Source organism: Haliotis rubra, unplaced genomic scaffold, assembly GCF_003918875.1.
Source record: "Haliotis rubra isolate DU_JTF1 unplaced genomic scaffold, ASM391887v1 Scf677, whole genome shotgun sequence".
NCBI classification, from domain to species: Eukaryota; Metazoa; Mollusca; class Gastropoda; order Lepetellida; family Haliotidae; genus Haliotis; species Haliotis rubra.
Window position 1 is genome coordinate 326,551 of NW_025767387.1, and position 144,179 is coordinate 470,729.

The 144,179-nt window shown below is 39.3% G+C and overlaps 5 protein-coding genes and 1 long non-coding RNA gene across 9 annotated transcripts in view; 3 read left to right on the top strand and 3 right to left on the bottom strand.

Annotated features, from left to right (window-relative positions):
- Positions 1-2,741: 2,741 nt before the first annotated feature.
- Positions 2,742-17,847, top strand: LOC124257861. Of its 2 annotated transcripts, XM_046692007.1 has the most exons (7): positions 2,742-2,791; positions 3,891-3,966; positions 15,315-15,464; positions 16,382-16,483; positions 16,872-17,037; positions 17,284-17,313; positions 17,733-17,847. In XM_046692007.1, exons 1-7 carry the CDS (start codon positions 2,784-2,786, stop codon positions 17,804-17,806), a joined length of 606 nt encoding a protein of 201 aa, XP_046547963.1. In that variant the 5' UTR covers positions 2,742-2,783; the 3' UTR covers positions 17,807-17,847. The 2 variants fall into 2 exon arrangements, with proteins under 2 accessions (XP_046547963.1, XP_046547964.1); XM_046692008.1 differs by lacking the exon at positions 17,284-17,313.
- A 5,922-nt stretch (positions 17,848-23,769) lies between these two features.
- On the bottom strand, positions 23,770-24,998 carry LOC124257863. Its single transcript, XR_006893392.1, has 2 exons — positions 24,943-24,998; positions 23,770-23,858 (listed from the first exon to the last, which is right to left on the bottom strand). It is a non-coding gene; the product is annotated as an uncharacterized LOC124257863 (long non-coding RNA).
- Positions 24,999-27,434: 2,436 nt separating this feature from the next.
- Positions 27,435-44,693, bottom strand: LOC124257856 (excitatory amino acid transporter-like). The gene is made up of 10 exons (XM_046692000.1): positions 44,616-44,693; positions 43,247-43,451; positions 41,557-41,764; positions 40,062-40,258; positions 38,912-39,038; positions 35,013-35,246; positions 33,473-33,667; positions 32,090-32,224; positions 29,815-29,962; positions 27,435-27,545 (listed from the first exon to the last, which is right to left on the bottom strand). The coding sequence occupies exons 1-10, from the start codon at positions 44,691-44,693 to the stop codon at positions 27,435-27,437; spliced, it is 1,638 nt and encodes a 545-aa protein (XP_046547956.1).
- Positions 44,694-46,681: 1,988 nt separating this feature from the next.
- LOC124257855 lies at positions 46,682-79,164 on the top strand. Of its 2 annotated transcripts, XM_046691998.1 has the most exons (7): positions 46,682-46,926; positions 68,690-68,803; positions 69,613-69,762; positions 69,908-70,009; positions 70,645-70,800; positions 77,912-77,921; positions 79,031-79,164. In XM_046691998.1, exons 2-7 carry the CDS (start codon positions 68,750-68,752, stop codon positions 79,120-79,122), a joined length of 564 nt encoding a protein of 187 aa, XP_046547954.1. In that variant the 5' UTR covers positions 46,682-46,926; positions 68,690-68,749; the 3' UTR covers positions 79,123-79,164. The 2 variants fall into 2 exon arrangements, with proteins under 2 accessions (XP_046547954.1, XP_046547955.1); XM_046691999.1 differs by lacking the exon at positions 46,682-46,926 and having other exon boundaries at positions 68,680-68,803.
- A 16,235-nt stretch (positions 79,165-95,399) lies between these two features.
- Positions 95,400-100,848, bottom strand: LOC124257857 (chymotrypsin-like serine proteinase). Its single transcript, XM_046692002.1, has 6 exons — positions 100,809-100,848; positions 99,861-100,041; positions 98,126-98,219; positions 97,667-97,838; positions 96,765-96,886; positions 95,400-95,522 (listed from the first exon to the last, which is right to left on the bottom strand). The coding sequence occupies exons 1-6, from the start codon at positions 100,846-100,848 to the stop codon at positions 95,400-95,402; spliced, it is 732 nt and encodes a 243-aa protein (XP_046547958.1).
- A 36,789-nt stretch (positions 100,849-137,637) lies between these two features.
- LOC124257859 (WSC domain-containing protein ARB_07867-like) overlaps positions 137,638-144,179 on the top strand; it is a 9,062-nt gene continuing 2,520 nt past the window's right edge. The window contains exons 1-5 of one of the 2 annotated variants that reach the window (XM_046692004.1): positions 137,638-137,869; positions 139,070-139,141; positions 140,557-140,649; positions 140,905-140,976; positions 143,285-143,421. In XM_046692004.1, the coding sequence (XP_046547960.1) occupies positions 137,782-137,869; positions 139,070-139,141; positions 140,557-140,649; positions 140,905-140,976; positions 143,285-143,421 (462 nt within the window). In that variant the 5' untranslated portion in view covers positions 137,638-137,781. The remainder of the gene's footprint in view (positions 137,870-139,069; positions 139,142-140,556; positions 140,650-140,904; positions 140,977-143,284; positions 143,422-144,179) is intronic. The other variant, XM_046692005.1, reaches the window with a different exon arrangement.

A 144,179-nucleotide genomic window follows, 5' to 3' on the forward strand; every position in this document is an offset into this window, starting at 1 on the left:
ATAGCGAAATTGCCCCTCAAACTGCTAACAATAATGGATAGCCAAATTGCCTCTCAAACTGCTAACAGTAAGGGATCGCCATACTGCCCCTCAAACTGATAACAATAATGGATCGCCATACTGCCCCTCAAACTGATAACAATAATGGATAGTCACACTGCCCCTCAAACTGCTAACAATAATGGATAGCCATACTGCCCCTCAAACTGCTAACAGTAATGGATAGCCAAATTGCCTCTCAAACTGCTAACAGTAAGGGATCGCCATACTGCCTATCAAACTGCTAACAATAATTGATCACCATGCTGCCCCTTAAACTGCTAACAATAATGGATAGTCATACTGCCCCTCGAGCTGCTAGCAATAATGGATCGCCATACTGCCCCTCAAACTGCTAACAATAATGGATAGCCATACTGCCCCTCAAGCTGCTAACAATAATGGATAGCCATACTGCCCCTCAAACTGCTAACAATAATGGATAGCCATACTGCCCCTTAAACTGCTAACAATAATGGATAACCATACTGCCCCTCAAACTGCAAACAATTATGGATCGCTATACTGCCCCTCAAACTGCTAACAATAATTGATAGCCATGCTGCCCCTCAAACTGCAAACAATAACGGATAGTCATACTGCCCCTCGAGCTGCTAGCAATAATGGATCGCCATACTGCCCCTCGAGCTGCTAACAATAATGGATAGCCATACTGCCCCTCAAACTGATATCAATAATGGATAGTCATACTGCCCCTCAAACTGATAACAATAATGGATAGTCATACTGGCCCTCAAACTGCAAATAATAATGGATACCCATACTGCCCCTCAAACTAAAAACAATAACGGATAGCCATGCTGCCTTTCCAACGGCACAAAATAATGTCTTGCCACACTAGAAACTGCAGCAATAATGGATCTCAAACCTGACCGCCAAACTGCAAGGATTGAAAAACCTAACAACTTTCGATGTTTACGCATTCAGCTTCCCACAGTCACATGACAACCCCAACTCTCCCAACACTCGCGTCACAAGAACAGTAAACTAATAAAAGCCTTCCCGGGTTTCACATTCCCTGAACACATCATGTATGAAGCGTAGTTGTGTTTCAGTAATCGCTACACGTCCAGAGTCGACATATGTTGGTGGATGGTTGTAAAATGAGACTGTTTAGAACCGATTGAAACGGATGTTATATTGTGCGAAAACGAAGAGTGAGGGAGAGAGTTAATATTTCTCGACACATCCATAATATTTCAGCCTTATCGTGACGAAAACAATTAATTATCAGTAAAGATCAATAATATTAGAATTAATAAAACTGTTTACGATGAGCAGTAAAACTACTAGTGTATCACAGAATACTATTATGCAAGACAATACCATATAAACCCGGGCTATAAATCACCAGCAACTGCGAAAACGAAGAAACAGCTTTGGCCAGTGTCATGCTGTCGCACCATTTCCACGAAAACTAATACTCTGTAATTGGTTGTAACACTTACACAAACCTGCCGATCAATACACCACTCACGCGATATAATTCCACATACAAAATAACGAAAATGATGAGAAGATGCTCACTTTGTATCCCCACAATTTCAAAGTCAACAATAAACGCACCATTACGACGATCCACATTGTATGATGTTAAATATCTCAAGTCGTTGAAGCCCTTTCATTATCATCAAATCAGGGAATGATTATAGATAGGTGCCAAAGTTTCGGCAGAATATGTTCACATTGTATTACCGCAATTTGAAAGTCAATCAAAAACACATACTTATGAAAGCTTTTTGACAAGGATATGTAATGACTAGTCAATATTGATGCCTTTTTTATAGATGACATCAGTGAATCCTGGTTCTTCCACATTAAATGTGTGAGATCGGGAATTAAAACTAATGATGAGATTTTATAATATGAGAAAATGGTTTTCCCTGTATGATACAGTGAGAACGGTTGGTTGGTTGTTTCACACCGCTATATGGTGGCGGTCTGTTAAAAAATGAGTCTAGACCAGACAATCCAGTGATCAACTGCATGGGCATCGATCAACGCAATTTGGATAGGATGACATGTGTCAGCCAAGTCTGTGAGCCTGACCACCCTATCCGATTAGTTGCCTCTTAAGACAAGCATGGGTTACTGAAGATCAATTTTAACAGGGATTTTCCGCCCCCTTCAAGGGTGCAGTGAGAACGAGTGAGTGAGTGAATTTAGTTTTACGCCGTTTTAGCAATGTTCCAGCAATATCACCGCGGGACACCAGAAATAGGCTTCGAACATTGGATCTTTAATGTGACGAGCGAACGCTTTGACCACTAGGCTTCCCCACCACCCCACAGTGAAAACGGTCGCAATATAGTACACATGGGTTCTGCATCATGACAAGTACATACTGAGCGTGTTTATCACCATTCCCTGGAAATAATAACTATTTCCCCGACTAATGCACTCATCTCCTGGTTAAACTGTAATCAAACTATCACATCATAAAACTGTAAATTTGGTATTGAAGTTCTTCACGTTTATCTGACAGAAGATCGCAAGAGTTTAAAACAGTGACCTCTGTGTTAATTATCCACATGATTAATGTTCATCATAAAATAATTTAAATCCGTGTCTGTCAGAAACATGCAGACAAAGGTCAGAAGGTATGATGCAGGTGAAACGGGATATTTTAACACTGAGGTGCGAACATGTGTTGGTTAATGTTTATAAGCTTGTCAGGAACTTGACTGGACATCAGTTCCAGCTGTGTGGATCACTGAAGTGACATGTTTTGGTATGTATATTTTTCAAACATTTTTAAAAATCTATTTTCTGCATGATGTGATATTATTAGATTTGAGACAGGTCACTCTGAGTGTTTTAATTGCCTTCTTTGTTGATGTCCCATGGTCCCTGGTATGGTGATCTACCTTCAGTTGTTGGCGATTTATAGTCCATTTTTATACTGTATTGTCCTAATTTAAATGCATTTTTAGAAAGTAATGCTAGTTTTATTTCTTGATACTGTGATATTCTAGTCGACTTTACTGTCCTTCGATGACAGGTTTTTATAATTTACATGTATTTATGGTGAATTCTAAACTTCTTGTAGTCACGATATGGCTAAAACATTGCCGATGTGACTTTAAAGTTTGACTCACTCACTCTTTGTTGATGTATGGTGTCGATCAGTAAGTTGATGGCAAGACCGTGGTGTGCAGTGTATCTCACTCAATCGGGGCGGTGGGGTAGCCTAGTGATTAAAGCATTCACTCATCCGCCGTGATATTGCTGGAATATTGCTAAAAGCGGCGTAAAACTAAACTCATTCCCTGCCACTAAATACTATGGGTGGACGGCACTATTGGAGCACTGTAATTAAGAGGGATTTCCATAGCCATGAAAGAAACCTAAGGCAACTTCAAGGTAACAGTGTATCACAGAAACCTGTCTCCGGACCAGTAGGATGCTGGGTTAACCTGACATAAGGGCATTCCACCGGTAGGGATTAGTAAGTGAGTGAGTGGGGATATTTTAGGAATATTCCCTCAACATCACGACGGGGGATACCAGAACTGGGCTTTACACATTGTACTCAAGTTGGGAATCGAACCCGGATCTTCGGGCGTGACGAGCGAACGCCTTAACTACTCGGCTACTCTAGCGCCTCCGTAGGGATTAACATCTATACTGCGTAAATTTGGTGGCGAGATATTGGTACAAGGTGTGTTTGGTGTAAGGTAACGTGGTAACATGGAAACAGTGACAAGGAAACGGTACTTACATGTATGCTATGTAAGGACTGACAAAATCAAACAAAACAAATACAAACATATTTCAGATATTGATAAATGACTATCCCTGTTTAGAATATTCGAGTATTATTCCCTCAGGTACTTGCGAGTCGCTATGTTTGCTGTGGCCACTCTCGTAGCACTGCTTCTGCATGGAGCAAGCGGAACAACAGAGGTGAGGGCTGAACATTCTACTTTAGTTACCCGTGTTTCAACTAACCTTATTTCTACATGAGCTGTGTCATTCAGGGCGCTGTACATTCTACTTTAGTTACCCGTGAATCAACTAACCTTATTTCTACATGAGCTGTGTAATTCAGGGCGCTGTACATTCTACTTTAGTTACCCGTGAATCAACTAACCTTATTTCTACATGAGCTGTGCCATTCAGGGCGCTGTACATTCTACTTTAGTTACCCGTGAATCAACTAACCTTATTTCTACATGAGCTGTGTCATTCAGGGTGCTGTACATTCTACTTTAGTTACCCGTGTTTCAACTAACCTTATTTCTACATGAGCTGTGTCATTCAGGGCGTTGTACATTCTACTTTAGTTACCCGTGAATCAACTAACCTTATTTCTACATGAGCTGTGTCATTCAGGGCGCTGTACATTCTACTTTAGTTACCCGTGAATCAACTAACCTTATTTCTACATGAGCTGTGTCATTCAGGGCGTTGTACATTCTACTTTAGTTACCCGTGAATCAGCTAACCTTATTTCTAAATGTACCCACTGTCATTGGATCCAGAACAATATCTTCTCGACTACCAAATAACAGCTCTATTTTCACAGCAGAAGCTCACGCCATATTAACAGCTCTTAAATATATTAATAAACACCGTAAATATAAACAATACATAATATTTTCCGATTCTCCTTCGTGTCTTCAGGCTATTAAAAATCTTTCTTGTAAACATCCACTTTTAATAGAAATTATTGTATTGTATAATGAGCTTGCTACTGGCCAATGCGACATCGTCTTTTGTTGGTTACCCAGCCACGTTGGCATTTCTGGGAACACAATGGCCGATCTTGCTGCTAAGGCAGCACTCAACACATCTGTGACACCACCTCTGATCCCATACTCTGATTACAAAGCTGCTATTAGATTTTATATCCGTGATCTGATGCAGAAGAAGTGGGACAGCCAAGTAGGTATCAATAAATTCCATGCACTAAAACCAACTATCGGTTACACCTACTTGGGTTGTCAGTCCAGATTTGAAGAGGTCATCATACGACGATGTCGTATTGGTCATACAAGATATACTCACGAATACCTATTAAAAGGTGAGGATCCTCCGTTTTGTATCCCTTGTGATGAAAGAATCACGGTCAAGCATGTCCTGCTTGACTGTGTTGAATATTCTATCACAAGGGATATCTATTTCAAATCCCAAACTATGAAGGATCTTTTTAGTACTATAAGTTCTCATTTAATTATTGCATTTTGAAAAAAATTAGACGTGTTAACTGATTTGTAAATAGATACATATTTTATTATTGGTAGTTTGAATTAGTAACTGAAATTGTTAGTGGCTGTACCCTTAAAGGGGGTTGAAGTAGCGTAAAATTATTGTCCTCCTGAGAGGGTACGTAAGTCCTGAAACATTTAAAGGAAATTTAAATTTACCAGCTGTTTTAAATGTAGTATTCTTGTCATTTTAATTTTGGCTAAATTTGACTTCAATCGTCAGCGGTTGAAGGGATGATATAAATCCAACTAGGGTCCATGCAGGTAGCAAAGTAATGTAAGTCCCCATGGTCCCTAGTTTGGTGATCTACCTTCAGTTGTTGGCGATCTATAGCCTATTTATATATTGTATTGTCCAAATAATGCTATCAGTTTTAATTTTCCACAGTAGTTTTAGTTGTAATTGTGCTAATCTAGTTGTTTTACTGTCCTTCGTCGACAGGTTTTTCTAATATACATCTAGTCCATTTCAATGTCACATATGTTCTTGTCACGACATGGCTGAAATATTGCCGATGTTACGTTAAATAATAACTCACTCACTCACTCTAAATGTACCACGACATTCAAAGCACTATACATTATACTTCAGTTTTGCGTGAATCAACTAACCTTATTCCAAAATGATACTGCGCGTTATTGTCCAGTGTGATCACTTGACTGTACGTTATATTCTATTCTATACTGTGCTCACGATACAGTACGATATTGTCAAGGGTGCTCACGATACAGTACGTTATTGTCCAGTGTGATCACGATACAGTGCTTTATTGTCCAGTGTGCTCACGATACTGTACGGTATTGTCCAGTGTGCTCACGATACAGTGCTTTATTATCCAGTGTGCACACGATTCAGTACGTTATTGTCCAGTGTGCTCACGATACTGTGCTTTATTGTCCAGCGTGCTCAAAAAAAAAATAATAATAAATGATAAAAGTGATCATACATATATTTCATTCGAACTCGGGACGTAAGGTTAGCTAAAATTATGCTGCAAACAATTTGATAGCAAGAGTTGCCTCCCTTTCCGTTACAAAGCAAAATGGGTGACAGGTCATGGTTTCCGGTTACGCATCTTTCCAGAGTGTCGATATAATGTACAGTAAGCCTAATATTTGGAATTGAATGTCACTATTTGATAACATAACAACATGCCTTTCTTCTCATACATTCGCCCTTGAGCCCGACCGCCGTCCTCCTGATGATTTTTGGTATGTTCATCTCGGGTCATGTAAACATACATGTCCCCATCAGCGTCCGTGGTTACGGCCAGATCGCTTATTCTCAAAACTGAGAGATTTTCTTCCCCTCTTCCGAAATGAAGCATGATGTCAACGAATACCTGTAATATAAAACATGCCTATCTTATTTGGGAAATCTGTAAATTGATATTCAATATTTTATTTGTATCGATGTTTATTCATGAATCTATTGTCTAGATCTATTTGCCTTGATGATTTTACGAAACTCAATGTGTGTTAAAACTAGTTTTATATATTCACCTTTATACTGTAGAAGTAGTGGGGAATCTGAGCTGCACACGTAGTCGTAAAGCCTCGCCATATCAGCTTCTGCAACAGGTGGGTAGTGTTTGATCTCGGCGCAACCGATTCTTTTTAGTTCCTTTCCCATAGCCTTGAACGCTGTCGTGGATTCTTTGAAATTGGCGCCCCTGATGATATCTATTCATCTTCTTGTTTTTTCCAAGTGTCTTTGGATGCCATGTCGATAAGACATTAAAGTTACTTTCTTGTAGTGTTCTCCTTTCTCTGACCTGGCTTCCAGGTAAAATTTAGCCAGAGATGAATCAAGTTCATCTTCGGTAAAGTTATCAAAATTAGCTGATTTACCCCTTTGTTGCAGATATTCTCTGAAAACCTTCACAGCAGTGTTAGTTGACCTTTTAGTGTTCTTTGAATCGATATTTTCCAAGATCTCCTTCTGTTTGTCATCTGTAATATCAGCAAAACGTTGATTTCTATTGATGAACGCTGAAGCCATCGCTGAACGGCTAAAAAGAGCGCGTGAGGGAATGACGTCAAACCGAGTGATCTGATTGGTTGAAAAGCAGGGGAAGCCCCTTCGTACGGGATTCCTCGTCTATTTTTAGTAACTCAAGTCAATATCGTAATTTATCAGAAAACTCAAGTCAATATCGCGTTTTGTAGACAATCACGTGACGGTATTTTCACCAATCGTGATACAGGAAAAATACTACCTATATAATAATGTATGTTATTATCCAGTGTGCTCACGATTCAGTACGTTATTGTCCAGTGTGCTCACGATACTGTTCGTTATTGTCCAATGTGCTCATGATGCTGCATGTTATTGTCCAGTGTGCTCAAGATACTGTACGATATTGTCTACTGTGCTCAAGATACTGTACGATATTGTCCAATGTGCTCACGATACTGTACGTTACTGTCCAGTCTGCTCAAGATATTGTACGATATTGTCAAGTGTGCTCTCGATAATGTACGTTATTGTCTAGTGTGCTCACGACGCTGTGCGTTATTGTTCAGTGTGCTCAAGATACTGTACGTTATTGTCCAGTGTGCTCACGATACTGTACGTTATTGTCCAGTGTGCTCATTATCCTGTACTTTATTGTCCAGTGTGCTCAAGATACTGTACGCAATGTCCAGTGTGCTCACGATTCTGTATGTTAATGTCCAGTGTGCTTACGATAGAGTACCTTATTGTCCAGTGTGCTCACGATACTGTGCTTTACTGTCTAGTGTGCTCAAGATACTGTACGTTATTGTCCAGTGTGCTAACGATACTGTACGTTATTGTCAAGTGTGCTCACGATATTGTACGATATTGTCAAGTGTGCTCTCGATACTGTACGTTATTGTCCATTGTGCTCACGATACAGTGCTTTATTGTCCAGTGTGCTAACGATTCTGTACATCATTGTCCAGTGTGCTCAAGATACTGTAAGTTATATTCCAGTGTGCTCACGATACTGTATGTTATTGTCCAATGTGCTCACGATACTGTACGTTATTGTCCAGTCTGCTCAAGATATTGTACGATATTGTCAAATGTCCTCTCGATACTGTACGTTATTGTCTAGTGTGCTCACGACGCTGTGCGTTATTGTCCAGTGTGATCAAGATACTGCACGTTATTGTCCAGTGTGCTCAGGATCCTGTACTTTATTGTCCAGTGTGCTCAAGATACTGTAAGTTATATTCCAGTGTGCTCACGATGCTGTATGTTATTGTCCAATGTGCTCACGATACTGTACGTTTTTGTCCAGTCTGCTCAAGATATTGTACGATATTGTCAAGTGTGCTCTCAATACTGTACGTTATTGTCTAGTGTGCTCTCGACGCTGTGCGTTATTGTCAAGTGTGATCAAGATACTGCACATTATTGTCCAGTGTGCTCAGGATCCTGTACTTTATTGTCCAGTGTGCTCAAGATACTATACGTTATTGTCCAGTTTGCTCACGATACTGTACGTTATTGTCCAGTGTGCTCAGGATCCTGTACTTTATGGTTCAGTGTGCTCAAGATACTATACGTTATTGTCCTGTGTGCTCACGATTCAGTACGTTATTGTCCAGTGTGCTCACGATACTGTACGTTATTGTCCAATGTGCTCATGATGCTGCACGTTATTGTCCAGTGTGCTCAAGATACAGTACGATATTGTCTAGTGTGCTTAAGATACTGTACGATATTGTCCAATGTGCTCACGATACTGTACGTTACTGTCCAGTCTGCTCAAGATATTGCGCGATAGTGTCAAGTGTGCTCTCGATAATGTACGTTATTGTCCAGTGTGCCCATTATCCTGTACTTTATTGTCCAGTGTGCTCAAGATACTGTACGCAATGTCCAGTGTGCTCACGATTCTGTATGTTAATGTCCAGTGTGCTTACGATAGAGTAGCTTATTGTCCAGTGTGCTCACGATACTGTGCTTTACTGTCTAGTGTGCTCAAGATACTGTACGTTATTGTCCAGTGTGCTAACGATACTGTACGTTATTGTAAAGTGTGCTCACGATATTGTACGATATTGTCAAGTGTGCTCACGATACGGTACGTTATTGTCCAGTGTGCTCAAGATCCTGAACTTTGTTGTCCAGTGTGCTCACGATACTGTACGTTATTGTCCAGTGTGCTCACGATACTGTACGGTATTGTCCAGTGTGCTCACGATACAGTGCTTGATTGTCCAGTGTGCTAACGATTCTGTACGTTATTGTCCAGTGTGCTCAAGATACTGTTAGTTATATTCCAGTGTGCTCACGATACTGTATGTTATTGTCCAATGTGCTCACGATACTGTACGTTATTGTCCAGTCTGCTCAAGATATTGTACGATATTGTCAAGTCTGCTCTCAATACTGTACGTTATTGTCTAGTGTGCTCTCGACGCTGTGCGTTATTGTCCAGTGTGATCAAGATACTGCACATTATTGTCCAGTGTGCTCAGGATCCTGTACTTTATTGTCCAGTGTGCTCAAGATACTATACGTTATTGTCCAGTTTGCTCACGATACTGTACGTTATTGTCCAGTGTGCTCAGGATCCTGTACTTTATGGTTCAGTGTGCTCAAGATACTATACGTTATTGTCCTGTGTGCTCACGATACTGTACGTTATTGTCCAGTGTGCTAACGATACAGTGCTTTATTACCCAGTGCGCTCAGGATACTGTACGTTATTGTCCAGTGTGCTCAAGATACTGTACGTTATTGTCCAGTGTGCTCATGATACTGTGCTTTACTGTCCAGTGTGCTCATGTTGCTGGACGTTATCGTCCAGTGTGCTCACGATATTGTACGTTATTGTCCAGTGTGCTCACGAAAACGTACGTCATTGTCCAGTGTGCTCAAGATGCTGTGCTTTATTGTTCAGTGTGCTCAAGATTATGTACGCTATTGTCCAGTGTGCTCACGATTCTGTACGTTAATGTCCAGTGTGCTTACGATAGAGTACTCTATTGTCCAGTGTGCTGAAGAGACTGTACGTTATTGTCCAGTATGCTCACGATACTGTGCTTTACTGTCCAGTGTACTCACGACACTGTACGTGATTGTCCGGTGTTCTGACGATACTGTGTTTTACTGTCCAGTGTGCTCTGGATACTGTATGTTATTGTCCAGTGTGCTCACGACACCGTACGTTATTGTCCAGTGTGCTCACGATGCTGTACGTTATTGTCCAGTGTGCTCAAGATGCTGTGCTTTATTGTCCAGTGTGCTCATGATACTGTAAGCTATTGTCCAGTGTGCTCACGATTCTGTACGTTAATGTCAAGTGTGCTCACGATACTGTATGTTATTGTCCAATGTGCTCACGATACTGTACGTTATTGTTCAGTGTGCTCAAGATATTGTACGATATTGTCAAGTGTGCTCTCAATACTGTACGTTATTGTCTAGTGTGCTCACGTCGCAGTGCGTTATTGTCCAGTGTTATCAAGATACTGCACATTATTGTCCAGTGTGCTCAAGATCCTGTACTTTATTGTCCAGTGTGCTCAAGATACTATACGTTATTTTCCAGTTTGCTCACGATACTGTACGTTATTGTCTAGTGTGCTCAGGATCCTGTACTTAATGGCTCAGTGTGCTCAAGATACTATACGTTATTGTCCTGTGTGCTCTCGATACTGTACGTTATTGTCCAGTGTGCTAACGATACAGTGCTTTATTGCCCAGTGCGCTCAGGATACTGTACGTTATTGTCCAGTGTGCTCAAGATACTGTACGTTATTGTCCAGTGTGCTCATGATACTGTGCTTTACTGTCCAGTGTGCTCACGATACTGTATGTTACTGTCCAGTGTGCTCACGATACTGTATGTTATTGTTCAGTGTGCTCAAGATTCTGTACGCTATTGTCCAGTGTGCTCACGATTCTGTACGTTATTGTCCAGTATGCTCACGATACTGTGCTTTACTGTCCAGTGTACTCACGACACTGTACGTGATTGTCCGGTGTTCTGACGATACTGTGTTTTACTGTCCAGTGTGCTCTGGATACTGTATGTTATTGTCCAGTGTGCTCACGACACCGTACGTTATTGTCCAGTGTGCTCAAGATACTGTACGTTTTTGTCCAGTGTGCTCACGATACAGTGCTTTATTGTCCAGTGTGCTCACGCCCGTACTATAATGTCCAGTGTGGTCACTATACAGTGCTTCATTGTATTGTGTGCTTACGATACTGTATGTTATTGTTCAGTGTGCTCACGATAATGTACGTTATTGTCCAATGTGATCAAGATATTGTACGGTATTGTCCAGTGTGCTCACGATACTGTACGTTATTGTCCAGTGTGCTCATGATGCTGCACGTTATTGTCCAATGTGCTCATGATGCTGCACGTTATTGTCCAGTGTGCTCAAGATACTGTACGATATAGTTCAGTGTGCTCAAGATACTGTACGATATTGTCCAATGTGCTCACGATACTGTACGTTACTGTCCAGTCTGCTCAAGATATTGTACGATATTGTCAAGTGTGCTCTCGATAATGTACGTTATTGTCTAGTGTGATCACGACGCTGTGCGTTATTGTCCAGTGCGCTCAAGATACTGTACGTTATTGTCCAGTGTGCTCACGATACTGTACGTTATTGTCCAGTGTGCTCATTATCCTGTACATTATTGTCCAGTGTGCTCAAGATACTGTACGCAATGTCCAGTGTGCTCACGATTCTGTATGTTAATGTCCAGTGTGCTTACGATAGAGTACCTTATTGTCCAGTGTGCTCACGATACTGTGCTTTACTGTCTAGTGTGCTCAGGATACTGTACGTTATTGTCCAGTGTGCTAACGATACTGTACGTTATTGTCAAGTGTGCTCACGATATTGTACGATATTGTCAAATGTGCTCTCGATACTGTACGTTATTGTCCAGTGTGCTAAAGATTCTGTGCTTTTTTGTCCAGTGTGCTCACGATACTGTACGTTATTGTCCTGTGTGCTCACGATACTGTACGGTATTGTCCAGTGTGCTCACGATACAGTGCTTTATTGTCCAGTGTGCTAACGATTCTGTACGTTATTGTCCAGTGTGCTCAAGATACTGTAAGTTATATTCCAGTGTGCTCACGATATTGTACGATATTGTCAAGTGTGCTCTCGATACTGTACGTTATTGTGCAGTGTGCTCAAGATCCTGTACTTTTTTGTCCAGTGTGCTCACGATACTGTACGTTATTGTCCTGTGTGCTCACGATACTGTACGGTATTGTCCAGTGTGCTCACGATACAGTGCTTTATTGTCCAGTGTGCTAACGATTCTGTACGTTATTGTCCAGTGTGCTCTAGATACTGTACGTTATATTCCAGTGTGCTCACGATACTGTATGTTATTGTCCAATGTGCTCACGATACTGTACGTTATTGTCCAGTCTGCTCAAGATATTGTACGATATTGTCAAGTGTGCTCTCGATACTGTACGTTATTGACTAGTGTGCTCACGACGCTGTGCGTTATTGTCCAGTGTGATCAAGATACTGCACGTTATTGTCCAGTGTGCTCAGGATCCTGTACTTTATTGTCCAGTGTGCTCAAGATACTGTACGTTATTGTCCAGTGTGCTCACGATTCAGTACGTTATTGTCCAGTGTGCTCACGATACTATACGTTATTGTCCAATATGCTCATGATGCTGCACGTAATTGTCCAGTGTGCTCAAGACACTGTGCGATATTGTCTAGTGTGCTTAAGATACTGTACGATATTGTCCAATGTGCTCACGATACTGTACGTTACTGTCCAGTCTGCTCAAGATATTGTACGATATTGTCAAGTGTGCTCTCGATAATGTCCGTTAGTATCTAGTGTGCTCACGACGATGTGCGTTATTGTCCAGTGTGCTCAAGATACTGTACGTTATTGTCCAGTGTGCTCACGATACTGTACGTTATTGTCCAGTGTGCCCATTATCCTGTGCTTTATTGTCCAGTGTGCTCAAGATACTGTACGCAATGTCCAGTGTGCTCACGATTCTGTATGTTAATGTCCAGTGTGCTTACGATAGAGTACCTTATTGTCCAGTGTGCTCACGATACTGTCCTTTACTGTCTAGTGTGCTCAGGATACTGTACGTTATTGTCCAGTGTGCTAACGATACTGTACGTTATTGTCAAGTGTGCTCACGATATTGTACGATATTGTCAAGTGTGCTCTCGATACTGTACATTATTGTCCAGTGTGCTCAAGATCCTGTACTTTTTTGTCCAGTGTGCTTAAGATACTGTACGTTATTGTCCTGTGTGCTGACGATACTGTACGGTATTGTCCAGTGTGCTCACGATACAGTGCTTTATTGTCCAGAGTGCTAACGATTCTGAACGTTATTGTCCAGTGTGCTCAAGATACTGTACGTTATTGTCTGTTGTGCTCACGACGCTGTGCGTTATTGTCCAGTGTGATCAAGATACCGCACGTTATTGTCCAGTGTGCTCAGGATCCTGTACTTTATTGTCCAGTGTGCTCAAGATACTATACGTTATTGTCCAGTTTGCTCACGATACTGTACGTTATTGTCCAGTGTGCTCAAGATCCTGTACTTTATGGTTCAGTGTGCTCAAGATACTATACGTTATTGTCCTGTCTGCTCACGACACTGTACGTTATTGTCCAGTGTGCTAACGATACAGTGCTTCATTGTCCAGTGTGCTCACGATACTGTACGTTATTGTCCAGTGTGCTCAAGATACTGTACGTTATTGTCCAGTGCGCTCAGGATACTGTGCTTTACTGTCCAGTGTGCTCACGATATTGTAAGTTATTGTCCAGTGTGCTCACGAAACAGTGCTTTATTATCCAGTGTGCTCACGATTCAGTACGTTATTGTCCAGTGTGCTCACGATACTGTGCTTTATTGTCCAGTGTGCTGATGTTGCTGTACGTTATTGTCCAGTGTGCTCACGATATTGTACGTTATTGTCCAGTGTGCTCACGATACTGTATGTTATTGTCCAGTGTGCTCACGAAAATGTACGTTATTGTCCAGTGTGCTCAAGATGCTGTGCTTTATTGTTCAGTGTGCTCAAGATACTGTACGCTATTGTCCAGTGTGCTCACGATTCTGTACGTTAATGTCCAGTGTGCTCACGATACTGTGCTTTACTGTCCAGTGTACTCACGACACTGTACGTGATTGTCCGGTGTTCTGACGATACTGTGTTTTACTGTCCAGTGTGCTCTGGATACTGTACGTTATTGTCCAGTGTGCTCACGACACCGTACGTTATTGTCCAGTGTGCTCACGATACTGTACGTTATTGTCCAGTGTGCTCAAGATGCTGTGCTTTATTGTCCAGTGTGCTCATGATACTGTACGCTATTGTCCAGTGTGCTCACGATTCTGTACGTTAATGTCAAGTGTGCTCACTATACAGTACGTTATTGTCCAGTGTGCTCACGATACAGTGCTTCATTGTATTGTGTGCTTACGATACTGTATGTTATTGTTCAGTGTGCTCACGATAGTGTATGTTATTGTCCAGTGTGTTCACGATACTGTACGTTATTGTCCAGTGTGCTCAAGATACAGTGCTTTATTGTCCAGTGTGCTCACGATTCTGTACTATAATGTCCAGTGTGCTCACTATACAGTACGTTATTGTCCAGTGTGCTCACGATACAGTGCTTCATTGTATTGTGTGCTTACGATACTGTATGTTATTGTTCAGTGTGCTCACGATAGTGTATGTTATTGTCCAGTGTGCTCACGATAGAGTACGTTATTGTCCAGTGTGCTCACGATAGAGTACGTTATTGTCCAGTGTGCTGACGATACAGTACGTTATTGTCCAGAGTGCTCACGATACAGTACGTTATTGTCCAGTGTGCTCACGATACTGTGCGTTATTGTCCACGTGATCATGACAGTTTAGGAAATGAATTGTAGCCATGCCAAACTTTTAGACGTGTTTGGCGTGTGTGGAAAAATGGTATTCGTTATATCATGGTATGTTCAAGTCAAGGTTATATCTTAGAGCAAGCCTTTGTACTTCTAATCACGGTATACTGAGGACAATCTCTCTATATTATAGTTTGCTCACGGTGCCGTGACACCCGGGGATGGAGAGATCATCCCTATGGACATCGAGCTGCACGACAAGAGTATGATAACCTACCCAGGAACACCTGACCCGCCTCAAAAATGCTTCAAGAAGTCAATCAACTTCCATGACTTTACAAAGGTACACGTGCATCTGAAATATATGGTCCATTTAAAAGGTCAGGCTGCCTCTGTGTGGTTTAAACGGTAGTCAACTACCATGACTTTACAAACAGTCAACTACCATGACTTTACAAATACTCAACTACCATAACTGTACATATTGTGAACTACCATGACTTTACAAACAGTCAACTACCATGACTTTACAAATACTCAACTACCATAACTTTACAAATTGTGAACTAGCATGATTTTACAAATAGTCAACTTCCATGATTTTACAAAAGTACATATGCATCTGATATATATGCTCCATGATCTCCAGCTAGTGACCTAGCCAAGGACTTCAGCTGCCTTAACGTGTTTTGAATTGTTGTATATCATCAACTACCATGACTTTACAAAAGTACATATGCATCTGATATATATGCTCCATGATCTCCAGCTAGTGACCTAGCCAAGGACTTCAGCTGCCTTAACGTGTTTTGAATTGTTGTATATCATAGACTACCATGACTTTACAAAGGTATATATGCATCTGAAATAAGTGCTCGATGGTAGCTAGCGACGTGGCCAGGTTCATGTTGTAGCGTGTTTTAAACAGAAATCGCTTAAATTAATATTATGTGTAAAAATAGAATTGTTCTTGTCACTGCATGGCTGAAACAACGCTTACTTAAAATTAAAACTCTCTCACCGAAACATACATCGTGATGTATATGTGTGATGACATATTTGATAGCTGCTACCCATCTACTTGAGGTCGTTCAGGGGGGCACAAGGAATTGAATAACATCTTGGTTAGTAGGATAGAGAATCCGTGATGATTGTTGCAACAAACTGAACATAAATTATGGAAACAAATTTGAAATTCAGAGACAGTAATAAATATCTGACATATGCCAGTTACAGGTCTATTTCATGTATATTTTGCAGGGCTTAGTGGCTATGAAGATCACCAAAAAAAACACTTGTTTTGTGAAGCCATCTGACGAGACATACGACGACATTAAGAAGGTCGTAGACAACATCAAAAAGGTATGTCACATTAACAGCTGATGCATATTGCAACTCAGGTTTTTCATTATTTTCATTCCATTTTCTCTGACACTTTTTCTTTCTTTCTTGGAATTGATCTTCAGTAACCCATGCTTGTCATAAGAGGCGACTAACGGGATCGGGTGGTCAGGCTCTCTGACTTGGCTGACACATGTCATCGTATTCCAGTTGCGTGGATCGATGATGTTGATCACAGGATTGTCTGGTCCAGACTTGATTTTTCACAGACTGCCGCCATGTAACTGGAATATTGCTGAGTATGGAGTAAAACTAAACTCACTCACTCACTGAGTGTGGAGTTAAACAAACCACCAACCAACTAACAAATACAACCTATCATTCTGTTCATCCTGTGTTCACCATGCAGGGAGAGACAGCACCAAAGGTTCAAGCTACTGAAGAGTGGGTCGTTCCCAAAACGCCATTACCTGCAGAAGAGATCGAACAGAAAGTGGGAGAGAGGATAGCAAAGTTCTGTAGCGGCTGCAAAGTGCATCTCCTCCAAGACGGCAAAGTGATCAGGGCTGCTGCAGGTAAGCGGTTGTCATCGTTGCACACCACACAAAACTATGAGCTATTAGGAGGTCCTTTCTCGACCTTTTGAAACGAGCCAAATATGTCAAGAGTACGAGATTAAATATGTATTGGATGCGTAGTCATGGTTGATCATATGCAATACTCAGCTGGACGTCAATAATCCTTATGTCATCTGGTTATTTTAATCTTATCTGGCTTACACGATGCAAATGCTGAAGTCAAGTAAACAATTGCTATTTCAGATGTCCCGAGAGTAACCGCGAAAAGAGGTGGTAAGTTTTCAACTTCATCTGTAAGTAATATCGAAAAGTATACCAAGGTTGATATATAGGAAATATCAACAAACGAATTGGATGTTTTCAACATGACAAAAAAGACCAGTCAAAAATCCTCTTGTCATAACGGTGTCCATGAAATTTGAAGATGCTTAAATGAATTTTCAAGATTCACATAAAGTTTAAATTTCAAAACAATGATCTTGAAATGTCAAGATAAGACTTTAAAATTTGAAGACCATCATCTGGAAATTTCAAAATATAATTTATAAAACCAACCAGAGTGGCCCAAAATGGCTTCCGTAAAGTACACGTGTGTCAAATTTATTTTATCACAGTTGTGTTGATGTAGAGATACAGCGACATTTTTATCAGGTGTAATCACTAATACAAAAACCAATTATTCGCTTCCACAGCTGTGAGGAGCCGGTCTAAGAGATGGGGTGGATGGTGCCTGTTCTGCTGGGGTTGTAAAACGTCTGGAAAATAAAGACACAAGCCCGACCATGCAATAAATGTGGCGTCACCTGACTCTGGATCTGTGTTTTATATTGCCTTTAAATTACATTTTTAAAATCCATGTCAAATATGTTGTTTAACGCCGCACTCAGCAATATTCCAGCTATACGGCGACGGTCAGTAAATAATCGCGTCTGGACCGGACAATCCAGTGATCAACAGCATTGACATCGTTCTACACAACTGGGATACGATGACATGCATCAACTAGGTCAGCGATCTTGACAATCTGATCCCTGTTTGTAAAGATCAATTCTTACCCGGATCTTCACGGGTTCTTCAATACCAATTCAATTAAAGTTTTCATGATGAATTCATGTAAAATATGTTGTTTCGTACTAAGCTAATGCTGAAACTGTCGTGGGTTGATGGAAAACCAGCAACCATCACACAGAGACTCAGAAATACTGACAACATGGGGAATATATACTATCCGAAAAAAGAAACGCATAGGCGTTTCGTATTCTTAAATATCTATTAATTGCCTATTGTGTTCAAACAATCGTCAAAATATGTAACAAAAGTGTTGATAACATGATTTTACATCAACAAAAATCGACTTTACCTGAAAATGTTGATCAAACGCAACAGAAATCTCTTTCCAGTTGCAAAGAGCATGCACTGTCTGGCTATAAAAATCCAGATTACTTTCCACTTTAGTCCAAGATCGGTACATCCGGGTACTACATCTACTTGATCGTACTGCCACGGGTGAGAGCACAGCAGCTAGGGTGCCTGGACTTCGGAGCATATCCGATCAAGCTGTACGGAACGGGTTGAGAGAGATTGGACTGAGAGCCAGGAGACCCGACGTTGGGCCCGTGCTACGTCGTCACCATGGCGCTCAGTGTCTCCGTTATGGAAAATTATCCACTTGGTTGTATAAACATTTCCTTCTTTTAAGCTGATGCAAAAAATCATTTCCTGAAGTCTATTTGTGGACGAGTTATACATGTTTGAAAATGCAACATTTTCGCAACAGATTTCTTGGTTATGCGTTTCTTTTTTTTAATGGTATATATTTATGCGGTCGAACCCTGTTGTCCGAACACAAGGAGACTAGATAATGTTTAGATACAGCGTCGACAGATCCAGCTGTGCCTTATCCTTCTTTTGAGCTGATGCAAAAAATCATTTCCTGAAGTCTATTTGTGGACGAGTTATACATGTTTGAAAATGCAACATTTTCGCAACAGATTTCTTGGTTATGCGTTTCTTTTTTTTAATGGTATATATTTATGCGGTCGAACCCTGTTGTCCGAACACAAGGAGACTAGATAATGTTTAGATACAGCGTCGACAGATCCAGCTGTGCCTTATCCTTCTTTTGAGCTGATGCAAAAAATCATTTCCTGAAGTCTATTTGTGGACGAGTTATACATGTTTGAAAATGCAACATTTTCGCAACAGATTTCTTGGTTATGCGTTTCTTTTTTTTAATGGTATATATTTATGCGGTCGAACCCTGTTGTCCGAACACAAGGAGACTAGATAATGTTTAGATACAGCGTCGACAGATCCAGCTGTGCCTTATGATGGTCCCGATCAGCCAACAAGATGTTTACACCGTCATCAATGCTTCAGTGATTAAAGCTTTTGCTAATAGTATGACATGTCGCTGAATCAAGGCATCCGTTACACAGATACAACCAACAGTCTTTGGTTTTTCACACATTCCTCTGTTGTTATGGTTGGGCGCCGGGGTAGCCAAGTGGTTAAAGTGTTCGTTCGTCACACTGAAGACCCGGGTTCGACTCCCCACATAGGTACAATGTGAATATTGCTACAAACTAAACACGAGCTTGGCAATCAGTCATGTTGGCCATTCCTCAAGACCTCAAATCCCATGAGGCATTCACATTTATATCAAGAAGTGCACAGCCTTTTCTCACACTATCAGTATATCACACACATAACATTTGAAACAACCCCCCCCCCCCCTCCTAAAACCCAACTAATTTTATGAATCCGATAGTTCCTTAAGTATTTTCCTGAAAATACTATATTCAATGCAAAGGATTTTTTAACTCAGTGTTAAAATTTATTTAATTGTAAGTAATTTAATGCGAAATTTGATTAATGTGAGGAAAATGCTATATTCTAAAATTAAACAATATTATTAATAATACGTCTACAGTGAAGTGTATCTTATACACTCTGAGCGAGCGTATTCCAAACTGCTGCTCATATTACCAAGATGCATCACATAAGAAACATTCATTTCTGATATGCGTAATAAAGTTGAGGCATGAGCAAGCTACCGTAAATCTAGAGAAAATAGTGTCAGCTCCCGGGTCAGAGATAGATAGACTAGGATATTTCTATGGTCTACCTGAACAGCAAAATGAATCATTTGAGTCGTGTAAGGATTATATTGTGTTAGTTTTGAATCGACATATGGAGTGGAGTAAAGGCGATATTTTATGGGCGCATCGCATAGGTAGAAACTCCAAACCTGATAAACCACGCCCACTTATAACCAAGTTTAATCTCACTGACGAGAAGACCTCTGAACTCAAACATCGAGACACATTGAGAAGTAATGAGATAGGCGTGGCTAACGATCTCACAGAGAGACACGTTGAGAAGTAGTGGGACAGGCACGCCTAACCATCTCAGAGAGAGACACGTTGAGAAGTAGTCAGATAGGCGTGGCTAACGATCTCACAGAGAGACACGTTGAGAAGTAGTGAGATAGGCGTGGCTAACGATCTCACAGAGAGACACGTTGAGAAGTAGTGGGATAGGCGTGGCTAACGATCTCACAGAGAAACACGTTGAGAAGTAGTGAGATAGGCGTGACTAACGATCTCAGAGAGAGACACGTTGAAAAGTAGTGAGATAGGCATGGCTAACCATCTCAGAGAGAGACACGTTGAGAAGTAGCGGAATAGGCGTGGCTAACGATCTCAGAGAGAGACACGTTGAGAAGTAGCGGGATAGGCACGGCTAACCATCTCAGAGAGAGAAACGTTGAGAAGTAGTGAGATAGGCGTGGCTAACGATCTCACAGAGAGACACGTTGAGAAGTAGTGAAATAGGCGTGGCTAACGATCTCACAGAGAGACACATTGAGAAGTAGTGAGATAGGCGTGGCTAACGATCTCAGAGAGAGACACGTTGAGAAGTAGTGGGACAGGCACGCCTAACCATCTCAGAGAGAGACACGTTGAGAAGTAGTGAGATAGGCGTGGCTAACGATCTCAGAGAGAGACACGTTGAGAAGTAGTGAGATAGGCGTGGCTAACGATCTCACAGAGAGACACGTTGAGTAGTAGTGGGACAGGCACGCCTAACCATCTCAGAGAGAGACACGTTGAGAAGTAGTGAGATAGGCGTGGCTAACGATCTCACCGAGAGACACGTTGAGAAGTAGTCAGATAGGCGTGGCTAACGATCTCAGAGAGAGACACGTTGAGAAGTAGTGAAATAGGCGTGGCTAACGATCTCACAGAGAGACACGTTGAGAAGTAGTGAGATAGGCGTGGCTAACGATCTCACAGAGAGACACTCTGAACAGCAAAAAGAGTCGTTTAAGTCCAACGACTCAGTTTTGAATCAACATGTGAACATTAAGGAGTGGAGTAAAGGCGATATCTTAAGGGCGCATCGTATAGGTACAAACTCCAGACCCGATAAACCACGCCACTTACAGCCAAGTTTAATCTGACTGATGAGAAGACCCCCGCACTCAACATCGAGACACGTTGAGAAGTAGCGGGATAGGCGTAGGCTAACGATCTCACAGAGAGACATGTTGAGAAGTAGTTGGATAGGCGTAGCTAACGATCTCACAGAGAGGCACTCTGGCTGACCTTCGTAGTAAAGGACTCGATGCCTACAAGAACGGAGGACTGGAAACAAGACCAATTAACCCTCTCAGTGCAAGGCAGCGATACACCTTGCAGATTCCTTCAAGCCAAGCCAGTGTCTAGAGGTCCTGAGCTGAACAAGGCACTGACACTGACTTCATCTCCCCACCCCCATCAGGCGCCTTTACAGCCCTGACCCCGGGGTATATACATCAACCCCGATCCCCAGGAGACAGCAGTTAGTCACGGAATATGCGCCCAACCCCGAGGGGAGATCTGTTAGGGAGGATGACAGCTAGGCCCGGTCCATATGTAAAGAACAGACCAACCAGGTGCTGAGGTAACTGACTTTAATTCCCTACTTAAATATGTTACTTGGAACATCGAATGATCTAAATCCAAAATCGATGACACTGATTTTATCGAATCCCTTTCAAGCTAGATAAGTTTAGAGCACTTACCCAACTAAATGCGTATGAGATATACTAGCAAAAGCTTATAAGATTGCCAAGGCTGGTAGAGTCTCGGCGGAGTTATACGTGGAGAAACCACGTGAAAGTGGTAAGCCACAAAGAGTGAGTGAGTGACTTTGGTTTAACAGCGTCGTGTTCGAAACGTCGTGTTCTATACTTAAAGAAGCTGCCTGCCATATATACTTGTTCTATCTTCCAACTTCTAAAATATATATCGTCATATTGAAAGCCCAAGGAATGAAGCTAACAGAACTATGTTGCCTCGTGTAGATTTTAGTAAGGATAGTGACATGGACGGTGATATATTCAAATACACGCACGTGCGTTTGTTGACATAACGGCTCTCATGGGTCTAATTAAGTGTATTTCTGACGATCTTGCGGGCTTGTTAAGGAGATTGTATGTGCGTTTCCAACATGTGTAAATCGCTACGAGTTTAAAAACAATAATATTATATCTGTATGTAACTAATCAACATTATTCTTTAACATCGGGTTTATATTTCACATCACAGTGGATATTTTAGTCTCACTTTGTTTTTGTCTTTCAGCGAATTCATTTAAAATTCCACCAGGGGTGTGACAGCAAGGTTACACGGGTGTTCAGTTTGAGAAATAGTTTAAAGTCATTTTGAGTATCTACTTGGGATTTAATGTAGCTGAAAACAGATTATTTCATTTGTATATTAACCAAAACAATTCCTATTTGTGAATATTAAATCCTATTTTGAAAATTAATATACATGTAATTGGAAATATAAGGTGAACAGCTGGTAATAATTACATAAGAATATGTCTTTAACAAATATGTTTCTCTCCTTCTTTCAGTTGTATCAAAGAGGTTTAATTCTTCGAAATACAAATACAAAAAAATATAAATACAAGCACACACACACAAAACCCAACCCCCAACCCCACCCCAGGAATACAATGTTTGAGAGCTTTGGTGATATTAAGATACATTTGCATCAAACATGGATATAGTTACCGTTCTTCTTTAAATCAGTTCTGATGTTCATGCGCGAATATGAAATCATTCCTAAAAGACACGAGTCGCCATTCGGCTTGTCCTGTTATAACACGAGTTGAATTGGTCAAGTATGATGAACCTGAACCTGACAATGTTGGAATACACGAAGAATAACAAAGGGCAGATGACTCTGATACTACCATTGTTGACATGGGAGCAGAGGCCTATTCCCTCTCGGGAGGGGAAGACTGCAACCCCATTCCCGACCAGGATTCAGAAGTACAAGAAGCCCAGCTAACACAGTAACGTTTTGAAAAGGTTTTGGAAACGTTTCCATTGGTTTTAAAAACGTTCAAAAAAACGTTTTAAAACCTGATTTTGTGGAGTTTTTTTACGTTTTAAAAACGTTTTGACGAAACTTCGGCGAGAAACATTAGAAACCTTCTAAAAACGTTTTGAAAACGTTTTTCCATGGGCTTTCTAAAACGTTTCAGAAACGTTTGGGTTGAACCTTTTTGCGATTGTAGAGATATCAGAAACGATATCATCTTCTGATATCGTTGCAAGGTTAGTTTACCACCTGTTTTGAAATCCCGTCCAAATAAAATACATACACGTAAGTAAATTTGTTAATCATGTAATCCGATATTATTAGTGAAAATGAAAACAAAACAATGATATGTTTTAAAGAATACTTCATTTCATCAATACATATGGAAGATAATCAGTCATCTTTGCCATCGGGCTTTTCTTGCGTCTGTGTTGGCTTCTGAAATAAACACAAAGAAATTCTATAAATATTTACTGTCTCTTCACTCTTGATGATGCTAAATTACTGCTACATAATGTTTCTGTGTCGTGAAACTATGTTGAAGAGTACAAATTCCCACCAGTATTTATCGAAAACTTACAAAATAAATACAGATAAAGCAACCTCAGTAGACAATTAATCATATACAATAGGAATTTATTACCAACAAAATTAATACAATTTGTCAAATTGTGCAAGTGATTTCATCTGATTATATTGTATGATTCTTTCCCAAAATACGGGCATCATTTACATAAGGAAGCTGTTACTCACAATATGTTTACGGAACTTAATAGTGTGTATTTCTTACATTTGGCCCAAGTTATAAATGATAAGTTGCATTTTAATGGCAGGATGAACTTTTATTTATAAAGTCGCATGCTACATTTACTTATGAGGGGGCTGACATTTGTTGTGAGGAATCATGGTCGGGTTGTTAGGGAAGTGACGTATTGTTTACTATAAAATAACGAGCTGGGGTCACCGACTCTAATGTAATATTATCCCCCGATTTCCTGTACATCGCTGATAAGCAAGAGTGTCTACGTGACCAAATCTGTGTCGGCAGATTGGATACGGGACAGAAGAAACAGAGAAAATTCCTATATTTGAACACATATCTACACTTTGGTCATTTAGTAAATGGTAATATTATAGTTACGTTAACAGTCGACGTTTCTTTGTAATTTAATTGATATCACCATGCACTCTACATTGCATTATTTGCAAACACATATACACTGTGACATAGTTTGGATATGAATGTGCATTTATTAATTTACCACTCTGCAAACCTATATCAACAGGCTATCTCATTTTGTTTGTACTATTGATTTTGATCTTGTGAACATTGATGCTCATGTAGTATACACTAATCCTAACACTACGTCACAAAGATCGTATGCCACAAGTAATGTCTATCACACATATACAATGTATTGAGAAAACATCATAGGAATACGTACAGTTACAAACAAAGGATGAACGTTCACAAGGCAAGATATAGAATTTGACTGAAGAACAATAATGTGAATATACATACCTCCTTTTAGAAAACTGTCGTCTTGTCACTAGAGTAAAATGTACCGTCCTTCATCCAACAATGTGATGGAACTTCCCGCCGGCTATGTACAGTGTCCGATTTTGAATGCCCGGGTTCCTGCTCTGACCCGATAAAGTATCTGGGAACATTCCTATAAGCTGACACCATACAAAAGACAGCAAGTTGTCCACGCAGAAAAGGCTGAACTTAAACGCACCGCAGTAAACGAGGATAATATTTACAATACAATGTTGGATCTGTAGTAAACAGTACAGTACAGAAATAAATGATAGTAATGAAACACATGACATACTATTCCACTTGACCAAATGTTCACAACAGTTTTCAAGTTTTCTCACAAATATTTTTGTACAGGTGTAATTTCATGACCATTATTTTGAAGTTAATGTACATTCCTGTAGTGAACGGAGACATTCTTATCAGGAAAATGTAACCTTAAAATGTTCCACTAACGATCTTATAACGTTGTGATTTGGTTTCAATCAAACTTTGGGAAAACCTTCGCTAATGTTTCAAAAACGTTTCTAAAACGTTGGTGTGTAGAAGTTTGGATTTTGTTTCTTGATAACGTTTTAATTACTTTACTCGAAACGTTTTCACAACGTTTAAAATAACGTTCAGAAAAAACGTTTCAAAAACATTATCAAAACGTTTTCCTGTAACATGTCCATGAGAAACCACTAGAAACGTTTTGTGTTAGCTGGAAGAACAGTGACTACATGCAAAGATGTCTCCGCACAAACCCTGATCACCAGGGAGCTAATCACATCAATGCAGAACATCATTGACATGGAAACTGTTATCCCAAAACTCTCATCTGTAGTAAGTCAAACTTTTCATCAGTCATGTTTATGAATTTTATGGAAGTTTGGACTCCGGCCTGAGTTTGTGTTAAGAAATATCGAAAAAGTTTCGAGTGGAGTTATTCAGAATGGCTTAGTGTTAAAATTGTGTAGATTTCAAAGTTGTAACAGTTTGAAAAGAACAGTTCTTTCTGATTGGGTTTGTAGACTAGTTGGGTTGAAGATGCCCTCACTCGGAAAATATACCGAAGACTGGAGTGTGATAGGAAAAACCGTGGTCAAAAGAAACAAAATTACAGAAATGAAATTTTCGATGTCCCAACTATTGCTGAAAAAAAACTAGTTGTTCCCGAGAAAAGTTTTCAACAAGAAGTGGAAATGGAAAATGTGAAGAAACATGAACTTCTTTGAAAGAAATGTTATTTATTGCTTTTGGTCATGCTGTTGTTGACTTTCTGTTAACTTATTGAAATAACTATCTATATTTTACATCTTTTCTACCAACCTTTAACTGAACATTTATCGTTGAACATACTAGTTCCCTTAACCTTCTTATGAACAGTTGTAATCATGCAAAAGATAATGTAATGTAATGCAATCTTTCAAACGCATACTCAACCCTCAAAGAATTCTTCTGAAAATACCAGGAATATTTATTTAATCAAATTCAGGTAAAATTAAATTCCGTCTGTAATAGAAGAAACATATGGTTTTCTTTAAGGCATGAAAAAGAAGCAAGTATTCATGGTTTTCTTTTATCAGGGCCATTGACTCAGCTATGTACCTCTGAAATCAGAAGACATACAGCAGTTACACCTGATTTGGATTGTGTTATCATTTAGCATAGTTACTTCAACACTTTTGAGATTGTTGAACTGACTGAGTTTGGTTTTACGCCGTTTTGAGCAATATTCCAGCAACATCACTGCGGGAGGTGGTTGAAAGAAAAATGCAGATATCATCTAACATCACTTTTGAAAATATTTAAATATTTTTCTCGTGATGCCTTATCTATGTTCTGTATATGTTATATATGCCAATATGTTCTTGTGTAATAAATAATTGTTTGTGCATAACAATGGCTGAAGTATAGTTCCACACCTCAAATCATTCCCCATTAAACTTAGGTGATGTTATGACTATTGCAAAGGAAACTATTACAATCACAATTTTATAAAGAATATTACCTTACATTGTGTCACTTTAAAAAATATTGCCCATGCTTTTGGGCAGTTTGAACGCTGTAATAATGAGAATGAACATTATCATATTTGTACATGTTTATCGTATTTATCCCTTTTCAACTTAATTCAAAAGATATTGACCTTGGATATGTTTTCTCAAATTTGGTTCAGGACTGAAAAAGTGCATGTGACCAGTTGAGGTAAAGAAATTAATGTATTTTCTGTTCCACTGAACTTCTTTCCACAAAGTGTTTTGCTTTTCGGGGGGATTTAAGAATAATAAAATACAGAAAAAAATAAATTAGTTAAATTAAAAATGGTCTGGACATGCTAATTGTACATTTTCGAAACCTGGCAAGTTTGGAGAAAAGGAAGACATCAGACTAGTGGGATCAGTATCGGTCACTCCTTGTTGACCAAAATGACAAGACTCAAAACCAGTTGGACTTGGCCATACATCCTGGTTCCTGGGCCTCTCATTAGTTTATATAGAGGCCCTGGTATTGACCACGTAATGGCGGCGCTCACTGGAGAGATCCAAGATGGCGGACGAGGTAAGTTTACTGTGGAACTGACCGATTTCTAATACTTCTAGCTGCAACATTCACACGACACTCAATAATGCAGAATGACATTAGAATCTGTATCTGGTAGCAAATAATTTTTAGAACGAAGAAGTTTGTCTCCATAACTCCATGTTTTCCAGAAGCATAAGCCCCGCCCACTCGCGAATGTCAACACAACTTGCACGTTTTAGTGCCTCACATTACACAGCGTTTAAAATTCCCGCCTGCCCGACCGTCCGGAACGGTCTATTTACATGTCGGACGGTCAAATTTCAAAAGTTGCCTGTCCGGTGGTCTGGTAGATATTTTTACCCCTAAGAGTAAATATTTCATAATATCAGACAGGTTTTCTTGTCGTCAGTTTGAGGTGTTTAAGGTATTATGATAATTATGTTAAACTACTTACGATTGGACAGTTCATGTTACGATAACCAATCACAATCATGTACTTTCAGTACACTAGGTGCATTGCCTGTTAGTGCTATGTAGTTCATTGCGATGCCTACAAACAGTGAATGGAGCTTGCACGAGTTGGGAATGGCAGTCACAGTTTTTAATTGTTGAAAACCGGACAGGCAAGTTTGTATCCGGACTTGTAATTTTTTTAAGTTACCAGTCCGGCTGTCTGGCTTGGAATTTTGGGAGTTTTAAACACTGCATTACATGGTGAATAAACCGATGACGGGATGAATATCAAAATATTTATGCATAAATCCATAGCTATACACCTATAACTAGTTTCATCTTCTATTATTGTTGTAGACAAAATCGTCTCCAATCTTTGCCAAACGTGCGCTGTCCCTACCTGATACCCTAGTAGTAGCACGAGGTATAATTATTGTTCAAAGTTATGTCAGTTCAAAACCTGGAATTGTCTTACCTTCTTACACTGTTTATTTCATCTGCATAGATAATAAATATTGTTTCTTCAGAACTGGGTGTTTTATTTATTTATTTATATTATTATTTATTAAGTTTGAATATAAATTGTTATTTCCATGAATGTATAGCACTTTTCAATGTTTCAATGTTCAATAATGATTCATTTGTCCTCTATCTGTATATATGTTTATGGAAAGCGTGTTGTAAGTTGGAAAGCTTTTCACCTGTCCATTTGACCGTGTTGAAAATGCTTCACGATGTCCAGTGAAGTGTGACTTTGGTTTCAGTTTGTTTATACTGTGTTGCTGAACTCTCTATTCCATCACTTGATTATCTGGTTATATTTTATGCCAAGGTTCGTATGGTGGGAGTAATGCAGCGTGGGGTCTGGCAACATTAACTATTTCACGCAGATAGAGTGAGTGTGAAATGTGATCCATTCAAAGATGTTCGTCCTTCTTTGACCTCAATTCGGATCTGTTTGCAACATGTAATTTAGGGCTGTGTATTGGCAAACAAATTGTATTGCAATATATTGCGATTCAGGTACCCGTTTTGCGATACGTATTGCGATATATTGGGAGCTTTATAAGTCCCTAAACATATATGTTATGGTTCTGATAACAGCAATCTCAAAATTAGATTGCACAGTCATGGATTCTATTTTCTTTTATATACAATTTATACCATTGTAGTATGCTGTTTTGTCATTGGATAACGGAGCAGAACATTTGTTGTGAATGAAAGTATGTGTAGATTTTAATTTAAACCATAAAGATAATAAAAAACTTCATATATGTTTTTTACCCAATATACCGGTTCTCAGAAAAAATATTGCAATACGTATCATTTGAAAAGCGTATTGCGATATACCAGTATACCGGTAATACCATGTAGTCCTAATATAATTAGTACTGGTTATTCACTGGTGTTGAATATATATTGAGAGCTGACAGGCTCAGGGGCATATCACGGATATCAAAGATATTAATATGAATGATTAAGTAATTATAATGCAGATATCGACTTGATATTTTAATTAAGAGAAGATCACAGGAAGACATTATCAGCTTTAATTAGAATGCTGTTACAAACAATAAGCTCTTGTATGGAAAAAACAATTCAGAGAAAAGTCAAAGGTACTTCATTATTTCGATCAAACGTGTCCCGAATGCCTGCAAAAATAGATGCTATAAACATGATTGCATAATCATCTGGTATAGATTCGATTTTAAAAATGAACCAGAAACCAACTTAGTTGACAACAAAAGTTTATCAAGCTTTCAAGAAAGAATCATTTCCAACTGGCTTTCCTGGATGAACTGATTAAACAACAAAATCCCCAGCCAAGTATTGTGTCTTCGTCGTGCTGAGAACAAAGGGTTAAATATAAGACACATTTTGATGGTATTATACTCGGTTATCTCCGATCATCCGCTCCTCTTCCTGCACAGGATCAAACTGTGTCTCTGATGGGTCACGTGGAGGAAGGTTGGTGAAACGGGAGACAACTCCCACCATTAGACAATCACTGGCCACATTTACGGTCGTGCCACAACGATCCCTGGAAGGATAATGATACATCAGTCACAGATACCTTACACTTTAATCAGGGCTTGTTTTGTCATAATTGAGCAAAGTTCTTGTTATAAACTACATTAAAAAAAGAAGTTTTACTTAAAGATCACATATACTCTAGGGGGGTACAAATACATAAATCACTAACGGGCATCGCTATAAATGAAACCCCGTCATTAAAACTACTCATTTCGGTCTTTAATTAACATAAAACGACCTTTTTGACAACAGTGCACAATTCTCACCCGCGAACGAAATTTCAATCAATCAAAGCGGGGCGTCTCTGTTACGTCATATGAGGAATAGATATGAGGGCCGATGCAGAATTCATCTACATTTCAGGGGGTAAATTATCTTGTTTACAGGTTTGTATAAACCTGAAATCGTGACAACTGTTGTGGAAAATGAAAGCTATATGTTCTCACAATCTACTGTCATTTAATTTTGTCTCCTGCTTTGCCTAGTTTCCGAGTTACAACTTGTTTTCATAGACGATTCTGTCAAAATCGCTTGGTGTCGTAAGGCCTCATTTGTATAATGACTGATCCAAATTGATCTCATTTCTGTGTTTTTTTACCTCGATATTTAATCATGTCATGTAAACATCTGTTTGTATTCTCAAAACAGTGTCGGCCCATAAGTTTTCACATGCAATACAGCAATTAATACTCCCTTGTTGTAACCCGTGTAAGGTGGTATAAACCTACACACGTTATTTGTCATCATTCACTTGATGGTCAGTTAATGAATTTATAACAGGTATAATTAGTGGTAACACACTTAGATTACCCGACAAAGGTTCCCATTTGGCATTTCTTGTGTCTGGAGTAAATATTCAACATTACAAAAATCGATCAAAGGATTAACCGATGACACGCTGATTGATTAATTACTTATATTTTACACAGCGGATTTGTCAAAAGGTAGTGTTTATGTATGTAGATTTACTAATCTATACTGAATACACTCTGACGTGTCTGCAGATGAATGGCATTTGTTTTTGTGGATATTGATGGATACATTCTTCGAACAAGGTAATATCCTGACATTGTTCCTATAACTTTAATCTGTTTTAATTTTAATATTTGCAATATTTATTCATTTGTCGTAGCATTGAACAGAATCATTGTTTTCGCCGTGAAGTGTAATGAGACAGACAACATACACTAGGGTGTGTGTCCGAATTATGATTCACATTGGCAAACTATAAAATGTCTAGATATTACAATTCTGTTATAAATTCACTAGAAGTATCAGCAGATCGTCTGCTTTTTATTTAGTTTCAAAATGCATACAAGTTTAAACTAATTAGGATTATAAGAGCAAATATAAAGACGTACATTGACTACAGTATCTACATACTGGTGAGTGGCTGTTAACCACGTGAATGTAGCAAGAAATTTATCGCGCAGTATTGTGACTTCGACCCCCACCTCGCTTCCGTGGAAGAAATCGTTATGTTATAAGTTGTGTCATGCAAAATCATTTTGGTTATGATTCAAATACATATTTAACTACGAGTAGAAAGTAGTTTTGATTTTCTAACTTGATGAAAACAAACCATAATCTCATAAATTCTAACAAACTTTAGCCCGTCACTTTACGATTTTCAAGAATGGCCGCTCCCTGTCGCGAACATACGCCAGTCTGAGGATAAATGCTATTTAGGTTTGTTTTCACCGAGTTACAAAATCAAAACTACTTTCTACTGGTAGTAATATATGTATTTGATTGATGGCCAATAGGATTTTGCATGACATAGCTTATAACATAACAATTTTTGGGTGGCAGCGAGGTGGCTGTCAATATAATACTACTTTACAATATTATTGTTACTTCGACCACAACCTCACTTCCGAGGAAAATCGTTATGTTACAAGTTGTGTCATGGTAAATCTCTATGGTCATCAATCATATACATATTTTAATACAACTAGTAAGTAGTTTTGATTCTTTAACTTCCGTGAAGCGATCTGATTAAGAATATATGCTGCAAGAATAATAGAACATTGGAATATTATCTCTCAGAAGAGGATATTTTTCAAGGTCATCTTCATAGACAAAGAACAAACGTTGGTACTTCATATCAACAGTGATTTTCACGTAAACTTACATCAGCCAGTTGATTGTGAGCAACAGAGAGGCGCCCCGAACTGGGAGACCAATCGCCCGGATGACAAGCATCAGCATTGCCAGATCAGACCCAGGTATGCTGGCAGTCCCAATGCTGGTTAGGAACGCTGTTAAACTAGAAAACATAAAGACATTTTGCGACTCTTCATACAATTGATGATTTTTTATACATTGCCTCAACTCGCAGACTTGGTTGACACATGTCATCATATCGTAGATCGATGCTTACGCTGTTGATATCGGGATTGTCTGGTTCAGAGTTGATTATTTGCCGACTGCCGCCATATAGCTAGAACATTGCTGGTTGCAGCGTTAAACGCCAGGGAACCAACCGACCAATTGTACTGGCACGCTTTCTGTGTACTGTCATTGCACTATCAATACATGAATGTGTGTTCATTTATATATAGTAAACAATTCTTGAAATGGGTTGTCAAAACTTAAATCCATGATTACGCGTTCCTTCAGGTGAACAATTGCCTTGTCGTTGCTTGTGTTTGTGTTTGGAGCGTTGCATATTCGGGAACCATTGGTCGGATCACTAATTGATTTGGAAAGCAAATGTGTTTTATTGTTATGGACCGGAATTGTGTAAATGTGTTTTATTTACATAAGCAAATCCATTGTTGTTGTTAGTGGCCGAATTCGAGTAAACATAAAACAAACAGAGGTCAGAGAGTGCACACTCACTTGAACTTTAGTTCTAGCGAGAGCAGGGGCGGTGGGGTAGCCTAATGGTTAAAGCGTTGGGTCGTCACGTTGAAGACCCGGGTTCGAATCCCCACATGGGCACAATGTGTGAAGCCAATTTCTGGTGTCCCCCGCCGTGATATTGCTGGAATATTGCTAAAAGCGGCGTAAAAACCCAACTCACTCACTCACTCATTCACTCTAGCGAGATCAGGAAAGAATATGTTTGTACATAGGCAAGTATGATACTGTACTGTCAATATAATGTTACAGACAGACTCAAAGACACAGAAATACAGACATACTCTCTCTCTCTCGCTCACACACACACACACACACACACACACACACACACGCACATATGCTAATATGGTCAGAAAAGTTATCTCCTTGTAGCAGAGGTTGCTTATGATTATGGACCAAGGGTTGTCCCTCTGAATGCAGATGTAATAAATGTGATGTTGCTTGCATATAGTTTCACTCTCCATCACACCCTCTCTCTTACCGGGCTGTGGGGTAGCCTAGAGGTTAAAGCGTTCGCACGTCACGCCGAAGACCCGGGTTCGATTCCCTAAATGGGTACAATGTGTGAAGCCCATTTCTGGTGTCCCCCACCGTGACATTACTGGAATATTGCTAAATGCGGCGTAAAACTATACTCGCTCACTCTTACCAGATTATGAAGAAGTCTCCAAATGACAGGGTTATTCCATTGTACTGAGCTATGAACACAGCAGCCACGACCCCGTACACAGCTCCACCGTCCATGTTTACAGTTGCACCCACTGGGAGGATGACCCTTGAGATCCTCTTGTCCATCTGCAGCCTCTCCTCAACACACTGCATTGTCACCGGCAGAGCAGCCGCGCTACAAGCAAAACACAGTTGAATGCACAAACTTATCAACTGTTTGGGCACACCACAAGTATATTTCTGGAGCTGTTCGATAGGCATTCCGTGGATGTTGAAAGATGACAATTGGGACACTTTGTGGGGATAACATTTATGTATCACAGAATATGTTGATATTAACAGAAACGATTATTACTAGAAACTTATTTATTGCAAGTGATGCGACGTTTTGTTGTAGATGCTGACACAGATATCAAGCAAGTGCTAGCATCTACACCGAAACGTCGCATCCATTGCAAGAAAGAGGTAGTGTGCCCACCCAAAATCGCTTGTGTTCATCACCAGCTTCTAAATGCCACTCAAAGAAGTTATGTTAATAGTAGAAGCTTATTGCAACCTGATGGATGACACGAACTCGGTTTTTCCCTGGCAACATGATCTGTGTTTTATTCATTATGTGTATAACGAGCTACAATCAGTGGTCCCGATGATTCGATCTGACCATATGTTACAGTATTTCGGTATAGATCCAATCGGGACAGAGTGTGGTACAGAACTATGTATGGTAGTTCAATCATGTAAGAAGTCATAAATAGATTGTTGTCCTAAAGTGTTCATACTTGACTATTTCTCACTTTCTAACAGCAACTGCCTCTCGAGCTGCTGGTGTTCATGTTTGAGTAATAATGTCAGATATATATGGAATATATTTCATTCAAAACAATGCTGTATTTAATCAGAAAAAGCTCAATAGTGCCAAAAAACCTGTTGGACTACACCTCGGCAGTGTGGCAGCGCCAGAAACAATAACTGCAAGGCGACGTACATACATAGGTCCTGTCATTTCTTGGGCACAAACCAAATGGGAGGATGCTTACCTAATTACACCTTTTCTGAGTTGTTCAATGCGCATTGTGTAGAAACTGAACAAATTAGACGCCTTCTACGGATAACAAAGTCATGAACAAACTAGTATTCTATTGTTGTAAATAAACATTTCCAATCGAGTCAAAGTTTTCCAAGATATTTGTATGGATTAAACTTCTTTTTTATTTCCCTCACGACGTTTCGGGACCATTCCAGGTCCCTTCATCAGGTGGACTGCCAAACAAAGGTCAGTCCACCTGATGAAGAGACCTGACCTGGTCCCGAAACGTCGTGAGGGAAATAAATAAAAAGTTTAATCCATTAAAATATCTTGGACATCTATGTACAACTTCTAAATGCCACTGAAAAAGAGACGTTTGTTCTCATGAAAGCAAATATGTATAAATTTGTCATCAGGTGATACAGAGACACGTGAATGCATGGTGTAAGCAGTCATTTTGGCTCTTAGAGATATAAAACTTGGTCATGCTCACCTGGAGCTTGTGGCAAAGGCTGTGAGCAGAGCAGGCAGTGATCTGAGGTATATCACATATGGGTTCTGTCTGGTCAGGATGAAGTACATTGCGGGAAGGATCACCACACTGTGGACCGCGAGTCCCGCCATCTCCGTAGCCATGTAGACCGCAACAGTTTGTCCAGTCTTCGATATGTCGGCTGCAGACATTATCTGACCCATGATCAGAGACATTACTCCAAGTGGAGAGTACCTGGAAACGATACAGCGGACATTGAATCGGGGGTTTTGGTTCTATATCTGTATACTGTATAATATATTTCAATAAATACCCTCTCGTATGGATTTGCGATTTTGGGCTTCATGACATAATCAAATGCTTGTCCTTTGATTGTTGACTTTGTCATGGTATCTCTGTTACGTAGATCGACGGTCATGGTGCTAATGACTGGAATGTCTAGTCCAGCGTCAAATATACTATCAAAAAAAGAAACGCATAGGCGTTTTGCACTTTTAGAAATCTATTAATTACCTATTGTGTTCAAACAATCGATAAAATATGTAACAAAAGTGTTGATAACATGATCTGACACAATTGCACAAGTGAAAATTCGAATTTACCTGAAAATGTTGATTTTGATGAGATTTCTTACAAGGATTAAGAAGGCATCACCACAACGCAACAGAAATCACCTTCCAGTTGAAATGGTGCAGTAATGAGCATGCACTGTCTGGCTATAAAGATCCAGATTAGATACGGAAATTGTCATTCGTTTTGAAGGATTTTCAAGGTCAAATTCCTACATCACGTTTTGACGCTGCGACACCGTACGTCGCCATTGAAAGAATGCACGGTGGAGATTACCAATCTTCAGTTGCCAGGCGTCTGAATGTTAGTCTGAGCACGATATGACGGCTTACAGCTCGTTACAACCAAACAGGCATAATAAATGGCCGTCCCCGTACAGGCAGACATCGAGTCACCACTGTAGCCCAAGATTGGTACATCGGGGTACTACATTTGCGTGATCGTACTGCTACGGGTGACAGCACGGCAACCAGGGTGCCTGGACTTTGGAGGATATCCGGTCAAACTTTAAGGAACAGGTTGAGAATGATTGGACTGAGACATTTCCTTCTTCTAAACTGATGCAAAAATTCATGAACTAAAGTCTATTTGTGTTATGCATGTTTGAAAATACAACATTTTCGCAACAGATTTCTGGGTCATGCGTTTCTTTTTTTGAATAGTATATCAGCAGACGGCAGCCATATAGCAACAACACAAAAAAACCTGCTATTGTTGGGAAAGTATGGTTGTACATTATGTTGACATTATGGGACGAGGAATGTTATCTCTGTTACTTCCAGGTTGATTACATAAACTACTGACGGAATCAAAATGGTTGGAAATATCTAGTTGTTGCAAATATGATCGGAATAGACTTTCGTATAGGTGTTGAGTTACACCCAAATTAATGTTGGAAACGAATTGAATATGTAGAGACAATGTATCTGTAATATTGGACACAGATAGCGAAATTCATTACATTCATTAAGATATGTTTGGATAGTGTAAAAGCTGAAGGATTAATATTTCAAACACTAAAGTATCAAATGGGCATTCATGGACCAAAAAGTGATTTCAGAGAACACTATGAAATGCGTGAGTATGCTTAGGAAAAGTGAAATCATATGAATACGTTGACGTTATCATGCAGAAACACCTGACTATTACTTGGCAAATCTACAGAAAAATCTACGGAAGCAATGTATGGCCAATGGCAAGTGCGGGATATTTCACCATTAACGCTTTTTTACCTTAATGTGGACAAGTGTATTATTAATTTTATTATTTGAGAATCCTTTACGTTTATATCAAATTTGTAAATTTATTCTACCATTCCGCATCACTATCCCACCTTTTATTCATGTTTCGATTTTAATCCACTATTCAACTTTTGTAGCAACCGTTCGCCTGCTTTCCACTGTAATAAGCTGTCCCACATAGGTTTTTCAGCAAATTAATTATCTTTCCATTCTTTGTAAAGCATCCAGGTGTATGATCACTTTGTCCTCATGCTCGTATTTGCTGTTGTTGATTGTATGTGATAGGTTAACGCAGTGGGCGAGCTGGATAAGGCGCCAGGCTACTGATCCAGCGAGGTTGGGGGCCGGGATCGAGCCCACCTGTGACCGGGTGTAAAAACCTTGGAGTCAACTTAGCGTGTAGACTCTTTCCGTGTTGTCACAACCCCTACTGTACAGTACACAACGCTGTGCACTTAAAAGAACCCACGAATCCGTTGGTATATGTCCAGATGGTGGCCACATGAATACGTGCAAACACCTAGTTGCGGGTACAGCAACGTGCAGTGAAGTTGGACAAAATACTGTGACTACGTGTCCCAGTCCACCCAGCTGTGAATGGGTACCTCGTTAGGATGAGGAAGCCACAATAACTCGGTGCGCCTAGTGGCAGCAAGAGTTGTATACTCCCCAGGGAGTTGAGATTGATAATACGATGTGCAGTTGATATTGACATCCAATGATCGAGGGAAAAAAATACCAGCGCCTTGAGCATGCACTAGTGCGTGGATATGTGCGCTATATAAATATCCTATAATAATAATTTGGTATTACAAAGTGACGGTAGTGTTGACCTTCACAGCCATTGGAATGTGTGGGGTCAGTTAGTTATTATGGCATAAATAAAGAGTAAGTAAAAATATATTGCATTGAAGGAAGCTGTAGATGACAGTTTCTGCTGCTGTGTAGCCTCTAAATATAGCACGCAGTTTGTAAGTCAGGGGGTCATGAGGCAACTGCACTCCATTCAGGATTTTGATGTTTGAAATAAAAGCAAGCATAATTGTGGTATATTTAGAACGACGTGACCACCACGTGATCCATTAACCTCGATGTTATTATCTGTCATTGTCTGTGTAATCGAGTCAGACCCGGTGAAATAAAGTGGTACACTTCCGCCCACCATTGTTCTAGTCACGTCATATTTGTTCGTGCTAAAAAACATTGATGCCGTAGTGGTGCATAGTTTTAGTGTTTGTCATTCGTAATTTTACAATTATTACAGTAATTATTGCAACAGTGAATGAGCGAGTGAGTGAGTGAGTTTTACGCCGCACTCAGCAATATTCCAGCTATATGGCAACGGTCTGTAAACACTCGAGTCTGGACCAGAGAATCCAGTGATCAACAGCATGAGCATCGATCTGCGCAATTGGGAACCGATGACATGCGTCAACCAAGTCAGCGAGCCTGACAACCCAATCCCGTTAGTCGCCACGTACGACAAGCATAGTCGCCTTTTGTGGCAAACATGGGGCTGAAGACCTATTCTACCCCGGGTGTTCACGGGCCATTATTGCAATAAACATGCAGCAGTAATGTGATATGATAGATATTGATAAATTTGATATTTCTTAGTGTTTATTCCAACAATTTTGCTCTGTTTGTCATTACTTATTGTGCAAGTGCTTCTCTTATTAAATGTTTAATTTAATTTTTTATGTCAATTGTGTTCTCGTCACGATATGGTTGAAGTATTACCAATGTGACGTTAATTTTTACTCACTCACTCATAAATTCTCTCAAAATGTTTATCTGGCACTATAGTCTTCCCAGGAGTTATCAGATAGAAAGCAATGGAAATGTCCCAGAAGAATGCCCATGTAATGCCGGTTAAAATGTTATGTAAATGAAAGGTAATTATTGTGCAAAGCTGACAATAACGTTTGTTCATTTGCTACTACATTCCTTGGTAGTAGTAGAAATCTGTAGTAGGATTTCACGTCCTAAAGTCTACTAATCCACCTTTGCTAAATGGCTATCTTTTAAATTGTTATCCTCATATCCACGTGAACTAAAGTGACGGTTCACATCCTAAACCCAACTCACCACATGACAAGTTTGATCATGTAGACGGTGACAGTGTTGATCTGTGAGAAGAACTGTATCAGTGCAGCTCCACGCTGACCAAGTTTACTGAGCGTCACACCAAACACAATGCAGTAGGTGAGTAATCCTGTCAGAAGAGAATCGTAAGTCAATTACGTTATCGAGTGAGTGAGTGAGTTTAATTTTACGCCTCACTCAGCAATTTTCCAGTTATATGGCGGCAATCTGTAAATAATCGAGTCTGGACCAGACAATCCATTGATCAACAGCATGGACATCGACCTACTCAATTGGGATACATGTGTCAAACAAAGTCAGCGAGCCTGACCACCCGATCATTCCACAAGCATGGGTTACTGAAGACCAATTCTAACACAGATCTTCACGGGTAGTCATTGATAGCTCAGAGGCGTGAAGTAAGCATCGTCTATATCACACAAGGAAAAGCAAGTTCTATGCCTTCTTTATTGCAATGATTGCGACGTCTCGGTGTAGGTACTAACACCGATATATCAATCACTGTTGATCACGGTGTTAGTACCTACACCGAAACTACGCACTCACTGCAATAAAGAAGTTGACTATCCATAGAACTTGGTTTTCCTTCATCTATACAACTTCTAAAATGCCTCTCAAGGAAGTATAATTATCACACAATACGAGGTGAGAAGGGATAATTTTTCATTTTGCATTTTAGGTTTTGCATGAACCGAAAGGGACCACTAATTCTGGTTCATTATGACCGCCTCCGTGGTGTAGTGGTTAGAGCGTCCGCCCGGAGAGCGGAAGGTCGAGGGTTCCATCCCCGACCGCGTCATACCAAAAGACGTTAAAATATGGTACTTGTTGGTCCCTGCCTGGCGCTCGGCATTAATGGGTACAACAAGGACTGATCGGCTCGAAATCAGTATAATGTGTCTGAGTGGGGTATTCATGCTTCACTGCGGCATGGTATCTCAGTGAGCTAGCACTATAAAACCAGCCGAAGTCTGGGCTAGTACAAGCAGCCGCACATACACATACACACGCATGCACGTCGTCATATGAGCGAAATATTCTCAAGCACGACGTTAAACCCAATTTCACCTCACCTCACCTCACAAACACTTGGTCCAGACACCCCGCAGATGGAAACAGCTGGCAAGCATACCTAAGATGTTTTCCCCTTTAACCGACAGTGTTTCCTTTGTCGAATTAGGATGGTGAATGTTGTTTACTTCCATGGAACCATTTATCCTTTCATCAGCACTGGAGTTGACGCCGTGCACTCCTTCATCTTCCGCGGCTACCGACACAGTGGTTGAATGCTGAACCGTTGCTGCCACAATGTTGTCAGGTATTAAGTTCCTGGGTAACAGAAGATTGTTTATTATATGAATGATTGGAGTACTTGATTCAGATACGAGGGTCGGTCAAAAAGTAGTGAGCCTAACTATATTCTCGATGTCCAATGTTTGAAAAGCTTCCATTTTAGTTTGTAGGAATCATTAGCAAAGTCGTATAAAAAAAATCACATATATGGGAAATGTGATTAACGAGATATTAGTCATCACAACACATTGGGGTATAATATTTCTAGAAAAAATGCAGAAAATGAAAAACGATCCGTCATTTAGTACCTCTTGGATAATGGTATGCCCTCAGATAATGTCATATAAAATATGTTAGCATAGTATTTGATGACTTCCCGTCATAATCAACATTCAAAGATTTGGATTGCTTGATTTATGTTTAGACAGGGCTGTTTTTTAAGGACACACCCATGTTAGTCTTTCAAAAACATTGTGTCCAGATATTCAAGCTGGCCCTGTTTACAATATACTGAGAGTTGACACTTGTGTGACCATTCAGTATTTACTTTGAACCTTTAGCATCATGTGTGAAAAAGTGAAAACATTAGAATCAGTTATGTCCTTATGAATTCGTCGTCTGAACGGGGGTGGGTAGTGTCTCCAAAACAAGCTGTTTCAGTAAACATCATGAAAGTGAATCACTTTAACAAGCGATTGTACTTTCAAATTGCTTTTTAATCCACTTTAATATCTAAGTTTCATTCTAGCGGACGTCTACCTATCTCAAACACACAAAATGTTTCTTGCATATTTTGTTACCTGAAGTTTGCGGTGCATTTATTGCAGATTTTGCGCTTTTGGGGGGTACCAAGATAAAATTTCAAACAAAATGGGGATCGTAAGGCTGGAACAATTTGCTTGAGGTTGACAGATAATCTGTAGAAAAATAAAACATCAAAACAGCTGCATTTGTATCATTTACTAGGTCAGGCTCACTACTTTTTGACTGTCCCTCGTAACACTGACTTTGAAGAATAAATTTGTACATGGAAGCTAAAAGGATGGCCATTTACTCTTTGACAATAGAAGCAGTTTACTATGCGGGCGAATAGAGTGCTAGATTCAGTTAACATCGAATTAAAAGAATATGTTATGCAAAAAGAAAGACATATTAGACGTCAAAAGACACGCTTGCAAAGTCAATGGAAACACCTGACAAACAGGTACGATAAACATTATTTTTTTGGTTAAGTTTAATCGCATTAAATAATTGACCAGGGATTGAGTTGTTATGCACGGTTAACACCAATATTTACTCCTTGTCACTATTACCAGTTTTGCCGCATGTCTTACCTGAACAAATCTAGTATGGCATCCATTCCAGACACAACGTCTTTGTTTTGTGAAACAAAGGTTGCTGTCGAGTCTGTGTAGGATCCTGGTTTGATGATCAGGACCACCGCTAAGCCAACAAGTGTTGCCAGAATAGAGGTACTTGCATAATACATCATGGACAGTACCCCTATCTTGCCTGCTGAAGATCCCGTAACATTGCCTAGACCTGAGCAAAGACATTGCAAGTCAGACATTGCAAGGCATTGAAAGGCATGCTCCGCTTATACCACACACAGAGAATGTACAAAAACAATAATATACTGAATGTAAATACGGGTATTTTCATACGCTTGGCATTTTGTGCGGAACTGGGATGGTCTGTTTAGCTTCCTGTTCTCAGATAAGGAGCTGGGATGGTCTGTTTAGCTTCCTGTTCTCAGATAAGGAGCTGGGATGGTCTGTTTAGCTTCCTGTTCTCAGATAAGGAGCTGGGCGATGTGGTCATTTTTATTGCTTCTGTGCACTCATGTACATGCAATAGATGTTGGTAATTTAAGCTTCTAAGCAATAATAACGTTACTGTTGAAGTCCAATACCAACTATTTGGTTTATGTAACCTACAACACAAGGAGGAAGCATGTACAAAGTCAACAATATAGTGTCAGGTGAGGTGAGGTGAAATTGGGTTTAACGTCGTGCTACAGAATATTTCGCTCATATGACGACGTGCATGCGTGTGTATGTGTATGTGTGGCTGCTTGTACTAGCCCAGACTTGAGCTGGTTTTATAGTGCTAGCCCACTGAGATACCATGCCACAGTGAAGCATGAATACCCCACTCAGACACATTATACTGACCCCGAGCCGACGAGTCCTTGTTGTACCAATTAATGCCGTGCGCCAGGCAGGGACTAACAAGTACCATATTTTAACGTCTTTTTGGTATGACGCAGTCGGGGATCGAACCTGCGACATTCCGCTCTCCGGGTGGACGCTCTAACCACTACACCACGGAGGCGGTCCAATATAGTGTCAAAGCAAATGAGATAAAATTAATGTCATGCATTCATCTCCCGATACTAAAACCCCACAACACTCAAACCCCATAACACTAAAACGTGGTTCCACAGCAACCGCATACAAACTGGAGAGGAACAGATTTTATGGATTGACAACAGATGCGAACGTTTCGGTGTAGACGCTTACACTGTCATCAAGCAAGTAATGCCCATCATCTACAATCACAACAACTATCAGTAATGTCATCACTCTGTACATCAACCTCTGAAGTAGTATAAACTCAAATATCTTTCATATGTGTGTATATATTCTCCTGGTGCACAATGCTGTTTATCATTCTTTGACCTAGTGATAAAGATCTTTATCCAAAACATATGTTCCTTTTCTTCAACCAGCTTCCAATTGCCACTTGACTTTGACGACATGTCATGATGCTAGATACTCTCATGTGGAATGTTAACCACTAGCAACCCAAGCTAGGCCATCGGGACTTACACTATGCTTCTTTCTTGCTTGATACCTCAGCATGATTTACGTCATCAGTTTAGCCACTGGTGTCTGGTTGCAAGACCGGCCAAGATTCTCAGCAATGATTTGGCATAAACAACGATTGATGATATATTGATTAAAAGCATTATGTGCCACATAGGTGGAAAACTTTGGCTGAATTAACAATTTGTTATGTTACCTGTAATGATGCTAGATATTATCAGGGGTAGTATCAGCATTCTGAGCATACGAAGGAAGAGCTCCCCTGGAAACTGTACGACCTGAACAGTATCTGAAGATGGCTCGAACAGGCGACACACCAGCCCAGCAATAACTCCAAGGACGATTGCTAGAATGGTGAGGATAAGAAGGAGGTTCTGTTGGAGGAACTGAAGCACTTTCATCTGCAGAAAGAAAACAAAAGAGTGCTTGATGCGTAGAATTTGAACTGCCAACCTGTCACGAAGAACTGATCGTCTCTTTTCTATTTTTGAGTTGGATGAGCACGTATCTTACATGAGTTGCCCAAATGAAAGGTGATATGAAATTGAAATATCAAAAAGCAAATATAAAAATGGTGCTTACTTTTGAAATTGAATGAAATGTGCATTAAAGTTTTAATGTTATGTAAAGACGGACTTTGTATGGTTATAGAAATTCTTTGGTGGTGTTTATTCAGTAAATGTTTCATTCAATTTCAAGGCCACGGTAAAAATAACTTACGTTTGAATTTGGGAATTAACGAATCCTTTGACCGTAACAAATGGAACTATGCTCACACAATATGAATGTTAAACAACCTTGTACGAAAAACACCTGATATTACATTACTGCATTGTCGACCTGAGTATTACATTTCATTTTATGCGATACATGCTCTATCTACAGTGTTTACAGTTTCAACACATGGTTTCTGAACACCATTAATTAATTTATGTTTCAATCTTTTAATTTAATGTATTCACATCCATTGTCATGACTTAAACCGATTTCAATGTGACCGTTAGAAATCAAATTTGAAAATGTTGTCCACAAGACCTTTTCAAAGTTTCACTCCGACATAGTCAATTGTTGTAGAGGGGGTGAAATAGTCCCAAATGACGTCATCATCGAACACCTGGCTGACCTCATTTCACAGGGGGCAATGACCTTGTACTGAGTTGACCTTGGGATAAACAACTTTTCCCAGAGGTATTTTTAGATCAGGTGCATAGCAACCGAAAGATAATGGCATCATGGCATACGGATAGATCAACTCGTTTAATCCGGTTTGGGAATGCAAATATATAAACCCCTTCATTTCGGATCATGCATCACTTCATCCCTGACTACACAGACGACATCCAGCTATACAACTCTTGCTCTCTCTGTTGGCTGTTTTTCTTGGAGATGGAAGCCGTTCACCGTGATATCCTGAGGAAGAATCACTCCGGTCTAGTGCAAGCTAAAAAGCACGTAGTAGAGGTGGTCGACAAACTGATGCAGTTTAACGTCCTTACCATCTTCATGAAGGCAGAGATTATCGAAAAACCTCCAACCTCCTTTGACCGTGTCAGAGAACTACTCACCATCTTGCCTAGACGGGGACCAGAAGCCTGCTCCCTCTTCTGTAAAGCTTTGGAAGAATGCGGAGAGATACAAGCCATGGCATTGTTGGGACTAGAGACAGACAGGACACAGTATCCTCATGGTCATGATGATCTAGGTGGGTACCTATGTATGAACAGTATCCCTCTCAGACCTCGAACACGGTTCCAAGAACGGTTGAATTCCTTTTAGTCTTGGCCTGTGCAGTTGAAACAGAGTCCCGCTCAAATGGCCCAGGCAGGATATGTGTACTTAATCAGAGGGGACGCTTGCAAGTGTGTTCAATGTTGTGTTGTTCTCAACAGTTGGGACGTAGAGGATGATCCTTGGGTCGAACATGAATAATGGTCTCCAAACTGTCCGTATTTGGCCCTGGTAGGAGTACCTCAGAAAGAGGTGGTCCGCTGGGGTAGTCATGTAGATTTACATGTGTAAGAGTGTGATGTTCATTGTACAATGCTGTGTGTATTTGTGACTATTTGAGAATAAATTAATAATGGTTGTCATTGGTTGATGTGGTGTATAAAAGTCCTAACAAAAGGTAGGTGAAGGGAGAGCAGAGTGGCACAGTGAGATAGTGGCTGTTCCGTTTCTGCGGTTTCACCCCGCCGCGACAGATAACAACTTTTGCGTTTTCAATGATGATAGTTTCTTAAAGACCTTTTGGTGGAGTCCGGAAAATTTTCAAATATAAGAAAGCTGTTGGGTATTAGTAGATGATAAACATGTGTACTATTTATATTTATGTGGCAATTATGTACAATGATAACATTTGCAATTCATCGGTCCGTTTCTGACTCAAACGGACTGTGGTGTGTTTTCCCAATGTCAGGGTATTTCATTCAGCGTTTTCCTTGTGGGTCTGTTTAAAAAAAGACAGTATTTGGGTTGTGTATACAAAGGCTATTAATGAGTGAGTGAAACATGTTTTACACCGTTTTAGCAATATTCCACCAATATCACGGAAGGTGGGCTTCATACATTCAGCGTGACGCGTGAGTAAGTGAGTGAGGAACCCACGCCTGTCGAAAGAGGCGAGTAACGGGATCGGGTGGTCAGGCTCGATGACTTGGGTGAAACATGTCATCATATCCAAGATTTATAAGGTGTCGGATTACATGAAACGTACAACTTTTGCTCTTGGCATGAAAAAGAACATCGTGCTAAAAATTGTGAAAAATAAACCAACAACCAATAAACAAAACCTTGTACAAAAAAGGTAGGCATCCAAAGTTAGATTCTTTTGACATCAGGGTCATCAGAGATGTCATTCGCCAGCTATTTGCAAAATTTAAAGATTTTAACCTACAGAATAATTCTCACTAATGGGTTTGGTGGTTAATGGTGAACAACTCAGAGAAACAAACTCCGTATGATGGTTACCAGTTGGCACCCACCTTACCCTATTCACGACCTGTGACACCTCTTCGTACCTATCACGTGCATAACTGACCTACATTGACGAACGTTGACCTTTATGACCCAACACTGCTGCTGTTATAGGTCATTGGCTCCCTCCCTCTGCAAGCATTCTGCGTTCTGCTGTTTATTTTGTTGACAGTTACATAGACAGATTCTTTAATACAAATGCATAAAATCGGCGATTTACAATGTGATTAGGTTGTCTGACAAAACATCCACTTGCACAGTTTGAGATCGATTTGGTCATTGGATGAAGAGATATTTACCAAAAAACGGGTCCACATGCATTTCATGCCAAACTATAGCTAGTGTTGATTCTAACGAGCATGTAGCATTACATTTATGGATGTTTTGTATTATCATGATGCATTCATTCAATACAAAATCATACTATTTAGTTTGAGAGTAGGGAGTAATTCATGGGCTGATGATCATATTAACATACGTTGTTTACACTAGCGAGAAATTTCCAGGCTAACTGGCGACAGAAACGTCCCTCCCCTGCCACAGCAGTGCCCCTGCCCTTCATCCCCCGCATAGTCCCACACACGCAAATGTGGGTCACCAGATCTCGTCTCTGCTAGCACTGTGAGAGAGAGAGTGCTTTGCACGACACAATCCCAAATATAACATATGTTATATTTACATGGAAGTGCATATCAGTCTCATGTTTTTTTATGGTTGATTCATTCAATACTATCACAAAAATATGGGATTTGGGTATAACATCTCAATATCATCCTTGAATTTCCCCATTGGATACACTGGGATAGTATGGAATTTGAAACAATCACAAACATATGTTGGCATTACAAGGCAAGATACAATGACAATATGGATTGGATATTCAAATATGGATTGTGAATACCGGTAAGTTTGAAATATATTTGAAATTATATTTAGTTGTGTTGTTTTGGTGATGGTCAAGACAAACTCGAACCATTTTCATGTGGCAATGAACGCTGATTGCATTTAACAAATGTGTTATAAAACCCTAGTCCAGCACATAACTAGACGACTTTGCACTATACCAATTGTGCTCGACGTCTCGATGTAGGCCTTGGCTGGAATACGAGTTAATTCACATTAACTAAGGGGAAATCTAGACTTCATTTAGAGCCTTAGCACTGCAGGGGAGGGCTAAGCTGTAGGGAACACAATATGGTTCAGGAACCGTGAGACAGGCTAATATGTTAGACCAACGATTGTTTAGTACAACTTGAGGAGGTATCATATTGCACCTAGGCTGAGTGAGACGAGGGAAGGGTGGAGGTACGTACGTACGAATTGGAATATCTTAAGAACCGTTCACTAGATTCTTTTCATATTTAGTACCTAGGTTCATCACACTATGAGAAATGGCCAAGGTAGGTTTGGTGACCTTGAACCTCATTTCAAGGTCACAAGGGGACTTTCACGTTTTACCTGAATGTTAAGCTATCTCAGGATCTCTGGATTTTCTGCATATTCACTACCAAGCTTCAGCTTGGGAAGGCGCAGGGCCCTGTCGATTTTGGTGACCTTCACATAATTTTCGAGGTCATGGCGACACTTTGAAGATTTCAGCATGTAAACCTGCATGTAAAGCTATCTCAAGAACCGTGAACTGGATTTTCTTCATATTCAACCCCAAGCTGTATCCAGGGAAGGCGCCGGGTCCAGTTAATTATGGTGACCTTCACTTAATTTTCAAGGTCACAGAGACACTTTGAAGATTTCAGCATGTTAAATTGCTTGGTAAGATAGTCAGCAAGATATCGCAAAACATATTCAGTGGATTTTCTTCATATCTGACACCAAGCTTCATCTAGGAAAGGCCCAGGGCCAAGTCAATTTTGATGACCTTCACATAATTTGTAGGGTCACGACGACACTATGAAGTTTTCAGAATGTTAACCTGAATTGTCAGCAAGATATTTTAAGAACGGTTCACTGGATTTGCTTCATAGACTTTCAAGACCTCCCTTGAATGTTTTTCAATAAGCAATTTCTTTAGTACTAGTTTTGCATATTTCATACACTATGACATTCATGTCAAGGTCAAAGTCAGTCTTGAAAATATGTGTGTGTTTGAACAACTAAAGAGCAAGATAATGTTTTTGTTGACATTTAACTTCATCTTAATCTTGACCCGTGAAGATCCGGGGTAGAATAGGTCTTCAGCAACCCATGTGCTTGCCATAAAAAGGCGACTATCTTGTCGTAAGAGGCGACTAACGGGATCGGGTGGTCAGTTTCGCTGACTTGGTTGACACATGTCATCGGTTCCCAACTGCGCAGATCGATGCTCATGCTGTTGATCACTGGATTGTCTGGTCCAGACTCGATTATTTACAGACCGCCGCCATATAGCTGGAATATTGCTGAGTGCGGCGTAAAACTAAACTCACTCACTCACTCATCTTAAACTTTCACTGTTTAAAAGTTTGATTTGATAATTTGCGGCGGGGGATTATGTCACCTTAGTGACAATGCTTGTTAATTATAGTTTTATTTATAAACCTAGCAACGTCAGTGCTCAATTATATTCAAGACATAAACCGATTCACTAATTTAAAAAACGGTAATTTAACGTTCGCGCGCGTTTGAGCCCTGACAATTTTTGTGTACACGCGACAGCGTTAACGGGTGGGCCCGAATGAACTCCTCGTGTTTAAACCAAGCATTTGACACATGTGTTTCTGTTTATAACTTCGACTCCAGGAAATTGTAGCGATTAACGCTGTGTGTGGTGATTCAACATGCCTTAATGGGCGCCCGCTTGTTCAGGAATGTGAGCAATTACTGTGGTGATTCAGCCTTAATGGGTGCGAAATGACACGCGACAGCAATATGGTTATTCGGTGTGTAAACTGTAAACATCTCGTGTTTCTTGTAACATGCACAGCATATGATATATAAACATACAAACCTTTTCGTTTGTTGAACTTGTACTGTTGGCGTGAAGTCACCTCAAAGTGCAGTTGGCAAGTGATGCATGATGTTGAATTAATGGGTTTTTATAGTTAAAAATGAAACCGGATAAAACTAGTTTGTGGTCAGCGGTCAAGTGAGATCTACGCTGATTGGTCCAAAATAATGGCGTGATGTCATGGTGTGATGCTATGATTTGTTTCCCACGGGTCGCGTGGTCATTAACCCCTCAGTCAGCATGAGTCACACCGGATCCTTTTTCCCACGGGGTACGGGGTCATTAATCCCCGAGACCAACGACTGACACCCATGACCCTGATTTCTTAGGTCAGCTCAGTACAAGGTCATTGACACCCCTGTGAAATGAGGTCAGCCAGGTGTTCGATGATGACGTCATTTGGGACTATTTCACCCCCTCTACAACAGTCAATTAAATATATGTTCTTATGATGAATGGCCTACTTGCATAGAACTCGCCAACACCTGAAGGAATGATATAGATCCAGCTAGGGTCCATGCAGCCAGCAAAAGTCTCCATGGTGCCTAGTTTGGTAATCAACCTTCAGGGATATATATCCATGTTCTATATTGTGTAGCATGTGGTAACTTGCGAATCTGTGATACACATCTTTACGGTTTTAGAGTGAGTGAGTGAATTGATTATACATCATTTGGCTACAAATTTTAATACAAATATGTTCAGAATTTCATTGTGTTTCCACTGCATGAAAAATGAGAACATGAGTTCCCAAATGATGGGTGACACGTCACGTTTTACACACAGACCCCCCCATACGAAAGTCAGTAGCGAGTGCGACCTCCCTGAGCCCACAGGCAAGTACGGAGTCGGCGTGGCATGGATTCACAGAAACGTCGAACAGATGCGTCGGGGATGTTCTGCCACTCCTGCTGTAAAGCTATGGTCAACTCTGCGACGTTGTTTGGCTGACGCTGACGTTGATGGATACGGCACTCAAGCACACCCCGCAGGTGCTCTATGGGGTTAAGATATGGTGAGACGGCTGGCCAGGGATGGACTGGGATCCCTGCCTGGTGGAGGAAGTCGCTGGTAAGGCGTGCAGCGTGTGGTCGGGCATTGTCATGCTGGAATGTAAACGGCACTTGCTGATGTCCATGGAACGGGCCTTAAAATCTGGTCGACATAACGCTGTGCTGTCAGTGTACCATTAATCACAATCAGTGGACTCCGAAATCTTGCATTAATTGCCGCCCAAACCATCACACCTTCTCTACCAAAGCGGTTCCTCTCAATGCCACATCCATCTTGATAACGTTCATGTTGCCGTCTGTAAACACGTTGTCTTCCGTCTGCAAAGGACACACAGAGCCTTGATTCGTCAGAAAAGACACATTGGTTGCAGAATCGTGGTGGCTGACGGCTATGTTGTGTGCAAATTGTAGCCTGTTAGCCCGATGACGAGGTGTCATGATGTTTCCGCAGTATGGCCTCCGGCACCTCATTCCCACAGCTCGCAGACGTCTTATGACTGTCATAGCGCTGATGTGGCGTCCATGGCGTGCTACTGTGTTTCGAGCTGTGTTTGCTGGAAGTTGGCCTGGTCGTGGAGGGTCACAGACACTTCCCGTTTGCAGCTGACGTTGCTGGAGTCTGTGAATGGTGGATGGACTCACTCCAAAGTGGCGGTCGGCCTCACTCTGCGATGTTCCCACCAACAGCATCCCAATAGCTTGTTCCCTCTGTTGTTCGCCGAGCGGTGGTAGTGAAACATTTGAACCTTTTATGCGTCCATACCCAGATTATGCACGTGCATGTCATGATAACCATGCACCCCAATAGATCCAAGAAATCAGCCAGAGTTGTGTTTTCATGAATTGTCCCTATGCCAGAAACACGAAATGGGTTTGAACCCAAATGTGCAGATGAATTTCTTTGGCAACCTTACATCACATTATTTAATTGTGATAAGTGAATTTGTTTCATGAAACGTTTTTGAAAATGACCAAAATGGGTTTTGCGTTTTCAAAGTGTGTCAGTATATTTAACGTCACATCGGCAATATTTCAGCCATATCGTAACGAGAACATATATGACATTGTATATTATATAAACCTGTCATCAAAGGACATTAAAGGAAAATAACTAGAAGATCACAATCAGAATTAAAACTAGCGTTGAAAGTTAAAACTGATAGCACTATTTGGACAATACAATATACAAACAGGCTATAGATCGCCAACAACTGAAGGTAGATCACCATACTGGGGACCATGGGGTAATAAGAATACTACGTTTAAATATTCTGGTAAGTTTGAATTGACTTTGAAAGTTTTGGGACTTACGTACCCTCTCAGGAGGATTACGGTTTTAGAAGTTGTACATTTTCATAGTCCAGATATGGCTGACATACTGCCGCTGTGACTTAAAATCTGAACACAATCAATCACACAGACGATTTGTGCCAGTCTTATATCTAAATATGTGATATTATAGTTATTTTACTGTCCTTTGTTGAGGGGTATATACATTGTTTAAGTGTTTAGAAAATATATAGTTTTCATGGTCAAGATATGACTCAAATACTGTCCATGTGACTTAAAATCTTAACTCACCCTCTCCCACACACAGACGTTTGTTAGTCACAGGGTGTGGGAAGTAGAGAGCAACGTTCATAGACGTGGGATAGATCAAGGAGGGGAGCACAATTGTATGGTGTATGTGAAAACAGTATAAACAAGATCTGCACCTCTGTCTTCTCTTCTAAGTTAATAAAAACGGAGAGGTTTGTTTCACGAGATTGGGATCATATAATATGAAAAAAAGAAAAAAAAATCTCCCCAAAATATTCGACATGAATATTTTTGTGCTCCAACCTGCTGATCATTTTCATAGTGGCACGGTGTGATAAGGGGATATTAAAGCTCGTATAATGTGTGGTGTGTTGCTACAGGGCATTAAGTATGAACAAATATACCTAGCTAATAGCCTACAGGTAACACATTTTTCATCCAGCTAATAACCTACATGTAACACATTTTTCATCCAGCTAATAACCTACATGTACCACATTTTTCATCAAGCTAATAACGTACAGGTAACGCATTTTTCATCCAACTCATAACCTACAGGTAACACATTTTTCATCCAGCTAATAACCTACAGGTAACACAGTTTTCACCCAACAAATAGCCGACATGTAACACATTTTTCACGTGATATGTTTTCACATGTTTGACTTTAACCCGAGATGATGTTATACGTTTTTTTCAAGAAAGAACACATTTTGTGATGATTTTAATACTAAACTGAAGAAATTGTTGACGGCAAAATAGTTTGTAAATAAATCAATAGAATTAGGAAATGTTGTGACAAACCGTTGGGCTTTAAATTGTGATATAGCCGTCCATAGATAACACATATACATAAAACAATGAAAAGCGTGTTAATGTACATCGGACACTCACCTTGAACGTTGATACAGTTGCAAGTGGATACAGTTTCACCAATTCATATTTGATATACACGCTAGTGTTTACACATAAATGAACACAACTGCAATTCTGAATTAAATTAAAGCTATTTAGCATAAATTATTTTGTTGCAATAAAATGATTTGATAAAGAACATCTACCTGTTTGTCATTTCAAATGCGTTGAATCTTTGTATACAACATCAATGCCGGAGAAAAAACAATCAAATGTCCGTAAAAAACATTGATTCTGTGGAAGTAAACATTAATGAATGAATCACTTAGTGATGACACCAATTCATCCCCCATTCATGGGATTTGCACGTCAAACTACATGTATAGAAGATCATAGGAATACTTATCATGAGCTCTGCCGAGAAGACATTGGAAGCCATTAAACATACAACGTGTGGTTGTATGATCTTGAGAAGGAAGAGTAGAAGAAGATACAACATGTCAACTCATGATATGATCTTCCGAGAAGACAGTGGAAGCCATTAAATATACAAAATACCGTTGTATAGTCTTGAGAATAAAGAGTAGAAGATACAAAATGCCAAGTCATCATATGATCTTCCGAGAATGCCGTGGAAATAAAAAAGATACAAGTCATCATATTATGATCTTCCCATGCGACATTGGAAACATACATGTCATAAAAGTCCAAAGGTCAAGTATGTTGGTGGCAAAGGCGCACCCAAGAGGATGTGATATTTATAACAAGACACTGTTTATTCTTATTTCATCAATAACCATGCCATACCTTTATTATTATTTGTTTGTTTCTGATAAAACGAGCCTGGAAATATACTCTTCACAAAAGAAACTATACATTCTGTTTTGGATTTCTGATCCCATGGAACATTTTTCAGACGTCTTAAATGCCATTGGAGACCAAACCATTCCAAAGTATTCTGCAAACCGCTCATACTCAAACCATGGTTTGATAAAAACTGTAAACAAGGTAGAAAATGACAGGAAGAAGGCGGAAAAATATTTCCGACAACAGCCTACTGTGCATAACCTAAATGCTGTTAAAATGATAAATGCCAGGCCAAGACGTACCTTTAAACAAACTAAACGCCGATCATGGAGGAAATATTTGTCTCAAATCAACTCCCGCACACCTATGTTCAAGGTGTGGAACATGTTTCATAAGATTAAGTGCAAAGGATCAAATTCTGGTGTTCGCCATCTCAAAGATGGTGAATCTCTTTCAACAAATAAATTTGAAATTGCAAACAAACTTTGGTAAACCATTCCCCCTCATCAAATTATGCCCCTCAGTTCCAGAAATCCAGAAATGTCCCCCGCCGTGATATTGCTGGAATATTGCTAAAAGCGGCGTAAAACCAAACTCACTCACTCATTACCAGCTTCTGAAACACTTATCTGACCCAAGTTTGGAAACACTACTCAATATATTTGATGATATTTGGACAACCGGCAACTTTCCTCCTTCGTGGCATAATGCCATTATCACCCCTATACCAAAGCCTGGCCGGGACCATACTGATCCCACAAAGTACCGTTCTATATCATCTAACTAGCTGTGTTTGTAAAACCATGGAGCACATGGTCAACAATCGATTAATCTGGTACTTGGATACCAATAACCTCCTTAGTGACCTCCAATGTGGTTTCCGAAAGAACCGAAGTACCACTGACCATCTGGTGCGTCTGGAATCCTTTATAAAAACATCCATTGTCAACAACATACTGTATCTATCTTTTTCGACTTAGAAAAAGCATATGATACAACGTGGAAACATTGTATCTTAAGAGATTTGCATGAAGTTGGGGCAGATTACCTCATTCACTTGTACAGAGCACCCTCTTTCCGAAAATTCAAATTGTTCCTATGTATATGAAGAGTATATGGTGATCTTTTTATCAAATACTCTATCCCCATATCACCACATGCTGCCTCGTGATATGAGTTGTCATGGCAGTGTTTAATGAGAAATACGCAGTAAACTCATGAACCGGAATGTTATAGCCCATTGCTGACTAGCAAGCCATAATGATATACATAGATAAGCGTAATATAAAAAGGGGGTGTTCCCATATGGTTGCCATGGAAATCAAACTTGGGTTCGTAAAAAATGGTTCGACTAAAAGCGGAGGATATTTACAGGTTAATCCAGGCATCGTGTTCAAACAGTCAAGGACACTCAATAGATAGTGTTTTACTTCTGTGTCTGAAGGCAAGAGAGCCATTGCTTTGACCATCAAGGAGAACTCTTGGTACCTCCATAACTTCAAATAGGACTTAGAGCGCTTCAGAGGTGCATGGCACTGTGGCCATTGTAGCTCTACAATAACTTCTCCCATACTGCTCTACATTTGCTCAACAGTGATGCTCCTTCCTGGGAACGTTCAGTTTCGTTCTTTACTCTATTTGCTGAAAAACAAAACAAAACATTTTACAAAAGACACACACTTTTTGCTCTTAAGCACCACAGGGAAATGTGCTCCAATTTTGTGTAATTGTACAATACGAGGAAATACACGTTTGGCGTCACTATTTACACTCAACTCGTCTCGTCGTTCCCAGAGGATTGTGTATCACTTTTTTTATTAAACTTGAGACCCGTGAAAATCTAGGATAGAATTGATATTCAGTAACCTATGCTTGTCGTAAGGGCCGACTAAAGGAATCAGGTGGTCGGGTTTGCTGACTTGGTTGACACAATCATGTCATCGTATCACACTTGCGTAGATAGATGCTCATGCTGTTGATAACTGGATTGTCTGGTCCAGACTCGGTTATTTATAGCCCACCGCCATATAGCTTGAAAAGTTTTGTGTGCGGCGTTAAACACCAACCAACCAAACAACCTATCAGAACATATCCATCAAACATCTATTCACGTTCGGAGAATGATCAATTTCAATAATAACATTTGGCCTTGAAGGTAAACTTAGAGGTGGACATTCTAAGACTGACTGACAGAGTGTGGTTTTATGCCGCTTTTAGCAATATTCCAGCAACATCACGGTGGGGGACACCAGAAATGTGCTTCACACATTGTACCCATGTGGGGATTCGAACCCGGGTCTTCGGCGTGACGAGCCAACGCTTTAACCACTAAGCTACCCCATCACCCGGACATTCTAAGAAGTGACACGAGGTGATCGCAAAAGTCCAATCGATTGATCAAATGATTTACACAAACATTTGAGCTCATGGTTAATATTGCAAGTCTTTGGTTTCTTCATAAAATCTGCGGCTTGCAATTTCGTGTTAGGGATAAACCTGTTTGAGATTTTTAGTTTGTCATTTCAAGTAAATTCAGTATTAGCCTGATAGTCTTCTATTAGTCTTGAATTAATGATCACGGTATGATGAGGTACATTTGCCATTTTTAAAAATTGCAGAATATCATCGATGTGCATATAACATTACGAGAAAAGTAATTCCAAATAATTATTAGAAATAACTGGTTTTGGACCCTCAACACTTAGATTTGCAGAAACAGCAGCATATTCGACTACTGACGGATTATTTCCAGCAAACTAGAATTTTCCCCTCATCCAATCAGTCTTTGCTCATAAAATGGCAAAACCTCCAGTGAAATAATTTAATACATTTACTGTCTGTATTGATGGACAATTAATAACACCAAGTAGCATGCATGGTTATTTCGATAATTATGTACCTCATTCATATTTTCTGGAAATATTACTTTTATGGGTAGAGGCGTAATTCGATTTACGTAAGTGTCATTGTGTCAAGTAAATTATCCTTCTGAATGCAAGATGGCATTGAGGTAATCATTCAAAAGCAAATAAAACGATGACATTTGTGAGACAATTGAGAATAAATTGTTCAATGTACTCCTGTTTGGTTTTGTTATTTGTTTTCTTTCGTCGTATTCATTGTTAATGTTCTTCCAGATCTCACTGTGTAGGGAGATACCAGATTGGATGATCTTGGCACATGAAGAACTCACTGTGTAGGGAGATACCAGATTGGATGATCTTGGCACATGAAGAACTCACTGTGTAGGGAGATACCAGATTGGATGATCTTGGCACATAAAGAACTCGTCATACAGACGCTTCAGATCTGACAAAACATCGGAAAGTGAACGTCACAACTATGATCCCTCTATAAGAGTTAGACGATACTTTCACACAACAACAACCATGACTGCCTGTACACGAAGACAATTGCAATCATGTGTTTTCAGTGTCTTGGTATTGATTTCCTGTGTGTATTGTCAGCTTACTGCATCAGCTGCTTCTGCTGCCCAAACATCTGACGATCCTCATCTTGGAAGTGTCCAGAAGAGTGTGCTTGGTGTTACCCGGTCGTCGCTGTGTCCTCCTCGGGGGCTGTGTGGACTTTGGTGTGCACAGATTCACGGGTGCAAATCGTTCTGTTTTAAAGGGAATACCAGGATCAATCACATACTCAGTGGTACAGTTGGTAATGGCACGCCTCACAGACGTCACAGCTTGCAGAATCGTTCCAGAAAAGGTGAGTACTAGTAATTGCCTTCATCTTTCATCAGTCGTGTGATGGCATATGTCATAGAATTTGTATTATTATGTATTTCCATCTCCTTATGTTTGCCAAAAATATTGCAATGGTATGAACGTGGTCTGAAACGTGGTATATTTGATGATATCTGTAAGGTCTATAGGCAAAATACATGGGGTTGTCTGTCCACTTTCTGTCGGCCATATATTATACGACATTCATCGCTGACAAACACATGTATAGGTCGTCATTTCCCATAGCTGTCCTGTGGGGCGGTGGGGTAGCCTAATGGTTAAAGCGTTCGCTCGTCATGCCGAAGACCCGGGTTCGATTCCCCACATGGGTACAATGTGTTAAGCCTATTTCAGGTGTCCCCTGCCGTGACGACGTGCCCTCATATGACGACGTGCATGCATGTGTATGTGTATGTGGGGCTGCTTGTACTAGCCCAGAATTAATCTGGTTTTATAGTGCTAGCCCACTGAGATACCATGCCGCAGTGAAGCATGAATACCCTACTCAGACACATTATACTGACGAGCCGACCAGTCCTTGTTGTACCCACTAATGCCGAGCGCCAGGCAGGGACCAACAAGTACCATATTTTAACGTCTTTTTTGGAATGACGCGGTCGGGGATCGAACCCGCGACCTTCCGCTCTCCGGGCGGACGCTCTAACCACTACACCACGCAGGTGGTCCAAAACAGCGTGACGGCAAATGCTAGCAGTGCCATTCACAACATAATCACAATACAAACCAACATATCTCAAACTATACACAGGGTCCACTGAATATCTGTGGAAGAAGGCAAATCTAAAACAGGCTCACCGCACGACCTGACGTGTGTAGTGTGCATTAGGGCATGTACTTACCCGAATCGGAATCGAGTACCCTGAAATGTAAGGAATAAAGCGCTTCTGTCAACTTTCTGAACATTCAATCACGAGTTGACGGAGATTATTATAGAAACCTTGAAAGGATGGCAATAAGACACTGAAACTGAACTTAGACTATTTGTCTATTTGACAAATATAGAGAGTAACATCATTACTTACGTTCCTCGTTAAAGCACAGGACTTTTTTGTTACTGCTGTTACTGAAACTTGAGTCCTCACTGCTCATGCTCAGATATATTACAGTCGTTAAGAATGGCCTCCATTAATCGGACAATACCGATGATGAAATGTGTGTTACGTCAATAATGAATGTTATAATGTGCCCTTGCCATTACAGAGTTCTGTCCTTTTCTGGGTACTCGATTCCAGATGTACCCAGCCCGGGTTCAAGTAAACGAGTCCCCAGTCCTAGCCCTAGTCTGCATACTGTAAACACATTAACTAGAATCAAGAAAATATCACAATAATGTTAGAAATATGTTCCAGTGTGGAGATGGGTATCTGTTTCATACTTGCACTGTTCAGGTGCAATATAAGTCGTGTCTCGAATGCCGTCCATGCAATATTTCACTTTATGGCTTTTTTCACTTTTATTATAGTCTGTTTGCAGTGAAAACGTACCGGTGACTTGCACTTTAAATCAAAATGTAAATCGAATAAAGAGAAATTAGGATTGCGAATCCTCATAATTCTACCTAGCCAATTGAACATTTAAATCTTAAATTACACAAAACAAAATCAACAAAGCTCTGACCGTCATTGGCAGTACATGTAATTTACCAATACTACTGTCTGAACACAATCGACCATTTCATATCCTGAGTCCTGTTGATTGACAAATGTTTAACAAAAAGAGACCACGCTTGTTGACAACACTGTCTTGTGATGTGCGTGGTAGGCTGTCGTCTTGATTATAGTCCATGTCATTATAGATGGGCAGATAGGTGATATCATCATTTTCAATACAATCAGGTAGTGTACCATCACCAGTACGAGCATTAAAGTCACCATGAATAACTATCTCACAGCTTGGGAAGTCTGATTTTATACATAAGATGTCATTCTCCAAGATATCAAATAATTTCTTCCTCAGAGTGCACACTAGAACCCCCCTGGGGAGAAATACAAAGTTCAAATGAATAAAGGCGTTTGTCCTCTGTTATCCACAGAATGTTGTGGTCTTAGTCATCGAAATAAAATATCACTGTTTGGACCCGATCTGACTGTTATTCGTTTTAAGGCGTGTAAGAAGTCAGGTTTTATAACGAATTGCCAAAGACCTTCGTAGAAAGCATGCAGTGAGCAGAAAACGTTTCCAGTAAATGACAAGATACGATTTGGGGTTTCAATCGGGCCTGCTCTTATTATAGAGATTTTAAAAAGAGGGAAATGCGACTTTTACACACTACTGTTGTTGGGTAAAGTTACATTATGCTTGTAAACAGGCGAATCACAAATAATACATAGACCTGTGAGATCAGGGTTAGAACTGATCTGCAGCAACCTAGGCATGTGAAAGAGGTGAAAAACGGGATCGGTTGCTCCGGCTTGCTGACCTGGTTGACGTATTTCATCGCAATAATATCACTGGAATATTGCTCAGTGCGGCATTAACCAGCAGACAACAAACTAAAGCAAAGCAGTCCCATACCATACCATACCATTTCAAGACAAAGAAAGTTGTTTTACACATTAACTGTTTAAAGCAAGGGTCATGCTCACTGTAAGAGATACGCAATGCAGGTCTGTCAAGAACTGCTTAAGCCAAAGCATCCACTACTGCGTTACCTGCTTTGCCTACGCGAATTGATAACCAGCGAAAGACGATGCCACATTGCCCAGAAGAAGGACCATTCCGAATTAATAATTAGATAGGGTTACATTGGATGGTTGTGTACAGAATCGCTTTCAAGAGTTAGATGTTATAATTTTTACGTTCGTATTTGGCTGTCAGACATCTGTCTCAACACTGTATGGTGAGCTCCCCCAATTGTTCGAGGGAACAAAGGTCTTGGACAAGTGTTTTTGGTTCAAAAGGAATTGCTTAAAGATTTTTTGGGTGTTGGTTTTACAGTGACATTTTGCAATTTTGTATTGACAGGCAGGGTCATGAAGAAGCCAAAAAGTGCAGCGATCCTGTTCAAGAGCCAATTCAGGCCTCATATTAGCAAGTTCTTCCTGAAGAACACGTCTGTGACGTATTACCCGTTCATCAAAGAAAAAGGCATCGTAGCTTTGGCATTTGTGGAATCACTACAGCGTATCCTGATTGCTACTAAACACCCACATCAAGTTGTGTCAGTTTCACTGGATGGTGGAACTAGACATGTAATTCACAAAGGGTCACTGGTTCAGGATATGGCTGTGGATGATGCAAAGCAGACTGTGTTCTTAGCATCTAAAAAGCCAGTTATATACCGTGTTTCAGCAAAGTCGGAAAAAAGATCAGCTTTTAAGATAACAACTAGTTGTCGCATTTATAGCATTGCCGTAGATGCAACAAATGAGCTTTATGCAAGCACTAAGAAGGAAATATTTTCTGTTACGCATGATGGTAAAGAAAGAAAGGTGTTAACATGCTGTAGGGGTAAAACTGTCTTAGCAGTGGATCCCAATGGTCAGGCGTTATACTACCACATGGAAAATGCCCTGTACAAAATCTCTCTGTTGAACAATGTAACCATGGAAGTGATCTCGCCTTTTAATAACGTTCATCGCCTTTTGTATACAGATAATAGAGTGTATGCAAGTCCAAAACACGGAGATTTGCTCAAAATCATTGACCCAAAAAGTCAAAAGGTTCAAAACGCCTCATTGAGCGATGATATTAAAGTAAAAGGGTGTGTTATTTTCTGTGCTATTCCATAGTTGAAGAGAAGGTATACAAATTCCATGACAGTGATAGTATTTGTCATCCTCCGTTTTCTTACTAGTAGCATTTCTGTTAGTGTTAATGTTTGCCTTCACCGTCACCGTCACACAACAATTTGTATACTTGATCCGTGACACAACAATTTGTATACTTGATCCGTGACACAACAATTTGTATACTTGATCCGTGACACAACAATTTGTATACTTGATCCGTGACACAACAATTTGTATACTTGATCCGTGACACAACAATTTGTATACTTGATCCGTGACACAACAATTTGTATACTTGATCCGTGACACAACAATTTGTATACTTGATCCGTGACACAACAATTTGTATACTTGATCCGTGACACAACAATTTGTATACTTGATCCGTGACACAACAATTTGTATACTTGATCCGTGACACAACAATTTGTATACTTGACTCGTGACACAACAATATGTATGCTTGATTCTTAAAAGCAAAATATGGATATCTGATCCTCGACAGACCTATCTTTAGACGGAGTAATACTGTTTATGGCTTTTAGATGCCCTATAACGTAAACATGTCTTGATTGTGTATACCATGTCTGAAAACCGAATAGGTGTTTTTAAAAAGAATTTAAGATATGTGTTGATATAAGATATGTATTTTATTGTATTTCTGATTGTGTTTATGGTAGCAAAACTGAGATTAGACTCTTGTCTGTATAATATGCCTGACTATTTCATCGTGTTAAGTATTAATGTCATGCATTTAATGAAATAAATATTTCATGCAAAATACTTGAAACAAACTTTCGAATGAATTGATAAAGGACCCATGCGTATGGGACGTCCTTGTGTATTCCCTGGTATGAAGCGAATATCGGTGTAGTGCATGTACATATGGTGCTGTAATTCCAACCTAATGTCCTAATGTACCCAAGACAACGCAACACAACGAACGGCGCCGTCTTGAACGACTGCATCAGTCGTGTCAACGTATGTGACATTGTCACTTTGTCGTGTTGTCCCGTATTTTAACGCCTTTTGTGACAATGCTACAACGCATTTAAAATGGATAAATGTCTCGTAATTGTACCATCGCGAAAATGTCCTTTAGGATTCTATATGTATACGCACTGGCACATCCAAATCATCAGTGTGTGGCTACCTTAATTTTATAAGGAAAATGATATCAAGGATTTTATTCCAAATTTTTAACACAGTGACCTCCATATGAATGAATTTGAGCGGACAGTGAAATGGTTCGCACTGCAAAAAAATTGCACTCTTGAGGGTGATTGAAATACATGCTTCCGAATGAGAAATATAATAGTAAAACTAATTATTGTACATATAAAGACATAGCAATCACTCCACAACATTTTTATTAAAAAATGTACTGGATGAGCAATGGGGGTTTGGAGCCGCTTTACCAGCAGCATCGACTTGGCCAAGAATACTTAGGAGATAAACCTACTGTGTGGGAAAATCAGAGGTATATAGCGAAATTATAATAGCTCTAAATTTCATTTAAAACTGAACGCGTAGCGTGAGGTTTTAAATGAACAATTTAGAGCTATTATAATTTCGTTATATACCTCTGATTTTCCCACACAGTAGGCTTATCTCCATTCTACCATGACAATTTTATGAACAATTTCAGGTGGAGCTCTTTCTTTGGTTACGAGTCAATATGTGAAGCGGCCTCGTATTCCAATCTCAAGTGGCATCGCCCGAAATGGGGTGTTTGGTGGCAAATCGTCAATGACTAACAAACTCCAGATTCAGTAATAACAAATTACGTTTTGTTTTTTCAATGCATCAATCACCAATCATTAACTGATAAGTTGGAAAACATATATCAAATAAGTTTAAAATGCTTGGTTCACATTTGAAAATTCCACCGTAGACCCTTTCCCCACCAGAATAGTGGCAGCAACCTCATGGCCTTGACCTTTTCTCGGAAGTCATTGTTTACATTTACGTGCAAATTTGGAAAGATGCGACAGGAGAGCCTCTGTATGTAGCAGTCTATTGCTTGATCTATTCTGACATAACTTAGAATAGGAAATTCGGAAGGCAGACGATGTTTTGATCTTGTTTGACTGAATATTTGTTTCCATGCTTTCGAAGTACTTTTGTATGTATAAACACCTATTGCTGTGATTTACGCCAGTAGTGAGTCGAGCCCGTCATCGCTAAATCCATCTTTAAAGACATATGTGTAATTTCCGACAGTAAAATCGCCGTAATTTATCGATGCATCGGTAGGTTGTTTGGTGTCCGCCATGTTAGTGGGCAGACAAAAATAGTGCATTACCGTAAACCATGTATGATTGCGCGAGGAAAACAGAGACCTGTATAACGTGATTATATACCTCTGAATGACTTTAATTAACCAATCACAATCCAGTGTTTACTGAAGTCATGGTATAATTGGCAACAAGCTACAGAAAACGTCCAGAAGACAGATGGTTGCAAAGTTTTAAAATGGATGACTGGATGACTCGAGGAGACACCTTTAACTGCCCGAAGTCAAGGTGTTAAGACTGAAAGAAATAATGATTTTAGAACTGGTTTTCATGTATCTATCTCTTTCTGTGAATATAATGTGTTGTAGCTAAAGTCGAACAATATCTAAAAACATGACGGTTTCCCAAGGATTATTGGTCCAGGGCTGCCTCCTGCCACAGAGGACGTCTTGCAGTAATGTGACCTTCCATCGATCATGGGGTAACAGAGTCTTGTGCGCCGGTAATCTTCTTTGGTCGAACGGCGACTGTCATCAACGTTATTTGTCTCATGATATCGTGATTGTTATCTGCTTACTACTGACTGTTAAATGTTAAGAGATTGTGCCATATTCTCCATCTCGTTCCATCTTCCAACGTTTCAATTGCATGTATCCGTTCTTGACGAAACAGATGCCACATATTAAAAAAAGGTTCGTCGAAGTTTCAACAACACCACCACAACGTTCCGTCTGGTTTTATCACTGAAATGTGTAGTGACACACAGGCACGCTTCTTTGTAAATTTCGAATTGTTACCGAGCATGTCATAAAAACATGTTGCACAAAAATAGTCCCTATTCACGAAATTCGTTGTTAAATGGAATACTCGTTTTCAATACAATTACAATCAGACAATTTGTTTCCCAAATAACATCAGTACCAACTGAGCATCCCTAACCTGTAATAGTATATATTTAGTTCAAACAGGTAAAATGTACCAAAGTGTACAGGAAGTTGTATTTAAAAAATGGGAATTAGGTGACGGCCCATGCCAATGTTATCAGTTATGTTTTGTAATCATAAGTGAGTGATTGAGTTGTTTATCGTTACATGGACAATATTCTAGTAGCCATATCCTCATGAGAACAATTAATGTATCAAAGATGAATATATTTAAAATGTAAAACCTGTCGTCTATAAACAGTGAGTAACACCGATATATAATTGAAATTAGCATGTTATCATAAATGAATGTAATAAAGTGAACAATGCAATATAAATAAAACTTAAACTATGACTCCCTATGACTCACACATTAGCATAAAAGGGTGTTTTCTAAGTGACACAATATAAAATCGGGCTATAGATCGCCAACAATTGAAGGTAAATCACCACATTAGAGACCAGGGAGATTTACGGTGCTACCTGCATGGACCCTAGTTGGATCTACACCCTCCCTTCAGATGTTGACGACTATGACAAATTTAGCCAAGCATTAATAAGCACAAATTCACCGATTACTAACCTGGTAAATTGTGTGCACTCATGCGAGACGCACTCATTTAACAAATCATACGAAGCGTTAAACTACCTTCAATAAAACAGGCGTGGCATACGCAAATGACACATACCCACGAAGATGTCAATTCGATAGTTCAACACAGGAGTCATTAAATATTTTTATCGACATTATCGTTCATTTAATTCCTTATAATTCAATTCAATATAGTTAGATGGCGCCTTGATAACGTGACAGGAATAATTGCCTGTCATCAGGCAGTTATCATCACATCTACACATAGGCCTGCGTCGATCAGAAGCTAGATAAAGAACTATTTATTGTCAGTGCAAAATAACACTGACTGCCACAAATGTTCTCACAACAAGGAGTAATTTGTGTTAAACTGATCAGGGCTGTTTATGAGCTAAACATTAACCGTATTTCACCTCCAACTTGTTCGATTCGGTTAAAACTTTTGGTGAATTTCAACATGTTTATGTCTGATAATATTAGGTTTATATTGGTGTTCAAGATATCCGAGTTTCAAATGCAGTCAGGAAGTTTAGAATCAGAAGAAACGAAATTGAACACAGAAGTAGACAATCTGACTTTACTGGAATTAGGTGTTTGGATAGTCACTTGGATAAAAGAGATGGAATCTAGTTTCAGGATCATATGGAATCCCTTCCACAGCAGAATCTGATGAACGAATCATACGATATCATGAGCATCCGTTTCGAAATCACTGTAAAGTAACAATGCCCGTTGTCCGGAATATAATCAACACAGTAACAATCACACGCAATAGCCAAGCGTTCACCAGAAGTATGTACTCGGGAACATATCTTGAATTTCAAAATAACAAGTGACATACTTTTTTCACTCATGCATCACATTTGTAAATGTTCCCCATGTATCAAGAGTTTTGCTAAGGCCAACCCAGCTACCATGTTACATGCAGTTACTAATAAAATTATTATTGACACGATATGGCTGAAATATTGCCTATGAGACTTAAAATCTTAACTCACTCACTCACTCACTACTAATTATTGAGGACATAACAATTGTTGTATTTGTTTTTCCCCCAAGAAACCTTCATATGCCGGCACTCCCTTTCACATTTTCCAGATTTGATATGTAAAGTGATGCCAACATTCACTAGCAGTTCCTTACATTCAAGTAAGTCTCTATCCATCCCCATTGTGTTGTTTACTAAAACCTACGCATTGTCTTGTAGACTGTGAAATCAACAGAACACTATTTTCCCCTCTACATATGTGATGGCAATCAAGATCGTCCTGATGCAGACACTATCAGCTGTCTTGTTAGCTCCTATACTAATACACAAAATCTTACTTATAGACGTTTGACGGGTCCAGAAACCCTTTCTTCAGGACGTTGACATTACAGACTGGGAGAAGGCAACAACAGATAGGTGTCATGTTTCCACCAAGAAACAGCTGTTTACATCCCTCTATACAATTAAAATCAGATGGTACGATAAATTTTATTGTTTGCCAGCTGGAACGCGTTTGATGCATAAAAGGTACCGTCTGATTAGTCAGAGCCAGTGCATTGGAGGACTGTCAACACAGGGTACTTTGGAATCGGTAAGTACGCTACAACAGTCACCTGCAATCGAATGCTATTTCTGTCTTTGCAAGTAGAGGGTGAAAGTGTGCTGACATCCTAGATGGTTTAAGACTTGATAAATACTCTACCGAGGACCTGCTTTCCGTGATTTTCTTTGACTCGGTAATTAAACTACAAGAGGTAGCTGCCAAACTAAGTAATCTCCAGCTCGGTAATTAAGCTACAAAAAGAGAGTTGCCATCTCAGATTATTACTCACGCGACAATCAGACGATGCTTATTCAGAATTCTTTGCTTCTTTTTGAGAGTTCGCCAAGGCGAAAATGTATCACCGACTCTATTTTCACTTATTTTTAATGATGTTGTAGAAGCTTTGTCACAAGTCCAGGATCTTGGTTTTTCACGTTCGCTTGTTGTTACTACTATTTGTAGACGACGTGGTTATATTTAGCAATAATATTAAAGGTTTGCAGGGTGGACTGGATAAGTTATCTGAATACTGTAATCAGTTGGGATTGGTTGTTAATACTGAAACAACTAAAGTAGTGGTATTTTGCAAAGGTGGTAGAGCTGCTAAGTGTGAAAAATGGTTTTATAATTGCGAGGAGATAGAAGTAATGGGGACCTTTAAATGTTTGTGCTGTCATCATCTAAAGTAGTGGTATTTCTTTAAGGTGGTAGAGTTGCTAAGTGTGAAAAAATGGTTTGATAATGGCGAGGAGATAGAAGTAATGGGGACATTTAAATATTTGCGCTGTCATCATCAGGAAGCTTGTCTCATGCACAAAAGACACTAGCTGATCAAGGTCTAAAGGCGTTAGGATCACTGTATCGTATATTCAATAATAATCCCCATATATCGTTCGATGTTCTGTACCAAAATGCACTTCAGTCATAGTACCAGTTCTTTCATACGGTTGTGAATTGTCGGGCTTTATGGTGGCTAAACCTGTCGAAAAAGTTCATTTAAAGTTGATGAAAAATATATTAGACGTTACGAAATAAACACCACCAGCACTTGTTTATGGCGAACTACGTGCATATCCACTGATAGTCCATAGGTTGATTAGGATTATAAAGCATTGGAAGAAGATTTTAGAGTGTAGTACACACAGATATATAGTGCTGATTTACAATTCGCTCTTGTCATTATCTGAATTTAATCCTCATGGTGAAAAAAGGGTAACATTATTAAGAGATACACTCTATAAATTAGGCTTTGGTTATTTATGGGTTTCTCAAGGATTGAGTAATTATCATGGATTTATAGCAGAATTTAAACAGTGTATCTATGATGTGGAAGAACGGTTTAAATTACTTGAGTGAAATTAGATTGTATTTACAAAATAAAGATCGTTTAACTTTTGAAAAGTATCTAGTAAATATTGATATAAGGAAATATAAAATTGCTCTTACACGGTTCAGATTGAGTTCACATACACTGTTGATTGAAAAGGGCAGAGGGAATACACCTAAAACACCATTACACGATCGCCTGTGTCGCTTTGTGTGAATGATCTGGAAGATGAATACCATATCTTGCTCATCTGTCCAAAATATCTAGGCATAAGGAATCGTTATCTACAAAAGCATGTCATTGCCAGACCAAGTTTGATAAAGTTTGTGAACATGCTACAAACTACTAGTATACATCTACTGATTAGTATTGCTAAATGTGTTTATCATATATTTAAAATGAAAAGTACAATGGACATGTTAATATTATTTACTCTTGGGTTACCATCTATTATTTCCCTGTTAAGTTACTGTATATCAAACAATGCACATCCACAAACACTCACGACTGTGCAATTATGAATTTTGTAACCGTTGTTTTTGGCCCATGGCCTAAATAAACCTTCCGTCTGTCTATCCGTTAACTACACAAGGTCATCCCAGATTATTCTACGAGAGAGATTAAACTACGAGAGAGAGCAGCCATCCCAAATTATTTCTCATTCGGTAATTAAACTACAAAGAGAACAGCCATCCCAGGTTATTTCTCACTCGGTAATTAAACTACGAGAGAGAACAGCCATGCTACATTATTCTTAACTCCGTAATTAAACTACAAGAGAGTGAGTTATTATGTTAAGTCTCATCGCAATAGTTCAGCGATATGGTGGCTAAAACTAGTTTTCATAACAAATGCATGTAATTTATAAAGCTATGCAAACACAGTAAAACCACCAGATTTACACACATCTGTTAAAACTAGACAAAGGAAAATTAGAATAATACAATAACAATTAACCATAGAAGCTAAAACATTGGCAAGAGATTGCGGGCAAGCAAGGATTGTGTGTAATGTTACCAAACCACACGAGACAACAGTCTTCCAGATATTCTTAACTCGGTAATTAAACTACAAGAGAGAGGAGCCATCCCAGGTTATTTATAGCTCGGTAATTAAACTTCAAAAGAGAGCAGCAATCCCATGTTATTTATAGCTCGGTAATTAAACTACAAGAGGGTGCAGCCATCCCAGATATTCTTAACTCGGTAATTAAACTACAAGAGAGTGCAGCCATCCTAGCTTTTTCTTAACTCGGTAATGAAACGACAATAGAGAGCAGCCATCCTAGATTATTCTTAACCCGGTAATCAAACTACATGTGAAAATTGCCATTCTAGAGTAGTGTTAACTCTGTAAGTAGACCACGATAGATGATGCTGCTGACATATGTCTCTCGTGCTTTCAGCTCCAGTAAGAACTGCCGGTGACCAATCACCCTGTACTCACTGTAAGATTCCTATAAACTATGTGGATCTCCTTCCTGGTCATCGTTATTGCTCAATATGCTGGAGCCACAGAGGTAAGTACACAGCAATAGGAGTCATTTTAATGAGCACACTCTTCAGAACATTATCTTGTAAAACTTTGAACGCAATGGCCATCCAACCTCAGTGCCACAACAGACCTGACTAAAATTTACGTAAGCCTTCGTCAGATAGCAATGGACTGATAACTCTAACCTTTCACATGGTTGTTTCTGTCAATGACGAAGGTGCCAACATTTTAGCCAGAAGTTTGTATTCAATTTTCAATATGGTTATAAAAACAAATTGCTTTTCTCCAAAGCTCAGCGATTTGTATTCAGATGAAATGAAATTTGGAAAATGTTCACGTGAATTACTTCTACTCTTATCCACTGAATAGTCGTGCCAGTTTACACTTACCTGAGGAGTACACATATTATGTGATCTCGAGTCCCACTGGTTCTCTGCCAGTGTTCCAGTTATTTAGGAAGCCTCTGTTGTTGTTTGACATCCTAATTTTGGAGTTACCATATGTTCCCTGTTTTTTCAGTAAACAACTAATAAGCCTCTGCATGTCTGTTATAACGGGTGCAGGATACGCGAACACCTGGTATTATCACAATGTGATAGTGATTCACAACCAATGGGAAGATATAAAAAATAATAATGGGAATCTGCTTTAAACAGAGATTTCTAATGGATTTGATAATGATTTTGTCGCTTTTATGTATATATTATGGATGTAGAAAGGGTGTTGACGCCTCTACATCCCACACCAATCAAATATGTTGGTGGGTGCCGTTTAGTGTACAGAGAATACAATGTCGCTTATTAATAACTACATCAGTGTATTCTTAACCTATAGTACGCTCATGGAACTGTGACGCCAGGCGGTGGAGAGATTGCTCCCATAGACATCGCCCTTGACGAGGACTCCATGTTGACCTACCCAGGAATACCTGATCCTCCTCAAGACTGCTTCAAACAAACAATCAACTTCCATGACTTTCAAAAGGTAACAATGTTGTTTTAAATCAGGTATGTTCCATTGGAAATTAGTACCCCTTGCTTTAACCTATATTATCATGAATCAGATATGTTTTATCTTCTTCACTGGTATGTAATGCAATGGCTGATGAATGTATTGAATATATTTGCAGGGCCTAGTGGCTATAAAGATTATTGAGAAAAGCACATGTTTTGTGAAGAAATCGGACGAGACTTATGAAGAGATCAAGCAGATCGTCGATGACATACACCAGGTAGGCCTATGCAGTTTTCACACTAAATGTTTGGTCCTTCTATCAAAAGTACATGCAACACCCATATACATTCACCGTTATATTTTCTGACGAGAGATAACACATGTCTACCAAACACTACAAAGGACGCTGCGAGTAAACTGATTCTTTCTTTTATTTTTTTGAGGATTGATTTCTGTAACAGACTCTTTCTGCTTTTTTGACAAAACCACAACAGTTTCATGTTATCCAGAACAAAGCAGTCCGTTTTTTTCTTTAAATATGAGCTCATCACTCCATCATGAAAGGGTTTCGCTGGATTCTTGTAAACAGATCTGTTTTAACTTCCTCCGCTTTGCCTGTAAACATTAATGTTATACACAAACAAATTCATCCTATTTGCCAGATCTTCTCCGGTGTTAGTTTCCATCCACATCTATTGGTTCAGAGTCCAAGCATATGTTACCCGTACCCTACTCGAAACTGATACTGTGCAGATAGTCTCTTTCACAGCATCAACCTATTCCACCTGCTTCTAAGACACAATCCTTCCATCAAGCTTTCGACTGCAATATTCTCCCCTGTCCGCTCTTATTATTTGAATTATATTGAGCATGGAAACGAACAGTCAAACAATACTATTATCTTACTAATAGGGACAAACAGCCCCATTGATTCAAGCGACGGAGGAGTGGGCAATTCCTACCTCACCAATACCCAATGAAGAGGTCGTGGAGAGAGTGGGCGAGAAGATCGCAAACTTCTGTGATGGATATGACATCTATTCACTTGAGGATGCACAGGTCATCCAGGCACAGCAAAAATAACTCGGTTTCCGCAATGCGGAAACCTGGTAGAAAGTGGACTGAAACTTAAGTTTCCACCTAGAATCCAGTGAGTTTCCGTTCTTTTACATTGAGTTTCCGCAATAACGGAAACTTACAATTACCCACTTTCCAAGGGTTCCCCGCAAGGTTTCCGTTACCCACACTCCAACAGGTTTCCGCAAGGTATCCGTTACCCACACTCCAAGAAGTTTCCGTTGAGTTTCAGTTAACTTTGAATCCATCAGGTTTCCGCAAGGTTTCAGTTATTAAGACTCCAACAGGTTTCTGCATAGTTTCAGTTACCAACAATCCGACATAGTTTCCGCATAGTTTCAGTTCCCAGCAATCCGACATAGTTTCCGCATAGTTTCAGTTACCAACAATCCGACAAGGTTTCCGCATAGTTTCAGTTACCGGTTTCAATTTCAGGTTCACGGGTTTTCATATGCGTTTCAAAGAGCTAAATGTAAACATTCTTCTTTATTTATATCATAAACTCTTGTTCAAAACAATATAAGCAATTTGTTATTATCATGACATTTACTAAAAGAAAAACAGAATATATAATAAGATTCATTGTTTTATTTTCTCAACATGGTATGGATTAGCATTTAAGGCAAATAAAGATCATACATATAACTAGTAATATAGCACTAAAGAACAGGGCAAAACATGTTGGCATAACTCAATCCAGTTTTAGAAATCATATATCATTTATAACAAAGTTGTAATTTTTCATCAGTTAAACTTTCATTCACTTATTATCTTGAAATAGCATGTTAGATACGAAATTTATTTCTAAAATCAGGCTAATGATGAAAAATAACAATAACATACAACTTAACACAGTGATAAAACATAGTTGCATCGGACATTTATTTGCACGCCTTGGCATTCAGCCACACACTCTATGTCACAACTATCGCCAAACATCCACTATGATATACAATAACAACATACAGCTTACAATACAAAAATAAAATAAAAATTACATTATGAAATTGAAAATAAATTCAATTAAATTGCAAGAGCTGGTCAGTGGGCCCTGTAAGGGGCATCCCTGGCGGAGATCCCTCTGTTACTTTGGTTGGATGCCTCATCCTCGTCCTCCTGTTGGCCTTGACGAGAGCAGTGGAGGTGTAGATTCTTTCCAAGTCCAGTGTCGTCGTGTATGCCATAAGCTTGCTGGACTCACAGACAAAGGGGACGGAATGCAACTAATTGACGTCATCTTCGTCACTCACGACTGGTGATGTCATGTCTATGGTGAGTGTTGTCGCTACCTTTTTCTATCGTCTATGTGGCCAATCAATAGATGCAAGTCTGTTTGGGCGTTGTGCAAGTTTCTGAAAATGGCAGGTTATAACGAATTACTAGGTTATTTTGATGAATTACACAAACATCAATCAACAAGAAACTGACAATGCCAAGGATGATTTAAAATGAGTAATCCACAAGTAACTTTGAATAAAAGAGAACTAAATTGAACAATCACACTTTGCACTAGTTTTCTCAAAACTCAAATTATGCAATTCATCACACTTCATTGACCGAATGTAATATCTTATTTTCTAAAGAGGACACAGAATCTATACAAACTTTGCTCTGGAGTTACATGCTTCCCAGACCAGAGGTAGTAATATGTTATATATAATATCTGAACATTAATTGCATTTTCTATATAGTAATAATGGTACTAGTAATAGATTTTCATCAACGTTGTGGTGTCCACCTCCGTGATGTTGCTGGAATATTGCTAAAAGCGGCGTAAAACCAAACTCAGTCAGGCAGTTGTATTGTTGAAGGCACAAGTATATTCACCCAGTAGTGACTGTATGTTTACACCATTACGTCTTTGAGGTGTATTTAGAAGTGAATAATACAAGACGCGAATGTTTCCGGATGTCAAGGTCTTTATTATGTGAAAATACAATGTTTCGGAGTGAATGCTTACACCTGACGAAGGGGTAAGCATTCACTCTGAAACATGTTTTCACATAATAAAGGAGTTGACATCCATAAACCTTGTCTCTACTCTATGAATTGGAAATAATTTACTACTTATAATGAAAGTCACTACAGATAGGTCAAAATTACCTTCACACATGTTTCAGCTGACCATCCTTGGTCATTCGTTATACAGTCTGCAGACTCATCATCAGCTGAAAAATAAACAATAACACGTTACTTTTCTTTGCATTTCTCCATTCATTCATTTGAGGTTTAACAAACCCCCAAACAATTGCAGCGACATTTATACAAACAAGCAAACTACAGATTTATCACTTTAAGGTTATGCAATGAGTAAGTGAACGGCCTGACATAAACATCCTGATGAATGAAGTTCAGTTATCTCATGTGACATAACCTTGGAGTAATTACGGTATTGTAAAATCAAGGGGTCAGTTTTACTGCCATTTCACACAGGTGTGAAGTTTATTTGGTCCAATTTGAAATCATGATTAAGTTACCGGTTATTCAAATCCATTTGCAAATGTAACTTGAGTATGGTTCATTTTGTGAAAATGTATCTAGGGAAGCATAATAATAAAATATTCAAAGTGAAATTACGTCTATGTTTCATAGTACCATAAACACATACCTTCAGTTAGAGAGGGTGATCTTTTCTTCCAGGAGTGGTCGTGACACGTTTCCTCTCAACAGCCTAAATGGATAAAACAAATCAGTTAATATACAATCTATTTGCTATATTTTTCAAAATTGTAGTATATTTTTCGATAGACACTTATTTTACTTCACCAACCTTTGAAAATAGTTCGTGCAAAACTGTTTATACAGTCAGGGGACTTCAATATACGTCAGTCGGCAAAATTCTCATAGACTTGCATGCTATTTTAGTGTAGCTATGTAATTTTCATTAATTCAGTTTTCCATATTTGGTTGTCAAATTATGCAGGTCGTTAGGAAATAATCTTGGTCACAGATACATAATTTTCCGCATTGTAGTTACATGAGCAACATATATACAACATTGCGTATTCTTTCCCCATAGACCGCCATGTTAAAAATTGCCATAACCATGACACGCATTGAATTGAAAATAAAACGGAAATTATGTCTTTGAAGCTGAGATGATTCAGAACCCATGTGCAAAATATGAACAATATCAAACGGATATCAAATAAATTCAAGACATATTTCTAGCTGCACCAAATTAACATGTAAGTCGAATAATGCATAGTGGCGAATACCTATGGCCACTGGCTGTAATTCGATAGATTAGCTTGATTACCAATCCGGATTATCTGTACGTAAAGTAAATAATTCATAAAACGTTATTTGACAACAAAACAAATTGGTCTTACCTGACAGGGTCGTGGTACTGCGAGTTTTCGCAGCCATTTCCATCTTTCTTTTCCAGGTAGCGAATTCTCTCTTTCAGTGCTTTGAGGAAAACTGAGGCGGCTTTGAAAATCGCGACTCGCAAAGGCTCACGGGAAAAACACTTTGTTGTTGTTTTCAATCTAAATCTAACATTACAGTTTGACAATATCTTTCCGCGTTATACAACAAAAATAAACATACACTATACACATAAAATGTCAGCTGTGTGTTTTATAATGATTTAGGTAGTCTCGCGTGGACGTGATCCGGTCGCCATTGTTTTATTTGTTTACATTGCCGACATCAAAGGGACCGTGAAAGGTGGAAATGAGCAGATTGAATGTGAGTACCCAACAGTGGGCTTGTATGGGCTTAAGGGTCTTCTCATCGCATTATGGGCACTAATTGCTCCTCCTCAGTGTCAAGCATCAACATGTAGGCCTAGAGAAGTGAATAAATCTGAAAACATATTCACGTTACTTTAAAAGTCCTCATCGAGCTCCATGAGTCCTACTCATGAAAGATTGTGTTAGTGGCAAATAGGTGATTTTTCAAAACCCTGTCAGGAGTAGGCAATATACGTTCTGCTGGACGTAAAACTTCACCAGGTAAGTAATTTACCTATTGAGCTCAAAACATGCACATGTATTAGACATGCTTATATCATGTTCATTCTTTTCAGTTCTACACGTAGATCTACGTACATTCCCTGTATTATAACTTTACTTATCTAATTATATGTGATGTCAGCTCAATATATCTACGTGAGCGAGTTTAGTATTATGCCGCACTCGGCAATATTCCAGCTATATGGCGGTATTTATCCAATTATACCAGTACATCTTTTTTATCATTTTATTACCATTAAAACAATTATAACATATACTTTACACTCATAGCTTTGTGTAATAATTTAGGTAATCAATTATTGAACCTCTTAGCCTTACAATGCATTGACACAAGTCACGTATAACATTTCTAAAAGAATCATTGTTTCAATTATTTGATTTACAGATACGTATTGTGGATCCACTGACTTGTTGGAGATTGACAAGAGGCTTGGCTTGGTAATCATTTATAGTTACACCATACCATGCTCCTAATTTCATTAAAGGAAATCTTAAAACAATATTTTTTATTCATCAGCATTTAGTCAAAAACAAGTAAACACTATATAGATACATAGAATAAATTTCTTTATCTTTGTGAAAAATATAATCACTCAAAATGTAACAGTGCGTGGATTCCAGTGTAACCATAAGTTTAACATATGTTATATATGGGATTACACTTTCATAAGTTAAGATATGTTGATATGTTTTCAGTTCAAAGAAAAGACCCAGTTTTCTGTCCGCACTGCCAGTCGTTTGTTTCAAGGAAACAAGGAATCGTCTGGAATGGACGGCAGTTTCTCATCAGGTTAGTCCAAAATACTTCACTTCATAGGTTTCATTTAACGACTTCAGTTTGATCTATCCCATTGCTATCCATCATATATCAATAATGAATATATTTAATTATTGTAATTTGTTTGATTGGCATTTAGAAGTTGGTGACAAATAAGAAAGTAAGAGAGTTTATGGATAACAACTTCTTTATTATATATGATGCGACGTTTCAGTATGGATTCTTATACCGTTGTCGAGCAAGAGTGTAATTATTGTATACCAGATATGTAACTGTAACTGAAAGTGAATAAGTTGTGTTACACATTTTACAGTTTTTAAATTAAATTAAAGGTCACATAAAAATAATATTTTATGTTACTATATTGCTGGGAATGTTTCCTTAGAGAGTTGATAAAACTAAGAAATACCCACGATTTTCATTCATGGGAAATGTTAGGTTTTGTATGCTTTTCTCAGTTGAGTTGGTCATTTCAATTTGAATAAGATCACATATATAATTATGTGTTACATTCAGTGTTTAAACATAATTCGTATCTATTTAAAATATGTATGTACCGTTTTACATATGCTTATATTTCAATTGGCGATTTGGTAGTAGATGTTACCTTGAATATGAGTACAGTAACAGTAATAAATATTACAACAATTTGCTTCAGAATACTGGGTTGGCTGCTATTTTCTGGTACCAATCAATAAAATAAGTGACTTGTCAAATGGAAGATACAATATACATGTATACTACATATCTTTCCTTTGTGATTGTGAAAAAAATATTTTGGTTACATATACAAATTAGTCGTTCTAATTATATAATTTCATTGTGATCAGATGTACCACTGTGCATGTTTATGAATATGTATAAATGTGTTACTTTGGCTGTTTTTGCAGTTTTACTAAGCATTGTATGTATTGTATTTGCAGGATGATGAAGAGTCTGTGTGGGATGATAAGGATGTCAACGATGTTGTGCCAGACATCAACCAGGACTCTTCATATTCACCCACAAATCTTAAGTAGAGCATACACCATCTGTTTGCGGTTGTGGACTGGTTCAAGCCTTGTTGTAATCAACTTGGTTATATTTCCCCTTTCTGTGGCAAAACTCAGGCTCAACTCAAGGCTCTGCGTCATATGTACCACATCAGAGGATTGTTGGCTGCTCAGTGTGAGTGCAACAGAAGCTTCATGGTTGTAAGCAAGTTGCCAAGTCTTTACTATGTGAGATTGTTAGTGTGTATATGTTAAGATACACTGAGACAGCTTCAAATGTACACTTCATGTATATGTATATGGGCCCATGACCTTTCATACAATAAACATTTGAATTTGAAATCTGTTTCATAAATACCACAGCAAATATGTTATGCCTGCACTAGTAGACCTCATTTCATCATATGCATAAAATGTTGTAGGGTTTGACATATTTGTATTTGCATATTCATACAGAATTTGTGTTCTCCAATGCTGAAGATTCCCTCTTGATGTGGACACACACACACACACACACACAGTTGAGTACTGTTGAAATGTGAGCTATTCACAATAATGAAACAGATGAATCATAACAGTGCATGTGTCACTGTGTTTGTTGTTTTTCGGGTACAATGTAATAAATTGTACATTCACAAGTTATGCAGAATGGTAGTGAGTGAGTTGCATAGTCACATCGGTAGCCATATCGTGACTATGAAAGTCGTAACTCTAAATTTGTAAATGTGTACATGAAATAAAAAACAAACTTATATACTTACCTGTCTTCGAAGGACAGTAAAATAACTAGTCTATCACAAATGTACACTAAAAACTGGCATGTAACCATAAACACTTTACCGGTACAGTATAAAAATGAGCTATAGATTGCCAACACCTGAAGGTTGATCAACATACTAGGGACTACGGCACGAACAGTACTTTTGCTTCCTGCATTGACCCTAACTGGATTCTGTAAACAGAAATTATCTTGCAAATGTAACAATAAGTAAATATAGTCCCCCCAATGGAACAGCACAAAGCTAATTATAAGTTTGCCATTTCATCTAAGCTGAAACCAACAGAAACCTAGCGGAAACCTACATTACCCAGTATCCAATAGGTTTCCGCAATAGCGGAAACAAAGTCATTTCTCTTTGAATGTTTCAGCGAACTGAAACTAAATGGAAACGCATAATGATAGTTTCAGTTGTAGAAACTTGACGGAAACCTAGATTTGTTAGTTTCAGTTTTGTAAACTATGCGGAAACTCGCATTGTCTGTTTCCGGATACTGAAACCTAGCGGAAACCTACATTACCCAGTATCCGTTAGGTTTCCGCAAAAACGGAAACTAAGTTATTTTTGCTGTGAGCTGCCAGAGGTAATGATAAATATATTTGCCTCAGACGTACCTAGCACAAACATCTGGTCATTTCTATGACATATTTGCACTACTGGAACATGAGATTCTTGAGAGGCATTTTATGACCTTCTTATTTATTGTATAACAGAATGTTTCTGGGCCACTTCTTGTCCCTTCTTCAGGTAATTAAAGACAGCTGTAGAAAACATGTTATATATACCATATTTACTGGAAGGCAGAGATGTACATGTATATACAATATATGCCAATGAGGACAGATACAAAGCAGTTATAAACAATAATTTGGATAAGGTAGAGCCAGTTGACACAAACAAAGAGGATAAGGAGATGTGAACACAGCGGAGTGATATAAAGATAAATATGTGACAAAAGAGGCGATGCGGTTTTTTTGTGATGTTCCAGGCACTTTGGAGGTATACATCCTGATCTCTATTAATCTCTGGGGTTTATCTCCTAGTATTTTCCGTTTTCGCCAATCGTGAACGTTGGTAGCCAAGATACTAATATGTTGCCAGTCAATGGAGTGGGTGGGGTTGTTTGTTATATGCTCTGAAAGTGCAGATTTGTCAGCGTTTTTCACATTTAGCATGGTTGGCATCTCATAGACAACTCACTCAAACAGCTTTGTATTTGTGAAGTCGATTGCTTGTGTCAGTTCTAAATCAATATAAGTGTTATCCCCCTCTACTGTGGAACTACTGTCCGCCGTCACGACATTGCTGGAATATTGCTAATCACACTCACTCACGACTGGTTCAAAGTAGGATTTCCTCCTCCAAAATCCATTTATTTATTGCACACTGAAATTAAGTTGGCAACTGGACAAAGAAAAGACATTCATGTAGGCATTCCAAGGATGGTTGTCCAACCTTTCATGTATAGACATGGTACATAAACGTGAGAATGATCTTCTATCTCAACTTCCGTATTGTGAGGACTATGTTCTGACTGCTTCATTAGTTTAAACATCCTCAAAATATAGAAGCTGACATCCCTACATTTTCGCTTCTATGTGTATCACCTCTAAATACCGTCCAAAGACATTATATGTAGTATACATTTGATACAATTATCGTCTGTGTCACAAATGAGTGTTTCTGTTACAGATGTACCCAGATCAAAAAGTCAGGTCGTCAAAAGAAAGATTGCTGGAGATGGATGGTGTGTGCTTTGTATCAAATGCAAAATCACCATATGATTGTCCTGACTGTCCAGATCTCAATAAAACTTGAGTCAATCATGTTATCGTCTATGTTACACTCGTGTGTATATGCTACTACCAGTCCGTGCAACTGCCCATTGCGTGCTCGGGCAGGCCTTTTGCTGAATGTGTGCATTGTGCAGTGCAATGGACAGACAATGGATCAGATAAGTAATAATGTGATAATGCATGCAAACGGAAGTTGCACAGATTGCGTGAAAATAACATTTCCACAGATGGTTATTGTTTTACCCCACACTCAGCATACCTGTGAAGGTCCGGGTTAGAATATTAATCTGCAGTAATCCATGCTTGTCATAAGAGGCGACTAACGGGATCGGGTGGTCAGGCTTGCTGACTTGGTTGACACATGTCATCGGTTCCCAATTGCACAGATCGATGCTCATGCTGTTGATCACTGGACTGTCAACTTCCATGACTTTCAAAAGGTAACAAAGTTGTTTTAAATCAGGTATGTTCCATTGGAACGAGACTTGATTATTTACGGACCGCCACCATATAGCTGGAATATTGCTGAGTGCGGCGCAAACTTCAACTCACTCCCTCATTCACACTCAGCAACATTCCAGCAACATAATCAAGTCTGGACCAGATCTTCCTACAACGACATGTCAAGCAAGTCAGCGAGTCTGACCACAAGGTCCGTAAGTCGACAAGCAGGGGTTGCCGAAGACCAATTCTAACCCGGGTCTTCACGGATCCCTTTGCGCCAGAAAAAAATAGAGCTTAAAGAATTATACAATATGTAGATTGTATTCATGTTGAAATACCCAATAATTGGTCTTAGATTTTGCATAATTAATAATACTAATAACTGGCTTGTATAGCGCCTACTTTCCATCACAGATACTCAACGGCGCTGCATACATTGCTAAAAACACAGTAAGTGTGAAAAGACTTCTATACTGAAGTCATCTTGAAGAAATAGGTTTTCAGCAAATTAGGGTGAAAGAAAGGTTGACCTTTTGGTTTTATTGTAATATGAAGATCAACTTAAGATGCAGTGATCAACAGCAGACGTATGGATCTTTGGGTTGACATTCTGCTTGGGAGGAGACAACAGAAGTCGATATTGTAATATGAAGATCAATTCAAGGTGCAGTGATATGTGGTTAGTGTCTGATTCAATGTGTGGAACCAGCCTTGACAGACTTTCAGAAAGAACTTTTTATTGTAACGAATATCACAACCCAAGATGGATTCTGTCTGTATTACAAAATACCAAAGACTAACATACAATCACACAAACTAATTGGCGGACTGCTTTGCAGGGTAAATGAGGATATCACCACGCGATGTCAGAAGGGAAAAAACTGAAAGGAGAAAGAAGTCAAATGATGATAATTACAATTTTAACTAAAGTGGGTGAGTGAGTTAAAAAGTTATATCGTATCGGCAATATTTCCGAAAAGAACAGAACGAACCATTTCAGTTGCTAGAATATTCTGCTCAACAAATACATCAGTGAAACATTTATTTCTCTTAAAACACGAGCGAAACTGTACTTTAGTCAAGGGTAGTTGTTGACAATTTGAACCATAAATCAAAACAGTTACAGCTGAAGTAGTGGGTAAGTTCTGGGTCTAAATGGTGGAGTCATGCCAATAGCACAATCCAAGTACATGTTGGATGTCTACTCCAACGTTGATTTCGTTGCTGGGTAAATATGAATGTCACCACTTAAAGTTATCACAGCACGTAGCCAATGCGGAAACTGCGCAGCGATGAGAGCCCAGAGACAGAGACGGTTTAGACATCCATCAAAAGGAGACGCACCTGGTTCGTCAGCCACAGAGTCCCGTCGGCATAGGTCTGAACAGAAGAGGGTGGCAATGTTAATATCACCTATGGGAGGGGGGTAGCCTCGTGGTTAAGTGTTCACTTGTCACGCCGAAGATCCGGGTTCAATTCCCCACACGAGTATAATATGCGAAGTTCATTTCTGGTGTCCCCCACCGTGATTGCTAGAATATTACTAAAAGCAGCGTAAAAGTACACTCATTCACTTTAAAGCTGCGTTGACCAAAAAAGCCATTTGGATAAAACAGTGAACTGACATCCACTCAACCTTTGTTTGTATGTTACTAAATGCAATATTCTATGTAGGGCAAGAACAGACAGTGAGTGAGTTAATATTTAGCGTCACTTTAATCATATCGTGATGAGAACAATCTATTACTAAAATGAATAAATGTAGAACGTAGAAACCTGTCGCCGATGGACAGTAAAACAACTATAGTACCACAAATATTGACTTAAAACTAGCATGTTGTTTTTTTATCAAAAAAAAAGATATCACTATAGACAACAGTACAATATAAGTTGAGGTGAGTTGAGTTGAGTTTGGCTTTCCGTCACATGGGCATTTTTCCAGCCATATAGTGACGAGAACAAGTTTGCATTAATAGACATTTCAAGTACAAAATCCAAATGAGTTTTATTTCAAATATGTCATATATATATATATATATATATATATATATATATATATATATATATATATATATATATTATTCATTTCATTGTCATTTAAAGACAGAAAATGTCATAGTACTAAATTCAAAAGCACGCAATTTGTTATTCACATTGCACAATGTTTGTGACTTTTCTGTAAGTCACAACCCATAATACTTTAAATATATCCTCAGCAGCAAAAAAAACAACACCCAAAACGTCACTGTAATCAAATCATTACAGAAATGGACATAATAAGCGGATCAAAAACATATTTTGTACATTATCTTGACACATCAATATATAGCTCAGCACAATTTCAAGACACTACGTGAACGTTTGCAGTCGAATCTCACTCTTGATTTCAGTATCTTGTTTGACCGCCACGAGTGGCAATAACTGCAGCACAGCGTCTATGCATGGGGTGCACCAATCGATTGATGAAGGCCATTGGCACCTGGAACCACACTCTGAGAAAGGCCTGGCGCAATAAATCGGTTGTGTTCGGCCTTGGTATGACATTATTCAGTCTCCGCTGAATTTCATCCCAAAGATGTTCAATTGGGTTTAAATCAGGACTAAGGGCTGGTTACTGCATAGTGTTGACACCGTTGTGCTGTAGGAAGTCCCGGGTAGCTCTGGCAGGAGGCCTCGGTTGTTATCAAGTTGGAAAATGTTGTTCCGGTGACGTGCGACATGTGGTATGACGTGGGGTCTGAGAGCATGGTCGATATAGCGCACCGCTGTGATGCCGCCTCCTCTCCCTGGACCAAGGTTCTGGAACACCACGATACCTACTCTCTGGTTCAGGCCTATTCTACCCCATCCCATAATGCTTGCACCTCCCCATTAGTCTCTTTTAACACATTGGTCTGAGTAAAGCTGGCCACGTCGTCGCCATATTCATGTTCTGCCATCTGCAGTTGATACGCAGTAACGACTCTCATCTGTGAACTGAACAGTTCTCCATTGCCTGTATCGCCAGTTTTGGTGTTGTAGGGCAAACTGTAGACGTTCACGCCGATGACGAGGGGTGAGGATAGGTCCACGGTAAGGTCTACGGCAATGGAGGTTCCCGCTGTTAAGACATCGGCGTACTGTATCAATACTGATTGGTCTTCCGTGTGTTCCCACAGTCTGGCGTGCTGTTTCGGATGCCTGCATGATGGGATTCTGTACATGCTGTCGCAAAGCATCGCGGTCTTGTCGTCTTGTGGTCACCCTTGTTCTGCCAGTACGGGGGCGACCATTTGTGTTGTTGGTGGCCCGGAAAAATTGCTGCAGCCTGAAGATGGTCCGAACGTTGACCTGGAAGTGATTTGCAACGGCTTGTGCAGTGTGGCCAGCTTCAAGTCTTCCTAGAGCCTGGTTCCTCTGAGCTGTTTTGAGTCGCGGCATCCTGCTGCTGTTGTGATGTGAATGCTTCAACCAAGTTGGGGTGGGGTGGGGGTGTGGCATTTTATACGGATTGTGAACAGCACGTGCAGCATGAGTTGCATGAAAAACATGGAGAACACCGTACCATCTCCGAGGTCAGGTTGCGTTTTTGAGACCATTTTCTGGGTTCAATTCTGAGTTTGGGAAGGAATGTCTTTGCTCAGGTAAAATTGGGGATGTTGTAAATGAGCTTACAGTTATCCTTTTCTGCGAAGGAAAAATCCAAACTGGCGTTTCTTTTGCTGCCTAGTATATGTTTGTCATGTTTTTCTTTTGCAGAACAATCCAAAACCATGCGATAAGCTCTATAGTTTTGAACATCAGTTTACACGTGTTTGAACCTACCATCTACTGTCGTGTCATGCCTATATAGCAGGAAACATACTTGACTAGCACCACCTACCATGGACTGTCGTATCTTGCATATAAAGCAGGAAACACACTTTACTGGCACCACCTACCATGGGCTGTCGTGTCTTGCACATACAGCAGGAAACACACTTGACTGGCACCACCTACCATGGACTGTCGTATCTTGCATATACAGCAGGAAACACACTTGACTGGCACCACCTACCATGGACTGTCGTGCCTTGCATATATAGCAGGAAACACACTTGACTGGCACCACCTACCATGGACTGTCGTGTCTTGCATATATAGCAGGAAACACACTTGACTAGCACCACCTACCGTGGACTGTCGTGTCTTGCATATTTAGCAGGAAACACACTTGACTGGCACCACCTACCATGGACTGTCGTGTCTTGCATATATAGCAGGAAACACACTTGACTGGCACCACCTACCATTGACTGTCGTGTCTTGAATATATAGCAGGAAACTCACTTTACTGGCACCACCTACCATGGGCTGTCGTGTCTTGAATATATAGCAGGAAACTCACTTTAATGGCACCACCTTTGTGCACAAAGCTAACTTCGTTGTTTTGCCGTCTCAAGCATTATCTCCCGACATGAATCCGAAAGAACACTAAAAGGACCACCTGGATCGACAAATCAGAAGACTACCAGCACCACCTGTCACCACCCAGCAACTGGAACAATGTATCCTACAGTTAGTGGAACGGATCATGCCATTAATTTTTAACAACGCTGAATACAGTTTCCAATGTGTATACACTGATATTAAAGTTGTATATTTCTTTAGCTTCTTTGCTGGGAAAGGTGTGATGAAAAGTCAAATGTCAGTCGATGATCACCACAAAGAGAGTGAGTTAAGATTTAAAGTCACATCGCTGATCATTCATCAATAACGTGACTACAACCAGTCAGAAATATATGATAAATCAATTTATATCATGTAGTCTGTCAACAAAGAACAGTAAAACAATTAGATACTCACTGACCACAGATCGTTAGATGATTGGCCCAAACATCGCCTCACATGCCATAAATTGTCACTTCTTAGTAGTGCGCGAATTGGTCGAATTGTAAACCGGACATGCACGGTCACATCATGACAAAAATGCCCGAAATTCATAATACGTTGTGAATGGAATATTTATATTTTAAATCCACATAGTTATTTACCTTATTTCCCAAATAATATCATCCCAAGTGGAATATCACCTGCTATTGTAAATACCAGCTCTGATGGCAATCCCAGCACCGACATCATCAGCATCTACTGCAAGTTTGAAAACCGGATGTTTGAAGATTGGAAGTCCTGGGAATTGGTTTTTTCTTCTCAAGAGAAGCCTAACAATCATTGTTTTGAACAATGTATCCAATTAGTAACAGAGCTACCGCATGCAAGAAAGTTTGACAAAACCAATGGTAGTAACTAGCCATACCCTGTTCCATGGGAATGGAATATTGAAATGGTTTCCATATATGCGTGAACGGTCACTTCTGGTGGTGTGTGGTGTTCTGCGTGGAGTCCAGGTCACAAATCAGTAATACAACGTTGGTCACAGTGAGTCGTTGAATGGGTGACTGTGTTTGGCTGCTGACTCTTGTGAATTTCTAGGACTTCAGTCCTGACCACCAGTGAAGCTCACAGGACACATGTGGTCTCACCTGGGGTAAGTGAATTTGCCCCAAATTGCCTGTTAACCCAGCAGTATATGGGTGTGATAAGGGGTCTAGGACAATAGCCCCTCGGGACAAAACCCCCTTGGAGCAAAAGCCCCTCAACCAAAAGCCCACCAGGACAAAAGCCCCTTGAAATATGATTAAAGACAAGAAATGATCAATAACATGAAACATTTTATTGCTTCATAAAATAATGACCCTAGTTAGTACATAAATTAATATGCAATCAGCAAATAATTTCAGTGAATAAGAAATATATATCATCAAACAAATGAAAACACACCATCAAGAAATTATTAATGACTCGAGTGAGTGAGTGAGTGAGTTAAAATTTAAAGTCACTTTGGCAATATTACAGCCATATCGTGACTAAATAAAGTTATACATTAATATAAATGAATGGTAAATTATAAAACAACTGTCGACGAAGCACAGTAAAACACCTAGATTATCACAGAAAGAAATATAAAACTAGTAAATAAATCTAAAACATTTTAACTGTAAAAGACAAAACAATATAAAAACAGGCTATAGATTGCCAACAACTGAAGGTAGACCACCATACTAGGGACCATGGGGACTTACAGTACATTTGCTTCCTGCATGGACCCTAGCTGGATTTACATCATCCCTTCAGCTGTTAGACATTTACACACATCTAGCCATACTTTTCTGATTTAAATTTAGTGAGTGTTATATAAATATATAAAATATAAAAGAGCAATGAGAAAAGTTCATTACACTTTATAAAACATAATACAGTATAAAATATATTAGAGCCATGAGAAATGTTTATTCATTTTAAGAAATACATGAATCGAGGGGCTTTTGACAGGGATGCTCAGATTTGCGTGGGGCTTTTGTCCAGAGGGGCTTTTGGTCGAGGGGCTTTTGTACGAAGGGGCTGATAAGATGGTGATGCGACTGTTAACTTTCTGGCGCCTCACAGGCAGCTTGGGTCCATAAGGTCAAGAGCATGTCCGTGCGGCGTGGAGTTCAGAGACAACAGTTTAAGTGACCTTATGTTTATTACCTTACTTGACCTGACCTAAACATTCACAGGACCAAAAGCCGGATAGTAAACCATTGAATAAATGGAGTAAATAGAGTAGGAAATACATGCCATGACCGGATTTACGTATGTTTTCAGATATTTCCTAACTTCGGGCATATATTTCATATGGATCTATACCTTTGAAACATATGCTCATCGTACATTTTCGTATGCACAAGCACCTCGTTCATGTAAGCCCTGACCGGATTATCTGGGATTTCCAAACATGAATTGCAAAACAGATACCCCGGTAAATACATGATCATACAGTATATCCAATGCATTCCTTTGAATTTCAATGGGTGCTGAAATTTCCGATTTCTTTCTAAGTTTCCTCGAGTTGGAAACATGAGAATTTACTTAGGTGGGGAAACATATGTAAATTTTCAAATTTGCAAATATTTACATACCCTAGATACTTATGTATCATACCGGATGTCATGGGTATGTATATGAACGGTTCATACACCTTCATCTTACTTGTACTCAAGCAAGATGATCTTATGTTTCCATAATGTGAATTACTTGGTTCATGTAATTTCATTTTCACACATTTTAGTACGTTTGAAATCAACGTTCACATGGCCTCAATATTCTTATCACCAAAAGAGCCTGACAAAGAAAGCAGTATTACGCAAGCTCACACGCCTTATCAAGCAGCACTCGCTCTTGCTACCAGTATCAGTTACGCCTTGTCTGCGGTGTTGGCAAATCTTGTCAGGTGCATGTTTCGAGGGATAAAAATGTTCAGTGGTGAACAAAGGGCGATGCGTTGCCCCTTTGTCCTCGCAAGTGTCCCTAGCTGTCCCAATAGAATAGCACTTTGCCTCTCTTGGAGCACAGTCAAATATGCTACACGAACCAACTCGTAATTTCTTCAGTCTGTTCAGCTCGCGCATCACGACTGTAAAATATTTTGTGGCAGTACATATTCGGAATATTATTGCACTGCATGTGACCTTCCTTAATAGTCTCACAGTGCCTGAACAACGTTATTTCCCCATTCGCTCAGCCTTTGCTGAAAAAAACGCCTTACATAAACTTAAAGTTGTCCACATTTGTTTCACTAACGCAAAAGTATACGATAACAAACAATCCCATATCAAAATATATATATATTCTGTAAGACATGAAATGAAAAATTGTTTTTATCATGTAGCGATTGTGACCGGATAGCACAGGCGGGTGCGTTCTCTGAGTATATCATAGGCATCACAGCAAAAATAACTCGGTTTCCGCGATGCGGAAACCTGGTGGAAAGTGGACTGAAACTTAAGTTTCCACCTAGAATCCAGTGAGTTTCCGTTCTTTTTCGTTGAGTTTCCGCAATAACGGAAACTTACAATTACCCATTTTCTAAGGGTTTCCGCAAGGTTTCCGATACCCACACTCCAACGGGTTTCCGCAAGGTATCCGTTACCCACACTCCGACAAGTTTCCGTTGAGTTTCAGTTAACTTTGAATCCATCAGGTTTCCGCAAAGTTTCAGTTCTTAATAAGACTCCAAGGAGGTTTCCATGCCTTTTGTGAAATTCGTTTATATTGTCCTGTTTAAGTTGACGATCCATAACTCAGGTTGTGAGTAAATATCACGTAAGTAATTGTGATGTCGCATCGCTGTAAATTTCCCTGTCGGAGAAGTCATTCTCACATGATATATATTCCTTTGTTTGGAGAAGATCTATGGCTATTACGCCCCAGTGTTGCTAAACATCTTGTAGGCCTTTAGTCTGACACAGACGCAGGCCTCGCATGTTCAAGTTCAGATTTGACAGGGGCTGAAAATATCATTCCGACATGAACACGATATGTCAGTGTTTTCCTAAGTAAGTGGAGTGCTTTCTACAACATTGGAAATAACTGTATCGTTGTCCGTCTGATATTCCCGGGGCGGTGGGGTAGCTGAGTGGTTAAAGCATTGGCTCGTCACGCCGAAGACCCGGGTTCGAATCCCGTCATGGGTACATTGTGTGAAGCTCATTTCTGGTGTCCCCCCGCCGTGAGAGTGCTGAATATTGCTAAAAGCGGCGTAAAACCAAACTCACTCACTCACTCACTCTGATATCCCCCCGAACGGAAGCTCTACCCATTTAGGGTACAATGTGTAAGTTACAGAATTGTAGGGAATAGTCTTAAGACTTTTCTACTTTGACCAGGATTCTTCGAACTTGTAACAGTCGTTGGAGAAGATCAAAAGAGAAAAGGGTAGTGCGCGATGTATCTGACGGATGTATATGGAGAACGTTCGAAGAACTTTATAAATACAATAATAGAAATACCGGTTATGTTTTAATACCCTCAATCTGATAGCCAGAGGGATTATTGTGAAAGATCGCAGTATTTTTCATCATAAACGGGCCAAGATAAAAGTACATGTCATTCATCCCCACATTATATCCCTTTCATAGACACGGGACATCGTTGTTACAGGTAGGGCAAACACTTTCTTCTAAAGGTATCTGCTGGTTTCACGCTACATACATGTGTTCAGATTATCGCGAAAACTAGCGACGCAAGTTCTCCTCCATCACACTAGAGATCATATAATCTATCATATGACCTTTGATCACACATATAATTGTATAGATACCCAGTCTTTATTGATAGCGATGAAGCAACTTATCAAAATTTACAGCCGACAGTATCATCTGCATTACTCTCACAGGGTTGTCATGGTAACGATAATTTGGCATACTATTTATTGTGTTATTATTTAATCTGCGTTTAGAATTTAAATCGGTTTTGACGTGAGCATGTTAAGAAAAGAGGAGCTGTAAACGAAATGTATTGTGATCGAACCTATAGGCCTTTGTAAAAGCGAGTTTCAAGCCACCTACATAAATACTTGTTTTCATGATAAGTATCTGCTAATCCTTTGCACGATTCCGACCATATCATGGGCATGTGTTTGTGAATCATAATCAAATAGTGATGTTACAAGGAGTCCATGCCGCGTCAACAACACATGCAAACAGGGGCGTAGCTACCATTATAAAAATAACTCGAGCTTACACATGATCTTTGCTAAAAAAATAATTTTTCTTCTAATTCTTGCCAAAAATACCTATAAACACGTTCCATTTAAAAAGTGGAAATAACTCTATGAATCATACTGACTACAGTATTCTTTGATTAAAGCATTACCATGTACAGTAAACAGGTTATTCTTCACATCATAACTTTCAGTGATGATTGTTTTTCAATCGACATGTATGAGGATGTTTTGTATCAATGCAGCAGACATGTGTAAACTATGTCCAAACATATTTGTGGGGAAATCACATTTCAATTTCGACAATATTTTGAAGCTATTGAAATCATCAAACGTAAAACGATAACTCTTCAGGTCTCATAAAAAATGAAAGTTGGGCAAGCCCTCAATACCACCTATAATATAAATCATTGCAGCCCATAGGGCTTACACGAAAAAATGGCTTGCTACGCGCCTGGCAAACGCACGAGAATTGCAATGCGGGCCTCTAACCACTGATTCTCCGTGACCTGGAGACACATGTGACTGAGCGTATGTTGGGACGTCGTCTGTCATACATACCCTGAAGCAAATATATCCAAGCTCTCGCAAGTCTACAAAATGTGGCAAGTCTAGATTTCCACAGCTTCAGGAGAAAGTCTCAGGGTTCGTTTTCATTATATTATATATTTTTTTACTATGAACTTTTTTTCTGTAACATATGTTCATATCAGTGACTAGTTGTTAATCTAGTTCTGACGGGTAGAAGACAAAAGACAAAATGGATACTAGTGCTGTTACATGTTTTAATTATATATAAACATTCGTCCTTGTCTCGGGATGAATGTATATTTTCCACCAAATGTACATTCGTAGGATATCGAAATCTAGGTTAGGCTATTTGAATCATATTTACAATTGAAACACCCAAACAATGGTTTGTTGTCCAAACTTGTGGTTTTCCATATCTTGTCCCAGTCTGTATCACAGTCACAGAACGGTTTTTTTCTCCTTCCGTCTCTAGGAAAACTCACTCCTGGGTTCGGGTTATGGAGTGCCAAACCAAAGACCCACAGCTGGCGGGACCAACATCTCCAGTAACATTTACATCTGCCAACGCTTAATTCGAAAGTGGTGAGGCAATAAGCCAATGAGGCTAAGGGTTTGTGAAATGTCTATGATGCCTTATATGAAGTTTATCATCTAAGCAAGTCTAGCTATGTATGGCTTTAAGTCACTGCTTGAAGAAAGGCTCCTTTAGAATTATATTTGGTAAATACATGTATTAGTATTTCCATCATATCGGAAAATACATAGACCAACGCTTAGTGTCTGAATATATATAATTTTGATAGTAACAAACAAACCTATTTAAAATGAAAAAGAGCCCCAGGGAGACACGAGATTCAGTCCGGCCAGCAAGTAGATATGTTTTCTTTGTAACCCGACCCCCAAAGTGAGTTAGGTTTCTTGCAGATGTTAACAGACCCTGGACCTGAGGAGATCTAGACGTGCTTCATTTAAGGCTTTAGCATTGCAGAGAGGGCTTGGCAGTAGGGGAAATAATGTGGTTCAGGGACTGTGAGACAGACTAAGCTGTAAGGAAAATAATGTGGTTCTGGGGCTATGAGACAGACTAGAAAATGCATGGCAACCTACACTTCATTGTGACTATGATTAAGGCATCATTTTAAAACACAAGGGTTATTTCCTTTGCGTTAACTGACAGACTTTCGGTGTCAAATTATTTGGAACTCCGGCCAAAGGTGATGTTATGCTGTCTGGAAATATGGCCATTTTGCAATGCTTTGGTTGCACATAATGATAAGTGATTGTTGTACATATGATTTTTTGAAGGATAATCTCAGCTGACTAATACTTTGCACGTGTTTCCCCCCACTCTTTCCATACCCGTAAAAGTTAATTTTCCATATATATGTCTGTAAGAAAATACTGTAAAGTAATGGGATGGCTGAATTTGGCCACCTGAGGTAGTGACCACAACACTCTGGTTATACTGCATTGAGAGAGGACAGAACTTGGCAAGATACCAATAAATATGCTTGTCATTTAAACCTTTATATGATGTTTGTGGAATGTGATTTTATAATTCAAGATGCTTCCTGCACCTGTAGCCCCAATATGGATGTTGTTAGTCTGTGAATCTTCCAAATTACTTCGTCTCTTTTTTTTCAATTGAAATTAAGATCTTTGCCTTATATCAAAATAAGTAAGAGGTGACTAACGGGATCGGGTGGTCAGTTTCACTGACTTGGTTGACACATGTCATCGGTTCCCAATTGCGCAGATCGATGCTCATGCTGTTGATCACTGGATTGTCTGGTCCAGACTCGATTATTTACAGACCGCCGCCATATAGCTGGAATATTGCTGAGTGCGGCGTAAAACTAAACTCACTCACTTACTCACTATATCAAAATAATATATTTTCAGTCTTAACGTGCCTATGTCGCGCATCAAACACCAGTTTTTGACCTGCCAGGCGAACGCTTTAACAACGAGCGTACCCCATCATTCCTTGATACTGTTAAAGAATACACATTGGTACATTTATTATGCATTCAAGATTGAACTCAGTTTTGTCAACATATATCCTTAAGTTTTTATGTTAGTGACATGATCTGCACACTGATAATTTAAAAAGAAGAATATAAATAATGATTGTTTGCGATCTTTATCCAATTTAGTTTTCCATTTATCTAGTAATTTTCAGTTTCTATTTCCTGGAAATTCTGTACGAAGGTACTTTTAACAGTTCCACCCAATAACAGTAAAGCATACAGATAATAAATTGATAGAATAATAAGTACACAGTATATTCCATGAAATTGAATTAACATAATTATATAATGTATAACAAATTAGACAGCAAAAAAGCAAAAGCGAAAAAGAAAACGCATGAGCAACATAAATGCTGGCAGGTTGTAAGATTTCAATAATTATCGAAACTGCTTAGTAATGAGCTAATTGCAATCAATACAATTTTCTATAGTCTACCCAAGAGATGGACTGACTGACTGACTGAGTTTGGTTTTACGACGCCTTTAGCAATATTCCAGCAACATCACTGGGGAGAACACCAGAAATGGGCTTTACACATTGTACCCATGTGGGGAATCGAACCCGGGTCTTCGGCGTGACGAGCCAACGCTTTAACCACTAGGCTACCGCCCGCTGCCCCAGATGGAAACAAAATAGGTCTATTGTGAAAATTATGAGCTAACTGCAATCACTGCAATTTTCTATAGTCTTATCCAAGTGATGGAAAAAAAATATGTCTACAGTATATTCCGTCGGGTAACTGAAATTTGAGAAAACGTCCGTATGGGATAATACCTGTATTCCGAATCAAAAAGAGGTCATACCAAGTATGTGCATGTTCACTCATTTACAACAGTAATTTACCCCGGAAATCATTAATACATTTTAATCATCTTTTATGAAAGTATAGATAAGGAAATTTGTTCAGTTATGATCAGTCGGATAACTCATACAAGTGAGGACTAAAATTAGGGACCTACCGGTTCATGTCTGTGTGAACACATCTGTCTGTGTTTTATTGTAATTAGCAGTGTCTCCTTGTATAGCATATATAAGAAGTGTACCTAAGGTCAGTTATATAAAGTGTTATGTAATTTCCATTACAAAAAGTATAAACGATATTACCTACTGGTCAGAAGACTTATCAGTACCCCAACGCCGACCCACCGCCACCACCCCACCCTAGGCCTACTCCATGCCACACCCTCTCCCTCGCACACATACACACACACTCCCTAACATACATTTCGCTCTGGCCCATAGACCCGATATTTGAACCTTTTAAACAGACACCATGTGTATGTCAAGAAAGACATGCACGTTATTAGTGGTGCTCAGTCATGGGTATCACTTCACCATGTGTTTCTAATTATCTCGGTACATTATGGCGTGGTCGGACGCGCTTACGAACCCTATGTGACAGTTACATTACAGAACCATTGAAATACATGTTAAAGTAGTGCTAATCATGTAACACGAAACTTACCCATTTCCAACCATTTACGCATGTACTAAATATATGACAAATCTAACCCTGGTCATACGAGATTTCAAGGGTACTGAAATGCATGTCCTACAATCACAGCATTTACATATGTTACACTTGTTAGGAATAGCATGAAAACAATGGCCAGATTTACACACCTGTGAAATACATGTAGATGCAGAGTTGAATGTTGGTTTATTTTAACACCCCTTTAAACGTGTGTAAATCTGACGTCCAGATGATACGTAGATTTCAAACGTTGTTCATATGGCCGCCGGATGAAACGAGTATTTCCTGACGTTAGTAAATTTGGATAATACAGTCATTTTGTGTGGTGATTGTATCTGCCAAAGTCAAATTTTCAGTGTGTATCTCAAAGAAGAGATGAGATCACATCAGGTGTGCGTCCCTTTCAATGTAACGACTGATAACATCAGGTGTGCGTCCCTTTCAATGTAATGAACATCAATGATGGGGAAGTAGTGCTTCCGAAAAGTTTTAATGAAAGACAAAAAATAACACATTATTGATGACTGGTGGAATTTCCCTTTTTCATTGGTACCATCTTTTCGTATTTATTTCTGTATTTGCACATTTGATTTGCGGTTGCGCGTTTTTTTTTGTATTATCCCTATTTGCTGGGGATTCTAAACAAATCAAAAAGTCGACTCTTCCTTTGGTAGATATATCTGATGATTAGTTAAAATGAGTTGACAAAATTTTCAGCTACAAAATCAATCGTCAAGCAAGACATGCTTGGCCGTGTATCTTTCGTCACAAAGGATGCAAATCAGCCATCAGACAATTCTGCCACTAGAAACCTGTTAACACCACTCAGTGGAATATACTTGTACAATAGAGTAGAATGCTTCTACGAAGACGTAAATGACCTTTACTAAATTATGTTCCAGAGATGTTCATAAATGATATCACAGGCATGAATAAACTATGTTCACTTCGAACCGTTTTATGTTTAATGCAGCTTCATCGCCATTGAGTGATATGAACCGAATGAATGAGAGATGCATACGCTGACGTTGCAAAACAGACAAAAAACACTCCGACCGTATTCTGGGTCATGTTGACCTGATCAGTTTGACTTGATCATGATAACATGGAAAATTTACAAGCAACATTAATTGGAACGAAGAGAAGTGATCAGAAGTAGTGTAATCAATTAAAAGACAAGACAGACCATCGTCTCCTAGTAGTGTAATAACAACTATACAGTATATGTTATCTGTGTGTTGGTAATGCTGTCACGGACATCACATCTTGGTTGTGATTGGAATTGTTGTCATTAACAGTGTGTCGTGATCCTATCATTGAATTAAATTTTAGTTTTTAAGCATATTTAATTAGAGGTGATGCACAAAACAGATTCAGGTACAGGCCAAACATTAATGTTGGCGTGACAGTGCGAAATTCTGCATGTGCTATCACATGGGAAAGTGCTTTGATGGGTGCTACTATGACAGCGTGTTTAGATATCAGTGGTGTTTTGACATGGATCTGTGCTCTGTTAGACTTTAGCTTTTACAGCATATTTAAGTACAACTGATACAAAAAACATCCAACTGACCTCTGATGTGTCTTAATCTTTTTCAACATTTGTTATTACAGGTGGTACAATAGCCTGCACCTCTGCCTGTCTGGTTTTAGTTTTTAGAACATATACTACCCATCAAAAGTGTAGACTGACTTAAAACACTCACTATATGTTATACATATATATATATATATATATATATATATATACGGTTACATCCAAGATGAATTTCTCCAGTAACTTAGGGGAACCAGCTGCAAACCTTATGCAGATGGATTGCACGAGGATCACGCAGCAATTTTCTGAAAAGCATGAGCAAATATTGTGCATGTGAACAGCGGCGTTCTGGTGTAAAGTTTTGTTCAGAATTTCATGATTTATTGAACTCATGATAATAATCTTTTCAACGTCATGAATTTGTTTTACAATACGCCAGTTCATGTGTAAACAGTACCTTTTAACATTATGGAATATTTAGCAAAATCTAGTTTAGAACATTTGACCGAAGTAAGTGGCTATATTTACACTAGTGTTATTACAGCTGATTTGATAACATGCGTGTGTGCACTGTCGGGTTTGTGTATTACAGTATTGACCATGTACGACACGCACATAGCATTTGGCATCTGTTTATTCTTACAGGGTACAGTTTCTGTTCATAAGAAAACCGCTGAGACTGTCTGTTAGTCGTCGAGAATCGGACTGCTGAGTCTCAGAAAGACGCTTGTTCCTGGACATGGTGTATAGCTCCAGGAGGCGAGGCCGACATACTCCCCTCCACATACTAGGGGGGCTCCACTGTCACCCTGAAAATACGCGGTCAGATCATAGTGGAGTGTCCTGTATTTGACATGCTTTCACTTCAAAATTCAACCGTAGGTGTACGTGACTTAGGCTTACAAACAATTTGTTGGGCAAGCAAATTAATACACGTTATGTGATTAAAAGTTGCCAAATCTAAAAGTAAGAACTCTCAATAAAAATGGAAAAATCAACTTCCCCGTCCACACGCCAAGTGCAGTTACAACCACCGCACGACCTTAGTTCTGTCAGGGTTGTGTAATTCCTGATGTGTTTAACTCTGTGCTTTCTAAATCTGTGTCATTTACCCGTCAACATCTACTGCATTTCCTCCGGTTGGGTATGAGTTGAGTTGAGTTGAGTTCGGTTTTGCGTCACATCGGCATTATTCCAGTCATATAGTGACGAGAACAAGTTTGCATTAATAAACATTGTAAGTACATACTCGGAATGAGTTGTATTTCCAAAAACATTTATTCATTACATTGTCATTTAAAAGCAGAAAAAGTAATAGCACTAAATTTAAAGGCAGGCAATTTGTTAGTCACATTACACAGTTACAAATTTATGATAGTCACATTTCACAGTTACAATTTATGATAGTCACATTTCACAATTACAATTTATGATACAGATCAACTTCCCTCAGGTAGTTCACTATCAGATGAGCGCTCACGCGGGAGAACAGATCTTTCAGATTTGTTGCATCATAATGTGAGTCCCTTGCAGACGATAAGTCCACGCAGTCAAGCAGAATATGCTTGATGGTGAAAACATCATCTCAAGAGACACACATGGGAGGTCCATCCCCATCCGTTTTCAGCAGATAGTCATGAGTTAACCGACTGTGGCCAATACGACATCGTCGTAAAATTACCTCATCTCGTCTTGAGTGACAACCCAAGTAGGTATAACCAATTGTTGGTTTCAATTCATACAGTTTATTTCTTCCTACTTGAGTGTCCCATCGTTTTTGCATGAGGTCCCGAGTATAGCTTTTGATAGTGGGTTTAAAATCACTGTACGGTTGGGTATGAACGTGAGTCAAACTGCTCACGTCACACCTGGATACGATATATGTGGTGTTTGGGTACTATGTGCACTGTGTGTGTGATTTCAAATCACAATCAAATCTTTTTTTCAAAATCTTTACGGCACTGTTTTTCTGGGAAATGATCCCATAGCACCGAATGTGTACTTAATTTGTAGATATGTTAGTGTGTGAAGCCTCTCGACTGAATGCTTACTGCTGTGATGGAGTGACCGTCGATACAGATCTCTTCCGTCTCAGTGATCATTGCGCCAGATCCAGACAGTCGCTGTATACACTCTGCCGTGCTGATGACAGTGACGCTTTTCTCCATCAACACTGGAAACAAAAACGTTATATAATATCTAATAATGATGGACAATGTAGTTTTTGAACATGTACGCTATATACACATATGGGAGATAACTCCAGCAGCCTTATGTGACGGTAGCTGCAAACCGATTTCAGTTGCGCAGCTTGGGGACCCTTGCATGTGACCTCTACTTCCGTAGTAAACACTTAACGTTGGAAGTCATGGCGCTGTGTGTTATGTTCAGCTACGGTGTTAGAAGTGTATTGGATTCAAATCCACAACTGACATGTTATTGAGTGTTTGTGGTTTTGCACTCGAAACGAATTCTATTCTTGTGCTCTGTTGGTGAGGTGCATGGTATGAGTGCTTAACTTCCTGGAAAACAATATTCAGGTTGATGCTTCTTTTAGAATTGTATATACGCCCACATGTACGTCATTCAAAGAATATTCTAATATTATATTCCTTTACCGTTTGTAATCTCATTATATTTGTATATTTTAGATATATGGCTAACATTGCCTACAACAGCTGACGGGATGGTACAGGTCCTGCTAGGGAACCGTGCAAGAAGCAGAAGTATTGTAAGTCCCCTTGTATAGAGGCCTAACTTTGTTTCCTGTCGACCTCTTGCCCCTGTGATAGTTTATTTTTTTATATGCTCACAAACTAGTTGAAATATGTGATAATCTAGTTGTTATGCTGTCCTTCGTAGGCAGCTTTTTATAAAGTAAGATTTATTCTTAATTTATGAATTTCTGGCGTCACCATATGGCTGAAATTTTGACAGTTTAGAAAATGCGTACCGCTGCCTTCTCCGAAGCCCACGATGATGCATTGTTGGCCAGTTAGGTTCAATGCGGTTAAGTTAGATAGGATGATGTCCTGCGCGCCATGAGCGGTGATGTTGCTGTTGAGCACTGTTAACTCCGTGTAGTCAAGCCTGTAACCTGGGCCATTCTGGGTGAAAGATCCAATCTGTGAACACATTTCAATATTGTTAATCACATATTATAAAACGTGTATCAAACGATAGATACATTACACAGTTTACAGCGTTCAATGTACCAGCGAGGTATAGAGCACCCTCTCGTACAGCTGTAGATATGTTTAAAGAAGAACATGTCTGTGTCATCTGATAAGAGGCTAGCACATTTTAGTGAGTGTTTTGTCAGTTTTGACAAGGCAAAGAGGCCAATGATAGAGACGTCTGTTCTTGTACAAATTGCAAAAAGGTGCTAAACGAAGAAGAGACGTATATTTACCACATAGATTGATGATATCGATGTTATCTGCGCCGGTGGCGAGAGATCCGTCAGATCTACAGTATCGAATACAACCCTGAAGGTACTGGCGTCACTACATCAAGAAAAAGAAGTCACATTACAACGACAAAACCCTTTACAGATCGTACGACATTTCAGCTAATGGAAGAGTCAATGCCTCCATTCTGTCTATATAGATGTGTTTATTATCACTATTAAAAAGTGCTGATCACACTGATTGAGTCAACTGTGTCCTTGAAAGAAGGAAGAACACGGGAACTCATGGTGAGTCAAAAGACAGACTCGCATGGTAAATAATTCCTGTGAAAAACCAAACCGTTTACAATAAGAATCAGGCATGTCAGAATTCTAGTATTCTCCCGCCAAAATGTAAACAGATCAAGAAAAGGATCCATGAAAGTGCCAGCCAAATCGTAACTGGAAAGAGAGAGTTTCTACAATTCCCGCCTTAACAACAACAGACACAAAGTCAGTCTTCAAATTCACTAAATGTAGATGCTCATTGGAAAACCACATGCACACTACACAAATATCTAAGGATTGGCTAATGATTCCGTAGAACGTGGCAATAATGATTCGGTGAGTTGCCACAATATCTGCTTTACATGTATAACATTTTGTCACCTTCCATTCGTGCAGACTCTTGCACACAATACCTGCACATACAGTAATGATTCGGTACGTTGCCACAATATCTGCTTTGCATATGGACCATTTTGTCACTTTCCATTCGTGCAGGCCCTTGCACACTATATCTGCATATACAATAATGATTCGTTTAGTTGTCACAATATCTGCTTTACATGTATAACATTTTGTCACCTTCCATTCGTGCAGACTCTTGAACACAATACCTGCATATACAGTAATGATTCGGTGAGTTGCCACAGTATCTGCTTTGCATATGGACCATTTTGTCACTTTCCATTCGTGCAGACCCTTGCACACTATATCTGCATATACAATAATGATTCGTTTAGTTGCCACAATATCTGCTTTACATGTATAACATTTTGTCACCTTCCATTCGTGCAGACTCTTGCACACAATACCTGCATATACAGTAATGATTCGGTGAGTTGCCACAGTATCTGCTTTGCATATGGACCATTTTGTCACTTTCCATTCGTGCAGACTCTTGCACACAATATCTGCATATACAATAATGATTCGTTTAGTTGCCACAATATCTGCTTTACATGTATAACATTTTGTCACCTTCCATTCGTGCAGACTCTTGCACACAATACCTGCATGTACAGTAATGATTCGGTGAGTTGCCACAATATCTGCTTTGCATATGGACCATTTTGTCACTTTCCATTCGTGCAGACTCTTGCACACAATATCTGCATATACAATAATGATTCGTTTAGTTGCCGCAATATCTGCTTTGCATATGGACCATTTTGTCACCTTCCATTTGTGCAGACTCTTGCACACAATATCTGCATATACAGTAATGATTCGTTTAGTTGTCACAATATCTGCTTTGCATATGCACAATTTTTGTCACTTTCCATTCGTTCAGACTCTTGCACACAATACCTGCATATACAGTATTGATTCGGTGAGTTGCCACAATATCTGCTTTGCATATGGACCATTTTGTCACTTTCCATTCGTGCAGAATCTTGCACACAATATCTGCATATACAATAATGATTCGTTTAGTTGCCGCAATATCTGCTTTGCATATGGACCATTTTGTCACCTTCCATTCGTGCAGTGTCCTGCAGACACAAACAAGGACGAGGCTCTTCTGGTAACACCACATATGTGTGTCCACGCGCCGTCAAGGAACTGCTGCAGGCTTCCAACATACGCATAATTCCCCGACACAACATTGGAACCTCCTATGACTCGCTTCTCAATCTCTGTGGTGGCATATGTTGCTGAAAGGTGCAAGGTCATCATGAGTTGTGAAGGCTTCGTGGAATGTGCACGTTCATCAGTGGATGTTTCCATGTTTACGTTGTGACTTCATCATCGTCAGTGAGTGAGTTAAACATCAGCACTATATCAGCCATGTCGTGACTACGAAAGCTACATATTAATACAAGCTGTCTTGAATGCCTGTCAATAAAAAAACTAACTACAATAACAAAGATTTAGATCTAAAACTACCAAGTAACCATAAAATGATATTCACTAAACAACACGATTAATTTAGAATAAAAATGAACACACTAAAAACAAAGACAGAATACCCGACCAGTTTACATAGCCTTCGTATTTTTTCTAATGAAACATTGCTAGGTCACAATTTATATATCAGGCAATTCTCTTCAGTAAGGGCACATGGAAACAATTCATTAGGGAACTGAACTTTGGTATGCATGATTATTTTCAGCAACCACTAGGAAAATTCTTGGATTTTCTAAAGAAGAAGAAAATGAAATCAGTTCCAGTTAAAGTTCAAATTCGAATTTGTGATTTTTGAACTGTTTGCCATCTACCTATTCCAATTGGTAATCTGTGGTTTGAGGTTCTTATGCTCACTATAAATTTGTCTGAATTACATTGTAGCTGTAACAAGTATTCGTCAGTTTGTTTCTAAACATAACATAATATTACCCTTTTGACGATTCCTTTCCTATTTCGTTCCATTTTGGACTGAAATTCAAGAAATATTTGGAATGTGCTATCAAAAATGTATTACCTGACAAGACAGCTAGGAGAACAAGTATCAAACACGCCATTCTTCTGTTGTGTGGGGGACGCTGAACAGTCAAGTGATTTAAACAATTGTTGTTATTGATTCCGACTATACTGGACCTATGGGCTCACGAGCACCTGTCCCAGGGTACGTGTAGCAGAGGTCAGACATGTGATCCAGGTGTTAACACTATTTCAATCAGTCCTTGCTGATTAAATTATGTATCATTACCTACAGATCGCATGTTGATAAGAAAAATTCATTATTCCGTGCTGGATTATGTCTGTATACACATTATAAAAGTCAATTAAAAGCGAAATTTTCGAGTGAGTGAGTTAATGTTTATCGTCATATCAGCAATATTTCAGCCATATCGTGACGAGGACAAGTAATTATCATATCAAATATCATTTAAATTAGAATTTAAAAGCCTGCTAAACTACTAGTGTGTTACGGAGATTAGAGTGAAACTAACATGCTATCATAAAACGATATTAATATAGAGAACAATACAATATATATATCGGCTTTGGATCGTGAACAACTGAAGGTAGATCACCACATTAAGGACCATGGGGTCTTACAGCACATTTACGACCTGGATGCTCCCCAGCTGGACTTAACATCCAACCTTGTGGTTTGGCCGATTAGTTAGCAAATTAACCATACATTAAAGGAAGAAATATTCTGCTATTAAAATTCGGAGTATGAAAAACACTTTGGCAAGATTACAGAATACCGGATACCTATCCACCATTTTTATTTTGTTTGCGGAGTACCCCCCTTTATTTAAAAGCCTTACCTACCTTACCTTACCAATAAAAAAACACTTACCATCAGAGTGTTCCCACACTTTAGAGTTCCTTTTCCCAGCATGCATTTGAATAAAATTTCAACACACGACTACTTTTTACTCTGTTTACGTCAGTGAACGCTGTTAAAATCCCCAGTTTAGGTTTCCTAAACCGGAAGTAAGTCGAGGAATTCGATTTTAACCTTATTTTTTACCTTAAATTCGTAGTTTTATTGGATCGCTCGCGAGGTCGCGCTCTCTGTTTCTTCTGTATATAGGAGCCTAACGCGCACAATATAATGTATATAATTAGGTATCCGGTATTCTGTAAGTGTACCTAATCTTAGATGAGTGCAGTGACCACATCTTTGGGGGTCGTAGGGAAGCCTAGTGGTTAAGTTCGTTTTTCAAGCCGAAATCCCAGTTCCGATTCCCTTATAATGCGTGAAGCCCTTTCCTGGTGTCATTCGCCGTGATATTACTAGAATACTGCCAGTGAACAATACTAAACTGTCCGTAGGCCGATGGAGAGGATTTCAGCTTAGATAATCTGAAACTGATTCACAGACACACCTTTTCAAAACAGCCATACTCTATCAATCAAGTATTCAGTTAGCATCCTATCTGGCTGTTTACGTGAATTCTAAATGTGTATTGGCTTCATGACTTGTGACAGTTGCTGTTCCCGCTCTCTACCTGGTCCCATCCTATTATGTGCTGTAAATTACATGTTGCTATTGTTAATTTACTGCTTGCCACGCATGTCGGTTGCCCCCCTCCCGCTCAGTAGCATAATTGTATAATGGATGACAAATCAGACAGGGCAAAATCAAAATTGAAAAGGTTTCATCACTATAAATGCTATCAGGTCGCAAACTTTGAATTTACTGGATTTCTTTCTGTGTTCATTTGCGGTGTAGCAATAACACACACAATGCTCTATCAAGGAAAGTTTGGAGAGAAAATGAATTAAAGTGGATCTTGTCCTTGACAGTATAGAGGTTAACACAAGGAGACGTTTGACAATTTGTTTTGATAGAATAATATTGACTTAAGATGTTGTAAAGCGTCTAATATGTACGAAGCTATTCATACATGTGCATGGGCTGTCATTCTTGATTTGGCGGTTTTCAAGAAGGCAGACAAAATTACGTAGACCATTAATTCTGTAAATCATCTGGCAACCCGCAGTTGGTAGTGTTTGTTTCCAGCCGTTGTTTTAATTTGTAAATGAAAACCGTACTGATGCCAATTCCACGCCATACACCAATCATCTCTCAAGAGCGATTGCTGTACAAACAACTATAGTCATAAGGAAGTGCAAGTGGTGATGCACTATTAAAACATTCATTATTATCAGATCAACATTGATTGACTCCGATTTATCTCCCATTTATTGTCAATCGTAAATTAAAAAGTTAATTTTTTAAAGAGTACATTATACTATTTCATTATATCGTCTCTTACATAAGAACCAAATATATGGTTAATAGGCAACTAGTGTAGGAGTCTGCGTGTTACATAGCAGTGACTCAAGTTAAGACACCTGTTGGTTGTCTTCGTGTAAACTATATTGAAATAAATATAATCTATGAATAAGAACCAAACACGTCAACAATATCTATTCGAACTTTTATTGATATTATAAGCGAGCAATCAGCCGTAGCGTGCGGCCGTGCTGTGCAAGCTCTGGCAGCTTGCCTCATAACGATTATGAATCTCGTAGTGCAATTTTGTTTATCTACAGTGTGCTTTACAAATATATTTGAACTGTTCAAATCCCATGGACTTATATCGAGATATATATTGCATTATTTGGAATATCCCCCGATTGGACTTCTACAACATCATCGAGAAGGTAAAATCTTGTTATAATTTACCTAGTATGTACTGATTCACGCTATGGCTGACTCCCCTACGCACCACACACAGAAACCCAAAAGTATTGACTATGACATACTGTATGAATTAGATGATGTATTTGGTGGAACTGACAAGATCTCTTGCGAAAATGAGCTTATGCAGAAGTATGTGAATGGTGAAAATGAACTTAACAACATTAGATTCACTTTGTACGATATTGCGAAACATGACAATGCTGATTCTACCATGGCTACGTGAAATGCTAGAATTTGATTGGTCAAGCCATAAAATCAGACGGTATCAATTTGGATTGAAAATGCGTCTGATTTCACGGCGCTTCACTGCGCACGTATACAATACTGCCGCACTACTTCAGCTTGACCACCAACATGACTAATATCAACACAACAGACGTGACTGAAATGCAGATGAAACATTTATTAAAACTCAAAAAATACAATTATACGATTTCTCCTCCACAATTATTAGGGGACCTCACTATCATAATTAATACCTTCTTCTATTATAAAAATATTCAAACTCAATTACAATACACAGCCCCAAACATAAACAAACAATATCTAACATATAAATCAGAAAACCTTGTAAAAATATATCCCTATCTATCCCTATTTGTGCGGCAAAACGTTCGTAAACATTTACCTACCTGGTAATTGGTATATTTGTTGCCGTTTAGAATGGGAAATTCGCAAGACAATGGTCAGGCGAAACACAAAATTTGCCACTCATACTCCATCATGTCCCGTTGCATCGTTCAAAATGTCAAAAGCTGAACCATGGAAATTCAGTTCTCTGCCACCTTCCCCGAAGGCTGTCACTGCTATGTTCGTACACTTTGAAAAGCTTGGCCACAATCCAGTCCCAAATGATGAGAACAATGTTCCAAGGAATCCCAAGTTAGTCACATGTACACAAAGCTGCACTGTCACTCTTCCTCGCATGCCGGGGTGGAGGCACGTACGTGAAATCATGATCGACACTGGCCGGTCATAAAAATCAACAGTCTTTGATGAGTTACAGGTTATAGGTCGATCAGAAAAGGATCTATTCTTCGATTCTGCAGGGTTCAGGTTCGACAGTCAGTCAAGTATTTTCCACTGTCACTTCGAATTTCAACCTTTCGCAAAATGTAAACACTGGCTCGTCCGCCATTTCAAACTGTTGCGTAACTGTCTACTTCCAAGAAAATAAGTAGGTCAGACGATTCCATTATACTGTGGCCAGGGGGGTACAGTAATACGGCACACAAAACAATAGGCTGGTTTCTGTCTTGTGGAGTTATGATTATAAAAACCAAGCTCTTAGGTGTTACAGTATTGCATTGAATAAACAGTAGTTTGTTTTCTTTGGACAGAATATTTTTTATGTTGCAATGTTAAAAAAAATACGAACGGAACCTACCACACCTTTATCAGACGAGTTCAATTCGCCTCTCATCCCATGCCAGATTACGCAGGACGAGGAAGTTCGATGTTAAATCGGTCATGGTAGAATGGAGATAAACATACTGTGTTTGGAAATTAGATGAATGTTAGACCGAATTGATAGTCTCTAAATTTTATTTGAAGCCGAACGCGTAGCAGCTTCAAATAAAATTTAGAGACTATCAATTCGGTCTAACATTCATCTAATTTCCAAACACAGTACGTTTATCTCCGGAACCCTTTATCAGCTGTTCGAGTATTAGAACGAGTCTCTATGGTTCCAACTCTCCCTGAGACAATATGATATGTTAGAAGTACCCCAAAGATATTTCAGCAAAAAGGTACAAGGCTTACCTAAGCATACCCCTTCTCATATCGCCCCGGACAGCCTACACCTTTCCACAATACAATCTTACATTGGGCGTCAATCATTCCTATTCACGGGCAAACTCTGCAGGGTGAGTAGTAAATACTACTTCAAACGTGTCTTCATTGGTCGATTTGGTATAAATGTGACCTTAACAACGATAATCGATGCTTCTGCTCACCCGCATTCAACATATTCAGACTTATACAAAAATACAGTCTTGAAACGGAGGTCAGGGACTACTTCCATGTTTGTAACCCTCTCAGCAAGCCTCAGTGGAATCAGCTGGTCACAGGTAGAGTTAAAAGCCTCGACATATCTACTCGAATGCACGGAATAGCAAGCAGATTAGATCTGTCCAGATACATGACTGTACGACATGAGAATACTAATATATTGAGAGATACGATTGTGAAGAGTGTTAAAGACTATGTGGAGAAGGCAAATCTTGACCAGAAGTGAGTGAGTGAGTGAGTTATTATTTAACGTCACATCGGCAATATTTCAGCCATATCGTGACGAGAACATTTGATATTGAAAAAAGAATATATATATATAGACATTATAAAAACCTGCCGACAAAGGACAGTAAAGCAACTAGAGTATCACAGATATATATGTAAAACTAGTAATTGAATCTAAAACATAGTAACTATAGGGGACAACACAATATATAAATGGGCTATAGATCGCCAACAACTGAAGGTAGATCACCATACTAGGGACCATGGGGACTTACATTACTTTTGCTACCTGCATGGACCCTAGCTGGATTTATATCATCCCCTCAGCCGTTAACAATTAAGACATATCTAGCCATACATTAAAATTACAAATATTCTACGATTAAAAAAACGGAAAGTTGAAATTTACTTTGAATGTTTTGGGACTTACGTACCCTCTCAGGAGGACAATAATTTTACAGTACTTTAACCCCCCTCGAGGATACAGCCACTAACAATCTATGTTACTAATTCAGACTTCCAATCATAAAATATTTAGCTATTTACAAATCTGTTAACAAAGTTAATTCTTTTAAAAGGCAATAATTAAATGATGACTTATATTAGTAAAAAGATCCTTCATAGTTTTGGATTTGAAATAGATATCCCTTGTGATGGAGTACTCAACACAGTCAAGCAAGACATGCTTGACCGTGATTCGTTCATCACAAGGGATACAAAACGGAGGATCCTCACCTTTTAATAGGTACTCATGCGTATATCTAGTGTGGCCAATACGACATCGTCGCATAATGACCTCTTCAAATCTGGACTGACAACCCAAGTAAGTGTAACCGATATAGGGTTTTATTGCATGTAATTTATTGATACCCACTTGGCTGTCCCACTTCTTTTGCATCAGATCACGGATATAAGATCTTATAGCAGCTTTGTAATCAGAGTATGGGATCAGAAGTGGTGTCACAGATTTGTTGAGTGCTGCCTTAGCAGCAAGATCAGCCATTGTGTTCCCAGAAATGCCAACGTGGCTGGGTAACCAACAAAAGACGATGTCGCATTGGCCAGTAGCAAGTTCATTGTACAATTCAATAATTTCTAATAAAAGTGGATGTTTGCAAGAAAGATTTTTAATAGCCTGAAGACACGAAAGAGAATCTGCAAAGATGATGTATTGTTTATATTTACGGTGTTTATTAATATATTTAAGAGCTGTTAGTATTGCGTTTGCTTCTGCTGTGAAAATTGAACTGTCATTGGGTAGTCTGGAAGATATTGTTTTGGACCCAATGACAGTGGCACAAGCAACCGCGCCACCATCCTTGGATCCATCTGTATATACGGATTTATAGGTATTATATTTATTTCTTAATTGACTAAATTCTTGTTTATACTGTAGATCATTAGTTTCTGATTTTTAAATGTGGTTAATGTTAAGTCAACTTCTGGCCTCACCAATTGCCAAGGAGGAGAAGAAAGAAGACGGGAAGGAGATATATTGTCCAGCTCAATGCCGACAGCAGAAATATATTGTTGGATTCTTATCCCAAGAGGTGGAACAAGTGAAGGTCTTTTATTATACAAATCCTCATAAAGAGGATTAAAAACGCAAGTGTGAGCAGGATTGGATTCATTAGAATATAACTTTGTGATATATTGTAGGGACAATTTGATACGGCGAAGTTTTAAAGATGGCTCATCGGCCTCAACGTAGAGACTGTCAATGGGAGAGGTTCTGAAAGACCCAAGACAAAGTCTTAGACCCTGGTGATGGATAGAATCAAGTAGTTTGAGGTTGCTTTTACAGGCCCCACCATATACGATAGAGGCGTAATCAAGCTTCGAGCAGACCTTGACCAGAAGAAGATGACTTGTTTTGCAAGTGATGGACCAGCAGTAATGACAGGTAAAAAGAATGGTGTTGTGACACAGACAATGAAAACTAACCCAGCTTTGATTGATGTGCACTGTGTTAATCACAGACTTCAGCTTGCCCTTAGTTCAGCATTCAAGTCTGTCACACTCATTGAATGAGTGGATGAACTGCTGATGGGACTGTTCAAGTACTACCATTACAGCACTGTGAGATCAAAAATCTTGGAAAAGATGCAGCTGTTGACTAACGAAATGGAAGGCGACACTTCAGATGAACCAAATAGAGGTCCTATTACAATTAAGAAGGCTGTCCATACCCGGTGGCTCAGTCATGAGAGGGCTGTTCATGCAGTGAGGCAGTTCTACCCATCAATCCTTGCTGGGGATAAGCAGGGTGTCACTGCTGAAGGACTCTACAGGCAGCTCAAGTCTTATGACAGACTTACACTATTCTCTTGCTATGTGATGTGTGCTCTTTGTTATCTGGTCTTACAAACCTGTTCGAGGGAAGGGATTTGGATTTGCGTGTTTTGGAACCACTGCACTGCATCTTTGAGAAAAATGAAAGACAAGCGAGGACCATATCTAAATCGCATTGATCAGCTTGCTAACCTGTATGACCTAGAGAAGACCGAGAGCAGACGGACAGATATCAAGTCTTCAAAGGACATCTTCCTCGACCACCTGATACAGAACATGGAAGAGAGGATGCAGGCCACACCCATCATCACAAACCTATCAGCACTGGATCTGAGGAAGGCTGGAGATCCTTCTTTCCTGACTTTCCATGGGGATGCTGAGGTATGACATATATCTATATTAATACTGTTGTCATAACATTTTACTTTTAGAAGATTCTTCCTTTTGTGTCAACCATGATCAAGTAATTTGTGTTAGTGTTTACCTGTGATAACCAGTAATCTATTTGAAATGGAATTCTATCTGGAATAAGATTAATTTTAATGATTTAATTGATTTTATTATAATTACATGTATGCATTTCTTTCTTTTCAGATAACACAGCTGGCAGAGCACTTCGGACTTGACGTCGACCAGACACAGATTGAGTGGAGTCAAGTGAAGGAGCTGTTTTCAGGGGAGCCTGACACCATTTCACCCTCCTCCATTTTGAAGACCCTCACCAGCCTGAAGCCTCACCCTGGAAACTTGTATCCGAACATTGTACAATTACTGTCCATCCATGCAACAGTGATTCTGTCCACTTTTGAAGTTGAGGGAGCGGTGGGGTAGTCTAGTGGTTAAAGCGTTGACTCGTCACGCTGAAGACCCGGGTTCGATGAGTGGAGCCCATTTCTGGTGTCCCCCGACGTGACATTGCTGGAATATTGCTAAAAGCGGCGTAAAACCAAATTCACTCAGTCAGTCAGTCTGATGTTGAGAGAGTGTTCTCAAAAGTGAAATTGATTGTGACAGATCATAGAAACAGACTCAGTTCAAAACTGCAACAGACTTCTCATGATTAGCCTGAATGCATCTTAAACTTCAGACATTGACTTGAAGAAAGTTGTGAGCAGATTCTTGGCAAGGAAGAAAAGAAAACTGTAAATTGCTGGTTGTGTGTATTGTGAAATTGTATACAAATGTGATAACATATTAATGTCTTGAAATGCTTTTTTAAAATTATGTTATTAGAATACAAAATGAGAAGAGCAAAACATGAGCTTTAGAATTGAAATTATAAGACCATTTGACTTCATGTACATTTTGTTATTTTTTCAATAATCCTCACCATGTTATACTATGTTTACGACACGAGTGCCTACATGTTGGTATTTCCCGAGCGAGAGCGAGAGATTTACCGATATTTAGGCACGAGCGTCGTAAACATAGTATGATATGGGCACTCATATACTAATCTGTCTATTACCGAAGTCGTCAAATTAAGTTAAATAACCCAAATCTACTTTCAAACATAGGCTGTCTACCCGCCGGCGCCGGAAGTAGAACGCAACGTCACAGAAGAAACGTGATGTCATAGCAATGTTCATGACATCACGTCACCATGACAAAGTGATATTTTGCCCTAGGGCATCGTATGACAAATATGAACCCCGATATGTTCGCCCTCGTAGGTAATAAATAATTATATTGTCCTTATCTGAAAACCTTCATTGGCGTATATTCTGGACAAGACATCTCACGAGACACCTTAAATGCAGGAGGTTGCGTCTAATTTATCAATGACTCCTCATAAGTCAGTTGAGCCTTTCATTCAGTACAATTCAGGTAGCTACGGAAATTATGATTATATTATACATTATACATTTCGCTGGCTTCAATGACGGAACCACGTGTATTGTGTTTCGGATGTGTATTATGGAGCCCTGCAACGATTGGATTGGCAAATACCATTATGTTATTGTATGCCAAATTATACATTATCAGTGTCTAACATTAACATCCAGTTAAAATAAGGGTTCCATAAGATTCTCAAACATTATGGTTCTGGTGCAATTGAACCAACCGATATGGTGGTCGTTGTGAGATAAATACAACTATTGTTATCTTACCTCCATTAAAATACTTTAATTTCATTGGTCAGTTACGGTTTAATAGGTTTCCGTGTCACCCTGCTTCAAGAGGGTGACAACTGGAAAAAAAAATTCCCTCTGCCACGGTAACCGCCAAGCTCTCCGCCGAGAAGCTGATGCGCTAATAATCGTATGACGTCGTAATATGACGCATGCAGTGCCCGGAGTTTGAAAACCGTTCGATCAGCTGTTTTTGTGTTCTCTTTGCACAGAATTATTTACCGACTTTCACTGCTTTATTTAAGCTATTTTATACATTGAGTGGTTTGCACACTCAACTTAAACATAATTAACATTTTATAGCAGTTTTATGGTTGTCAGTATATGTTTCACTAATGTTAAGAATCCAGTCGAGAGGCAGACGCCATTTTGTTTGCATGTCATATAGTCGGTAGCGATTTATAACATAAAACAAAATATTTTGTACATTTAACACGGCGGTAAGATAAATACGTTGCAAGCTTCTCCCTCAGGTAATCCGGGCTGATGTACGCCTCTTTGTAGCAGTGTCACCCCTCGCCTGCCGCCTACCGGTTCGGGTGACACTGCTACAAAGAGGCGTACATCAGCCCGTATATACCGGTTTGGGTGACACTGCTACAAAGAGGCGTACATCAGACCGTATTACCCTCTAGAGAAGCATACAACTATTGGACAAACCCAACTTGGCAGCTGTATTCCGAACCATTCAAATACATGTTGTATTAGTGTGTAGTAACACCCCATTATTTGATATATAGAGGATATCTTGTTAATGTTGTCAAGTAACATTTATATTTCATCTCGTGGTCTGACAAAGTTGATATGTTCACGAGTGGCGCGTATCAACTTTGTCAGACCACGAAATGAAACATACATGTTACTTAACAACATTAACAAAATATTATATTTATTTCATTTTGATCATTGTTTATGAATGATCGAGACATCGAGTAACTCTTTTATAAGAAAGTAGTTCTAGGCAAAAGTGATATTCTACTCAGTGAAATAACATGATATTCTACTCTGTGAAAATACCATCTTTATTTTCACCAATATTTACAGTATTTCACCCTTAAGAATATAATATATGACACCCCTAACCCTGTTCTCACGAGATTCACAGCATTTACATTTGTTTCATATGCTAGAAAGCACATGAAAACAATGATTATATATAACATACACACCTGTGACATGCATGTACATACACAGTTGAGTGTTCGTTTATTTTAAACGTGTGCAAATCTGACTGCCAGATGATACTTAGATTTCATATGAACGCCGGATGAAACTTGTATTTTATAAGTAAATTTGGGAAATACTGCTCCTTCGTTTCGTGAGACTACGTTTGGAATGGGGATGAGTGAGTGAGTGAGTGAGTGAGTGAGTATAGTTTTACACCGCACTCAACAGTATTCCAGCTATATGGCGGCGGTCTGTAAACAATCGAGTCTTGACCAGACAATCCAGTGATCCACAACATGAGCATCGATCTTCACAATTGGGAACCGATGACATGTATCAACCAAGTCAGCGAGCGTGACCACTGAAGGCCAATATTATAACCCGGATCTTCACGGGTGAATGGAGAGGAGAAACACAAAGAGCTTCACTTTAACGTTAACTTTACATGTGATCTATTGGGACATTATAAAGTGGTATTTACGTCGATGTAACACCATTCTGTTTACAAAAACGCAAATCATGATGCATCTGGAAAGTTTAAGGCTTTTTTATAGGCGGGGCCAAAACAGATCGAAAAGAGATCCTACACTCTTGATTGAGGCTATGTTGGGAATGGAGAGGGGAAATGGCTTCACCGTAACGAACGTTATCCTTACATGTGCCGTGTTGTCACAATATGGGATTTAATTGGATATAACCCAATTCTAAATACAATTCAGGGCCCCGTTCCTCAAAGCGATCGTAGCGCTAAGATGATCGTAACTCCCATACTTTAACATAGACTTACGACTATCGTAGCGCTACGATCGCTTTGAGGAACGGGGCCCAGGAAGTTATTTTTGACGATCCGGGCCAAGCCGGACCGAACAATTGTAACGGAGATAATGTTATTTATACGTCTTAAATCTTCTTTCGTTTAACGCCGAAGACCCGGGTTCGATTCCCCACATGGGTACATTGTGTGAGGCCTTTTTCTTGTGTCCCCCGTCGTGATATTACTGGAATATTGCCAACAGCGGCATAAAACTAAACTCACTCACCCACTCATTAATTTAATGATTCCTCTTTTAGACGTAACCTTGCTCAGCCACGTTCACAGGCCGCTCGTCTTTTCAAGTGATTTAATCACACTAAAGTTATTATGGTACGTGTTTGTGTCTGCTGACTGTTCATCATTGTCATGGGTGCATGCTACTTGACCGTAGGTATTACTGTTGATAATAGAGTTATTACCCAGTAATATCGTTGACCCGGTCCAGTTCGGGTTTCAGGCAATTCCTATTTTAAGTTTATCTTAAACCTAGTCACCGTTACTTAAAATGAATAAGGGATAAAATCAAATCATCAAATCGCCTGCAGATGATAGAATTAATTAGTTATACAACGATTCATGTTCAAAGGATTTTATGTATTTAGACCAAGTACGCATGCCTAAATCTGCGTTTGTGTGGACGGTATATAGCCGGTTATCATGAACGCCAAAGAGCACAAACATCACATTAGTAAATCGATAGTTTGTTTAATGACATTTCGTGAACATACCAATTGCGGATCCCCATCCCTCAGGACAAACTACCTGTCCTTTGTGGCAGGTGTTAATTAGAGAATGTATTCCACTACAACAGTCCTATTACCTCCCGGCAAGAATTTAAGTATGAGACACGTAATACACTCTGTTGGGCAGTGCGTCTGTTGCAATGTTTATGTAATCCACGTAACGTAATTGTATTAATTGTATTACAAGTTACCGAACAACAAATTGGATATGTAATCCATTTCCTGCAAAATTGTACTAATTAATGGTAAGTAAATATGCATTATAAAGCAACCTTGAAGAGCAGCCTCCTCGTGGTGGGTGCTGGGTAATGCTAATAGCTCTTCGCACCCCTGTCAAATAGATCCACAGCACCCATTGCTGGTCAAACTGGGGAACCTGTTTGCCGTGGATTGTTTCGGCAGATGAAGGGAGTGCTGTGGTTGATGATGACGGAACCGTCAATAGTGTTCAATAATCCAACGCACCCTAACTTTGCCTAGACGGGTGGTAGAATAGGCCCGATTCTACCAATCGGCTGGTCACGCCTTGCCCTGTGCATGGAAAATTTACACAAAATTTGGTATTGCAAAACATTTGTGGACATGTTCAAAATGTTAACTGATATTCTGCCCAAGCCAGCTAGACTTGCAGACCCATGCACAGCAGGTGGTGGCTGATGGGCCAATCTGGTGATGGTGACCTCCCATATCTGTACGTCTCCAATTGATTGTCATGGACAGAACCATCCTGACCTTTAATCTGGTAGGCAGCTACAGCATTTCATGTCAAATTCGCTGGAGTATAACACCCCCTTATCCCTGGTCTTTGCAGCTGGGAGATCTGCAGTAGTATAAGATCGTCCCCATTGACACTCCATGGTGGGTGGGGAGAGGGGGTGCCGAACCACATTCCTTACGACATGGCTTCCAAACACCATGGTTCAAAACGAAGACATATGGATTCTCACAATTCCCCGTCAATGTTTTACGAAATTGTTCGATGGTCAGTGAATTTGTTTTTGATTTTAATTGGAATTCAGAAGTTTCAAGGTTAAAATTATTTTCAAATTTAAGGGTGATGTACGTATGTCCAAACCCTCCACGTCAAGCCAATAACTGATTAAAGCAAAACAACCATAAACACCGATTTGAATCGAATGCATTTTCAACAAAACCTCTTTAAAAAGTGTTAATTTTGCTTGTCAGTTAATAATTTAGGTTATTCCTAACAGGTTTACTTTAAGGTAACTATGGGGAATTACGGTAAGTTTTTTCTACTATTACAATACAGAGCCCAGTTTGCGCTGCGGTCACAATTACTTTTGCTACTTCATTATGCATTTCCTGTTTTAGACAGCCCATGTTGTCTCACAATTGTTTACGGAAAGAGTTCTCCAATGCTAGTAGTTGGCTGGTTCACTGTTCAGGTAACTTTTACTTCAGATTTCAGTTACATATCGTCTTTACATTCTTTGTCTAAATTCACATGATAATCTTTGCATAAAAAATGTTCAAGTTCATGCCTGACGTGTTTATTACTATTCAGGGTAGTGATATTGTTTTACGTAATGTAATTACACATTCAGATGTTTTTTCTCTTCTAGAGTATGTCAGGTCTAAATTTTATTTTGCACAGAGATTTATATATTTCAAAATGAGATAATGTTCATTCCTCTCTGTAACATGGACAGGTCCATGAATTTCAAGCAGTGCTGGCTTTTCAAGTAAACATAGTTTTCTTCATTCCGGGGTTGGTTTGCGTAAACATAGATTATATTTTGCAATTTGTGCATTCTTTGCAGAGTTAGGGGTTTCATGAAGTGGTCAGGTCTTGTCTGTGGGATATATTATTAGTTTTTTGCTTGCTTTGTGTGTTGAATCTGTTTCCTGTGTATTTGTTATTATTTTGGTGTTTCACAGAAATCTTAACGCTTTCAGTTCAATCCTATAGTAAACAAGCAGTGTCTAAAACACCACACATTAGGTTTATCATCTGCGTGAATGTATCAGGTAGATGACCAGACAGCTACCATCATAAAATTCAAACATTTCCCATGCGTTGTTGATAGCATAGACAAATACAACATTCACGCAAATGTGTTTGACCTGTTAACTGGTTTTAACAGTGTCTATGGTGACCTAGTAGCTAAAGCGTTGCGCTGTAGACCTGGGTTCGATTGCCCACATGGGTACAATGTGTGAAGCCCATTTCTGGTGTCCCCCGTCCTGATATTGCTGGAATATTGCTAAAACGGCGTAAAACCATACTCACTCACTCAACATGCTCCCAAAATGCATTTCCCAGTATGCAAAATTTATGCTGGTGCTCTATTGCCAAAAAAAACAGTACAATATTTTTACTATTAATCTGAAGAGTGTGTCCGGTACTAAAATTGAAAGACTTTAATCTGTTTGATCATCCCATGGGTCAACCTGCCGTACGTACAACAGACTACCTAACAACAATCAACGGCCTTAGAGGATGCTGACTAAATGGAATTGCTTGATGTGAAAAGGAACATGATAACGTTAAAATCCGACAGTTACATAATTCAGTCTGCAGGTTTCTGTTCTATATCAACCTCGTTCCTGAAGTTTGCTCAAACATATGGTCAAGCAATTTATGGAATCAGAGCGATTAATTGTTTCGCTACATCTGCAGGATTATCTGCCCTCAAAAGAGAACACTTTGAATCATGCCATACAAAGATATTATTAGAACTTATATACAGATAACCATTATTATAGAGAATGTTCTTAATCCGGCCAACTGTTATTTCAGTTAAAGTTTTTATTTTTCTATATTTGGTCAACTCAAGTTCCATGATAGCCTGATTGTTGTTGTAATAGATTACGTCCCCGTTCTCACCTAAAGTGAGACCTTGCAGACCATGTGCTGACGTTACCCTATGGAAACCCATCCCATCGTATGTAAACGAGTAAATAGCTTTGGCATCTGCTGCATACACTAGATATCGCCTTGTATCCAGACAAAGTGTCATTGTCTGAAGTTTACAGCTGATTCGCTTCAAATGTCCCCCGTCGGGTGTGATTATAGTTATGCATGGATAAGACGACTCCGTAGCCAGGAAAACCAGTTGTTGACCATCGTCCACTGCAATCGACGGGACGCACATTCTTTTCATTATGGTAACACTGGCACCAGAGTGAAGTGATAAGGATATGACTCTTTTGGGAGAATATGAAGCTACTAAAAGTTTCTTGAGAGATGGTACATATGCCATGGCTATGAAATGATTTGGTTTTACACGATGATATGTTGTAATGGAACTGTTGAGAAGGTGGAACGCACGTATTGGTGACGTCTTCCTTGTCTCCAGAAGGGGTGCAACCAACAGGCGTGTCGTGTCGCGTGTTGTCACTGCAAGAAAATTTGACAGTACATCAAGTTTGAATACTATTCTATTCATGTTGAATCATAACATGTCTGATCTATAAGCATTTGTCAAAACACCAACACATGCACATTACATACATCTTTGAGAGAAGACTAGGTAGTGTAGGTAGCTGATAGGTAGTGTCTGGAAATATATATAGTGAGTCCCTTCAATAAGAGGCAGCGTCAGAACAGTTTTGAAGAAAGGAGGCCCATCTGACATTCATGCCGACAGCTCAATCAGGACACATGAGGAGTTATCAGGAGGATTTACAAAATGTGCTGTGTGTATGTGTTTAAGAATTCAATTTCTACAAAATAAAGTCTTCAAGCGGTTTAAGGTTGACATTTGAAAATCATTCATCAATTTTACCAACCTTTGACTTGACTCTGACGGAATGTCTTTTCCTCTTTTGTACTGGAACCTAAAACAATAAATTCTGTTCAATTAAGGAAACCTTGCTGCCTCTAGCAAGATCTAAACAATTAACACTACCAAGGAAGGATTTCTTTACATTTCCATTTGAGATAAATGAACTATACATTATGTGGATTTTAAAAAAGGATGTGATTTACAATCTCAGAAACATAGTGAGTTCATTCTCTTGTATCTATGTACACCAATAATTGAGTTCATTCTTTGATCCATGGTGTATCTTCAGAGGTGCATGACAATTGGCGAAAAAAAGCAAATGTCATGTAAGTTTACCGAAGAAACAACAATTTTGCACATGTTCTTGACGATCTGTTTCCAATCGGGTTTGCAAAACAAAAAAAACACAATTTGGTTAAGACAGCCTGTTATCGATCAATAACAATGGAAAAGTCAAGTCCCTTTCACTCATGTACCCGCGTGAACATGGAAAAGAAGAAACCAGTGATATTTACATAGGTGCATAAAGATTCAAAGTTGACAAACAACTCTCCACATGGCTGTATAACCAGATGGATGACTGCAATTTTACAACAGCCATCTTTCCCATTACGTCGAGCAATGATCCAATAGCTCCAGACTTTGGTGTTAACATTTTACGACTTTTGAGGGACTGTCCAAGATGCTTTGATTATCAACGTTACTGCATTCCAGGCCTCAGGTTTAACATGGTTGGTTGGTTTGTTCTTTGATGACGCACTCAGCAATATTTCAGCTACATGACAACGGTTTGTGAATAATCGAGTCTGGACCAAACAATACAGCAATCAACAGCATAATAATCGATCTACGCAATTGGGATACGATGACATGCATATGTGTCAACCAAGTCAGAGAGCCTAACCACCCGATCTCGTTAATCGCCTCTTACAACAAGCATGGACTGCCGAAGACCAATTCTAACCCGAAACGTCACGGGTTGGTTTAACATGGACATGTGCACATTCACAAATTTGACGTATAATAATAAATCTGTAAATGCGAATAACTATGGAAAATTCATCATAGGATCAGTTTGTTTGTCCACTGTCACATGTATCAAAATTGACCTTCTTTGCTCGAGGAAGGGACGTTGACAGGTGAAAGTTATTACCATCTGTGACTTACCATCTTATTTGCATGTTTTCCTTTCAGATAAGAACAAAGAATGAACACTTACGTTTCACGCATCGAAAACCATTTGTTCTGGTAAGAATAATCCTTGATTGTCTCTCAGTGCATAACTCCTTCCTTTGTGCGACGGCAGTCTTTGTTTCCTGGAACAAAATTGTCATTACAGTAATTTAGGTTTACCAGTTGTATTTGATATTTTAAATGGATGACCTAACATTACTAAGATATTTGTCCAAATTGGGACTTGGGATCTCACAACCCAATGACACCTTCTAACAATGCCAAATCACGTTTTCTTGATACATGCGGACCAGTATTAATGATAACCATGTGTTTTTGTGTTGACTAGATGAAATGAAAATAACACTTATCGATATGGATAGTCAGTAAGAATGTTTTGAACATGTCAGTGTGAGGATACGAAAGTCAAGACCCACGGCTTGGTCCACACGCTGGTTTATGAACACAATACAGTATGCAATTTTGTCTACTCTTTAGCACGAAACTAACAGGCACTTGGCATTGTCACAATACGTTATGGTACATCTTCGTACCTTGGCGATCTTTAGATAGACTGTATCCTCTCCTTTCGTTTCCAGTGGCAATTTGGACTGTGTAGCAATACAGACAAGCATCACTGGGGAAAATGTGCAAAATGTGCACTTATTGATTTGACCACAGTGCATTTTGCACATTTCAGGTCCGATTGGATGTTTCTCGAGGTTATGTGTCCCAGTGACCACCATGACAAATACTGAACAAACTAGTGTGTATTAGCATCCTCTATTGAGTACCATCTTTCTGTACCTGGATATTGCTGCAAGTACACAACAATGTGTAATTACAGCAATACATTGCAACACTTAGGTCAACGCTATAATGATTAGGGGTGGGTATTGTGGAGAATTCATATTGCGATATATTGCGATGTGAAAGCATATATTGCGATGTGTATTGCAATATATTGCAAGAAGTTTTTTTAACCAAAAAACTACTTTTAATCGAGTTAAAGCAAAAACACAACAAAATCACTATACTTGATTAGGCTTTAATAAAAACTTTTAATCATGACAAAATAAAAATGTAAATAATGTTTGGCACAAATAATCAAGGAAAGGAACAATTTAAAGCACGGAAACATCAGAAGATTTCCGAGTGTTACGAAGTTTTCCGAATGCATGTCAAAATACCAGTTTTCGATCAGCGTATCGCAATACGAATCGTTAATATGTCTGAATCGGCAAATACCGGTTATATTGCGCAGCCCTAATAACGATGTACATTTACGGTACGCACATGATCACCATGCTGTGATGATGATATATAATATATAACAACATGGATTATAATTGAAGGCTTTCTATTTCACTGCTTGTAATCAATATATAATTCTGACAATGCAGCGTTGCAGGATCAGGGGTTAATGTTAGTCTCCTAAAATGACTAAATTCAACTGTATGTTATTCTTTGTGCACAGGTAAGACATGATACATAACTTTGTTTTCTTTCTTTGTTTGTTAAACGCCACACTCAGCAACAGTCAAGCTATATGACATATGTACCAGTTAATCTGGTCGCCAACAGTATTAGCATCGACCTATGGGATGCCATGACATGTGTCAACGAAGTCAGCGAGCCTGACCACCTGATCCCATTTGTCATCTCTGAAGCGGCATTCACACGGCAAACCAAAATTTGACAACACATGTTGTTTAAAGTTTAAAAGTTGTCAAACTCGCGTTTTCACTCGTCAAACACATGTTTCGTTCACTGTGATTGGATATTTCTAAACATCACGAGTTTAACAACACTTCACACGTCAAACTCGAGTTTGACAACACCGAAAGTTTGATGGAAAAGTTGGTGAGAATAGAGACCGATCCTATTTCTCGACAACAGTTGGACAACTCTGAAATTGGTGTTGTTGGCGAGTTGTTGGTATGTTCACACTCTCAAACTCGAGTTTGACAACATGTGTCATGGAATGAAGAAGACCAATTCTAACCTGGATGTGATAGATGACTGAACAAACATCTTACCTTTGTGGCTGAACTGTTGCCTCTCCTGTGTTTCTTCCCAATTCTACCACAGAAGCAAGTTTTTAAAAAAAATAAAACTTTTTTTCGCGCATTAGTGATCGCTTGAATGCACTAAAAGGTTTGTTTTAAAGTGACGTCTAAATGTTCGCTTTTGAACTTTGAAGCTAAGCACATTTTCTGTACATTAGCTTCGAATCACCAACGATAAAATATTTCGATAGGGCAACTAGAATGGTAAATGTATATTTTTAGAATTCTTGATGTATTCTTTTTTTACCATTGGAAGTTGTTTTTCAATTGTGTTTGGCCAGACATATAGCGACGAGATCAAGTCTGAATTGATACACATGTTGCGTACAAAGTCCAAATGAGTTTCTTGAAAAATATATATTTAGTATTTACAAACATAATGTGTCATAGCACCAAATTCAAAAACAAGCAATCAGCCATTCACATTACACAGTTACAATTTTGTATACAGATCAGTGTCGCTTAAATAGTTCAAAATTAAATGTCCGCTGACGGGGGAAAATAGATCTTTCAGATCCCTTGCTTCATAATGTGAGTTCCTCGCAGTTAAAAAGTCCGCACCGTCGAGCAGAATATGCTTGACGGTGAATACTTCACTTCATCGCAAGGGACACACATGGGAGGTCCATCCCCGTCTGTTTACAGCAGATAGTCATGAGTACTCCGACTGTGGCCAATAAGGACATCGTCGTAACATAAACCTTATCACGTCTTGACTGACAACCCAAGTAGGTTTAACCGATCGTTATATATAAGATCGTTGATATTTTATATAATGATTCATTGTTCTCGTCACGATATGGCTGAAATATTGCCGATGTGACGATAAATAATAACTCACTCACTCACTATACCGTCTTCTGAAGTATCCCCGACATTCGTTCCATTGTCACTGCTGAGGACGAAATGTTAACTCACTCACTCATTATGATTGGTTGCACTTACTATGTAAATGAGGTAAATTATTCCCGGGTGATCACTTCCCCGCCATTCTCAAAACCTAGTGATGATCCAACTTTATCAAGAAGCTTCAATATGGACTCGAATTGTCATCTTCCCTTTCATATCAAAATCATTCGATCAAGGTAATACAATTCAATACCTTCACAGAAATCGTCCGAACGTTTATAGTAAACATATGATATGTTTGTATCAGTGACCAAAATCATGTTTCAAAAATCATGTTTGATGCAGCTATTTATTTTGGAAAACGACGATTACAGCGACATATACTAGCCACATTAAGAAACTGTGCATAGTCAAAATATTATCCCAGTTGATAAGTACGATAGCAATGTCAAAGGTACATATAAACTGTAATGGAGGGATCATGTGACCATAACAAGTCGGGAGAATTTCAATTGAAAAGTCAATCACATTGACTTCACGAGTCCACAAGCGGGACAGGGGTCAAACGACCGTGTCACAAGCTCAATAACGGGTATGTCCACCATCGGCATTGAGATCAGCAGTGCATCGACGACGCATAGAGCCTATCAAACGTGCAAGGAAGGCTTGTGGGATGTCACGCCAGATTCTCTCAAGTTCTGTTGCAAGGTCAAGGACGTTATCTGGCGGATGAGGAAGACGGCGTAGACGTCGATCCATCATGTCCGAAACATGCTCTATCGGGGAGAGATCCGGTGAATCTGCAGGCCAAGGCAGTAAGTCAATCCATAGCAACCCTTGCCGTATGAGGGCGGGCATTGTCCTGTTGGAATGTTAACCCAGGGCCATGACATTGCAGAAAAGGAATTGCCACAGGTCGTAGAATCTGATCCTTCTAGCCCACACAAGTTAAGTTGCCCTGAACAATCACCAAAGGCGTTCTTTGGCGTGCTGTTATTCCACCCCAAATCATCACGGAACCACCACCAAAGCGATTCCTCTCCAAGACAGAGGACTGTGCATAACGTTCTCCCACGCGTCTATAGGCACGTTGACGTTCATCACTATGGGAAATGTTGAACCTGGACTCATCTGTTAAAACAACATTTCTCCACCAAAACAAGGGTCTGCGGACATGATTTCGAGCTTGTCGTTGACGTAGTGTCAGGATAGGCCGTATGTCGGACGTGGACTGATCCCGTGATGATGTAAACGTTGTCGAACTGTGTTGGGGTGGATACGGCGAAGTCCTGGGATGGTTTGGGCAGTCATCACTGCAGTCTGAAACCTGTGGCGAAGATGGGTCACCCTTATCCATTTGTCCTCTCTTGGCGTTGTAACACGTGGACGTCCAGAACGTGGCCGATCGATGACGTCAGTTGTGTTCCGGTAGCGTCTCACCAGTGCAGAAATGGTGGCAGTGGACATGTGCAGCCACTTGCCGTTGAGACATTCCCCCATGGCCTCATGACGTTGTGCAGACGTGAGCCTTGGCATGCTATGCGTTTCAATAGCCGTTTAAATTTTTGAACGATCGCAAGGGCAGGAGTTGAGCTTTCCAAAGTGACAGTATTGTGTGGCATTCATTTGCTCTGTTTCTCTTTCCCGGAATGCACGTGCAACAACGTATTGCACGTCTCAAGGACGAACCCACTGACGTCACGGAACGTGGCACGTGCATGCATGTTGGATACATGTCACTTATTGCTGAGTTTAAATCCTTATGTGTCTACACAGGTTTGATAAAGTTAGATTTTAAATTTTCATATGCACAGTTTCTTTATGTGCCTAGTATATTTCCCTCTTAAAATAAATAATAGCAAGTGACAGTGGCAAAGACTGGTTATGAGTAAGAAAGCTATAAAACTGAAGATGACAATTTGAGTCCAGTATTTGCCGATTAGTCCTACTTTTACACAATCCATTAGACCAGAAATTGAGATTCGGGTGCAGCCTTGTATCTTGGTGGTCACAGACCAATCATCGGACGTCGGACAGCAAGGTACGTTAACAAAGCATGCAGGATACATTGGTCCCTATACCCGAGGTCAGATATATTTGTGTTATGTCAGGCCACTTAAACGTCTTTATCTTACCTTCATGTGAAATACTTTAATTTCACTGGTCAGTGACGCTTTAACAAGTTTCCGTGTCACCCCTCCCAGGTAGGTGACAACTGGAAAACATATTACCCACCGCCACGGTAACCACCAAACTCTCCGCCGAGAAGCTGTATCGCTAACAATCGTATGACGTCAGAATATGACTCATGCAGGGTCCGGAGTTCTAAAACCTTTCGATTAACTGTTTTTGAGTTCACTATGTACAGATTTATTTTACCGACCTCTACTGCTATATTTAAACTATTTTATACATTGAATCGTTTGCACACTCAACTTAAACATAATTAACCATTCTTATAGCGTTAACCTTGTCAGAATATGTTTCACTGATTTAAAAAAAATCAGTTGAGGGGCAGACGGCATTTTATTTACATGTCATATGGTCGGTAGCGATCTTTAAAATAAAATATAATGATAGTTTGTACATTTAACATGGCGGTAAGAAATATACGTTGTATGATCTCGCGCGGGTAATACGGGCTGATGTACGCCTCTTTGTAGCAGTGTCATCGGGTGACACTGCTACAAACAGGCATACATCATACCGTATTACCCTCGAGAGAAGCACACAACTTATATAGTTCTGCCGCTGCTTTAAGTATTTCGTCTGTGTAGACATGAAGCAGGACGCCAGTAGAAGATACGACATATGACGCTAAACAAGAGTTTTAATCATCACAAGAACTACAGTTACATAACTGAGAACAAACTGTGCAGGAGCTGGTATCTCTTCTGCTTACTGACAATGTTGCCTCAGACACATCCCCAATGAATGCCCTGCTGCTGAATGAATGAATTTATTTTTCTGTAAGTAGGCCATCGGCCCATGTACAATCATAGCATACAAAATATCATTTTAGACAAGGCAATATACAATGTTACACATTATTTACACACATTTGATCTGATCACGACGGCATGCTTAATAAACTGCACAGTGTTAAGAAAAATACTGGTATTATTACATAGCATTAATTTTTTAAACTTAATGATAATTTGGTAAATATATACTACGTAACCTTACATATGCATCACAGACAAAAAGAAAATGTAATTCATCCTCTGGGACATTACTGTTACACATTTTACATATTGTTGAGGCATAACTATCATCTTCTCGTCTTACATTACAAAGAAGGGGCAGGTGATGAAGTCTAAGTAAGCATAAATATCGTCCATATTCTTTAAAATGTACATTTGAGACATAAAATTCTACTTCTAATAAAGATTAAATGGTCTTGTAGTAAGCTAAATGCGATGATTCATTAATTCTACTCAATATGCTTTGCCCCTTTACATCAATAAGCCTCTGTTTGAACATGGATATAAAATGATTAATATTGCCAACATCATGACTAAACCACACAAATCCAAACCCGTTGATGTTTAACAAACTTTTTACATATGATGCCCAAGTATATCTACCAGCTTTTTCATCAAAATATAGCATTGTTTAGGATACCTGTCTTCAGACATATGAAGTAATATACACCAGTAACGTACACATTTAACATAATAATCAACACTTATACAATATCTACCACAATCTGCTAATATAGCATTGCTAGAAACATGTTTACCTACGCCAAGAACATATTTACAGAAATTTGTATGAAATTTGTTAATTAACTGTCGTTCGTGATAACCCCAAACTTCCATAAAGTAAAATTGGCTTCACTTTGGTATCAAAGAGCTTAAAAAGAATAATTACTGGAATATTTGGATATATGTAGATGAACTTCTTTATAGAAAATAATGCCTTGTTTGCTTTGGTCGATAGTGTCTCTGTACATTTAGTCCATGAAGTGTAGAGAAGAGAATTCCAAGATAGTTGTAATATGTAGAGGTTTTTAACTGTGCTCCTTGAAGAAACAATGTTTCATAGTGACGTAATCTAGCTCCGTTTCGAAAAACCAATATCTCTGTTTTATCCATTTTAACTTGTAATCCCCACGTTGTACAGTAGTCGTTTAGAATGTCAATTTTTCCATGTAGTCCAATAACAGAGTCATCGAAAATACATAAATCGTCAGCATAAAGCAACAGTAATATTTCTAAAAATTCAGATCCAACAAATATTCCTCTAATTTCCGCGTTTTCTAGCATCACCTGTAAATCTGATATAAACATCGTGAACAGAAAGGGGCTCAAGACACATCCTTGTCTAACTCCGCTAAGACAGTCAAAGTATTCAGACATTGAAGTGTTGGTCATTCGGACAGCAGACATTATTTTGGAGTACATATTCTTTAGCACATTAAGAATTCGTCCATGAATATCATTCTTTAATAGTGAATACCAGATAAGTTTTCTATTGATAGAATCAAAGGCTTTCTTAAAATCTACAAATAAACAATAGAATCTGCCACCTCGCCTTGATAGGTATTTCTGGATTAAACATTGTAACGTAAAAATATTATCAGTTGTGTTATAGTTTTTCCTAAATCCAGCTTGAGCTTCTGGAATTTTGTCATAAAGTGCTGCAAATGTTTGTAGACGGTTGTTTAGGATAGAGCAAAATATCTTTCCGAAAGTGTCCATGAGTGAGATACCTCTATAATTGTTGACCGAGTTAATGTTGCCTTTCTTGTGGAGTGGAACGATTAATCCCTAGGCCCATTCAGTAGGATATTCCTCATTAGTTAGGATGGTATTATATACAATTACTAGGTACGGACTTTAAAGATCAGCACATGATTTCACCATCTCTGCTTTGATACCGTCCCGGACCAGCTGCTTTACCTGATTTCATGTCTTTAATGGCTGCTTCAACTTCTTGGGGCGATACGTTTCGGTTCAATAGATACATAATATAATTATCACTACACATATCGCATGTAGATGCACAGTGGTTGTCTAATGCATGATCAGCTTCTTCTAGTTTTGATTCACCCACTGTGTTATCTGTGAAGTTAAAGGACCCGTGAAGATCCGGGGTAGAATAGGTCTTCAGCAACCCATGTGCTTGCCATAAAAAGGCGACTATCTTGTCGTAAGAGGCGACTAACGGGATCGGGTGGTCAGTTTCGCTGACTTGGTTGACACATGTCATCGGTTCCCAATTGCGCAGATCGATGCTCATGCTGTTGATGACTGGATTGTCTGGTCCAGACTCGATTATTTACAGACCGCCGCCATATAGCTGGAAAATTGCTGAGTGCGGCGTAAAACTAAACTCACTCACTCACTCACTGTGAAGTTAAAAGTGTCTTTAAAATAATCACTCCACTGTTCCTGATTTATTTGTGGTGTGCTTTTCCTGTTGCTTGTCATCTTATTTAGATTTTTCCAGAATACTTTGCTGTCCTTGGAACTGTCCACTAAATTGTGAATTTGGAACTCTTCGTATTTTCTCTTCTTCTGTCTGCATAAATATCTGTAATTATTTCTTGCATGAACATATTCCTTTAATAATACTTTGCTTCCAGTTAGTCTAAAATGGTCTAATAATTTGAATTTCTGTGATTTCAGGATTTCACATTCTCTGTCGTACCATACAGTAGTGTTACAAGATTTATCACACTTAGGTCTCCTTTCCAAACCACACAACGCAGCAGTGCTTTGAAGAATGTCAGTGAGGTTACCAACTACAATGTCGATGTTATCGTTAGCTTGAATACGGAAAGCATCCATGCTCACTTGAGTAAGAGATAAAGATATGCAATTCCTGAATCTTCCAATTTCAGTTTCCTTCCACACATATCCGGGAATACTGTTTCCGTTATTGGCCTCATCATGTGTAAGAGATATATTCACCCCCTTGAACTCCACAGACAATGGGAAATGATCCGATTCACATCGGGTACACACTGAGAAATCTAGAACTTTATCGAACAGGTTTGATGAACATAAAATATAATCGACTAAACTAGCTCCCTGCTCTTTAAAACAAGTGAATGCGCCATTACAATCCCCCTTGAATCTTCCATTCAGTATATGAATTCCAAATGTACAACACATGTCAATCAACTCCTTCCCATAATCATTTACCACCTCATCTTGTGTTCTGCGTTGTTTATTGAATGTATCAACATCATAGTCCATATCTTCTAGGCAAGGAATATAACGATTTCCATCATCAATAATAAAGTCGTTCATGGAGCCTGTGCGAGCATTAAAATCACCGGATAAAATAACTTCACAATCTGGGAAATCATATAACATTTCTGATAGAGACTGTTCTAAGTAATCAATACCCTTACATGGCCTTGAGTCCGTAAGCAAAGAAGATGTAGCAGGGTGAATATATACAAAACCAATCAAAACATCACGTGGAAACCTAAATAGGCTCTTATCAAATACAAGAAATACCATGTCAGTAAACTTGGTGACAACCTGCTTTAAACCAGACATAAGTGAGGAGTGGACACATACTGCCACACCTCCTCTATCATTGAAATCTCTGTAGTTGCAAAATACATTATAGTTTGGAAATTCACTTTCAATGTCCTCTTTTTTACAGTTATTCCATATTTCAATAAAACCACAAAGTTTGTAGTTCATACAGAAGTTTTTAAAATCACCTAGACATAGTTTATGTTTCAAACCGTTCACATTCCAACACAGTAGGGTCAGATGTTCAGTGTTGTCAATTTCATTGTTAATTTCAGTGTCGATTTCACTGTCACTCAAAGCCGGGCCGTATTCCTATCTGTGATCCCGTAATCCATTGTCGACATCAAGGGTCGCCCCAGCGCGTGGATCTGGGTGTATACCGGCTGTCCCACGTAACACAACAAGTTTATCTTTGTCCAAGTCATAGGTATACACACAATCGTTGATAAATAGTTTGTCAAATCGAAGATACGCGCGATCTTCCCTGCCTCTTGCCTCCATCATCAGTGATTTTAACTTTCTACTCTTGTCCTTTACTGTTTTAGAGAAATCTTCAGTTATCCACACACTTGTACCTTTCAATATTGAATATTTTATCGCCGAGCGGGATCATCGGGTATCCGAGCCACAATCGCTTTGCCGTTGATAATACGATGAGCATGATTAATGCATATTTTAGAAGCATCGATGTCCAACTCATTACCAATGACATCCCTTAAAATGTTTTCACAGTCAGTCCAGGATTCGTTCGTTTTAGATTTGGGTACACCATGAAAGATCACATTCGTTCGTCTGCTTTGATTCTCTAAATAGTCAACCTTTTCTTCTAATTTGTGCACACAATCTTTAAGTTTTACATTTTCGTTTGCAATAGAATCGCATCGCTCTTCTACCACATGTAGCTGGGCACTCATATTTACAATTGACGTATTAATATTGTCCAACTTACTGTGTACATCTTTGATCGACTTGACGACTTCGTCAAACTTGTGAGTAAGTTCTTGAATGGCCTGATACACCGGGTCCGATTTAGATTGTTGGGGCTCGTTACCTGATGATAAATACAGCTGTTCTGTTGCACCACTACTTCGTGTAATCCTTCCATCGTCTGATTGTCTCTCATTTGGGCCTGGATTGGGTTCAACACCAGCACACAGAAGCAAAGCGAGGATCAGGTTCAACACGTTGATGCGGTCAGACATGCTCGCCATTGCATGTTTACGTGGTATGCGAGACGCCACTGCATGTCGACATTTCTTCGTCAATATCCACCACTGTATTGGTGCAAAACAACCGATTTTTGCACGGAATTGTTCAGCAGTAATCCCCATCATAGATCATATAATCATTCACTTTGATGCACTTCTAGAATTACATATATCCGTCATCACTCAACTGACAGTGTTTGGCATGTCTACCTGTCGTCAGCCATATTGCCACCCTGCTGCTTGCTGACAATGTTGCCTCTACACATCCCCAATGAATGCCCTGCTGCTTGCTGACAATGTTCCCTCTACACATCCCCAATGAATGCCCTGCTGCTTACTGACAACATTGCCTCAGACAGATCCCCAATGAATGCCCTGCTGCTTGCTGACAATGTTGCCTCTACACATCCCCAATGAATGCCCTGCTGCTTGCTGACAATGTTCCCTCTACACATCCCCAATGAATGCCCTGCTGCTTACTGACAACATTGCCTCAGACAGATCCCCAATGAATGCCCTGCTGCTTACTGACAATGTTGCCAGACAGATCGCATCCCCAATGAATGCCCTGCTGCTTGCTGACAATGTTGCCTCTACGCATCCCTAATGAATGCCCAGCTGCTTGCTGTCAATGTTGCCTCTACACATCCCCAATGAATGCCCTGCTGCTTACTGACAATGTTCCCTCTACACATCCCCAATGAATGCCCTGCTGCTTACTGACAATGTTGCCTCTACACATCCCCAATGGATGCCCTGCTGCTTGCTGACAATGTTGCGTCTACACATTCCCAATGAATGCCCTGCTGCTTGCTGACAATGTTGCCTCTACACATCCCCAATGAATGCCCTGCTGCTTGCTGACAATGTTGCCTCTACACATCCCCAATGAATGCCCTGCTGCTTGCTGACATCGTTGCCTCAGACACATCCCCAATGAATGCCCTGCTGCTTACTGACAATGTTGCCTCTACACATCCCCAATGAATGCCCTGCTGCTTGCTGACAATGTTGCCTCTACACATTCCCAATGAATGCCCTGCTGCTTTATTAAAATGAAATAATGGACATCATGCAACTACAGTTGTTCAACTCAAAATTTCTCATCGTCGTAAAGTAAACACAAATATTACACATTATGAAAGTTGTTTGTTGTCCCATCGGGTTTCTTTAACCTAGAATACCCGTGAAGGCCCGGGTTAGAATATTGATCTTTAGTAACCCATGGTTGTCGTAAGAGGCAACTAACGGGATCGGGTTGTCAGGCTCGCTGACTTGGTTGACACATGTCATCGATTCCCAATTGCACAGGTCGATGCTCATGCTGTTGATCACTGGATTGTATGGTACAGACTCGATTATTTACAGACCGCCGCCATATAGCTGGAATATAGCTGAGTGCGGCGTAAAACTATACTCACTCACTTTAACCTAGAAAGATGTGTGTGTTGCGAGAACTTACATACAGATAACCATCATTATATAGCACACACTGCACGGGACGTTGTATGTTAAACACAGTTACCTTTCTTGTGTTTCCTGTTTTAAACAACTTTAATGCCTTGACATTGGTTTTGCTGTTGTAATACATCACGTCTCCACTTTCACCCAGAGCCATTCCACGCACTCCATATGCTGTAGTTATTGACTGCTGTCCCTCCCCTTCATATGTGAACGAGTAGATAGATCCACGGTCAGCGACATACAAGATATCTCGTGTTGTATCAAGGCAAAGAGAAAATGCTATAATTTGACAGATGATTTTCTTGAAATACCTGCCATCGTGTGTCATGCTGGAAACACAAACAAATGGGTCAAGTATAGCTAGGAACACAAGGTCTTGAGCATCGTCCACTGCAATTGACTGGACATACAGTCCCGTCCTCACGGTAACACTGACATCAGTGTGTAATGGGAAGGCTTGAATGGTCATTGGTTTTGTACATGAGATCAACACCTTCTGATGTGATGCTACATATACCGCAGCAGTGATAAATCGTAGTTTTATATGATGATACGTTGTCATGGAGCTGTCGATAAGGTCGAACGCAACTACTGGCTTCGTCCTATTCTCCAGAGAGGGTACAAGCAAAAGTCGTGTCTTCTCTGTTCTCACTGTAAATATGAGTGTGTGTTCTTAATGTCAATTGGCCTTTGATAGATATTTATGGCTAGGAATGTAATGGAGTTAGTGAGTTATAATTTTACATCGCATCAGCAATATTGCAGCCGCATTGCGGTGAAAACAAGCTGAGATTAATTTAATGTATCCCTACAAAGGACATTTGAGCAATATTTTGAGCATCACAGTTAAAACAAACCAATCCCAAACAGAAAATATTCCTTTCTCAGAACATTATTTGGAGACCATAAGCCACTGTTGATCAAATTTGGACCACCTCCTGGGGATCATGGTTATTTCTGATAAGGATTTGTGTCATCACTTTATGTGGATACATGAAAAGTTGACCAATATTTAAAACTTGACTGTAATCGAGCAATAATAATACTTTTACCTGATGGTGTATATACTTCAGTTAGGCTGGACTCACATGGCAATATCTTAGTTTATTGATCACAGTTTAAAATAAAAAGAAACTTGTGTGTACTCTTTAACCGACATGACATGAAATTCTTGATTTGGAAAGGAAACCTACCTTACAGAACTTAGAGAGGGTCAGGCATTTTCTGACCATGACTACGGTAATGGGCATTCATGAATCGGTTGTCATTTATCAAATAGTCCATATCCAGCTTGTTGGCATTTACCAATTTGCAAGGGCAACCACCGTCGCCGTATGGTTGAATAACGATGATGCTACGTCGAATGTTAAAAGGTTTTTTGATTATCGACATTCGTTAACTATATTCACAAGAAGAAAGAATGAACACTTACGTTGTATACATCGGATGCCATTTGATCTTGTAACAACAATTCTTGACTGTCTCTCTGCACATAACTCCTTTCTTTGTGAAAGGGATCCGGGTCTTTCCTGAGACACACAATATTAAAACCTTATTCATACTGGTTTACAAAATCATCAAGACATAAACATCAGCCCATGTCTAAGAAAGTTAAGGTCGATTGCATCCGTATCTATAATCAAGCTTAAGTGTTTAATTGCTGTTCACCTTTCACTGTGTGACAACAATCAAGAATATTCACGTTCTTTTCTCTTTCTTATATTCTAACATTGAAAGACGTGAAGAAAATGTGTATTTTAATGTAAATGGTTCATTTAATTGTCAAAATCTGGGAATCAAATCCATTTAGCAATGCAGTTCACTTCAGGTAGATGATTGTTAATAAAAGCTGCTGTACATTTTCGACATTATTGACTTACTTAGGGGCGTTCATAGTGTTTCTGACAGTAACATTTGGTACCTTGCTGATATCGAGATACACTGCCTTCTCACCCTTGGTCTGTGGTGGATATTTGGACCATGCAGCACTACAGGTAAGCCTGCTAATCAGGAATATGCAAAAAGTGCACTCGTTGCATTGGCCACAATGATCTTTGCACATTTCAGGTCCGACAGGCCGCCTCTCAAATTGTCCAGCGACGACTACAATAAGAACTGTGCAAACTATCAGAAACCGGTCGTCACATTTCCTGTGATAAAGCATCTTTCTGTACCTGGATGTTGCTGAAAGTATAAAATGTATTTGCTGGACCTGTGGAAGACGTAAGACTAATGTGAAACCAATGTTTTAAATATTTAACCAAACACTAAAATATTTCCAAACTCATTTCCAGTATGCATAATGGCTAATAATTTTAATGAAGTGTTTGGATGGCAATGGCACGCATGTGCGCACACGTGTGTGTGTGTATATGTGGTGTTTGATCTGTATATATATATATATATATCAATTTCTGCAGTGTGAGGATCCAGACCTTACTTCACCACCACAGGTCTTAGTGAAACTATCTGGATGGGTAGTGGCACAGATTATTAAATCCATGGGTCCCAGGATATGTTCTCTGAACACAGTTCAGGGCTGTTGGTTTTCTCGTCTGTTTTATATCGCATGTCGTGAAAAAAATAAGCCAAGAATGAGTGCCAAGAGGGCGATAAAGGTTGTTTGGATTTGATAAAATACACCGAAGGACTCCTGAACACTGGTTGTGTTTCTTAGATACATTTGAATATGGATGTGAACATGAAACCTCAGGCGATCAGCACAAAATCCCTGCAAAAAATGTGAGTAGCATTGATGCCTTATATTAGACACTATTTGAAAGAAAATACCTACATTATATGTCAAAATGTCCTTTCTCTTTTCGCTTTTGTCCCAATGAATGAATTCCAATGATCTGAAAAAACAATGTATCCATCAAAAATGTAGATTTGTTTTTGCTCTAAAGGTTTCTTCCCAAAAGCACTGGATTGGTCATTTTACAACTTGAAAGCACTTAACTACTTAACGATTTGGTTTTAGATTACTGGCACTACAGATATAAAGCAGGCCTTCGTCGATCGATATCTATTGAAAGATTGATCAGATAGTGCTACTGAAATAGCCAGCTGTGTCTGAAGTATCCTATACAGTTTTCAATGAACGTTTGAGGCATTGCTTTATTTGTAATTGGTATAAGCAGTGATAAGAGTTAATTCAGGCGTAAGTTAGTACTGGTAGTTAATGACTTTTGATTGTTTCGTACTGAATCAAAGTTTATTTCATCCATGTTAACAGAGGTATATTGAGTATACAGCATTCACAATATTCTACTGAAACGTAAAAAGATTTAAATGGACCCTTGCTGTGTATCACTTCTAAATGTCTAAGGCTATATTTTGGGCATTTTCATTGTAATATCAACTTGGTAGAAGACTCAACCTTCAGCAGATACAAGATTCATGTTCTGAGAAAAGCCTTTCTATTAGAAACATTTTGCCTAACGAGGAATCTGCATACACAAGGGTTTTAAAGAATTTTCATTCATAGTCAGTGTTTTCCAAATTATCCTATGTGTTGGTTGCTCCTCAGGACACGTCGTGTACAGCAGGAGACAGGTATCTGAACTCTCTTCCTCGTATTTCTGAAAAGGCGTTTAAATGCAAGTAGATTTAGGTATAGCTTGGGACATATGGCCTCTTAAGAGGGCTTTCGTCGTTTTGAGATTGCAGATTCGAATACGTCTTACCAGTTTTGGAAGACTTTTCAAATGCAAGAGATTCACATTATGCAGCAAAAAAGTTGAAGATCTGTTTACCAGCGTAAGCGAACATCTCACTGTAAACTACTTCAGAAAAAATGGTCTTTATCATAAATTGTATGTGACTTAACTCACTCATTCATATCCGTTAAACATTCACTTTTAATTAAACTTATTGAATTATATAATGAACTTGCATCTGGCCAATGCGACATCGTATTTTGTTGGTTACCAAGCACAATGGCTGATTTTGCTGCTAAAGCAGCCCTCAACAAATCTGTGACACCACATCTTATTCCTTACTCTGATTACAAAGCTACTATTGGCTCTTATATCTGTGGTCTGATGCAAAAGAAGTGGGACACCCAAGTAGGGATCAATAAATTACATCAAATAAAGCCAGCTATCGGTTACACCTACTTGGGTTGTCAGTTCAGATTTGAGGAGGTCATCTTGCGACCGTGTCGTATTTGCCATACTAGATATACTCATGAGTATTTGTTTAAAAGGTGAGGATCCTCCATTTTGCATCCCTTGTGATGAAAGAATCACGGTCAGGCATGTCCTGCGTGACTGTATTGACTTTTCCTTCACAAAGGATAAATATTGCCGTGGCAAAACAATTAAGGATCTTTCTGTTATGTTAACTACCATTTAATTATTGATGTTTTAAAAGAAGTTGACTTGATTGAAAAAAATCGATTGTCTGTTTTGTAGATGTATTTGTACAATTGGTATAGTTTATATCAGCAACTGAGATTGTTTGTGGCTGTATCCTCAAATGGGGTTGAAGTACTGTACAGTTATGGCCCCCCTGAGAGGATATGTAAGTCCCCAAAGCATCCTGTTAATTTAAACTTGCCAGATTTTTAAAACGTAGCATTTTTGTAATTTTAAATTATGGCTAGATTTGACTACAATCGCCAACGGCTGAAGGGATGATGTAAATCCAGCAAGGGTTCATGGAAGTAGCAAATGCACTGTAAGTCCCATTGGTCTCTAGTAGGGTGATCAACCTTCAGTTGTTGGCGATCTGCAGCTGATGTGATTTAAAATTCTAATTTGCTCAGCCAGAATAAAAGAGTGAACCATTTTACTATTTTTTGCATGGAGATAACACTTATTTCTAAATATTTGTGTAAACCTCGCGGATCTGTCTGCAATAATCACTGAAATGGATCTAGGGTTATACCAATACTGTATGAGACACTTGTAGTTATGGCATTCGTGACTTATTCGGTCAGTGGGGTAGCCGTCACGTTGGAGACCAAGGTTCAATTCCCCATATGGGTGAAATGTGTAAAACCACACCTGGTGTCCTGCGCCGTAAAGGTAAATTCACTTTCTCATACAGTGACATCCTCAGGCAGAAAAGCAAAAAAGAATCGTTTTCATGCAGACTACCGCGTTAAGTGAATAAGAAGGAATATTATCTCATTGAAAATAACTAATTTGTGTTGACATTACTGCTTCAAACAGTAAATCGGGGATAAATATGGTCAAAACCTGGCCAGGGTACTTTTTCTTACATTTGTAGTATTTCCAAAACAAAACATGAAATTGTCTTGCTGATCTTCTATCAGTCCTATCAGATCTATCTATTGATATCTTTCTATCTAGTCCTGCTCTATATTTGTAGTGTCAACTTCATGAAGCCAAAACGTTAAGTGGTTTAAGTGCTTAAAATGGCAAGAATTGGAAATGTTTTAAGATATATCTTTCAGTGAGATATGCCTTTGTGGGAGACAGATCGGGATTTATTCGTTTCGACAGACGGAGGAGGACAAAAAAATCTAGACAATAGGTATTAGTTTCTTTTAAACTGTGTAAATCTAAAAATATCAATTTTGCATATATTTTGTCCTTAAATAGTAGGCAATTACGCATTTCGAACCATCTGGTTAATAAGATTCTTAAAACTACACTATCACATTGTCGCCGACAGTTTGGATGGAAACATATTTCTTATTTCTAAAACTTTCAGCAAATCCAATTATTATTTGAGTTGAGTTTTACGTTGCATCACTATTTCAGCCATATGGCAACGAGACCAAGTCTGCATACATACATTTTCGGTACAACGTTTAAATGACTATCTTAAAAAAACATATTGATGTATTTCATTACTATTTACAAATAGAAAATGTCATAGCAACAAATTTAAAAACAAGCAATCCGCCATCCACATTACACAGTTACAATTTATGATACAGTTTAACTTCCCTCAAGTAGTTAACAATGAGATGTCTGCTGACTGGGGAAAGTAGATCTTTCAGGTTTATCGCCTCGTAGTATGAACCCCTTGCATTTGAAAAGTGCACACAGTCAAGCATAATATACTTGACGGTGAACACTGAGTCGCATGATATACACATAGGAGGTCCATCACCATCCGATTTCAGCAGATAGTCTTGAGTAAACCGACCATGGCCAATACGACATCGACGTAATATTTCCTCATCCCGTCTTGACTGACATCATTCGTAGGTATAAAAACTGTTCGTTTCAATTCATGAAGTTTATTTTTGTCCTACTTGGGTGTCCCAACCTTTTTGACATAAGGCCCCGAGTATAACTTTTGATAGGGGTTTGATTTAGCTGCAGCATCGACTTTCGTATTGCCCGATATGACAAGACCTGGTAACCAGTAGAGGACGACGCCACTTTGTTGATTAGAAAGGTCGTTGTAAAGTTCCAATGTCCAGAATGATAGGGTGACTTGAAATATCATTTTGAAATGACTGAAGGCAAGATAATGAATAGGTAAAAACGATTTGGAATGATTTTGTTGTTTAATGCCGTGACAATAGCTTCTATGGAGCTATTGTTGGGAATTCTGGAGGAGACAGTCTTTGATCCCATGACTGTGCCACTACAACGTGGCCATCATCTTTGGATCCGTCTGTAAAAATGGATAAATGAGTGTTGTACTTGGAACGTAAATGGATGTATTCCTGTTGGAGCCATAATCTAGTTTGGAGCGAACCAATGATCTGTACAGGGGAAGGAGGGTAGTCTGATCCCCTCCCCACTCAGTATTTAAAACGACCTTAGTAAGTCAAGAGCCTTCAAAGTCTTTGTTTTCAAATATTTTATGTGGTTGGGATACCATGAGACTCTCAAGTATGAGTCCCAGGAATTTGGCCTCTTCTACTACCTTGATTGGAGTACCATCTAAAAATAGGTCTGGAGCCTTGTGCGGTTTGTATTTGCGGCAAAAGTGCATACAATTAGTTTTGGATTTTGAAAACTCAAAACCATTTTCGTTGGCCCATTTTTGAATTTGGTTAAGGCGGAGTTGTAGCTGCCTTTCTAATGTGTGCATATTCTTACCACGGTATGAAATATTGACATCATCCAAGTAAAGGGACCCATCAACACAACAGAGTGGGTTGGATCTCTGACTTTGTTTGCTCGCGATTATGTGCCTGATTCTGACTGTGTGTGTTGGAATCAGGGATGCGATTCAGTACCTAAAAAGTACAAGAATATCAACTTGACTGTGGTAGTATAATCCGAACAATAACATATCTTACATCTGACCAGTTTGTAAATGTCATTGTATGTTCGTATTAGTATATATTTCATTGTCAGTCAAATGACGAGCCATATCGATAGATAGATAGATAGATCGATAGATAGATAGATAGATAGATAGATAGATAGATAGATAGATATGTTCGGTGTTGAGAAGAACAGCAGCCCTGACACAAATCCTTCGCTTTGAAGTCTACTTAATTTACTGCCTTGTTATCAGACACGTTTCGAACCTTTAAATCAAGAAGTGACACGTGTTGTTCATTTCCCTCTTGGAACACAACTGGAAACACACGCCATCCAATACTACAATGCAACTTGTAAAATGAATGCAATAAAACCATGATCCAGCTCTACTATCAAGGTTGTTGCGTGAAACATGCACAGTCGACACTGTTAACAATCTTTTCACTACAAAAGCTTTGAAAGAGCATAACGGTTGTGTACAACTCACACGCGTGGGAAAATCCTCGGAATTTTAATTTCTAATACACCTTCAGATAAGATCTCTAAGCCATGACGTAGTGTAGGTTTTAAAGCCAGTATTCACGCTACATGTATGCTGGCTATAAAACTGGCGCCGTGTGGGAACGTCCTGCAGTAGCACTCGAGACTCTGAAGCTGCGGTCAGTCTTACCTCTGGAACTGTAGTATGAGAAGCGCCCAGTTACCAGAAATGATCTACTTCATCTGTTTGCTGGGAATGTTGCCTGTTGGATGGACATCTGAATACTCATCAGGTAACAAATGTTGCATAAATATGTGAGTGAGTGAATGAAAGAGTGCGTGCGTGCGTGAGTGTGAATGACATTCAGGAATCCAGATATTTTTTTCAAAATCAGGAGTATGTACTCCGTATTTTTTCAATATAGGAGTACGGGAAAAGCTTAAGGATCGATTTAGAGTATTGAATGGAAATTAATGGCGGATCAGTAATCTTGTGTTTCGTTTCATATATGCACCACAACATTGCTACTCTTGTGTAAACAGGTCAATAAACAATAATACAATACATTTTCAGATAAATACGTCAGTAAATGATTCTAAGACCGTACATCAATGCTGTGGTGCGTATGTGCTACGTTTTCTAAATTATTTACTACCGTACAGTGCATAGTTTGTCTCCGTACATACGCCGATACGGCCCATATCTGCAGCCCTGACATTTACAATTAGCTTACTCTAACTCGATGCTGTATCAACTTGTTGCTAATCTCTTTAATGCAAACCCTAAAGGTGGTTTTGTTTTTCAATATTAGATTAGTACTACCATACTCCACACACACACACAAACCCCAAAGAGGGGCAAGCCAACCAAAATTGCTGAGGCAGAAGGCGACCTCTTACACACTTCAAGCAACAACAACATCCTTCACACTTGCTTGATTCAGGTATAAAAGCCTATAGCGAACGGTTTAACTATGACGGAATAAAATTGTCATCCAAAAAATATCCTTCCTTTATTGCCGGGTTATGTGTGTCACCTTGATGCTTTAGGTCCCATATGGTGTCTTCTATTTTATCAAAAACGTCCTGCATTTGCAGAGTTCCTGTCGAGTGTATCAGTTTTGTTGTGGTTTTACCCTTCGTTTATAACGAAATGATTGATATGTCATAATTAACCAAATAAAAACATGTTCGAGTCTGTAATTATGCATTTGTTAAACGAACGTGTAAACTTCCAGTTATGACAAACCCAAAGTCCAAGGAAACATGAAGTTTAGTTTGTCATAACCTGAGTTCGTTATACCTTTTTGACTAAAAACCATGTGACCGGGACCATCATACTGTCTTGATATAGGCCAGTTTGTCATATGCGTGTTTACTGCAAAGACAGTTTGCTCTATCATATTTTAAAACAGGAATGGTTTTAATTTCTCCCATCAAGCTATTGTTGTAATTGTGGGTGTCGTTGGAATCACGTGATATCATGTTTGTAGGGACCCTGGAGCAAATCGTCCATGGACTCAAGACAAGGATAGAGACAATAGAGGAGTACATCCTCAAAACAGGTAAGGCATACTTCAGTTTGATTAGGGGCAGTGGGGTAGCCTATAATAGTTAAAACATTCGCTGGGTTCGATTCCCCACATGGGTAATATGTGTGAAGTCCATTTCGGGTGTTCCCCGTCGTGATATTGCTAAAACGGCGTATAACGTTACTCACTCACTCAAACAGTGCATTGCAAACCCTTTTCTACATTGTCAGTTTCTGCCACACAGCCCAAAGTTCCAATACTCCAAATTACCACGAGAACGGCATTTCCACATCAATCCGCACTGTACCCTTGTGTCATGTAAGTTCGATCACTTAAGAACTGTCACTGAATTTTCAAAGTTATATTCATATAATCTTATTTTCAAATCTCTTACCTCTAAACTTGTTTATTTATGTCAAACATTTTCAAAATCCCGGTATTTGTACTGCTCTTCACAATCGCGGCAAGGCCGCCCTCTCACTGTCAACACAAGTGAACCAGAAAGCTACGTCACATAAGTTCGAACATATGATTGGCTGGCTTGTCGCGTAAACAGGATGACTTGTAAGGACGATCTCGTGTGTCAAATTCAGAGCTAGAGCAGTCCCAAGTAATTTTATGGTATTTATGTCCATGAAACGTTCATTTTATGTTTCAATACTTCTAAAAACGATGAAAAGTCACAAATATTCAGCTTATATACAAGTATTATGCAGGAGTTATTCTTCAGGCTCATCGTGACAGGGGCACCAAACCTCAGAATGTCCACAAACACCACGAACTGGCTGGCAGAAACGTAAATGTGTTCTGTGCTGACATGTAGCGTGGGTGCATTGTGCCAAGGTTGTATTTATCAATGAGGCAATAGCTCGAACTTCATCAGGTACAAATTCACGGAATTTCTCAAAAAGCATTTAAGTTTTCTATAAGAAATGGCCCTTACTTGTTTCCAAAGTTTTAAATTTTGACAAGGATATCACGTGTCTGGACATGTCACAATTAGAGCAGCAACGTAAACAAACAGAAGACAGGGGTGCTGTCAATTTACAACGTGTGAAATTTATACTGTTTACATTTTATTTGAGCTGATAAAGTTACATTATTGATCTAGGGTTAAAAAATAGTTGTTTGCTGAAAATGAGCTAAAACTTATATTTGGTAACTTGACACCAAACATTTTCCGGTTCAAACGAATGAAAGTGGTGTCCCCAGAAGATCAAAGCTGCAGACATCGTAAGTTATCGCTACGTATTGCGACAATTACCATTCAAAATGGGCGATCGAAGTAACATGACGATCGAACTTGTGTGACTTTACGATGTATACATCTGGATTGCAGTGAGTGATTGAAGATCATAACGGTGGGGTTGGCACTACCATCACGCTGTCAGAAAACCATACACTTGCATAGTAAGGCAACCATTGACTTTATTCTGGTTTCTTCATAGGTAACATAGACGACATACCGCCCTCTCTGTTTAAACGGATGGAGGAACAAGAACTAGGGCAACTGGAACTGCAGCTGGATAACCTGAACATACGTATGTAAAAAACCTGTGTTCTACTAGTTTGTTTATATTTTAACTCCGCCGCATTCAGAGCTAGTCCAGCTGTACGGCGGCAAATCGGTTTAATCACATGTAAATAGGTCACGTGTGAATTCTATATTTTCAGAAATATCTTGTTTGTCTTAGAACTCAAAACGTACCTATCTCGGTTTATGTCACTGTTTCGAAACGTATCTAAGTGGTATTCTCATTCAGTAATCTCGATTCTCACTCCGTTTATTCCTACAGATCGAGGTGAAGCTATGAGCGACAACATATCTTCCAGGAATGATGTACTGATACCAACGGACCGGAAGCCAGGTAAGCCAAAATATGATGTTGAACGTTTCATGAAAGTCTCTTCTAATGACCTGTTGTGTAGAACACTATCCGGAAGTAGGGTATTTGTCTTTTAATGACCTGTTGTGTAGAGCACTATCCAAAAGTAGGGTATTTGTCTTTTAATGACCTGTTGTGTAGAGCACTATCCAAAAGTAGGGTATTTGGCTTCTAATGACCTGTTGTGTAGAGCACTATCCAAAAGTAGGCTATTTGTCTTTTGATGACCTATTGTGTAGAGCACTATCCAAAAGTAGGGTATTTGGCTTCTGATGACCTGTTTTGTAGATCACCATCCAAAAGTAGGGTATTTGACTTGTTTTGTTCACATACAGGAACAGACACTTGTCACCTACTACGTTCACAAAAACAACAAAAACAAACAAAAAACAAAAAACCTTGCCAAACATCAAGAAATCATCAAAGAAGCAGCACTATTGATCATGAACCGCTTGCAGTTGGCTGAACATGGAGTATGTCAAAATACTGCTGTCCAAGAATATTTCCGAGTTCGTAATTAGCAGATCATGGGCCTGATGCCCGATTGTGATACAGACAAGCAGCTGGCGCTGATGGTCGACGGCGATCTGGCCACATGATTGGTCAGAACGATGGCATTAATAAAATGTTTGTGAACTAAAACTCAGATGAGAAACCAGTTGCAAGAAGGAAGTGGTGTAACACAATATAGCCCAGACTCTTCGAAATCGTTTTCAGAGATGGCATGTGTGGGCACGTTGTCCTGACGTCATGCCACAGTCTACTGCAGGTTAAGAATAAGCGAAGTCAGTGGTATAAGTGAGTGAGATAAAATTTAACGTCATCTCGGCAATATTGCAGCCATATAGTGACGAAAAAATATGTGCGTAAACAATAAATACGAATTGTTGAACAACCAGTCATTGAAGCACCGTAAAATAACTAGAGTAACACAGATGTTGTAAAACTAGCATGTAAATCTGAAACTATTTTATTTACAAAGACAATACAATATAAAACCATGCTATAGGTCGCCAACAACTGAAGGTATATCACCATATTAGGGACCATGCATGAGAAGAGATTCACTCTTGACTTTCATGACCACAACAATTGCCTATACAAGAGATTTCACATTATAACATATTTTTATTATCATATTATTTGTTGATGAAAATATTTGAAAGATATTTGTTGGTGATTCATAAATATCCCCTACGTTATTACATCGTATATGTAATATATATCGTATAAACCACTGTATGTGTTTTCTTTAAGCAACGGGGTGGTGGGTTAGCATAGTGGTTTAAGCGTTCACTCGTCACGCCGAAGACATGGGTTCCATTTCCCACATGGATTCAATGTGTAACAGCCCATTTCTGGTGTCACCCCTGGTGAAGTTGCCTTTGTATCTCACTTTACCAAAGTAATGCCTTCTTTGCACTTACACTCTGTCCTAGTTAGTTCCATTAATATCGATGCAACCATTCTGAGACACCCCAAAATCAGCATGTGCTATACCTGTGAAGATCTCCATCAACCACTGCTTGTAACGAGGGTTGACGGAACCAGGTGACTTGTTTGACACATGTCATCGCTTCCCAATTGCGTAGACCAATGCTCAGGATGGCCTTCACTATTATTGTACTTGTATTGCCCACATAGATGGGAAAATGCCGAGTGCAGCGCTGAATAACCAAGACACAGAAACCAGAGGCACGACATAATTATGCCCTTCACATATATTCACTTTCCCGGTGTAATTGCATTTATGCACGGCCCATTGAACCGGAACGTGTCCACATATGGCAGTTGTAAATGTAGAACCTGAGTGCAAAAGAGTCCCCATTCCCTGAGAAACCAATTCCCTTTGGTGTAAAAGGAAGAAAAATATGCAAATTATATGAATGGTTCAATGAAAATCAGTAATGACACCAGGTGTTCACAAAGCGTAAGCACGTCATTCCCTAACAGTAAAACCGTCGTTAACAAACTTGCCTTAAAGTCATGTTCAACCTGAACGCCAGTGACCCTTGCATTACAGACGTCTACGATGTTCCAAGGCAATGGTAAGAATCTTTGTGGGAATCACCACAGCTGTGATGTCACTATAAAACTCCAATCCGACTTTAAACATACCTACAAAACTACCATTATGTCTTTGCTTCTCTATTTCACTAAAGTGAATTTTGAAGAGTTCAGGTACTTTGAGTAAATAGTCTTTAGTTCAGTCATATCACAACGTTATAATTACATCTGATATTAAAAATTACTTGTGCAGTTTCATTGATAAAAATACTTTTTTTCGCAGATGCCTACAAATACCTTGGATGTTACAAAGACAGCTGGACACGTGCACTTCCACACCAATGTAAAGTACCCCAGCTGACAAATGGCAAATGCAGGATGTGTTGTCTTAAACGCAAATTTACCCATTTCGGAACAGAGGTACATATCTTGCAGTTACTTAATTTGCTGCCTGTTATCTATTCAGTTTTGCACTTGTATTGATTTCCACATGTTCATATGATATGAGTTATATTACCTTTTCGTTTGCTCGACGATTCATGTTTGACTGGCATTTACTATGCAATGTATTTGTAAGGAGTCTTTATCAAGTGGCGTTGACTGGAAGCTGAGGGGGTGACCTCAGAGGCCCGGCAAAGCAGTTAATGCAATACTATTTGCTTTCTAAAATTAATGGTAATTATTCCAAAGTAATTAAATTTAAACTTTTTCACAGCAATCAGTATTGTAATTTTCAAGAATACATTGAATACTGAACATTTATATAAAGAAATGAAATTTTGGCATACCATCAAAGTGCACTTCGGGCCTCAAATGACCCACTTGGTGGGATAAGGGTTAACCCCTGAAGTAAAACCAAAAAGAACCCCACCTCCTCTCTTCGGTGATCTAAAACTGAACTCGCGATTCGGCCTACAGTAGTGAAGCTCCGCACATCGACTACATGGGTGGACGCTATGTATATTTACAGTACACGGAATGCTTAGAGTTTTAAAGTTCTGTAGATGTGGGACTCCTATATTTTGCAGGCCACCAATGTGGCAATTGATTGATATGCAACTGTTAGGCTTCGGTCATGAAGTTATTGAACTTCAGTTTCAAGAAGATAATCATTGATGTTGATATTTCTGAAAGAAATATGACTATTCTTCCATGGGTACAGTTCGGAAATAAAGTTG

What these genes read in the sequence shown, in the direction of transcription:
- LOC124257855 (XM_046691998.1), top strand. Translation starts at nt 68,750, where the DNA reads ATGTGGATCTCCTTCCTGGTCATCGTTATTGCTCAATATGCTGGAGCC. An exon ending in AATATGCTGGAGCCACAGAG is followed by an intron (nt 68,804 to 69,612) that starts GTAAGTACACAG and finishes CTTAACCTATAG; the next exon opens with TACGCTCATGGAACTGTGAC. An exon ending in TCGTCGATGACATACACCAG is followed by an intron (nt 70,010 to 70,644) that starts GTAGGCCTATGC and finishes TCTTACTAATAG; the next exon opens with GGACAAACAGCCCCATTGAT.
- LOC124257861 (XM_046692007.1), top strand. An exon ending in TCGTAGACAACATCAAAAAG is followed by an intron (nt 16,484 to 16,871) that starts GTATGTCACATT and finishes TTCACCATGCAG; the next exon opens with GGAGAGACAGCACCAAAGGT. An exon ending in AGTAACCGCGAAAAGAGGTG is followed by an intron (nt 17,314 to 17,732) that starts GTAAGTTTTCAA and finishes TCGCTTCCACAG; the next exon opens with CTGTGAGGAGCCGGTCTAAG.
- LOC124257857 (XM_046692002.1), bottom strand. Translation starts at nt 100,848, where the DNA reads ATGGCGTGTTTGATACTTGTTCTCCTAGCTGTCTTGTCAG. An exon ending in GGACACTGCACGAATGGAAG is followed by an intron (nt 98,220 to 99,860) that starts GTGACAAAATGG and finishes TTCTTGATGTAG; the next exon opens with TGACGCCAGTACCTTCAGGG. An exon ending in ACGGTCACTCCATCACAGCA is followed by an intron (nt 95,523 to 96,764) that starts GTAAGCATTCAG and finishes GCGTATTTTCAG; the next exon opens with GGTGACAGTGGAGCCCCCCT.
- LOC124257856 (XM_046692000.1), bottom strand. Translation starts at nt 44,693, where the DNA reads ATGGCTTGTATCTCTCCGCATTCTTCCAAAGCTTTACAGAAGAGGGAG. An exon ending in GGAGACTTCTTCATAATCTG is followed by an intron (nt 32,225 to 33,472) that starts GTAAGAGTGAGC and finishes TATGTTTTCTAG; the next exon opens with TTTAACAGCGTTCCTAACCA. An exon ending in GGATGATCGGAGATAACCGA is followed by an intron (nt 27,546 to 29,814) that starts GTATAATACCAT and finishes TGAATGTTGCAG; the next exon opens with CTAGAAGTATTAGAAATCGG.